The following is a 132,759-nucleotide window of genomic DNA, read 5'->3' as shown; positions in this document are numbered from 1 at the left end:
TGACCGAGAGCCTTGAGGAATTCTTTGGGGGAAATCGAAATAATTTTGGAAATTTTTATCAGAAAGGAAACAACCGGAGTAATTATAGGCCTTATTACAGGCAGAATCAAAATGGATATAAATCTTTTCAGGGGGATACAGAGAAACAGTATCAGAATAACCGTAGACCCTATCAGGGAGGAACAGAAGGACAGAACCAGAATCAGGGTAACCGTGGACTCCCTCAAAGGGGGGCACAGGATTGACAAGAGAAAGGGGAGGAATGGAACATAGATAATGAAAGCAACATATTCCCAGATCCGGATTTTTTGAATGCACTTGTGCCAGTCCATTCACCTCCCCAGAGTAATGAACCTCATGTGACCCTCAAAGTAGGGGACATGTATTATGACTGTTTGCTAGACACAGGAGCTTCTAAATCAGTTTTAGTAAGCAAACCAGATGCTGGGTGTAGACCTGTAGGATTTTTGAATGTAGTAGGAGTCTCAGGAAAGAGCCAGAGAGTGGCAAAATTGAATCCTCGCATGGTATCTATGGGGCCCTTAACAGTGGAACCCAACCTGCCTGGGAAGGACCTTTTCAGGTATTATTGACAACTCCTACTGCCATTAAAATTGGTGAAAAAGACTCATGGATTCATTGCTCTCATGTAAAGCCTGCACCATTCATAGGTGAAGAGATTTCAGATAGACCTGAGGTAGATGCTAAAGAGCTAAAAACCCTAACGATAGCAACTGTTAAAGAGCAAAGAGAGTTCAGAGGAAATAGGCAGTTCCCATTTGATAATCCCACTGATCAGTTAGTTAAATGCTTTGGGACTCAGTCTTCGTAAAGTATCAGGAGACGGAAATTGCCTTTTTAGGGCTTTTGCAGACCAGCTAGAAGGTCACTGTAGAAATCATCTCAGACACAGACAAGAAGCTGCTTCTTATATGATTAACCATAGACAAGAGTTTGAGTCTTTTAGAGTAAATGACTCCCCTTTTGAAGAATATGTTGATGAATTAAAGAAATTTGGAAAGTGGGGAGGAAATGATACAATTGTAGCATTTGCTAAGCAGCATCAGCTGAATGTGGTAGTTCATCAGTTAAATCAGCCCTTATTGAAAATCAGTGGCACAGACAAAACTGATGCTAGAGAACTCCACATTTTCTACCATAAAGAACATTATGACAGCATTAGAAAGATCAATGACAATTCAGAAACCCCTGCCACTTTGGCATGCAGAGAATTGGGGAACCAGTTAAAACAATGTGGCATACCCCAAACTCTAGCAGCTTAAATACCTTAAAATTTAACAAGCATTTCCTTCTACAGGCAAAAACACAGAAGCACATGGCCTAGTTTTCTGGCCCACCTCAATTTCTCCCACCCTTTCCCTACCCTATACCTATTTTTTTTCTAATCCTTTTTGTTTTTGTTTTTGTTTTGTTTTGACTTGTGAAAGGCACTGAAAAGACCTGGAATTCACCACACCTCTAAGTTCTTTAAGAGCACAAAAGGGTACTTAGCGAATCTTTTGCTTTTTATTTTTGGTTTTTGGTTTTGCTTTGTTTTTTGACTTTTGTTTCTTTTGCTTTTCTTTAAAACCTGATTTTGTAAACTAAGTGACTTTTCAAAGACATTTTAAGTATATGCTGTGGGTGAGGCCATCAGGCCTCAGAAGCTACCAGAATTCTTTTTTTTACTCTTTCTTTTTGAGAGAACCATGAGTTCTAATGAATTTTTTTTCCTCCTTTCTCTTTTATGTTGTTCTGTTTAACTAAAAAAGACCAGAAAGGGTTATTGAACCCTATTGCTTGATACCTCACTGAAAACATTGAATATTGAATCTTGCTAATTGAAGTCTTATTTCTTTTTGATGAATTAATCACCACTTTAAGTATCTGCTACTGTTATACTAGAGAATTCATGTATAAGATGATGTGGTCTACTTGCTAAAAGAAGATTATGTAACAATGTCTAATATAATCAGCTATTTACATTCATTTATTATTTATATGTCATTATACTCTGGGTATGGTTTGGAATTATTGTATATATCACTAATATATTCTCAGTTATGCAGCATAGCATGCATTTTTACCATCATACTGTCTTTGGTGAAATTAATGAAATTTCAGAAGTATGGAAACTTATCATTTCAGAGACTAATTTGCTGTGAACTCTGATGCAGGCCCTGGAGAGAATATATGTGCAACAAAAGGAGAGACAGGTATATGTAAGTCCATGGTTTGCTTATGATGGTGACTATGTAGAGCACAATTACTAGGCACAGTCCAGTATTCATCCTCTCTCCCTCCTAATTTAACCTAATTTAACTGAACTTATTTATCTTTTTTATCTCACTCAGTTGAACTCACCTGTGGCCTAGCACAATCACTGGCTGTCTCAGAACCATGAGATATGGTATGATAACCTTTCCATAACATTTTCAGGTGTCATGAACACATACTAAATTTGGCTTTGATCCAGACACATGGTGGTAAAAAGTGTTACAGATTGCATAACCACCTCAACCCTCTATTAGAAGTCTAAGGATATAAAGGAGGGAATGTAATGGAATTTATTAATTTGATCATTGACAATGCTATGCTATGGTTTAGTAAAAATACAGCAATTCAAACAGTTAAAGAAGATAATCCAGCTTTCCAGACCAGAGTCCAGAATCCAGTTTTCCAGACCAGAATCCAGTTTCCTCCTGATGACATCTTACCACTTCAAGAAGACAAGAGAACTCAGAGACTTTATATGAACTGTTTTGCTTTATTAGTTTTTACTATCTCCTTTCTGTTATTATATGCCATCTGTAACATGTACTCTCTGCAGAGGCTCTCCCTTTGCAAGACTAATGTCAAAGCATCGGTTCATGAGGACAAAAAAAAAAAATCGCCCCTCTGGATAAAACTTTCCTCTCTTCCTTTTCTATATTGTTGTTCACATATTATTAGTTAGCAATAGTTATTATATTCTTTTTACTGTTTCGTCAAGGAAACATTTTGTTTCTTGAGGAACAAAAAGGGGGGACTGTAATGATTGGAATGATGCCACCTACTGGAGACTTGCTGTGGGAAAGCTCCACCATGAGGAAAATGCCTCAGAGGCATTGTGGCTTTTCCTTGGCGTCAGGAAATGACGTTTGCTCATGGGTGCTGTCTATCAAGGCTACCAGCCAATCAACTTGAGGAGCCTCCTATGGTCTGGGAGGAGACAGGAAGGAGGAAAGGGAGCCTGCGCAGAGAGCTCTGGGGTTTTTTTTGGGTTCCTGACTGGATGGTGGTGGTGGCAGAGGACTTCACAGGAAATTTGAGGAAAGATAGGAATGCCAGGCTGTTGGAATTCTGTTCTCAATCTTTTTCTTTCTATTTTCCAATAAACCCTTAAAAACCTAAACTTGTTTTATCAGTGATTTTAGTCAGTTTCCCCCAAAACTGGGGGAACAGATTAGAATCCACATTTAGAATCTTAAATTACACAAGGTGGTACCTATGTAGTACCAGTAGTGTCTGACTCTTCACAGCCCCCATTTGGGGTTTTCTTGGTAAAGATACTGGAGTGCTTTACCATTTCCTTCTGCAGTTCATTTTACAGATGAGGAAACTGAGGTAAACAGAATTGGCTCAGGGCCACACAGCTAAGTCAGTGTCCGAGGCCAGATTTTAACTCAGTCATATGAGACTTCCTGACTCCAGGTTCGGCACTTTATTCACTGCACCACCTAGCCACCCCTAGTAGGTGTTTAATAGGTGTTAAATGATTGTCTGATTGGTCTTTCTCCAGTGGATCACTGTCCTAAAATATAGCACTGAGAATCAAACACCATATTCCAGCAGGTGTGGTTTGATGAAGGCAGATTCCATTGGGACTATTGACTCTTTAGTTTTGGACATTCTGCCTTTCTGAAAAGATTATAAGATTACATTAACCTTCTTTGAGTAACATATAAGTTTACTCATAGTGAACTTGCAGTCAACACCACCCCTCTCCACAAACCATTTTCAAATGAGTTGCTCTCAAGTCACATTCTTCTCTGTTCTTGCCCTTGTATTTTTTTTGAACCCAAGTTTAAAAATTAAAATTTAAAATCAACATGGCTGTAATTTTTGCTCTGATGAACTCAGATTTACAAAGTGCATGCCCAGAAGGATGGCTATGTAATTCCTATAGTAATTTCTGGTAAACTAAAATCCAGAATGAGTTAAGGCACACACACACACACACACACACACACACACACACACACATACACAGTCCAAAGACAACAAATACAATTAAAAAATGTTAAGCTATGTTCAAGGAAGAAGCAGCATTAGGAATGGATTGGCCTATTTCTTGGGGAAGATGACTATTTTGCTGGAGCTGTGGGTGGGATGAAAGGGAACGTACTTTGGAAAGTTGTCATAATGAAAATTACATAAGTGTTGCACTTCATGGTCTAGGAATGGTGTCTTGTTGGACAAAGTTATGATATTCAAGAGCCCAATACTGTTAGGCACTCTGAAATCTGGGCCTCTCTGAAAGGAATCAGATTTTTGGATCAAGTTCCTAAAAGCCTTACACCTAAGGCATATCCAGGTACAATCAAAGCAATAGCGATCCTAATTCTGGCTTTCAGTTCCTGACTGTTTAAGGAGTACATTAAAATCAAAAACAGAGATCCTAGGGGCTTCCATTCTTAAATACATAATCATCTGAACATTTAAAAGTTAATCACAGCTCCTTTTACTTTGATTTAGGGAGGCCAAAGAATGAGACTTTAATTTTTTTAAAAAATTGGCCATTAAGTCCCATGCTTCTCCAGAAAAATAACTGCTTTCTGAAATTGTAATTAGTCATTTCAAGTGGCCCAGCCTCTGTGACAGTGTGCTTAGAGAAGGTTATTGCAGCCGAGTGTTGAGATGGTGAGCAACACGCCTTGTGTTGAGTCACCCTTCCAAGGAGCTGGCAGACTGTTTTAAGCTAATATTGAAATAGAAGACACAGGAAGAATGAGGTTTACTGTCCAAAGATTTAAGTTTGTAACACCGGTCCTGGAGAGTTTGGTCATTTCCTCCCAGGCACAGGACTTGTAATTCACACAACTACAAGCAAGTGAAGAAAGGTGCCTTGATTTTAGTTTCAGAGGATCCCTGAGAGTTGAATGAACATACATTCCAGGCACTTGTGCTTTTGATATGAAAAGAAAACCATAGAATCTAAAAACTGGAAGGAATCCTAGATGAAATCTGGACCAACCACCCTCATTCAGCACATGAGGAAACAAACCTAGAGCTTCTGGTGATCTGCCAGAAGCTACGGAGTTATTCAGTGGGTGAGCTGGTCCCAGACTCCCAATGTCCACACTTCTGCTCATGTCCTTTACCTTGCACTAACGTCCTTTTTTTTTTTTTTTTTCTGCAGAGCAATGGGGGTTAAGTGACTTGCCTAGGGTCACACAGCTAGTAAGTGTCAAGTGTCTGAGGCCGGATTTGAACTCAGGTACTCCTGAATCCTGGGCCGGTGCTTTATCCACTGCACCACCTAGCTGCCCCCTTGCCTTGCACTAAACTGTGAGACCAGGATAGCTTTCTGATCCTTTTCATGTCTCTGTGACTCAATCAATCAGACTCCAAAATAGCACACAAACACTTTTGTTGAAAGAAAAAGTTGTTATTCTTCGTCCTGACAAAGGAATGGAAAGGTCATATGTGTCCCCAGTGACTAGTACAGGAATTGTTTATTTGGAGCCATGATTTCATCATGTAGGGAATTCCAGCTATGGGAACTCCCTCCACCTATGCAGATTTGCAACTAACTCAGCTGTAATCTTCTAGTCCTGTGGCACCATGAGGTTAACAGATAGTTAGCTTGGTCATAGGAACTTGGTTTTCCTGACTCTAAGGCTGGCTCTCTCTCCACTTGGGCCACATTGCCTCTCATGATAGAAATAGGAGGAAAGTTCTTTGAAAACAGGGTTTCTTAATTTTTTTTATGTGTCATGGATCATTTTGGCAGCCTAGTACAGCCTATTCATTCTTTCTTAGAATAATGTTTTAAAATGCATAAAATAAAAGACACGTGGTTACTAAGGAAGCCAAATGTTAGTGAAAACAGAGATATGACTTTTTCCCTTGAAATCTGTCCATGGACCGCAGGTTAAGAAGCCCTGTTTTAGAATAAACCGTCCATGATTCCTCACTGTATCTGGGACCTGTCAGGAATGGGTGCTATCTAGCCAGTACTAGTACTAGCAAGCTTCTTCTAAGTCAATAAACCCCAGTTTTGTCAATCTGGAAGCATTGGCTAAGTGTCTACTCTCTGCTAGTCACTGTGCTAGGCACTAGGGCATGAAGACAAAAATGAAATAATCCCTGCCTTCAAGCAGTTTATATTCTACTGGAGGAAAAAACATGTCCATATATAAGTATAAACAGAATAAATAAAAAATAAATACAAGGTAGCTTAGGAATGGAAGGTACTGGGATCTGGGAAAATCAGGTAGGGCTTCATGTAGATGATGTTTGAGGTGAGTCCTTTTTTAAAAAAATAGTATTTCCCCCCAATTATATGTCAAGACAATTTTTAGCATTCATTTTAACACGATTTTGAATTCCAAATTTTTCTTCCTCCCACCCTCCCTCCCTTCTTCTGAAAATGGTAGGCAATTTGATATAGGTTATATATGTGCAATTATGTAAAATCTATTTCCATATTAGTCACAGTTGTGAAATAAGAAACAGATCAAAAGGAAAAAAAAACATGAAAAAATAAAGTGAAAAAAGTATGTTTTGATCTACATTCAGATTTCAGGTGAATCTTAAGGGAAGGAAGGAAGGGAGAAAATGTATTCCAAACATGAAGAATGGTCAGTGCAAATATACAGAACTGGGAAGTGGGATGCCTGCTGAGTGAGGAATAGTAAGAAGGTCATGAGCCAGGCTGGCCTTTGTGCTGTTCTTCATACATGCAGTGCTTCACCCACTGGGCACTGCCAAAAGATGGGGACCCACCAGGAAGTACCTAAGACAGAACTATAAAAGTTACTTTTAAATAAAGCAATCCAGATTATTTCTAGGATTCCTTCCAGTTTTAAAATTTTATGGTGCTCTTTTCATAGAATCGCCCAGAATGTGTATTTGACTACCTTCTATCAAGCAGCTAAAGGACAATTCATTTGAATGTCATACAAATTGTTTGCAAAAATAAGGAAAGAAGGGTTCCTGCAAAGCTCCTTCTGTGACAAAAATATGGTTGTGATAACTAAACCAGGGAGAGCTAAAGCAGAGAAAGAAATCTATAGATTAATAACTCTAATGAATATTAATACATAATATTGGATAAAATATTAGTGAAGAGGTTGCAAAATATTAAAAAGATCATACGCTATGAATGGTTTGTATGTATGCCAAGATTGAAAGGTTCAAGAAATATCAGGATAACTATATACATAACAGATCATCTTAATAATAAAATAAAATTACATGATTACATCAACAGATGAATAAAAGGCTATTAAAATGTAATGCTTTTAAGATGAAAACATTAAAAAGCATGCAAAAATAGACCATTCTTTAATATCATGAATAGTATCTACTTAAAATTAAAAAAAAACTAGTATTACCTATAAAAGAAAAATGCTAGAGGTCTTTCAGATCAGATTAGGAAGAAAGTATGCCTATTGTCACCATTATTATTTTGCATAGTGCTGGAAATTCTAATAAAAAGATAACAATAAATAAGAAAAAGGAAATTGAGGGGCTTAATAAAGACAGAGAAAAAATCAATAATGATTTACTTAGAGGAGCTTAGAGACACAACTAAAATAAACTGAAGTGATAACTTTGATAAAGTAGAAAGATATTAAAAATCATTAGCCATTCTCTAATTTACTAAAACAAGATCAAGAAAAAAGAAAGAGAAAAAGAAATTCTATTCAAATAAACTACGGAACATGTAAGATAATTAAGAGTTAGCCTACCAAAAAAAAACCCCCAAGACAAACTATATGGATACAAGTGTGTATATATATATATACATATATATATTTAACAGAAATAGATTTAAATAATTGAGAAGATATTAATTGCTCTTGATTGAGACAACATAATAAAATAATCATACTACTAAAAATAATTTACAAGATCTAGTAATATACTAATCAAACTATCAAAGAGTTACTTAACAGAACTAGAAAAAATGATAGCAAAATTTGTCTGGAGGCACAAAAGATCTTGGATCTCAAAGGAAATAGTGGAAAAAAGTGAAAATGAAGGGGACCTAGCAGTACCAGATATAAAAGGGCTTAGCAAAAAAAGTAGAGGATGAAGAAAAGGGATTTCCTTTTGCAGCTGTGAATGGGGGGAAATTCTTGACCAAATAAAGGATAAAAAGAACCACAAGAGATAATGGAAAATTTGTATTATAATACATAAAATTGAACAGCTTCTGCATAGACAAAGCCAATAGTTAAAATGAAGTAAAATAGTTTTTATAAGTTAATTGGATAAAATATATTTAGCATGTTTCTCTGATCAAGGTCTTATGTCCAAGAACAAATTTAAATATAGAAGAGTTCTTTTTTTTTTTTCCTTTTTAAAAAATAAACACTTTGAACTGATCCAACCATTCTGGAGAGCAATTTGGAATTATGCCCAAAGGGCTATAAAGCTGTGCATACCCTTTGACCCAGCAATACCACTTTTAGGTCATTTTCCCAAAGAGATCATGGAAAAGGGAAAAGGACCCACATGTACAAAAATATTTATAGCTGCTCTCTATGTGGTGGCAAGGAATCAGAAGTTGAGGGGATGCCCATCAATTGGGGAATGGCTGGACAAGTTGTGGTATATGAATGTAATGGAATACTATTGTGCTGTAAGAAATGATGAGCAGGAGGAGTTCAGAGAAACCTGGAGGGTCTTACATGGGCTGATGATGAGTGAAATGAGCAGAACCAGAACATTGTACATGATATCATCAACATTGTGTGTTGATCTACTGTGATGGACTATATTCTTCTCACCAATGCAATGGTACAGAAGAGTTCCAGGGGACTCATGATGGAAGAAGATCTCCAAATGCAGGGGAAAAAAGAACTGTGGAGTATAGATGCTGATTGAACCATACTATTTCTTTTGTTTTTGGTGCTGTTGCTTTTCGATTTTGAGGATTTTCCTCATTGCTCTGATTTTTCTCTTATAACATGACTAATGCAGAAATATATTCAATGTTACTATATATATATATATATATATATATATATATATATATAACCTATATCAGATTACCTGCTGTCTAGGGGAGGGGGGTGGAGGGGAGGGAGGGAGAAAAATCTGAAATTGGAAAGCTAGTATAAACAAAAATTGAGAACTATCTTTACATGTAACTGGAAAAAAATAAAATGCTTTATTAAAAAAATTAACACTTTTATTTAAAGTTTTGAGTTTCCAATTTTATCCCTCCCTCCCTCCACTCCCTACTCCTTGAGGTGAAAAGCAATCAGACATAGGTTATACACGTGCAGTTAGGTAAAACATTTCCATCTTAGTAATTTTGTATAAGAAGACTAAATAAAAAAAGAGAGAAAGAAAGAAAAAGAAAAAGAAAAAAATAGCATGTTTCAATCTGTATTCAATCAATATCAATTATTTCTCTGGAGGTGGACAATCTGCTTCATCATTAGTCCTTTAGGATTGTCTTAGATTATTGTATTGCTGAGAATAGTTAGGTCATTCACAATTCTTCATTGAACAATATTGCTGTCTCTATGCACAAAATTCTCCTGGGTCTGCTCACATCACTATACATCAATTCATATAAGTCTTTCCAGGTTTTTCTGAAAACATCCTGCTTGTTATTTCTTATTGCACAATAATATTCCCTTACAATCATATACCACAGCTTGCTTAGCCATTCCCCAATTGATGGGCATTCCTTTGATTTCCAATTCTTAGCCACCACAAAAAGAGCTGGTATAAATATTTTTGTACAAATAGGTCCTTTCCCCTTTTTTGGATGTTTTTGGGATATAAATCTGGCATTGATATTGTTGGATCAAAGGGTATGCACTGTTTTATAGCCCCTTTGGGCATAGTTCCAAATTACTCTCCAGAATTGTTGAATAAGTTCACAACTCCACCCATACTGGATTAGTGTCTCAGTTTCCCCACATCCCTTCCAACATCCAGTTTTTCCTTTTTTGTCATGTTAGCCACTCTGGTGTGAGGTGGTACCTCAGAGTTATTTTAATTTGCGTTTCTCTGATCAAGAGTGACTTTAGATAATTTTTATATGATTTTAGATAGCTTTGATTTCTTTGTTTGAAAACTGCCTGTTCATAACCTTTGACCATTTATCAATTGGGGAATGACTTGTATTCTTATAAATCTGACTCAGTTCTCTACATATTTGAGAAATGAGGTCTTTATTAGAGATTCTCGTTGCAAAAATTCTTTCCCAGTTTTCTGCTTTCCTTACAATTTTGGTTGCATTGGTTTTACTTGTGCAAATGCACATTTTATATAATCACAATTATCTACTTAATATTTTGTGATGTTCTCTATATATTCTTTAGTCCTAAATTCTTCCCCTATCCGTAAATCTGGCAGATAAACTATTCCATGCTCTCTTAATTTGCTTATGGTATCACCCTTTATGTGTAAATCATGACCCTGTTTTGATCTTAGTATACAGGGTGAGATGTTGATCTATACCTAGTAAGAAGAGCTATTTTCCAATAGATAAGTCAAAGGTCAAAGTCTATGAACAGGCAGTTCTCAATGAAAGAAACCTAAGGTATCAAAAACTATATGAAAAAATACTCTAATTCACTTCTTTAAAAAAAACTTTTAAAAATATTTATTTATTTTAATTTTTCTAAATTACATGTAGATATTTTTTGAGTTCTAAATTTTTCTCCTACCCTCCCCTTCCCTCCCCCTCCCAAAGCCAGTAAGAAATTTGATATAGGTTATACATTACAATCATGTTAAACATATTTCCATGTTAATCAGAACAAAAAGAAAAAAATGCAAGAAAAAATAAACAAGAACAATAACAGAAAAGCAACAACAAAAGTGAAAATAGTATGGTTTAGTCTGCATTCAGACTTCATAGTTCTTTTTCTGAATGTGAAGAGCATTTTCCATCATAAGTCTTTTGGCATTGTCTTGGATCATTGTATTGCTGAGAAGAGCCAAGTCCATCACAGTTGATCATAACAAAATGTTGATACTGTGTGCAATGTTTTCTTGGTTCTGCTCATGTTACTCAGCATCAATTCATGTAAGTCTTTCCAGGTTTTTCTGAAATCCATCTGCTTATCATTTCTTGCAGCACAATAGTATTCCATTACATTCATATACCACAACTTGTTCAGCCATCCCCAAATTGATGGGTATCCCCTCATCTAATTCACTTCTGACAAGAGAAATGAAAATTAAAACAACTCTGAGGTTATACTTCATCCCCTACAATTAGAAAAGATGATTAAAAAAAAGAAAATTATAATTGTTGAAGAGGTTGTAGGAGGGCAAGACATACTAATGCAGTATTGGTAGAGCTGTGGAGTGTTCCAATTATATTGGAAACCAATTTGGAACTATACTCCAAGAGTCATTAAACTGTGTGTTACCTTTGACCCATTAACAAAACTACTAGGCTTATACCTCAAATAGATCAAAGAAACAGGGAAAGGAAAATTAAATAATCAATAAGCTTTCTTTATACACCAGACACCATGCTAAAAATACTTAGGTTGATACTTTTGTTGTAGTAAAGAACTAGAAACCAAGTTGTTGTCTGTCATTTGGGGAATAGCTGGACAAATTATCTCATAGAAATGTGATGGAATATTATTGAACTGTGATCAAATGGCATAATATCTGTAAAGTGCTTAGCACAGTATGGCACATAGGAGGCACTATATCAATGCTAATTATTATTTCTAAATTATGAAAGGGATGGATTCAGAGAAACCTGGGAGGACCAGTATGAACTAATAGTGAAGTGAGCAAAACGAGAACAATGTATGCATTGAAGACAACATTATAAAGCAAAACAACTTCAAAAGAATTAAGAATTCCAGTGACCAACCACAAATCCAAAAGACTGATGATGAATCATGCTTCTATTTTTGGAAAGACACTTCCAGAGGTGATAAATGTGTCACATTTTACTTGATTATCCATGTTTGTTACAAGAGGGGGAACAAGGGGAAAGGGAGAAAAGAAGCATTTATTAAGTACCTATTATGTGACAGGCATTGTGTTAAGTAATTAACAAAAATTTCATTTGATCCTCACAACAACCCTGGGAGATAAATGCTATCATTATCCCCATTTTACAGATGAGGAAAGGTCAGCTGAGTCAGGTTTTACTGAATCTACTGTGGTGGTGGTGGTGATGATGTTGATGATTTTGGCGATGGTGGAGAATGCAAGGGTGTAGAGGCAGGTAGTTACAATGATGCCAGAAAAAGAGAGAAAAGAACATCAAAGGAAATATTTAAAAATACACAGAAGAGAGCAGAAGGAATTCAGAGAAATAGATAAACAGGAGAACTTTGGAATTACCATGTTAAATCTATTAGAAATCTTTTAAAATTGGTTATGTATAGTATATTTTCATATACATTTCTTATTTTATTTGAAAATAAATGATCACGTTAATTGATGTGTGTCAAGTTCACGGTCATAAAAAAGAACAATTTAAAAATGTTTTTTAAAAAGGAAATGAGGTGGTGTAATAACCTATTCTTGATGGACCTAGGGTGAATTTTAGTGACCATTGCTTTCCTCCACAAATGTTCACAAGCCACTCCTTTAACAATGTGTTCAAGAATTTTGCCAGGAATAGAATTCAACTCGACTGACCTATTGTTTGAAGACTACGCCCTCTTCCCTTTTTTTGGAAAATCAGGACATTTGCTCTTTTGTGTGCCACCTCTCCTTTCTCTAAGATCCTTCAAAGATCAGCAGTGGCTCAGCAGTAAGTAACCACTATTTCTTCCATTGCCCTTTTTACTTCCCTTGGGTCAGGTAACTAACTCACAGTGCCCTCACTCATCTTGAATTTTCACTTCCACTTACCCAATTTTATTATAGTTTTCCTAGTCCCAAAATCCTCCTCAGACAGTAATTCATTCTCACTGTTGTCCATCCTCATCATCCCATCCACCTGTAGCATTGATCACTAATTTGATCTTTTTGCAAAAATAGCTTTTTAAATAAATATGGTGTCTATAGCACTTGGAATTAACCTTTCTTCTAGGCCCTAACATCTTAACATTCTTAGAGGACTCTGCTACATTTTTGTATTCAATGCCAGTTATTTTTCCTTCTATACATGTTTATATCCATTGGATCCTTTGAAAATCTGTCCTGAATGTTAGCATTCTTCTTCTCTACCACAAGTTGCATGATGGAATGGCTACTTGCTCCTTAATATTCTCCAATTTCTTTTTCTTTTTGGATATTGAATGGAAATGATCTTTATTGCTTCTTTTAAAAATTTTAATATAATTTTTTTCCAGTGGGTTTTTTTTTTTGGGGGGGGGTTGCAGGGCAATGAGGGTTAAGTGACTTGACCAAGGTCACACAGCTAGTAAGTGTCAAGTGTTTGAGGCTAGGTTTGAACTCAGGTATTCCTGAATCCAGAGCCAGTGCTTTATCCACTGCGCCACCTAGCTGCCCCTACACATAGTTTTCAACATTTTTTTCATAAGATTTTGACTTCCAATTTTTTCTCCCTCCCTCCTCTCCCTGCTCCCTCAACAAGACAGAAACCAATCAGATATGTTATATATGTACAATCATGTTAAATGTATTTCCACATTGGTCATGTTGTGAAAGAATTAGAACCAAAAAAGTTCCCCAATTTCTATGTCAACTATATCTGCTAGATAAAATCAGATCTAGAATAGCAGTTCTCCATGTTCCTTCCTCTACCTCTTGAAGGGTAAAGTTCTCATTTCAGCAAGTCACACATTCATCAATTGGTCTGCTTTTGGCTTAAAGAGAACTCTAGAAGATTCTGAAGCTAAAATTCCATTATTACCACAAAAGCATGTTTCCACACCAGATGTGCGATCTCTTTCCCAAACTCCTCAACCATATTACTTGTTTACTGTTCCTTTGATCTTTACCTAGATGTTCTCCAGGGTTTGTCTATTCACTATGCTTTCATGAATATAATAGTCTCTGACATTCCATTGCTTTCAATCTGATTCCTTTTAAATAAGGCAGATTCTTCCAGTCATATTCCAAGATCCATCAGGTCAAGTTTGTATTCTTGCATTAAGAACTCATTTACTTTTTTTTTTTGGGTGAGGCAATTGAGGTTAAGTGACTTGCCCAGGGTCACATAGCTTGTAAGTGTCAAGTGTCTGAGGCCGGATTTGAACTCAGGTCCTCCTGAATGCAGGGCTGGTGCTCTATCCACTGCGCCACCTAGCTGCCCCAGAACTCACTTACTCTTATTACCAACACATAGTTCATTTGCATAGCCATTTATGGCATTGGTTATTGCTGGTTCTTTAGATACTTTCTCATTACTGGTGTTCATCTGCTTGTCTTCCTTTGTTGTACTTACTTTCTTCTATGACAGTAATGTCAAATGCAAATAGATCCCTATTGGATGGTTATGCTGTTTTGTATTTTTATTTATTTTGTTACATGTTATGCAATTACATTTTAATCTGGCACAGGCTACATTGGGGGCTGTTTGACACCTCTTCTCTATGGCATCAGACTTGGTAGATCTACACAGGCCATTTTCTCCCTCCCTCTCCCTTTTTTTCAGTTTCACTACCTCTTGAGTACATTTGCTAGGCTCCAGTCAAAACTGTTTTAAACAGTCCCATTTGCAAGGTGCATGTCATCCACCTCCTCCTGGCAGGAGTCCATCAGTCCCACACTGGAAGCCATGGTCCAGAAACCTACCACCCATCCAGTCACCCTCACTGTAGCAAGCTATTCATTGTTCTTTTCTAACACACTCCCCAATCTTCAACATGGTATACTACTAAAAATGTTTAGTCTCAAGTCATTATTTTTTGGGCCTGGCACTTTGCATTCCTTAGAAAACTTTCTTCTGGGCTACATCACTTGGCCCTTTATGAAGCACCAGAAGTGAGTAGTGTTCATTAGATTTCTCTTTTACATTTGAGATATGCGTCCTGAAAATGAAACTTACGGTTAAAAAGTGTTTTCCTCACAAGCCTGTGAAGTAGTGCCATCCAAGTATCATCACATCAATCTTAGAGATTTGAAAACTGAGGCTGAGGAATTAAACAACTAATCCACAGTCAAAAAGCTGAAATGCCAAAGGCAACTCTTGAATCCACAACTTAATGCCTCCAAGGATAGCCTTCTACCTACTAAGCCACATCCTCTTTTTACTTTTAGTTCGGACAAAACATAGCTTGCCTCTTAGTAGTCTTCCTTGCTGAAAAACAAACAATCCATTTTGTAAGTCATTAGAAAGTTCTTTTTGCTTTCCAAGATTCTCTCAAGATTCACAACTCTTTGCTTTCTCCAGTTTGCTATATCTGTCCATTATTTTCATTTGCTAAACTGAATTTGACCTTTCAGCACCTAACAAATCGCCCTGATGAAGAGATATGTTGATCAGAATCACTTATCTCCAAGATACCTCAACCATTCAATATTTAACAATTTCCAATTATGAAGCTCTTTACTTGGTTCTGGGATGTTCATAAAGGTTAGAAAATAGGCTTTGAGGGGGCAGCTAGGTGGCGCAGTGGATAGAGCACTGGCCTTGGAGTCAGGAAGACCTGAGTTCAAATCTAGCCTGACACTTGACACTTACTAGCTGTGTGACCTTGGGCAAGTGGCAAGTCACTTAACCCTCACTGCCCAATAAAAAAAAAACAAAACAAAACAAAAAAACCAGAAAATAGGTTTTGACCATGGCACAACAGGCTTTTATAAAATACTTGTGGACTAGTTTATTTCAAATGAAAATGTAGGGTCCCTTATAGTAGCCCTTATGAATAATGCTCCCATATGACCATAATACAAGTGTTCAATGTGTTTTCAAGTTGGGTTAAAAAACATTTGTGAGAAGAGTTCAAAGCCTGCTTTAAGTTGAGTACAAGAAGGCAGTGAGTGAATGAAAAGGAAAAAGAGACTAACAAGGCAAGACAGAAAACTTTCATCACACAGACTTCTTTTGGTAAGAACTTTATTTCTGAAAAAGGGAAAAAATTAAAGTACTAAAATATTCCTTTAGTTATTTCTTTTGGGGAAGAGCAGAGGATGGGAGGGATAATAAACAATTCATATAAAATTCTCAAACATAGTTGGTGCAAAAATTGCCTCCCTCCTCTGTAGTGGGGCTAGCTAATCCTAAATAGTACCACTTATAGTTGCTCTACAAGTTACCAAAATCACTTGTAACGAACGCAGAGTCTTCTTGGTCAAAGGCAAGTAAGCAAGTGCCTGGAACATTCATTTGACAAATAAATACAATTTTTTTTTCACAAACTCAATAATTCAGTCAATTTTAATCTGATTTTTCCAATGAAATGCTGAAGGAAAACAAGTCTTTGAAGAGTACCAAATGTTTCTTCTTTCTAGTAAAATCATAATGTCTGGAATGAAATTTTTAAAAAAACATCAAGAACAACAGGTTACAGTACTGAAAAAAATGTCCAAGAGGAGTCTTTACCTCACTGAGGTGATAAAAAGGTAAAAAAAAGGAAACCGACTGTCCATTTTCTTCTCTATGGATCACCAGCACTAATTTGCATTATTTAAAGGAAATGAATTTGGGGAGGAGAAGGGACTATCTGCAGCAACTGTACTTTCTAAACTGGCAAACTGGGGTACATGGATTAGCAGGTACATCTTGACTTCTATTGCACAGGCCAAAACAACCCCAAAAGCTTCCAGGTGTACCTCAAAATAGCAAAAAATCACCCAGGAATTGGAGACAAAGTCCTGTCTCATCACCAGAGTTTTAACAGTGAAATGATCTTGGAATATACTCCCTGTGTCCTCTTGCATGCTCTCAGTTGGAGTTTCTGTGAGGGATAGGAAGGTTTTCATGAAGATATTTTAAAGTTCCATTCTCTGAAAAGTCAGATACAACATGGTCCTGTCCCCTAAGTAGCCACTTAGTAGTGAGTAATCCTTCAAGTCCTACTGGTCCCCGGGCATGGATTCGAGAAGTGCTGATTCCCACTTCTGCTCCTGGAGAAAAAAAAAAAATTATATTAAAATACCACTTAATGAACAGGCCTTCTTATCTTTCATGAACCAGTGAACTGCTCTACGTTCTGTGGTAGCAAAGGATATAATGGAATATAACTGTGCTGTAAGAAATGTTGAACATGAAGAAAACAGAGAAGTGTTAGAAGAATTATATGCACTGATGTAAAGTGAAGTAACAAGAACCTGGAAAACAGTATACACAATGAGTGCAAAAACATAAATGGAAAGATCAACCACTAGCAACAATTAAAACTGAATGCTACAAAATTATAATGACAACCTAACCTACAAGAAGACATCTTACTCCACTCTTTTGCACAAATGAAGGAACTATGGCTGTGGGATAGTGTATATAATATCCTTTCTTCTCTCTTCATCTTTTTTTTCCCCTCCAAATGCTAAATTCTTGAATCTTCAGAAAACAAAACCTTATTGCAAGCGCTGAACAGCAGCATTCCTAACAACCCTCTCCTTTTTGTTTTTCCTTTTAAAAACAATTTCTTAAAAACTTAAAGTGAACATCCATATAGTTCAGTGATATGCCTGTACTTAAGTCTAAGTGGACAGAATAGCTGTGCCCTCTCCATTGCTGCCATAATTCTTCTCTGTTCCTTCTCTTCCCTTCCCTTTTCCTCTTCTGTGGTGGCCAGTAATTGAGCATTTATTCCTTAGGTTCTGCTTTTTTCATTTTGCATTATTTCGTAAGTTTTTTCCAAGTATCTTTATATTTCTCATACTTACTGGTCTTATAACTGTATGACAGACAGCATGTTATGACATTAAGGTACCTCAATTCATTTAACCATTTCCCCACTGTGAAACAGGTTTTTCTGTTGATTTTTTTTTTTTTGGTAATACCAAATAATACTAAAAATCTTGATACAGCAAGTGCTTTTTTGTTGTTTTGATAACATTATGGGCATCCTCACAACCAAACTGTTAGACTGAAAGGTACATAGCTTAAAAGGAGATACTTCTGTAAATGTTTAATAAGGGCTGCCAGATTGATTTCCAAAAGGATTATACAAATTTGCAATTTCACCAGCAGTTAAAGGAGTATACCTGTTTTTCTACAATCCCACTAGCACTGAGTTTTGCTGGTTTTAAATATTTTTGTCAATTTGTTGTGTGTGGTGGTATTTTCATTTTTTTTTCTTTTTGACTAGTTGTTATTAACAATTTAAGAATATTCTGTTTATATCCTTGCCCATTTATCCATTGTAGACTGAGTTATCTTTGGGAATTCTTAGAAGGTCCTCGATGTATTTTAGATGTCAAGTTTCTAATCTCTTATTTTGGGGTGGAGGTATCCATATCTGTGATTTCTTTGGTGTAGGGAACTTTCAGTAAGGGAACTCCTTCTCATACAACTTTTACTGTGTTAAGGAGCTTAAGGGTCATAAAGCCAGTCTATGAACCCAGGTCTTCTTGCCTCCACAACCAGCTTGCCTCCCATCGTGCCATGCTACCTGTTTGTTTGTCATACTGCCACAAGTATTTCCCCCAAATCTGTTATTTTTCTTTTAATTGTATTACTTGTATAGAAAATTTTTACTTTAATGAAATAAATAATAAAGATGTCTATCCTGCCCCCAAATAATTCTGTTTTAATAGAAAACAAAAATCATCACCCCTCCACAGCTGAGATGAAGCCCACTGTCCTGCTGTAATTCACTGAGCTATGTAGTTTAAGGTACGCATCTAAATCCATTTTGTTAAACTGCCAACCAACTTTCCCAAAAGCACCTGATAAATAATGCAGGCTTTCCCTGGGTTTTATGTTCTATAGATTTATCAAATGCTATTTAAAAAAAATACATTTGCTTGGCAATTTGGCACATATGTTCTATTCCATGGTTCTTGTTCTCTATTTTTGACCAGTTCCTGGTATTTTGTGCTGTCTTAAAGCTTGGAAGGACAAGACCCCTTTCACCAGCCTTTTCCCCCAGCATACCCTTTGATGATATCCATGCCCATTTGTTTCTCCCTATAAATTTCATTATTTGATCTAGTTTTATAGAGAAGTTCCTCAAATTTGACTGGTGCTGCATTTTTACAATGTTAATTCAACCCAGCCAAAAACATCCCTTTGTTGCTGTTATTATGGTTTTATAGTTACCCTGTCTATTCCTGAGTAGACTAATTGCAACCCCCCCCAAAATGTTAGACTGTCAAATACTATATCAAGTAGAAGCAGCAACCTTTTAATCTCTCTTTTACCACTCTTCTCTTTCCATTTTCTCACTCTACTCAGTGATCCTTTGCTAGTGGGTTAGTTGATCATATAGCTTTAAGAGACCTCTTCCACCAGCAGGTGCACATCCTCCCTTCTCTACCAGTACATTGCCAAACAGTGATTTGTAATCATGAAACTGTGATTATGTTCTACTAACTAAAAATAGTTTTCCTACCTAGCCCAAAGCGGTAGCCATCTGAGAAGCGGGTGCTAGCATTCCAGAACACACAAGCGCTGTCCACATGCTGAAGGAAGAACTCTGCTGTTTTCTCTGTGGGAGAAAGAAGAATTGGTCAAGACTGGGTTCACCACAAGATCATACAATTCAGCACAACAGCCAATTCAGGCTTAAGGACAACTGACCCAAAGCAGAGTGAACACATGCCCCCCTAGTGAGTTCTGGGGGCCTACAGGTATCACAGAATATGTAAGAGCTAAGAAAAACTAGCTTTGCTGAAGTATAGTGATAGTAGCATTTCTCAGGCCTCGTATGGGCCTCATGGAGGGCTAGACAATCATTCCCAGGTACACCTCAGCAAACAAACTCGATTCTTCCCAGGGGTAGCCAGGCCTCAGACCTCTTGATGACAAAGTTGTACTAGCCTTGTGAAGAGACAGCTGAATCTGTTTTGGCACTTTTACTGTAAGAAGGAAGGCCGACACCAATGGGGAGGATAAGCCAGTGGGATAGGAGCACAAAGTACTCCACAGGAAGAGAAAGCTAATTGTATACAGGTCTGCCGGGACCACCCCTCTGAGTCTCCACCAACACTTCTTCTGACAAGATGTACACCATGTTTTGGAGTGGCTGGGCTATTCTTTTTTCTTTTGGTAGGTTGGGGAAGGAGGAGTCTTACCTATGCCTTTACTCATCTAGAAAGGCTAATCTTATTTTTTTTTTTTGGCAGGGCAATGGGGTTAAGTGACTTGCCCAGGGTCACACAGCTAGCAAGTGTCAAGTGTCTGATGCCGGATTTGAACTCAGGTCCTCCTGAATTCAGGGTTGGTGCTTTATCCACTGCACCACCTAGATGCCCCCTAGAAAGGCTAATCTTAATGAGGAAACCCCATTGAATAATGCAGAAAGGCACCTGCTCTGAAATGCATAGTTGTGGAAAGTGGCTTGGGGGCATTGAGAGACTAAGTAAGTCTACTGCCCATGGTCCTAGAGTCTGTATGTGTTAAGAGATGGGACTTGAACCCAGGTCCTTGTTTATTAATCAGAGCCTGGTACTCTGCCTACCACACCATTCTCTGTATAGTATCATCAATACTACTTTAAATCTGGAAAATGACATACAGAGGACAAAACAGGGGGCATATGAGAGAATTAGAACTGAGACTTCAAGTGTCTTTGAGAACAAAGATGTTTCAATAATGATAACTATATGATATTTACATGGTCTCATATGAAAAGTTAAAATTTTCAAAGTATTTTCTATTTATCACCTAATAGTTTGTTAACTATAAATAGAAAGGCATATCATTTACTGGCACAACCACTGGAACCTCTCATGACAGCCAAGAAGGGATAAGGATAGGAAGGAACCAGCTGCGATCAAGTAAAATTACTAGAAGCTACAGCGTTGACCCTTTGTCCCCTTTTCCTCGACCTCATACTGACCATTCTCTGTAACAATGACATCTGTGTGGGAGCTGCCATATTTGTGGATATGGTCAATGGCATCTTGTACACTGTCCACCACTTCTATACAACATTCCAGGTCTCCATACTCTGTTCGAAGAGACTTAACCTCAGAAGGGCTGAAAGTCAAATAGGAAGCAAACTTGGGACCTGCATGAATTTTCACCTAAACAAAAGAAAATACAGAGCGTAACAAACAAAAAAACAAAGGAAAGCCCCCATTTTCTCACTTAGGTCTAAATGGAAGCTGTCCCAAGGCCCTTTCCCTTAAGTTAGCTGGTCAAATCACAGCATGAAAGTCTCCATTCGTGTGACTAGTCCACTGAAACATATACCTATCTTCATATTAGAGCTAACTTCCAGTCTTTTAGGATGTGCCGACAGGCCAAAGACTAAGTTCTTTTCTCCTAAAGCAACAAGTTCTAAGAGACCAGGAAGAAGAATAATCATTACGTTAAAGATCTACGATTGGGGTAGATGTCAATAAATATTAAATGCCCACTCTATACAAGGCACTTATTAATGGATGTGACCTCATTGTAACAAATTCTTCTAATTGAATAGATTTTTGGCTAAATGAATACTTAGGTAAAAAGTATAATTCTTCCCTAATATTGTTTTTTCCCTCAATTATCCTTTAAATTTTGAACTTAATGTGAAAAAAGAACATTTTCATATTCATAACAATAGGAAAACTTTATATGAAATTAGAAATCTATTTCATACTATTTTTTAAAAAGTATACTTTCGAAACTGTCCTGCTCATCTGTGCTTCCTTCTGAACCACCCTCAGTTCTCTTCTGTACATGTTTAATGTACAGAATATGCACATATGTATGTATGTTTCAACAGGCCACTTTTTTGGGTGGCATCAATATTGCTAATGCCTCTTCCCCACACTAACTATGTCCTAATTAAAAACTGAAAGAAAAAATTTTGTAACAAATATAGTGGAAAAAAAATCCCATGGTGGCCATATCCAAAAACATGTTTCTTTCTGCATTTTTTGCCCATCACTTTTCTGTTAAGAGGTGAGCAACGTACTCATCCTAAGTCCTCTGGAGATACAGCTGGTCACTGAATTGATCGATTATTAAACCTTTCAAAACTGTTTTCTTTTACAATATGGTGTTGATTTATAAAACAAATACACTGACTGTGATGACTCCTGAGATAACTAGAGACATCACAGGTATGGGAAAACCTGGATTAAAACCACTATGGTAAAATACCCTCTTATTTTTGTCTGGTCTATTTGAGATTTCTATAAATATTCAAGCAATGCAATGCATTCAGACTTCGAGAACTGTGAGCTAACACCAGAGCCTGGAGCATAATGAATGCTAATCACTGTTTACTGACTGATTGGTTATACTGGAGGATCTATGTATGTATGCATGCATGAACCGAAATACAAATACAAACACACACACTTTAGAGGTTTCTTTCTTCTGGGCCCATGTTATTTTGCATGGCTGATATAGAATAAAGGAAGGCAACAGATAAGATACCACCCTTTATGCCTCTCCATAATACCCAACTTGGATGTCCTGACTGGTTCTTTCTTTTCCAGCAATAGACTAGAAGGGAAGAGGCTTAAACCTAAGGGTAAAGATAATCTCCACTGCTCCCCTGATTTACACGGTAAAACAAAGTACCTGATGCACTCTGGGTAACAGGAAAAGCAATCCCAGTGATCTTCTGCCTAACAATGGCCACCGATAGCCATTCCATGCTTATGACAGCCCAAAGTCATACTGATGATCTCACCTGCTCTACCCTCAGCATGTCAATGATCTGGTCAAACAATGGCGTTCTCAGCAGATCTCGATGGATAAGCAGAGTTTCCAGTGCGTTACAAGCAGCTGGATATTCACACTTAGAGTCTCTCACTGAAAGGGAAAGGAGAGGCGTTGAAATTGAGAGTACTAAGAGAGGAAAAAAATTCTCATGAAAATGAAGTCTGATGCCACCATCTTACCTAGTCTGGTGACCTTATCAACACTCGCCTCTGCGTCTACATACATGTGGCAGATTCCTTCGCTGTGGCCCATCACTGGTATTCCTTTGGCAGCTTTCTGAATGTCTCTGACCAGTTGAGAGGAGCCACGTGGAATGATCAGGTCAATCAGCTTATCCAGCCGGCAAAGGTCCTCAACATCTTCTCGAGTATTCACCTGTGAGGACCAGGGAAGGACCCCTGGTCAGTTCTCTCTGCACACCCTGTTCACCAAATACAACTGGAGTAGCTACTGAGCCAGGCACTTCAAAGGAGATGATAGCCCTTGATTGTTAGGAGTCTAAAACCTTCGCAGAAACAGAATAGCTAACTGTAGGGGGGGAGGGGAGGGGAGATGCAGAGATATCAGCCGGTTCCCCCTCCCCCCTCCCGTGGCTTCCATGGCAATGCTCATTTAGTCTCCCTCCTCCTGATCAGACCATTCCTTCTCAGTCCCCCTTCCCAAATCATTTCCCGCCTCCCACCACTAAGCACAGACATCCCCATAGCTTATCCCAGCCTCACTCGTTGGATACGCTTTCCTCAGTGATCTCACTGGCACCCACAGATCAATCATCTCTATGTAAATGACTCAGATTTCTCTCCTAAACTCCATTCCCACACCACCAACGGCATTTTCCATGAATTCGCCTCTCCTCCAAATTCTCCTGCTTTTGGGCAGTGATGTGCACAAAGCACGGTGGCTGTAACTGGGAACACAAACATCGGAGATGGAACAGTGCCTGCCCTCAAGGGCTTCCAGTTTATTGGACTGCTGGTGGTGGTGACAAAAGAGGTGCACAATTGAGCAGATAATGTCTATACAAGCCATTTCAGGGAGAAAGTACCCAAATCCCTGGGGGCCGCAGCAAGGCCTCCTGTCCACGGTGGCCCCTTGGCCGGGCTCTCAAGGAATTTCAGGAGTCTAAGACCCAGACACGGGGCTCCTCGGTGGGGGATGGAACAGGGAGAAGGCCAGTGCAAAGAAGAAGGCTGGGAGAGGAGGAAGACCATGAAATAAACCTGCAGGACTGGGGAGAGAGGAGCCCAACTGGGCAGGGCTTTCAGCACCATGGGCACACAGCTCGTGGTAAGTCCTAGAGTAAGATTCTGAGCATAAAGCAGCAGTCTTTACCTATAGCCTAGAACTTGGTGTTTTGGCACATTCTGGTAACCGTAATTCAATATAATTGACTTCATTTTGTTTTTAATTATTTTATATATTTCAAAACATTATTCTGAGAGAGAGACCCTGCCAAAGGGGTCCAGGTCCAGGACATAAAAAGGCTAAGAAATTCAGGGCTTGGAGGGAGCTTAGAGATCGCTTAGCCTAACCCCATCCCTGCACAGCTGAGAAATAGACCCAAGGCTACAAAAATAGCCTCCAAGATTCAAACCCAGGTCTAGGACCATGCTGACATTATTATTCCCACTTAAATGATGAGGAAACTGAGAGCAGGTTCAATCACTAGTCCTGGAGTACTGGCATTAGTAGGCAATGGGGAAAGGCGTCTGCACTGGGGCTGGTGATCCCAAGTCTAGGGAGCACTGCATCTACTCTTGCCCCTGCCTCCCTTCCTTTCCCAGGAGGCCAAGCCCCCGGTGACAGCCCTAGCCCCTCCAACAACCATCCTCCCACCCCAGTAAGGAGCTGCTTGAGCCCCCCACCCTCCACAGACCTTCCTGGGTCAGCCCAGTTCTCTAATCACCCCCTTCTTTTATCACTGCATGCGCTGCCTATAGCACTCTCCTAGCAGCAGCCCAGTACGAGGGCACTGGACACGGACTCAGGAAGACCAGAGCTCGAGCTCCCCCTCAGATGCTTTGCCGGCTTGTTCTATGACTCGGCAAGTCACAACTTCTCTAACTCAGCCTGAATTTTCTCATCTTTAAAAGGGAATAGTGTCTACCTTGCGGGTTTGCTGTGAGGATCAAATGAGATAAAGTTTGTACTGAGTTTTGCAAAACCTTAAAGTGCTTTTAAATGCTAGTTATTGACATTTTTTTTAGCATGACATGTGCTATTTTTAAGCTATATTTATCCAAGTCCCCCATCTACTGAATCACTATGTCAAGTTGGGTTTAAAGAAATAAAGCCTGGCTAACGCATGCCTAACCATCCCTTGCATTCCTCCCTTCCCATGCATCTCCAACAGGCCCAAGATTTTCTTTCAGCTGTTCCTTAATTCACCATTACAAACCTACCAGCTGTACTGCATCCCTGATGCCATGGAGGGAGAGCGCCTCCTGAGTCAGGTGATGCAGGATTCGGTTGCTGTGCGCTGCCTCTTTCCCTCCTTTCAGAAGCAAGCCGTTGCCACTTGCAATAGCCAAGGCAGCCACCTAAAGATCAAAGGTGAGAGAGAGGGGACAAAAGTGGTAGCTCACTATTATCCAGCTAAGTTGAAACAAGAATTCTCAAAGGTCCTCCTTTGGATAAACAGTAACCTTCCTAGCACCATGCCTTGGAGAGCTGGGAGGACAACCATCAGAGGTCACATCCTGAGGCAGATGATGGGGGAGTGGGCAGTGCCACCCAGATACGTGTTTCTGGGAATCTTAGATAATCTGCCACAGTTTAGTATGAATAAGTAGAGAAGAGAGGAGGGTACTTCCCAGTCCCTGGATAGCTAGAGTATCATTTCTTGGGTGAGGGACACTTTAGCCCACACTTGAGGGAACAGAAAGATTCCCAAGGCTAGACTTAAGGTTTCACCATTCTGCTTAATGTTTTAATGACACTGGTCATAATCATATGGCAGAAATGGCATATTCAAGAAGAAACGGTGTATTTGTAAAGGTGTCCAACACATCCGGAGCTGGTGGCTTTATGAACACCTCAAGATGAAGAGTCACTTGTGGAAGCTCTCAGTGTAAGGACAAGGACTTTGCCAAAAAACACTCTAAATGATTCACAGAGAATTCCTACAATTTCTATAAAGTAATTGGTTATCTGGGTAGAAAAGAGCCTGGATACTTAACAGACTATGCAGTGACCCAAGGAGAAATTTAGGACCTGCGACCTTTCATCCACAGACAGGACTCCAACTAGCAGAAGGCAGAGGATCCTTTCTAGGAGGAGGTAGAAGAGTGGATTCCACTGCAACAATTTAAAGACTCTAACGAGTATATGATAGATGCAAGGATAAACAGAGCCTTCCCCAAGGGAAAAGAAAGTGAAAGACAATACACAAACACCACCCCACCCCGACACCCACCCAATGACTACAATGTAAGCAGAAAGGACCACACACAAAAAAACGAAAGTTGCAAAATTACGTAGAATAGGCTGTTGTTGCAGGGGCAGCTAGGTGGCGCAGTGGCCCTGAAGTCAGGAGGACCTGAGTTCAAATCTGACCTGAGGCATGGGCCCTGGATTCAGGAGTACCTGAGTTCAAATCCGGCCTCAGACATTTAACACTTACTAGCTGTGTGACCCTGGGCAAGTCACTTAACCCCAATTGCCTCACTAAAAAAAAAGAATAGGCTGTTGTTATTTGTACTTTGTTCTCAGAGGACATTGGGTGTGATGTCACGACTTGCAATGAATTAGATTTAAGTGAGGGAAGGCTGTGCAAAGTCGCCAACCTCATTCTCTACTCTAAAACCATCTGAATCCAGTGGCAAGACATACAACAGGATGACTGGAGGTGGATGTTTAAGGCACTTGGGGTTAAGTGAGTTGCCCAGGGTCTGAGGTGAGATTTGAACTCAGGACCTCTTGACTCCAGGGTCAGTGTGCTATCCACTGTGCCACGTAGCTGCCTCTCATGCATGAGTCCAAAGGAGATGAGAAGACCATTTCTTTCTTTCCTTCCTTCCTTCCTTCCTTCCTTCCTTCCTTCCTTCCTTCCTTCCTTCCTTCCTTCCTTCCTTCCTTCCTTCCTTCCTTCCTTCCTCCCTCTCTCCCTCCCTTCTTTCTTTTTTTGTTAAAGCATTTTTTGGTATATTGCATGGCTCTGGGAGGGAGCAGGAAGGGAAATTCTGAGGGAATTTTTGGTGATGTTTAAAAAATTCAATAAAATTTTATTTAAAAAACAAAACAAAATCAGAAATGGAAACTCAAGATATTTGAGGAACTCGTAAGAGAACAGAATTGTCTTTGATGAATATGAATTCCCAGACCCAAATGAGTGCCTTCTCAGGGTACTAAAAGGAATAACAGATACAGTTGCTGAGCCACTATTGGTGACCTTTTCAAGATCTTGGGAGAATAGAAGAGCTGCCAAAGGACTAGAAGGGGAAATACCTCAATCTTTAAAAAGGGAAGTGAGTGAAATCTGTAAAGCAGAGCTCGGTGAGTTTGATTTCTCTTCCTGGCAACATTTTAGTGTACAACAGTAAAAGAATGGTTTGTGAACAGATAAAAGGGAAATAATCACTAAAAGAGAGGATGGCTTCGTCAAAGCTGTTTATACCACATTCTCCTCATTTCCTTTTTTGACAATAACCAGTCTGGTAAATCAAGGAATGCTGTAAAAGCAGAATATTTAGTGCTTATGAAAGCATTTGATGAAAGCTCTCATGCTATCTCTTTAACATGGAGAGATCTGGGCTAGAAGGCAATAAGGATGTAGAACTAGCCAGATGATCATATCTAAGACTAATCATTAATGGATCGATGTCAATTTGGAGGACTGGTCTTTAGTGGAGGGCCTCAGGGGATTTATGCTTGGCCCTGTGTCATCGACATTTTTATCATCAACTTTTTTGGGGGAAAATCCATAATAAATCCAAAAAACTAAGGTTGGTTGCACATTATATAAAACTGGGAGGGAGAGCTAAAGTACTGGATGGCTGAAGATCCCAAACTAACTTGGCAAGTTAGAAAAATGGACCACATCTAATAAAACCAAAGGTAAAATCATATGCTTAGATTAAAAAATCAGCTTCACAAGTACAAGACAGGAAGGTATGGCTACACAAACAAAAACCATGGAAAAGATGTGAGAATTTTAATGAGAAATGGCAAAAACCCTAAAGCTATCCTAGACCTCGTTGAGAGGAAGAGTAACAAAAACAAAGGAAATGGCAGGTCTCGAATACTCTACTTTCATCGAACCACATCTGGAAAACTAGGTTCAGTTCTGAGCTCCACATTTTAAGAAGGACATAGACTGGCTGCAGAAAATCTTGGCTAAGTAAAGGAACTAGAACCTGGACAAGAAATATTTGGGGGGCAGAGAGAGGCAGACTTGACACTAATCTTCCCACCTGAAGGGCAGGATGTCATACAGAAATGGAATCAGATTTATTCTACCTGATCCCTAAGAACAATGAGTTCTAGTTGCAGGGGCAGATTTGGGCATGATGTCGGGCCCAACTTTCTAACCATTCAAACTCTCCTATGGTAGCTCAGGTAGGCTAGGGTGGTAATGGGCTCCTCCTCAGTGGCAGTCTTGAGCAGTAGTTAACTGGATGGTCACTCATTAAGAAGACTTTGAAAGGATTTTGGTAAGATGCTACAGTTAGACCAGATGGTCTCTGATGTCCTTTTACTCTCAGAAATTCTATGAAGTACCAGTAGGCATGTCAGCTGTGGGACTCTGTGAGATGTTGGAGTACTGTGGTTGTCTTTCTATGTCCTCGTAATAATACTTCCTCTATCTTGTGGCTGGGACACTTACACAGTCTGGTAGGCTGTGCTATAGACAGGCTTTCCCTGGAGGGCCTCAGCTAACAGAAGCAGAACATGCCTTCCAATGATTTGGCCCTTCCTGGAGTAAATGTCTCTACTCTAAGGATTACACAAGCACTACTGAAATCCACTCAAGTAAGCCCATATTCCATTTTTAAAAATTAATTACTGAAGTTCTTTTAAATATAAATTCTGTGCCTAGTCAAGCATTGTTTGTTACTTAAAAAGGTTCCTTTGTTAACAAGGGCAACACCAGGTCTAAAAATCAGGGGCAGTTAAATACTAAAGATTAAATGGGTCAGGAAAGTAAAGGACAACAATGCATAGCAAAACAATATTTTGTGTCTGACTGTGTGACCTCAGGTGACCACTTCTATTCTACCTCTGTCATTTAGTACATGCGACAGATACCAAGTCAGAATTAGAGAAACATAATGGGAATACTGATCAAAGTGACTAAGGAAGATCTGAGAATGACATCTGGAAAAGCCTCTTCTGAGGAAATCAATGCCTAATCCTGGCAAACAGGGAATCACTGCTACATACCTGGGGCAGACAGTCAGGGCGGGATTCAAAAATCACCAAAAGCACTCCAATTGGGACAGTAACTTGCTCCAATTCCAGATCTTTTGCAATTCTTGTCCGGCGCAAGACACGCCCAACACTGTCCTGGGAGGAAGCAGCAATCTGACGTAATCCAATGGCCAAACTATTTAATTTAGATGTGGACAAGCTCAATCGTTTCAGCAGAGGGCTTGCTAGTCTCCCTGGAATAAGAGAAGAGTAGGTATGAAGGGTTACTAATAACTTGGCAAGTTTTTAGGTAGAGTATCTCCAACCACAAACTAAAATGTTGTAAGTTAATTATGGAATATGACAATTTATAGCTCTACGATTTAATTAAAGTTTTATACCTAAGTCAATTTTGTTTCTCTGCATGATTTTAGTATTGCGCCAAGGCAAGAAGTAGGTGGGAATGTTCACCAAAAAGCAGTCTTTCACTCTTTTGCCTTTGCTTGTTTTGCCTTTTTGCTATCATAGGGATATACTGGAAGTACCCAAGGCATTTATCAGCCTCACTCAGTATTCCATTCGATCTTGGGATTCATCAGAAACCTATTTTTCCTTGCATCTCAGCAGCCACCAGACAAAAACAACCAAAACATCAAAATCTCAGCCATTCTATGACAGTTTTTGATGAATTAATTCAGTCATGCAGCAATACAACCTAGAATTCAAACCTATTCAATTTTTCCAGTAATTTAGTATTTCTAGAAAGGGACAGACTTAAGAACATGCTTCAGTTTAAGAAATAGATATTAAGATTGTTGCTGGGGGAAGAACATGTATTGAAGTACTGTAAAATCTGGTTAAGATGCATTTCCTGACCTCGGGAGCTTTCAGACTCGTGGGGCAATAAGACATATGGAGAGCTCCTGCAGTGCACAGCCAGTGTGTTGGAGAGGCAAAATCGAACACGCAGGAGGTCAAGGGGCATTGCAGTCCGTACAAACACTGAGTATCACAGAAGCCTTCGTGGATGAACTGGCTTGACCTCATCACTGACTTAGGCTTTTAGAGTTAGGAAGGGAGAGGACAATAGCCAAGACATAGGGAAGAGCATGGAAAGAACATGGTGGGACAGCTAGGTGGTACAGGGGATAGGGCACTGATCCTGGAGTCAGAAGGACCAGAATTCAAATCTGGAGAAGGAGAAAAAAAAAAGTGCTGGAAGGAACCACAGACACCATCTAGGTTGATCTCTACGTGAACAAGATTCCCCTGGACAAGACACCAGACAGACTTCTCTCTGAGGACCTCCAGTGGAGGTGGGGGAAGACCCACCATCCCTCCCAAGGCAGCTCATCCCATGTTTGCATAGTTCCAAGGGTTACGAAAATTTTCTTGACATTAAGCCTCAATCGGCCTCTTTGTAAGGTCCACCCACTGTCTGACCTTCAGTGGTGAATGATTAGGAGACAGAGGCTGGCCTGGCTAGAGCATAGAATAAATGGCAGGGGAGTAGGATGGGAGCGGGGAGTTATAAAATAAGACAAAGCTGGAAAAGAAAGGTGCAGGAAATCAGATCAAGAAAGAAGCCATCCCTCAGACTCCCAGCTTGGTGCCAAGAAAGAAAAATCCCTCCATAAAATTTGGGTGCAAACAGAAAGCAACTCTGCATAGTTCTAAGGACAGCAGAGTCAGGAGGCTTGGCGGAAGCTCTGGGTTTGGCCATTTACTAGTACTGTGTTCACATCGATGGACCGCTCCACATTCAAGGGGTTGCACTAAATGGCCTAAGATCCTTGCCAGCTATAAATCTACGATCCCGTGAAAACACGTCTCTGTCTGTAAAAGCAAACATATAAGCAATTTCGTAATTCTTTGAGAAACAATCTTCAATGAAAACAAGGACCTATTTTGCAAAAAATCACGATAAAAATCTTTTCATTGTAATGGGAAGTTGAGAGCTGACTTGGCTGAAAACTTCATTCTCTCCCATTTTTAATGATAAATCTTCTCATTCTGACTGACCTTATTCTGAATCAGAACAACTGTAGGTAAATATGCCCATTAAAGTAAATAATACTGGCAAATACACAATTAGAAAAGAAGCCCAGGTCTCCTGCTTATTCCAATGCCGTTTTTATGGGACAAGATGGAGATGCTGAATAAAACACATTCACCCGACTTAGCTCAACTTGATCCCCAAGCTGCCGAGAGCTCCATAGCTGTGGGTTGTGTTGCAGCGCCACCTGCTGGGTACTACAGAGCACCACGCTTTCAAACACTGTCAAGAGAAAGTCTGTGAGGTGGAGCAGGTTGCCCAGAGTTGGGGCTCCGTAGAAGAACCCCACAAACTTAACAAGTCCAAGATCATGCTTTCTCCTCAATTCTAGGCACTGCCCTTTGCTTTCTCTTAGGGGCTTTTTACAAAGTTTGATTTTGATGCGCTTTCCAAATATGTCACACGATGAATTCTGATGAAAGTCTAAGAAAATTAAAGGCAGGAAAGTGAAGAATAAAAGCCATAGCTGGTATCTCAGTCACATTTTCAAATCCCCAAACACTAACCAAGCAATGTGCACACTTCACTTAAATAGCCATTAATGACCTTATTTTGGTAACTCTCTTTACCGTTCAGTCCAGGTCCTGCCTGAACAAGAATGGTTTCATTATTCTAAATTGCCAGAAGATCCAAAGCTGACCCAGGTGCAGGGTGGCCCAGCTCCCCTGTCTGGGCTCTCCAGGCCCCTTTTCTGAGGAAGCCCTAGGAAAGAGAGGGACCCTCCCCTTCCAAACTCTGCGCCCCCCGGATCTGTAATGTTTCCCCTTTCATTAGCCCAGTCCTGTCTACTGCAGGAAATATGGCAGGATACAATACTCAACCACCTGACTACATATTCGGGATTTTCTTCAAAATTAAAAAGTGTCTTTCAGGTTGCCTGATGATCTACCCTTGGCACTGTTCAATTTGCATAGGAGGCCAAGAAGAGAACTCCATATATCACTCTTCAAGATGTTTTTTGGCCACGTCTCTTCAGGAAAACTGGAGACATCAAGGGAACTTTTCAGGCAAAAACGGACACTTTCCCCTTCAATCATTTTAGCCAATTGGATAGGTGTAAAAATGATACTTTGACCACTACTAGGTCTATTTCCAAAGATGATTAAGGAAAAACAAAAAGAACCTATGCTCTAAAATATTTACAGTAGCTTTTTTCATGGTGGCAAAGAACTGGAAATTGCAGGGATGCCTGTCAATTGGGGAATGGCTGAACTTGTGGTATATGATCATGATGGAATACTACCATGCTATTAGAAATGATGAGCTTGATGATTTTAGACAAACATGGATAGATTCTCAAGAAATAATGAAGAGTGAAATGAGCAGAACTAAGAGAACATTGTTTACAGTAGCAGCAATACTGTTTTAAGAACAACTTTGAGTGACTAAGTCATTTTGACTATTATAAATACCCAAATTGATTACAAAGGGCCTATGAAGTAAGTCACTATCTGCATTCAGAGAAAGAATTTAAGTATGTGTAGATTGATCTTACATATATAGATATTTGTGTCTAATACTGGTCATGGAGGAGAAGAAAAAAGGGGAAAAAATTTACATGATAACTTTATTATATATTTAAAAGGAATAACAAATTGTACCTAACAGATTTGCAGTTTCGTGTACAATCAAAACAAAATTTTTTTTTTTTTAGTGAGGCAATTGGGGTTAAGTGACTTGCCCAGGGTCACACAGCTAGTAAGTGTTAAATGTCTGAGGCCGGATTTGAACTCAGGTACTCCTGACTCCAGGGCCGGTGCTTTATCCACTGTGCCACCTAGCTGCCCTAACAATCAACTTTCAAAAGAAATTCTACTGTTATGGAAATGCTTGTTTTATTTTGTAAATTAAACTTAAAATTTTTAAAAGAAATTAATTTAGATTATTCACTGGAACGTTAAATACTTAAAGATGAAGCTTAAATACTTTGGCCACATAATGATAAGACAGGACAGGACTCACTGGAAAAGACTCATGTTGGGAAAGACTGAAGGCAAAAAAGGAAAAAGGGACAACAGATGAAATGGATAGTGTCATGGAAGCAAGAGTGTGAGCTTGGGTAGACGTCAAGGGATAAGTGGAGGACAAAAGGGTCTGGTGTGCTTTGGTCCACGAGGTCATGAAGAGTTGGACACAACCCAATGACTGAACAACAAAATAGGAAGCCACTGGTATTTAATAAGTTGAAGTGTAATATGATCATACCTATGTCTGAAAAGAATCACTTTGGCAGCTGCACAGGGAGAGACAAGGCAGAGAGATCAATGAAAAGGCTAATGTTCGAGTGAGAGAGGGCCTGACCTCTGGTAGTGGTAGCAAAAAGAGGAAAGTTGTGAAAAACGTAGAAAAAAACTACAAAATTTGACAACAGATTAGAAATGTGGAATAAGCCAGTGAGAAGAAACCAAGAGAATGATGAGGCTGTGAACCTGTGTGACCAGGACAGCAATCCTCAACACTGACAGGCAAAGTGGGAAAGGAGTGAGGTTTGGGGGGAAAGAGAATGATTTCTGTTTTCAATATGCCTGGTTTGAAATTCCTGTGGGATATCTAGTTTGAGGCATCCAACAACAGGTGGTGATGTAATGGAGCGCAAGAGAAAGGCCAGAGCTATATAGACAGATGTGGGAAACATCTGCACAGAGATAACTGAACCTATGGGAGCTAGTAAGGTCACTAAGTAAAACAGCATAGAAGAGAGGAGGGCTTGGATTGAGCCTCAGTGGATAACGTGAATGATGACCTTACAGACAAGACTGAGGAGTGCTCAGACAAGTGGGAGGAAAATCCAGAGAGAACAGTCACAAAAACCCAGAGAGGAGCGAGCATCCATGAGAAGGTGGTCCATTGTCAAATGCTGCAGAGAAAGCAAGAAGGCCTAGTCATTTACATCTATGAGCCTTGTTTTCCTGACCTACAAAATAGGGACAAAAGTAACTACAATACCTCTATTTCAAGGCTGTGGTGAGAATCCAATCAGGTAATTTGTATTAGTCTTCTCAAACATCAAAGCATTCTATTCTATCACCTGTTTGAATGCTCTTTCCACAACCATGATGTTAACTCCCTCTTACCAACATCCTCTAGATAACACCCTTCCCCTTCCTTTTGTGTACACTGTGCCGTCAGCTCTCCTAAGGCTCTCACCTCAATGAGCACATCCACACGTCTCCCAAATCTCAGGGCCACCACTCACAAAGCTCAGGCCACAGACCAGTCTCTTAAGTTCTCTGCAGCTTAAGATCAGGATAAATGACTAGTAAGGGCTTCCAGCTCTAAAATTTGTTACCACTAATGAGATTCAAAGGGATGAGCTATAGAACTGAACAAGAGAGGAGTCTCAGCTATTCTAAGCACCAAATGCCTTTCTCAAGTAACAAAACAGCTTCCTAAAGGGCACCATCCTCACCTAGCTGTATAAATCTGATTATGCTTGATTTTTAGACAAAAGCAGTCATTATTTTATAGTCACACCCCATGAAGAGCCAGAAGGAGAGAGAATGATAGCCTCCTTGGCTCTGGATGCCTATCAAGCAGAACCCAGCGCTCCGTTACTTCACAGATCAGGCATCAAACATGCAGCCTGCAACACTCCCAAGTATGGACCAAACCAGACCAAAATGTAATTGGGATTTAACAAAATAAATAAAAATACAAAACATAGATAATGTTAATATATGGTTTTCTAAGTCAGTACATAGCCCATAGGGATCCTTATGTCCAATTTAGTTCCCCTTATCTCTGAACTGACACTATTGTCATAAACCATATATCACCTCTTATGGAAACTGCACACCCCACATGTAGTCAATATTTACCAGCTCACAAAGGAACAGGTTATGACTGTGTTCAGCAGTTCTACAAAGCTTTCAACCCAGGTCTCCATTCAAACAGACAGAAATACTAATGTAGTTTTTTCCCTGTGTTTCATTTTGTTTGTTTGTTTCTTTTTCTTTCTCTCTCTCTCTTTTTTCTTCCTTCCTTCTTTTTTTTTTTTTTTTGCGGGGCAATGAGGGTTAAGTGACTTGCCCAGAATGCTTCCTGAAAAGGTTCCTCCCCCACCACCCCCGCGCCTTTATTTTAGCACATGATTTCTGCCATGACAAACTTGCCCTTCTTGTAAAGAACATCAATGGGGGAAAATGGCCTTATATCCACTAAGCAACAGATTTTCAGGGAATGGGGATACCTTTACCCTCTGCCTCTTCCAAGTCTTTCTTGTTGGCCAACAGGATCTCTTCCCGCCGGTCAGTCAGGAGATCAGCAAGATGGTAGATAATCTCTGCTCTCTAGAGAGAAAGGCAGGAGTTTGAGAGTTCAGAACAAAAGCAAAGTGCCTTAAGTGAGACAAAGAATGCGCTACTCACATTACCAACATGAGATAAACCTGCTCCCAAAGTGATGTTTCCACAGTCCGCAGCAACCATCCCCTAATGTCATTAATTTTTTTCTCCCCATTTTCTCATTTCTGCCCTCTCCTCAATTCTTCCCTTCTTCCTTTACAGTCCTTTCCCTACTTTCTTCATTGAGCAATTGCAACAAAATGTAGGCTGTACAAATCACACAAATGCCATACATAAGCCTAGAGCCTAAACGACCAGCATGAAATACATCTCATTAAAAAGGCCAGCTAGCTCTCCACCCACTAGACCACACTTCCTCTCTATAACAGTTAATGTTTATACCAAGTTTTAAGGTTTGCAAAGTACTTTGCATAAATTTTCATGTGACCCTCAAAAGAACTCTGTAAAGTTATTGTTATTAACCCCGATTTTAAAAATGAGAAAACTGAAGCTCAGAGAATTAATAAATTTAATTAATTTAATTAATAACATGGCTAGTAAAGAGCTGAATTGGGAATCAAGCCCAGGTCACCCCAACCCTAAGTCAATACTCTAGCTACGCAGCCACTCTTTCTCTCATACGTAGTCAGTAATAACAAAAATACTGATTTTTAAATGTTAGATTTGGCTTCTAGATCTTTATTTCGCCTGTTCTTATTTAACAGACTTTTAAGAGTGGAGAAAGATAAAAATCCTCACCATGCTAACAGAGAAGTTATTTTGTTGATCCAGAGGAGAACATTAAGTCATCTGACAGGGAGAAGGTACAAGCCTCCTTTGCTCTTTCTCCTCCTTCCATTTGTTCTCCAAATCCTCATTCCCTTCCCCAGGCTGCCTTATTTCTCTCGAGTGACTCAAACATATGAGCCTTCGAGGCTTTATCTAGCAGTCTCCTAGAAGCCAGCCACGTCCTTCTTGGACCTCCTCCAATCCCATCATGCCACAGTCAGCCAGCTTCCAGCAGGTTCCATCTTACCTGGCACTTAGCAGGACATTAATAACTGACTGACTGACTGAACTTGGAGGAAGGCCAATGCGTTTTCTGCTGGGCAATTTTCTACACAGTCTACACTGGCACAACAAGTAAATACTCAAGCTAAGCAGAGTATCCCAGTTCCTAATTTACCCATTATGCATCCATCTCCCAAAAGCTTAATGACTAGATGATCAAAACTATACCATGTTTCACTCTTTAAAGGAAAACAGTACAAGGATGGCCGAGGAAAAAAAGATAAGGGCTCAGGGCAAAGCCAAGAAAAGATAAGTGCTTAGACATGTAATGGCACTGGAACAGGCAACATCCCCAGGTGGAAATCCCTTCTACCCATGCAGACAGGAATCTCCCCTGGAACTTCTAGTCTGAGGTGAGTTATCCACAGCACAGAGAGGTTAAGTGACTTGCCCAGGATCACACAGTCAATATGGGGCTGAGGCAGGACTCTGACCCATGTCGTTGTGGTTCTGAGGCCAGCCCTCCAGGCACTATGCTGGGCTGGCCCTCTTGGGAAGTAAACCGAGATCAACACCGTGTGGCTAGAAACAGTAAAACAGCGTTAAGGAGAAATGTGGAGTCGGATGAAAAGCCACAGACTAAATGGAAGAGCCGACTGGAAGGGCTGGGCCTGCTAATGTCCCCATTTCTCTAAAGGCAACATGGAAAACCCAGCTCACCTGCTCAGGTGACAAAGTGGCCAAAGTTCTTCCACCAGATCGAGCCATTTCCCCCTGCTGTTCAACAGTAGGGCCTGCAAAGAAAATTGGAAGACACAGTTATCTTCAGGTTCTTTCCAATGGTCTTAATACTCAGATGTTAAAGTGAAGCTTATATCTTTTTTTCACTTGACATCCTGGGATCAGTCTAATCTACCTTCGGGGAAAAGGGAATAAGAGATGAACTCAATGATGAAAATAAACTCTGCTATAAACTCCCAGAAATTAAATGCACTTGATGTATAATTTGTGCCTCTCCTTTATATTCTACTTTGACTTAATTTCCCATAGACCACGTATTTCTCTAGGAACTCACTTTCTGAAAACAGGTGCTTTATTCTTCAAACAGTTACCTGGGGAGAATAGGAAGCACTGCTGAGTAGAGAAGAAGGAGGAGTCACAAAGGACGACTGGCATTTAATGGGCTGGCAAAAAAGCATGCAGACGGAAAAATTCACTAAGGCATCTAACCTCTGCCAGCAGTTTTCAGAAATGGGTCAGAAATGGTTTAATGTTTTTAAAAATCAAGTAAATTCATCTTCTCTCCCCAAGTAAAATTCATAGCTACAAATTTCTCTTTTCTGGACTCATGGTCTATTCAGATGGATGTTAGCTATTCACTCACAGGCTATGTGATCTCACCAATTTCCACTTACCAGCAGGTTTCACCTCTGAAAAGAAAGTGCCAACTTTTTTCCCCTCTATGATGTCTGTAATGACATGGCCTGAGACTTTCGGGTGGGTTCCATTAGCAATCACAACAGAGGTTCCACCCTGGAGAGCCCAGAGGGCAGCCTTCACCTAATAAAAGAAATACTGAGATAAGAGATCCAGAACTTGTCAGGGTTCAGCCAGCCAACTAAGCCACAATTCTTGGCATTGACTGTCGTAGGTACTGTAGAGATACCAAAGAAATCCTTATTTAAAAAACTCACAACTTGGGAGTCAGAATACACTCCTAGAAACTCACACTCACACTCACACTCACACTCACACACACACACACACACACAGTACTGTGAAAGAGACTTCACCACACTCACAAGAAATACATAAGCAAGTGACAATATGGTGCAAATCATATTATGGACTATGAAATGAGCTGAGATAAAAATTGTCCAATCTCAGATTTGAAGGTAGGTTCATGATTCACAATTTTATGAATTGGTGACTTTATTACCTGGGAAGGCAGGAAGGGGTCTTGTTGCAAAGAGCTTCAGGAAAGAAAGCAGCTGCATGGATGATGAATCAGAGTGAGCCAAGTCCTGATTCAGGGAGTATGAGTAGACAACTATTGCAATAATTCAGGTGACAAGTGATGAGGGCCAGAAATAAGGCAGTGGCTATAGAAGTGGGTAAAGGGGGATAGACAGGGAAGCCGTTGTGGAGGTAGAAACGAGAAGAACTGGCCGACGATTGGTATGCAGGGTGAGAATAAGGTATGCAGGATGACACTGAGGTTGTTAGTACTGGTGTCTGGAAGTTGTGTCCTGAAGGCTCATAGGGAAGTTCAGAAGAGACGTGAGTTAGAGCAGAAAGAGAATGAGTTTTATTATGGACAAGTTGAGTCTGAGATGCCTATGATGAGACGTTGAGTCTGAGATGCCTATGATGAGACACTGAGTCTGAAGTGTCCAAAAGGCAGCTGGTGATGTAGGCCCTGGGAGAAAAACCAGGGCTGCATGTACAGATTTGGGGACCCTGTGCCCAGAGATAATCACTGAATCCAAGGGAGATGATGAGGTTGAATAAGAGTATACAAAGAAAAGAGAGTCTTAACAGTGCATGTGATATGAATTATTATCTAGAAAAGGAGATGGAGAAGAAGTAATTAAGTAAGAGGCAGAATCATCAAACCCAGAGACTAGAGAGTTTCCAGGAGAAAGGCAGACAATAGTGTCGAGTGCTGCAGAAAGATCAAGAAGTATAAGGACTGAAAAGAGGCCAGTAGATTTGACAATTAAGAGATCACTGGTAACTTGAGGAGCAGTTTCAGTTGACTCGAGAGGTTGGAACCAATACTGCAAAAGGTTTAGAAGCAGCAGTTAACAAGTATGTTTTCAAATGCATCATTTACTTGCTAGGATTATTTTATAATTTTTTGATCTCTAAATGCAAAATAGATTAGAGAGAGAGTTTTCTTTTTCTGCATAAAATCCATAAAACCTAAAATACAACAAACTGTGATGATCATCTCATTAACTTAATGAAGTAATTCATCTTGCTATGCAAAATAGCACATGATGAAAACTCAGGAAGTTCTGTCTCTAAGATTCTTAAAAAGACATTTCAAAGATCCTATATAAAACATCCGCTAAAGTGATTTAAGATATTAGGCATTTTAAAATTACTTAATTTTATTTTATAATTTAACAATAGCCAATTCTCCTCCTACCTTGGCCTCCATGCCACCCAGTCCTACTCTAGACTTGGTTCCAAATGTCACGGATTGCTGGTCTCCAGGGTAAAAAATATCAATGAGTTTGGAATCATCCGATCCTGGAGGACTGTCAAAAAGACCTGAAACGAAAATTGTAAAGTCCATTATGCCATATTCTATAGAAGAAAGCTAGGAAAACAGGACACAAACCAATGCACTCACATGCATACAGGAAAACCTTCCCATTAACCTCTTTTTGGGGTGTGTGGGGGTAGGGGTGGGTGGAGCAATGAGGGTTAAGTGATTTGCCCATGCCACACAGCTAGTAAGTGTCAAGTATCTGAGGCTGGATTTGAACTCAGGTCCTCCTGAATCCAGGGCTGGTGCTTTATCCACTGTGCCATCTAGTGGCCCCCCTCCCATTAACCTCTTAACCAAGATTCATAACAGTTCCAGCAATGGTGAAAGAACAAGAAAATTGATTCTTTGAAATCCACTCAATTCAAAAATTAAAATTAATTTATTTGTTAGAATATTATCAGGGTAAATTTTACAAAGTAGGTTAGTTTAATAAACTTATAGATTAAAAAAAAGCCACACACATATTTCAACTTTCTAACATCACAGGATAAGCTGACTGCTGTCACTACTGTGAACCCCTAAACAGGAAGCAAAGAGTCCTGCAGTAATTTTATGTAATACCAAGCAGGGTAAAACACTAACACACAATCATTAACTCACCCAATCCTTCATATTATCTCACCAAAACAGCCAACAGAGTAATTTCCCCAATTTCATAAATGAAGCAAGACGTACACACACACAAAAAAAATGTATCTAATGAAAACTTATTCATGAACAACACTAGAACTCAGTCTCTTGACATGCAATTTGATGCTTACGTGTTACAGTGATGCTATTTATACCCCTTTTTATGAAGTTGCAGTGTGGATAATTCTTTTTTATTATTTTTATTTTTTTGGTGAGGCAATTGGGGTTAAGCGACTTGCCCAGGGTCACACAGCTAGTAAGTGTTAAGTGTCTGAGGCCGGATTTGAACTCAGGTACTCCTGATTCCAGGGCTGGTGCTCTATCCACTGTGCCACCTAGCTGCCCCTAGTGTGGATAATTCTAATCAAAACTTTCTGAGGATTGTTGCTGCTGAGCTGCTTCGGTCATGTCAGATTCTCTGTGATCCCATTTGGGATTTTCTTGGCAGATCCTGAAGTGGTTTGCCATTTCCTCCAGCTTATTTTTATAGAAAAGGAACTGAGGCAAACAGGGTTAAGTGACTTACCCAAGGTCACACAGCTACTCAGATCCCCCTGAGTCCAGGGCCCAGCCCTCTAGGTGTCTATTATTATTTGAATGTTCTCAGGGGCAGCTAGGTGGCTTATAGCTAAAGGGATTATCTCTGACCATCCCCAGAAGAACAGGTGGTAATCAATTCTGTTCTTCCCATCTCTCTTCTGATGAGCTGGCTCATAACTCCCTAATGTGCTGTAGAGGCTAATGACAACCTCCCCCTGTTTTCTACCCCAACTCTGGATCACAGATCTAGGGGGAGAGAAAGAGTCAGGAGTGAGCACAGAGCCTAGCTGGGTACTGAGCACAGAATGTGGCTCTGACTTCAGGGGAAGAGAAGAGATTCAATTCTGGCCTTATAGTCTAGCATATAATAAGCCTTCAGTGGGATATCCACAGGTCACAAGACCAAGACTGAAGGGCAGTCAGGAATTCAGTGGCTCTGAACCTAGAAGACCTCAGTAAGCTAACAGTTATTGAGTCTAGCAGCAATCTACTACTGAAATTCAATTATATACAAGCCAGCAAACCCAAACCTGGGAGAGAAATTTGCAGAGCTCAGGCCCAGAAGAGTGGTGAACAGACCTCTTCTTGGATCACACCAAAACCTACAGGCTCTTCAGACTGAGCTATAAAAGCAGAAGGATGTAAAAGGACAGAAACTTGAGCCAAAGATTAGCCATGCTCCCCCCACAGAAGCAGACAGAACCCTGCACTAACATAAAGTCCGAAGTCCAAAGTTAGGCTGGAAGAATTAGCAAATAACAAAGAACCCAACCATAAAGTGCTACTATGGTGACAAGGAAGCTCAAAACAAACTCAGAAGATGAGAATGACTTGAAAACATTTATAAGCAAAGCCTTAAATAAAAATGCAGATTGAGCACAAGTCCAACAAGAATTACTATAAAAAAATTTTAAAAAATATTTTAAAAACCAAATGAGAGTTATGGAAGATATGAAAAGGGAATTAAGAATTTTATGAAAGAGGTACAAAAATCTCACTGAAGAAAACAAACAAAATTAGAACTGGTCAAATGGAAGCTGTTGACTGTGTGAGAAATCAAAAACAATCACAAAAAGGCTGAAAAAATAGAAATGAAAAGTATATCTTAAGATCTCCAAATCAAATCAAGAAGAGCCAGGTGATTTTTATTTCACATAATTGGGGTACATGAGAGGTGTATATAAATACACAAAGGAGCTTGATCATAGATGTAAAAATTTTTGGTGCAGAAGTATGTAAAACTAAGGTTGCACTTCATTAAGAAGGTGAAAGTACTGGGGAGGTAAGAGTCATCATAAAAACATCTCCTTATCCTAATGTAGGGATTAAAAGTTAAGTGGTAACTAAGGTCTTTTAGAGAGCCTTAGATAATTGGGAAAATGGTTCAACAAATATTGTTTCATTATAGGAAGTGATGAGAGGTAACTTCATTGAATCCTGGGTCGTATGAACTGATTGATACAAAGTGAAATAAGCAGAGTCAGAAGAAATTAAACCAGTATAAGGACAAGATAAAGAGAAAACAATTCTGAAACTAATGAATACAAAGAATCAATCCTCCAGGAGACCTGAAAATACTTTAAACATGTTACCCTTTTTCATACAGAAGGCGTGGACAACAGACAGAAAAAGGAATATTTTTAGACGTGGCCATGGTGTGGGTTAACCTCCACTTCCCCCTTGTGGAGGGAGAATTTGGGAGGAAGAAAGTAAAGTTAATGGGAGGTTTTGTTAGTAACAATAGTCTTAAGGAGTCATTGTAATATTTCAGATTCACTCAAAGGAAGATCAAATACATGACAAGCAGAACTTTAAAAAATGAAATTATAGAATTATACTTAGAGCAACTGGTATGAAATAGAATTCACAATTTCATATACAGTCCTATTTTTTGCATGTTTTGATTCATGTATGGAAATTGTCTGCTTTTTAAATGCAGCATTAAATTAAAAAACCCAAACAAGTTATAATTTAGCTGTTTTGGAAGACCTTTAGTGATTGGGAACCTACTGCTTTCCAAAGCATCCCATTTTGCCATGTTACTATAATGTATATAATTTTTTTTACAACAGATGATCTGCTCTACAAAATTTGGACCCATTGTTTCTAGTTCTGTACTGCTACTTCCCACATATTTTTTTTTACTTTAAATAAAAATGTTTATTAAAAAAAAAAAAGAAGAGCCAGGTGAGGAATAACTTGACTACCTGAAAACCATGAACCCCTTCCCCCACAAAACAGGAGCCTAAACATAATCTTTAAAGAAATTTTAAAAGAAACTTCCCACTTAATTTTAGAACCAGAGGGAAAAGGAGAAAATGGAAAGAATCCACCACCTCTTGAAAGAAACCCCAAAATGAAAACTCCTAGGAATGTTACAGCTAAAATCTAGAAAAAAATATTCCAAGTAGCCAGAAAAAAAGAATTCGGGTACCGAGGAGCTACAGTTAGCAGAACATACTATCTATCTATCTATTTATTTATTTATTTATTCATTCTTGGGTGAGGCAATTGGGGTTAAGTGACTTGCCCAGGGTCACGCAGCTAGTAAGTGTCAAGTGTCTGAGGCCAGATTTGAACTCAGGTCCTCCTGACTCCAGGGCCGGTGCTCTATCCACTGTGCCACCTAGCTGCCCCAGAACATACAATTTAAAAACCACCACTATAAAGGAACAGAGAGCTTGAAACAGGATATTCAGAATACAGAATAACCTCACCAAAACTGAATATAATTTTACACATGAAAAAATGGACTTTAATGAAACAGAATTTTCAAGCATTCCTGATGAAAAGACCAGAGTTGAGTAGAAAATTTGACATACAAATGCAAGCCTTAAGAGAACATAACAGGGTAATAAACATGAGTGAGAAAACATAAAGTACTACAAGGTGGAGAAAAGGAATGCACTGACAGAGAGGGGAAAGGAAGAAGACAAATGAGGAAAATCAACAAATGGATTATGAAAGAGTTTCTATAATAGAGGAATGGGGGGGGGGCACCAACATCTGAACCTCAGCCTCATCTAAACTGGTTCAAGGAAGGAAGAATGCACATAAAAACAGATGGATACAGAAATTCACTTTAACAAACAGGGAAAAGAGAGGGAATAAGAGTGAGGATAGATTAAATAAGGCAGTAGCCAGAAGCAAAATATACTTAAAGAGGGGACAGGGGAAAAAAGAGGAGCAAAAGTATAAGAAAATTGGACAGAGGAAAATACACAGTTAGGAATAATAACTATGAATATGCATAGGATGAACTTACCCATAAAATGGAAGAGGAGAGTAGGATGAATTAGAAACCAGAATCCAACAGTATGTTGTTTACAAGAAATATAAAAACACTCAAACTTGAAATAAACAGAATGAATTATGTTTTAGTTGAAATAAAGACAAGGGTGGAAAACATCTTACACAAAGTAAAAGTAAAAATAGACCTAATTAAAGTATATAAACAAGGAAAGCACCTCTTACTAATAGATACCACAAACAATGAATAAATATCAGTACTGACTAGATATGCACCAAATGGCAGAACATCTAAAGCCTTAAAATAAAAGTTGAATGAGTTATAAGACGAAATAGATAGTAAAACTATAATAGTGGGGGACCTCAATTTACCACTCTCAGACCTAGATAAGTCTAACCATAAAATAACCAAGAGAGAAGTTAGACATGAATGGAATTTTAGAAAAGTTAGATATGACAAACTTTTGCAGAAAACTAATGGGAACAGAAAAGAACAAACCTATTCCTCAACTGCGCATGGCACCTTCACAAAAACTGACAATGCAATAGGACATAAAAACACCACTAATAAATGTAGAAAAGCAGAAATGTTAAATTTGAAATTAAAAATTAAATTTTCCTAATCACAATGTAATGAAAATTATATTCTATAAAGGGCCTTTGAAGCACAGATAAAAAATTAATTAGAAACTATGTTGTTATTTATCCTTCATTCTCAAAGAGGACCATGACATTGGGAGGTGATGTCATGACTTGCACTGAATTGGATTTAAGTGAGGGAGAGATGGGCAAGCCCACCAACCTCACTCTCTCCTCCAGAGCCATCTGGGTCTAGTGGCAAGATATACATCAGGATGACTGAAAATGGCCCTGGATTTTTAAGGCAACTGGGGTTGTTAAGTGACTGCCCCAGGGTCACACAGCTATTAAGTGTCTGAGGTCATATTTGAATTCAGGTCCTCTCGATTTCAAGGCCACTGCTCTATTAACTTAATACTAAGGAATAGCTGAACCAAACAACAAATCATACAATCATTTCATTAAAGATAATGACATCAGAGAAAGCATACCAAAATTTGTGATACCAAAGCAGTACTTAATAGAAAATTTAGATCTCTAAGCATTTTCATCAATGAAAGAGAGAAAAGCAGCACAATGAATTGGGCATGCAATTAAAAAAACTATAAAAATATTAAAAACTCCTAATTAAACAGCAAAAAAGAAAATCAAAGAAGAAACTGATAAAACTAAATGTAAAAATGTCATTGAATTAATAAAGAAAACTAGGAGTTGGGGTTTTTTTGGGGGGAGGAAGGGGGCTATAACTAACAAAATAGATAAGCCATTAGCTAATTTGATTTTTAAAAAGAGAAAATTAAATGAACAGCATAAAAAATGCGAAAGGTGAATTTGAAACTAACGAATAAAAAATAAAAGCAATTATTAGTTTATTTCATCTAACTATATCTAAATGAAATAAATGAATATTTACAAAAACATAATTTGTCTAGAATAACTGAATAGAAAACAGAATACTTAATATAGGTGAAGAAGGGATCCTACCAAATTCCTTCTATGACACAAATATGGTCTTGGTCTTATTTATCTTTTTTTTTTTTTTAAAGTGAGGCAACTGGGTTTAAGTGACTTGCCCAGGGTCACACAGCTAGTAAATGTTAAGTGTCTGAGGCCGGGTTTGAACTCAGGTACTCCTGACTCTAGGGCCGGTGCTCTATCCACTGTGCCACCTAGCTGCCCCCACAAATATGGTCTTGATACCTAAACCAGGGAGAGCAAAAAACAAACTATAAGCCAATTTCTCTATTTAATATTGGTACAAAATTTTAAAATTAAATATTAACAATGCAACTACAGCAATATTTTACAAAGATTATATACTATGATCAGGCTGGATCTATACCAGGAATGGGGCTGGTTCAATATTAGGAAAATTACAAATACAGCTGACCATGTTAATAATAAATTGACAAAAATCACACGGTTATTTTAAAAGCTGCAGAAAGGGGGCAACTAGGTGGCACAGTGGATAAGGCACCAGCCTTGGATTCAGGAGGACCTGAGTTCAAACCCAGCCTCAGACACTTACTAGCTGTGTGACCCTGGGAAAGTCACTTAACCCCCATTGCCCTGCAAAAAACAAAAACGAATGTAAAAGCTGCAGAAAGTGCTTTGTACAAAATACAACACCCATTCATATTTAAAACACTAGAAGGTATAGAAATAAATGGAGCTTTCCTTAAAATAAATACTATTTTTAAAACCAGGACCAAGTATTATCTGTAACGGGTTAAGCAAGAAGCTTTTCCAAAAAGATCAAGGATCAAGCAAATATATCCATTATCATCATTACTATTCAGCATTTTACTAGAAATGCTAGCTAGAGCAATAAGACAAGAAAAAGAAACTGAAGGAGTAAAACAAAGAAAGGGAAAACAAAAGTGTCACTTTTCCCAGACTATATTCCCATAACACTCTAGAGTTCACTACAACAAGATTAAAATGTAAATGGGTAGTGTTTAACAAAATAAAAATACAATACAACATAGATAATGTTAACTTGTGGCTTTCTAAGTCCATATGTGGCCCTCAGGGATCTGTAACCATTTGGTTTTTGTTTTGTTTTGTTTTGTTTTGTTTTGTTTTGGGGGCAATGGGGGTTAAGTGACTTGCCCAGGGTCACATAGCTAGCAAGTGTCAAGTGTGTGAGGCCGGATTTGAACTCAGGTACTCCTGAATCCAGGGCAGGTGCTTTATCCACTGCACCACCTAGCTGCCTCCCCCCCACCCATCTGTAACTATTTGAATCTGAAACCACTGAGTTAGAAAATCTTAGTCAACTAAAAAAACTAACTGAAACAATTCACAACTCAGCAACATTGCAGAATATAAAATAAACCCACACAAATCATCCACCTTTCTGTATATTACCAACAAAATTCAGCAGGAAGAGACAGAAAGAGAAATTCCGTGAGCTACATAATACTTAGAAGCAAATGAGCACAGTAAATCTAGTGTTTGATAAACCTAAAGACCTCAGCCATTGGGCAAAAACTCACCAGTCAACAAAAACTGCAGGGATAAAACTAGAAAGTAGCCTGACAGAAACTAGGTATAGACTAACACCTCATACTGTATGCCAAGATAACCTCAAAATGGATACATGATTTAGACGTAAAAGATGACATAAGCAAATTAGTAGAGCATGGAGGAGATTACTTGTCAGGCCTGTGGCTAAGGGAAGAGTTTATGACCAAACAAGAGAGGTTCACAGGACAGAAAATAGATACTTTATATAAAAGTATAAAGTTTTTTATACAAACAAAACCAATGCAATTAAGTTCAGAAGAAAACCGGGAACTTGGAAGAATCTTTGCAGCAAATTTCCCTGATAAAGGTCTCATTTCTAAGATATACAAGGAAATGAGTCAGATTTACTGAGTCATTTTCTGATTCAAGAAAAAGAGCAATTCCCCAAGCAATAAATAAATGGACAAAGGCAGTTTTCAGAGGAAGAAATCCAAGCTAGCAATAGTCATGTGAAAAAATGCTTCAAAACACTAATAATTAAGAGAAATGCAAATTAAAACAACCCTGAGGTACCACCTCACACCCATCAGATTGGCTAACATGACAGAAAAGGAAAACGACATGCTGGAAGGAGGGTAGGAAAACAGGTACACTAATGCATTGTTGGTAAAGCTGTGAACTGATCCAACCATTCTGGAAAGCAATTTAGAAATATGCCCTGGGGACAGCTGGGTGGCACAGTGGATAAAGCACTGGCCCTAGATTCAGGAAGACCTGAGTTCAGATCTGGCCTCAGACACTTGACACTTGCTGGCTGTGTGACCCTGGGAAAGTCACTTAATCCTCATTGCCCTGCAACCCCCCCACTCAAAGCCCCCCAAAACCGAAAAAAAAACCAACAACCCACAAACAAACAAAAAAGAAATATGCCCCAACAGCTATTAAACTGTGTATACCCTCTGACCCAGTGATATCATTAGGCATCTACCCCAAAAAGATCAAAGAGGAAAAGAACCCTATACATTCAAAAACATTTATAGCAGCTCTTTTTGTAGTAGCAAAGAATTGGAAACTGAAGGGTATATATCCATTGCAAATGGCTAAACAAATTATGACATATGATTGTGATGGAATACTATTTTCCTGTAAGAAATGATAAAGGGGATGATTTCAGAAAAAAAACAACCAGAGGTCTTGTATGAACTGATGCAAAGTAAAGTGAGCAGAACTAAGAGAATAGATTAAACAATAACAACAATATTATAAAGATAATGAATCTTCAAAGCCTTAGTAACTAATTAACATAATGACTAACCACAATTCCATATGACATTAAAAAAACATGCTCTCCACCTCCAGATAGAGCGCTGATTAAAGTACAGATTAAAGCACATTTTCTTCTCTTTGTTCTTTTTTTGGATGTGGCTAATGCACAAATTTATTTTGCTTAACCATATATATTTATAATGGGTTTTGCTTTTCTTGCCTTCTCAATATGGGGGAGGGAGTCAATTTGGAACTGAAAATAAAACAAAACTAAGTTAAAAAAACACACAAGTGAGCACAGAGCTTGAGTCAGCCAGGAAGCAAGTGTGCCACACTCTGAGGAGATGAAGAAAATGGAGAAAGGCAGCACAGGGTGCAGCAGGTCCCCAAACCATGAAGGGATCTTGGGCAACATTCAGAGGACTTAGATGTGGTCACAGATTAGAGAAAAAATATCACCACATACCTTCCACATCTGAAAGCACAATCAAGAGGTCAGTTTTCATTTCCACAGCCAGACGGGCAGCCAAACTGTCATTATCTTTAACACTAATGACCTGGAATTTAGGTAAAATGTCATGAATGAACCATACTACCTTAGAAGGGGCCTGGATAAGCATGAAGCTATGCTCAATAGCAAACAAATAAGGCCAAAGTCCCCACAGTCTAAGCTACATAGTCTTCTCTGCTCATTCTTTCTGAGAAAAATGCAGTGGAGAACCAAACGCAAAGCAGGAGGACCCGGCCTTCCAACCTTGCCTGGGTGTCCTTGGACATGGTACTTCTATGCTTTGGGCCCAGTTTCCTCATCTGCAAAGTGAGGGGTGGAGCTATACAACTCCCAACTCCCAGGCTTTGGTTCTATGGACCCTCTTTGAAGCATCCTGAAGCTTCCCATCTACTGCACAATGTTAGTAAGGTATATTCCCAGGAACCTACGCCATTTGCGCCTACTGATATTTCTCAGAGAGTTCATGACCAAACTCTTTCATATTCAAGGTCTCGGCCTCCTCGGTGAACTCCCCATCTCACCCTCTTCACTGTTTTCAGGTACCGGGGTGGTTAGTACATGCAGCAAAGACATGCATTAGTTGCTCCAACAGACTCCACCCACAAGAATACTTCACCCACATTTACCCCCTGCAAGTCACTATTGGGCTCGGCTGGGGGGACAACAGCGTCATTTGTGTTGATGATTGGAACGATGTTCATGCGCAGCAGCTCGTGAAGTGTGCCGTTGAGGTTCCGGCGCTTCTGCTCATCATGAAAATCCAGGTTGGTCACTAAAATCTAAGAACAAATAAATAAAAAATGTCAGAGAGAAAGAATCAGAGAGAAGATGCTCCCTCCACCTCTTGGTTAGGTGGCCACGTCAAAATGACAGCTATGTGGTGTACACCACACAGGATGAAGCAGCTACCAGTTTGGTGTCTGGTGAAGCCTGTGAATCCCCTTCTCAGAATGTTATTTGATGCATAAAATAAAACCTGCTTATACTAAAATATAGTTATCAAAACATCTTTAAAAACAATTTCATGGATCCCAGTTAGGAACCTCTTTCTGGTCCATGCTGGAGTTTAGAATGCCACTCCATACTTTCAGAAGCCTGGTCAATCCTAAGGCCACCATAGGATTTAAGTACCTATGACCACTCATAAACAGATTCGACCTCCCTGAAACAGCAACAGAATCCAATCCCAGGGTTTGCAAACTAATTATAAGGTAGGGAAGAGAAACACTAGCATGGGGACCAAGGCCATACTGGTTAAGCATCTCCTTTAACACTCTGACTCATGATGTGTCTCATTTTGCTGAAATCTGTCCTTGCTGTCAGTGAGGATACAAGAGCTCTCCAAATCCAAATTCAAATCCAAATCTCCCCTCTCTAACCAATCTTCTATACAGTTTGTAGCAGAACAATCAGAGAGCCAGAACAACCTTGGAGTCCTGGAGGACCCAAGAGCTGCCTCTTATCCATACTGGCTATGTGATCCTGAGCAATGTCCCAGGGAACTTCTGAAAGGCTAAGATGTCAGGAAATGCCCATCTGTATTACAGAGAAAACCTCTGCCACAAACATTCTCTGTAGCAATGAAATCAGCAGCCTAGTCCCACCCCACCCCCAAATAGAGATACTGCTATGCTATGTGTCTCACAGGGGTTTTAAGGAAAATCAAAGGAGATATTTAGGGATAGTTCTTCCGAAATTTACTAAATACTATATTAATACCAGCTATTTTTTTCCTGGTATCTAAAGAAAATGTTGCTTGCCATTGTGAATACAATTAAGAATGAGAAAGTGTTATAGGTAGGGCAGAGGGGTAGTGGCAAATGAAATATCTACCAGGGCCCATGCCATGGATTTTTCCCCCCATAAAAGACAACAAAGTAGGGGGCAGCTAGGTGGAACAGTGGATAAAGCACTGGCTTTGGATTCAGGAGGATCTGAGATAAAATCCAGCCTCAGACACCTGACACTTACTAGCTGTGTGACCTTGGGCAGGTCACTTAACCCTCACTGCCCCACAACCCCCCCCCCCCAACAAACAAACAAAAAGTTAAACAACAACAACAACAACAACAACAACAAAGTTGTCCCTGAGGCCTGACTGGTCCAGGGAGCAAAGGTCTAGAATTGAGAGGATAAAAATGTTGGTGCTAATGGAGGGTATAGAAAAGAATCAACTTGGCAATTTTAAAAAAGCTCTTTAAAGGATGGAGGAAGAGAGTTTGAAAGGAGCCCAAAAAAGTTCACTGAGAAAAAAATTCTACAAGTCACAGAGCCATGATCCTGACCATGGAAATAGGAAACTGACCCCCATGGGGAAGTGAGCAAGCTTGAAGAAGTAAATCAGAGACCAGACAGCCTAGATTCCACAATGGAAAAATGAAACTTATCAAACCTGTCTGTCACAGAATTTACTTAAGATTTCCAGAAAGCTACTGACAAAGGCCTTTTGTAAAAGATCATTAGAAGAAATAAGGGGTCATAGGACAAAAGTTAAAGTACACTCGGAGATAAAAACGAGTAAGTAGCAGGAGCAAGAGGTCCAAGAATTGCCAACTACAGGGAGATTAGCAAATAAGGTGCAACACTTGTTTAACTATACAACAGAGACAACAGTTAAAGTGCCAAGATATTTAACGTTTTGACAGTTTTAAATGAGAAAGGGAGAGACAAAGAGAGACAGGGACATAGGCAGACCAAAAACAGATAGAAGCACAGAAAAATCAGAAATACAAAGACAGAAAGGCAAAGTAACCAAGGAAAAAGAGGAGAGATAAGATATAGATATAGATATAAACAGGCAATGGAAAGGAGGGTACTCAATGGCATCAGAAGCAGAACTGTCAGTGCCCTTTGAAATACTAATGGGCTTTGCAGCAACTTCAAGTACCTCCTGTGGCTCTCCACTCCCTAAAAGATTAACTCCTCAAAGTGCCCCTGGAGCCACTCCAGCATGGGGACCCAGCCCATCTTCCTTGTCTTAGCTCATGCACACCACTTCAGCAGGACTACCCTTCCCATCCTTATCTCCTGTGGCCCTCCCTCATATGGATGCATTTGTGTGCTGGGAAACAACCCATGTCTACCCCTGTGCGTGAAATCCTTCCCTTCCTTCAAGGACCGGTGGTGGTGCTGCCTAACCCAGAAGGCTTTCACAATGCTCCTTTCCTTCCTGCAGCTCAGTCTTTCTGTTGTGACTTCCCCCAGGCACCAGTGGGACGTTTCTATTGGCTTTCAGGTGTCACATGACCTTGCTATGCTGTACGCTCTCTAAGGGTACGGATGCAGTCTTTTAAATTCTTTACAGCCTCACCACCTTAGCATGTGGAGGGCATTTAATGAATAATTAAGTGATTTTTTGAGTTCTGCAATAAAAATCAGCTTGTTTATTTCTATTATCAAAAACTTTCTGAGCTGAAAGAGACCTTAGAGGTCCTCTAGTCCACTCTACTTAAAAAAAGGGAAAGTGGAATCCTCAGGTCTGGCACCCTTGTGTAGGAATGACACCAGACATACTGGTGAAGACCACCTGGCTTCAGTCCTGGCTCCTGCACGCACTGGTGACGCTGGACAAGTCTATCCGAGCCTATTCCATCATCTGTAATGCCGGACCCCTGAATAAGAGTTTAAGGACTATGATTACAAGAGAGGCCTGAACTGGAAGGCGTTGGCCTACGGACAGGGGCTCTGGCCAAATATCAAGCCATCACAGCAAGAGTACCACACAGATACTCTATTCTGGCATGCACTTTATCAAATCAATACTAATTAAAGACTACGCCCAAAGGATCCTATTATCAAGAGAAGCAGAAGCACAAAGGTAAAACAAACCACCCATGGTTTAAGCCAGTAGGCAAAAGGTGCCATGGGGCACAGAGTGCAGGGCCTGGCATTAGGCAGAGGCAGGTTCAAATCCAAATTCAGACACTTCCTAGTTGCGTGACACCCCACCAAGTCACCCAACCTCTGCCTGCCTCAGTTCCCTCAATTGTAAAATGGGGATAATGAAAGCACCCGCCTCCCAGGTTGTTGTGAAGGTCAGGTGAGGTGTTTAATAGATGCCCATCCTCTCCCTTCTACCTTAAGCTACTGAATTCTCAGAAAAGCTGAAGATGAGCTTCTAGGCTTGTTCAGTCAGTGTGATGGGCTCTTACCTGAGCAGCGCAGATGCTGTACTGTGTAAACATCGCCTCGTACAGGGCCATCAGCCCACTCTGTCCAGCAGCCGCACAGGCACGTGCCTCTAAGACAGGAACTGCCTAAAACAGATCCAAAAGACGACATGTCATTCAGAAAGATGAGGGGATACCTTTAAGCGTCCTGAAGGCACAGAGGGACCCACCATCTCTTTGAGCTGATTCTGTCCTGAATGCAGGGCTTGCCGAACGCTCTGAGACAAGAGGATTTCATGACGCAGTCGCTGCTTCCCGAAGGCTACGGCTCCGCTGGTGACCAGCATCATCTCTCGGCCTTGATTCTGTAGCACTGATACCTGCCAGGAAGAGGAGAAATAAGCCCACAAGTCCCCTCTGCTATCACGAAGGGGTTGGACTAGGCAATCTCCAATGTTTCTTTCCAGCTCTGTGATTCAGGTACTTGGTCATTAGCAAAAGTTGGTCCCACTCCCCGTTTCAGGAGTGAAAGTAGTTTTCAGTCTGCATCTGTCTCCAGAGTGTACTTGAAGAGGTAATTCCTACACTAATCAGCATGAGCCACTGAAGACCAGGTATAGGGCTGTGGCTTCCTGCCTCGGCCTGGGTACAAGAAGTTCAGTAGGTGTGAGAAAGCCTAGACAGTCCACCACAACCTGACTACTTAGGGCTAGGTAATGTCTGGCCTGTGCCCATATCATTATTTTACTGAGAATTTTTAAAAGATTGTGATGATCCCAGCCCTGATCTAGTGATTGGCTCCTACCATTCCTACCAGATTTCCTAGACGGGGACCTGGGAGTCTGTCAAAAAGACTTCCAGTCTCTTCTTCCAAGAGATGGTGCCCACAGGCTCTACCAGGCTGCCAAAAGCATCTATGCCACAAAAAGATAAGAATTCCTGGTCTATAATGTCACGGGCCAGGACAGGGTAGCCTAGTGTGCTGCGTTCTCTCTCCTCAGGAGACATATGGGTTTGAAGTTTGCCTCTGAAATGTGCTGGCTGTGGATAAGTCACCTAACCTCATCCTAAAATGGGGGTAAAACCTATTGAATATCTCTCACAGGACTCTTTGGGAGACTGAAAAAAGATGATGCATACAAAGTGCTCTGCAAACTTTAAAGCACTATGAAGTACCAACTATTGTTATTATCCATCTAACTTTAATTCCCATTGCTCCCCAGTAAAAACTATCTACTCTTGCCAAGCCAAGCTCTTCCATGTCCCTCGTCAGTGTCCTTGCTAATGCCGTTTCCCTGCCTGTCCAAGTCTTAAGAGTCCTTTGAGATCTAACTCAAGCTCTGCTTTCTCCAGCTCTGACAATTATAGTTTACATTCCTCATCCCAAGCCTCCCTAGCTTTGGTTCCCTAGAGGATTTACTGCTTGGTCTACCAGTTGTGTCATTCAATCAAATCCTGCCCTGCATTACTGAATTCCTTTGGAAGAGTGGTCCAAGTTACAGCTCTGTCACTCACTAGCTTTGTAACCCTTATGTCATTCAAACTCTCTGGAGCTTAATGATATCACCTGTAACATAGGGACAATAGTGGGGTTGTGAGGATGCAAGAAAACTTCTCTGAAGGCAAATTATAAACCTTAAAGCCCCCTATTGGGGAGCTCTTTCCAATGGCACTCTGCCCTCTGTCAAGGCAGGGACCAGGCTCCATTTATCTACTTGTTCACTGCCCCCCAGACACCTATACACACCAAGTTGCCAGCACAGAGCTAAGAGCCTAAGAATTCTATCAATACTTATAGAACTGAATCCAACAAAGAGGTAGGCTAGTGTGGTAGCCAGAGAGCGGCTTCACAAACAAGAAGCTCTGTGACACAGATTGGCTGTGTGACCCTGGGCATGTGATTGAACTCCTCTGTGCTCTAAGCGCATCTCTAAGACTCAAAGGGAAGGTATTGACCTGTGCTGGTGGAAAGCGTTTCCTCGCCTGGGAATTCCCTCTACCAGTGAAGTTGCAGGTCTAGTCCCTACTCTGAACTCTAAACATTTACTATGTGCATGAAGTGTGTGCAGATGATGGGTGAAACACAAAGCTTAAACAAAATGCAGTTGCTGCTCCCAGTCTGCAGAAGATATGACACATATACGAATATTCATAAGATAAGATAAATGGATGCCAAGTGAATGTGAGAAGTGGGTTAAGTCTAAGCAGAGAGGAAACGCAGAGGAATTTAAAAAGGAGGCATCATCTGAGATTGAATGGATGGGCAAGGAGGTAGGGTAGCAACCTAGAAAGAAGGAATGCATGTGCAAAGACATGGTGGGGAGAACGGAAAGGGCAGGGCAGGGAGCAGTCCAATTAGATAAGGTCACAGAATGCCTGAAGGTGAGCAGTGTGAGATGATACCTGATTGTGGACAGCCCTAAGTGACAAAAAGAGGAGCCTGAAGGTTCCTCATTCCAAACTGGACTCTGCACACATCATAAACCCTAATAGAAATGAAATTCTTTGAGGGAAAATGTGCCACTTTCCAATCTCTAGGCCAGTGCCTAAGACTTAGCCCAGCATCACCCTCAGAGGAAGTCTTAATTTTAGTGAAGTAGAAACTACTGAAGAGCTTTGAGAAGTTAACTTGACCAGATCAATGCATAAAGATAAGGTCTGGCAACACAAAAAACGCTTTGGAGGTAGGGAGACCTATCAAGAAGCCATGCAATTTTTAAACAAGGAACAGAGGTTATTATAAAAGAAAACAATTTTTAACACAAAGATGTAGATTCTCTCCTTGGCCTAGATTAAGACTTCTCTCAAGAAAGGATCTTTCCCCTAGGAAAGAAACATGGTATATCTGAGTCAGAAACATGATGGTCACCTGATGGCATCTACTTGAAGTAGGAAGAAAAAAGAATTACACTGCTAGAAAGTTTCAAAGGGAACATTTTTAGAATTGTACAGCATATGAAAACTGAAAAACCTAAAGTGACATGCCAAGGATGCCTGCAGAGATGAGAAAGGTGATTTGAGAATGGTGAGACACCACACAATCATATGTCAAGTTTATTCATTCTAACGTGCTACTCAGAGAAAAGGAGAAAGGCCTTTGGAGTTTGTAAATTGAGCAGTCAGTAAATCAGATACTGACAGAAAGGAGCAATAAAGTCTGGGGAGAGAAATGAAATTAGGCTGAACCAAGTGTACAGGGATATAGTATACCCTTAATAACTGAAAGCATACCTAATTGGTACCGAATACAAACCAAAGATGACAAATTGTGATTAGTTGCTATAAAGAGGAAACCCTTATATAAAATTTAAGTTTCTGTATCAACAAAATCAATGTAGCTGGAATAATAAATGATGCTATTAATGGAGGGGAAAGAATTTTCATATCCAATAGCTCTGATAGCTAATATCCAAGAAATATAGAGAGAAGATACAAAGATATAAAACAAAGACCATTGCTCAATTGGCAGATGGCCAAAAGACACAAACAGGTAGATCTCAAAGAAAGAAATAGAAGCTACCAACAACCATATGAAAGAATGTTCCAAATCATTAGTTTAAAAAATGCAAATTAAAAAACCCACAAATTTCGCCACACATCATAAAATTGGTAAAAATGACAAAAGAAGAAAATGGTAAATATTGGAGAAGGTATAGGAATATAGGCACATTAATAAACTGTTGGTAGAACTAAGCATTGAGCCTACTATTCCGGAAGTCAATAACTACACATATTCTTTGTCCCAGTAAGACCACTAAGGGCATATACCCAAAGTCAAAGATGTAAGTACAAGTGCCCCATATACGAAAATACCTATAGAAGTACTTTTTATGGAAAGGAAGAGAGGATGGAGAGAGGAAAGGAGGAAGGGAAGGAATGAAAGAACAGAAAAGTGGGTATACATCAATTGAGTAATGCCTGAAACAGTGTGGTAAATAAATGCAATGGGATATTGCAAACAGAGAAATAACAAAAAGGGAGAATTCTGAGAAACTTTAGACAATTTACATCAACTGATCCAAAACCAAGCAAAACCGTTTGTTAACTGAAAAAATTAAATTTTAAAAGAATAAACAGAACCAAGAAGATAATTTATACAATAACCACGATACTATAAAATGCTAAAAAACATCACAAGTCTGATTAAAACAATAATCGATCCTGATGTAAGAGAACTGAGAGCAAAATATACCTTCTCTCCTCTCTACTCAAAGGTCAGACATGACCAATGTATTGGTTTGGCTTAACTACACTTGTTTGTTACAAGGCAAGGTTCTATTATTGGAGAGAGGGGTAGAGGAAGAGTATTATTGGTAATGATATCAATGTTTAAAAGGTTTCAATAAAACATTTTTAAGCTACTGAAATAGTCCAGTGTGGCAACAACAAAGGCCTACACTAAGGTGGTAGCAGTAGGAATAAGAAGACAGCATTGACATGAGAGATACCGTGGCAGTAAAGGAGAGTCATAGATGATACCAAAGTTTTGAACACAGGAGACTGGAGAAATGGTGTTACCAATGACAGGAAGAGTTTAGTCAAGAGAAGTAGATTTGGAAGTATGCCCAAAGGGCTATAGAACCATGCATACCTTTTGATACTGCTGCTAAGACATCCCCCCAAAGAGAAAAAAGACCTATTTGTACAAAAATATTTACAGCAGCTCTTTTTGTGGTGGCTAAGAATTGGAAATCAAAGAAATGCCCAACAATTGGGGAATGGCTAAACAAGCTGTGATATATGATGGTGATGGAATACTATTGCACTATAAGAAATGACAAGCAGGATGATTTCAGAAAGGCCTGGAAAGACTTGTATGAACTGATGTATAGTCAAGTGAGCAGAACCAAGAGAACAGTGTGCACAGAGACAGCAATATTTTTTGAGGAAGAATTGTGAATGACTTAATTATTCTCAGCAATACAATGATCTGAGACAGTCCCAAAGGACTACTGATGAAACATACTATCTACCTCCAAAGAACTGACACTGACTGAACAGACTGAAGCATGCTATTTTTCACTTTCTTTCATTTTTTATTCAAGTTTTCTTGTACAAAATAACTAATGTGGTAATGTTTTACATAACTGCACATGTATAATCAATATCTGATTGCTTACCACTTCAGGGAGGGGAGAAGGGAGGGAAGGGAAGGAGGGATAAAATTTGGAACTCAAAACTATAAATAAAAATACTTACTATTTAAAAAAAAAAAGGAGCAGGTCTTGAAGAAAGGACAATAAGCTTGTTTTAAGACATGTTGCTTGAGATACAAGTGGGACATGTAAGGATCCTGGACTCAGAAGATGGCTCTGGTCTGGAGATTTAGAGAGGTGGTAGTTGAAATGAGTAAATGAATGAAGTTATGTGAGGGAAAATGACAGACAGAGAAGAAAAGAGGGACTCTAGGGAATAGAACTTTAGGGAACGTACAGTTTAAGGGTTCAGGAAGAAGACAAGGAAGTACAGCAGTAGGCTAGAGGAGAAAAGAAAAATGTTTGAGAATAGCTGCTGTGGAGAAGACGACAGGGATTCAATAAAAACATAGGAAAAGGAATAGCCCTGAGGGCTCAGGGGAGGTTATATACCACACATGGCTAGGGGGTGAAATCAGCTGCATTTTGAGACTCTCTCTACACTGAGAATAAGAGAAGAGGAGAATTGTAGGATGCCCCCCAGAAATGGAGAGAAGACGACTAGGATTGCAGAAGGTCCTAGGAGGGAGGGACAGACAGGGATAAGGTAACATCAAGGGACCAGAAGTCATCCTGACAACAAAGCATAGGTTTAATGCAGGGAAGGAAGCTGGGAAATGTGAAGGAATAGAAGATTAGGGTCAGGTAAGATTCAGAAACTTGAAGATGCAGTTTCATGAGATGGCGAGGATGTCAATGAAGTACAAAGGAGGTACTGTGTCAACAAGGACCTTGAGAGCAAACTAAGAATAGACCAACAATTATTTTGTGAAAAATCGAAGAACAAAAGAACAATCTTGTGTACCAATTTCACCTTAGAGATTGTCCCCCAAAACAAGAGCCTCATGAAAATAGCTTCTTGAAGACTTAGGTAAAATTAGGGAAGGCCCATATGTGTATCATGTAATTTAAAAAAACCAAACAGCTACATAAATGTACCTTGTATTTACATACAGTGCTTATCTCTGAGGAAGCAAAACAGGAAAGGAATTGAGTGGGTAGAATGCCATCACTCTGACACCCATTTGGCTGTTGGTGCCCTATAATGTTGCTCACATTGCCTCTCCCCCCATTTCATATTTGATCACTGCGGTATACACTGATGAAAGGATCATCTAGATTTGCTCACTCAGATGTGAATTATGAAGTTTTTTTCAGTTGGTCTTCTTCATCTTAACACTGACAACAGGAACATGGTAAAGTCAGCAAGGACACAAAATTTCCAAGATTTTGGGGGTGTTGTTGGTAATCACCTGCTCAACAATAGATGCCAGCCGCCCCAGTGCCAGACCACACTCATCCCCTCGTGTCACCACGGCACTTCCAAGTTTTACCACAATCCTCTTGGCATGCTTTAGTTCGCTCCGGTGGGCAAAGGGCTTGCCATGCGTACGAATGAGGGGTACTGTGATGAAGGGAATGTTGCTCCAAGAACGAGAAAATTTAAGTCTGTAGGTTGGTCGCTGGATGAGACAATCTGGAGAAAAAGGGAAAATAATGCCTTTAACAAACAAAAAATCCTAACAAAACACAAGCCAAATAAAAGCCACCTCCTGCTGCTAAAAAATGGTGGCCTGCACCCTACAATGCAATGTCACTATTCAAACAATTTTGTTATTGTGGTCGATTGATGGCACTGAGCTGCCACAATGATTGAGCATTATTAACAAGAACGAGTTCAAGCTTCTGGGAGCATAAATTCAATATAAAAACGTACAGCACACAGAACAACTCAGAACAGGGACCCAATCTTATTCATCTTTGGATTCCCCACATCTGTGTAGTGTACATTAGATAATTATTTGTTGAATTAAGAAAACTTTCTTCCCTGTCACAGTGACTCATGGACCCTAAATTCAGAGCTTAAACCATGAAAATCAGGACATGGAAGAGGTGGGAATGGAAGGCTTCTGAACGGAAAAGTGGCTTGGGTGGACTCTGATCCTTCCCTTTACTTTTCAATGGATTATCAATGACTACTGTGCAACCAAATTGTTAAGGTGAAGCATTCTTAAAACTCAGAAAACATTTCCTATTGATGATCTGAATATAAGTCATTGGACAGCTAACGTTCCTAACCATCAAGTCTACTCAGAAATAGAACAGGCTTTCACAGAGTCATGTGATTCCTGACAGTGAAGTCTTACTTGGAAGTTGAATGCTACAGAGAAAATAAAGGCTAAAGGCTGAACAACATGATACAAAAATTCCTAATTCTATTAATATTATCTACATTGCTATTAATATTAAGAGCTGTAGGAGGGGCGGCTAGGTGGCGCAGTGGATAGAGCACCGGCCTTGGAGTCAGGAGTACCTGAGTTCAAATCCGGCCTCAGACACTTAACACTTACTAGCTGTGTGACCCTGGGCAAGTCACTTAAACCCAATTGCCTCACTAAAAAAAAAAAAAAAAAAAAGAGCTGTAGGAGATATGCTGTCAACTTTTAAAAAACATCAGAAAGTTTTGTTTGGGATAAGGAATGCTAGAGAAATCACCATCTCTTCCACTTGCTTTTGTGATTTTTTAAAAAGTCTTTCTTGACTCCTGACTAGCAAGTCAATGAGTAAGCTTATAAAACCTTAGAGGAGCATTCATTTAAGGTCAGATTTATGCTTAAAGAATAATGATTTATAATTTATTAAACAAAAAAGTAATGAAAATAGAGAGCAAAAAATTAACCAAAAGTAAAATCTTTCTAAAAACATTTTTTACAAACTTAATAGATTATAATTAAATCCACTAGATTTTGAGGGGGCAGCTAGGTGGCACAGTGGAGAAAGCACTGGCCCTGGATCCAGGAAGACCTGAGTTCAAATCCAGACTCAGACACATGACACTAGCTGTGTGACCCTGGGCATGTCACTTAACCCTCATTGCCCTGCCAAAAAAAATCTATTAGATTTTTTTTCCAGACCCCCACCCCCAAATGGACTCCATAAATATTTACTGAGAGCCTATGAACAAGATACCATTAGGTGAAAGGTACATGTATAAAGATGAAAAATGACATGGTTAAGAAGCACACATTCTACTAGGAAAGAAATAACAGACAGGTAAGCAGAATATAAGATAAATATAGTGGAGCCAAGGAGAGTTCCAGACAGTGCTCTAGGAAAATCTGAGGAGGAAAATTACACTTTTAACTAGGGATAGAAGGGGAGGACCATCAGGGAAGGCTTGCTTCACAGAAGAAACAGTACATAAGATGAGCTTTGAAGGAGGGAATTTTGATAGATTATGAGAAGGTAGTTCTAGGTACAAGATGACAGCTGACACAATGTACAGAGGCAGGAGATATACCATGTTGAGCTGAAGCAAATGCCAGTAGTTAGTTTGGCTAAAGTATAGAGTGTATGAAGAAAAGTAATGTGAAATAAAGCTATAGAGGTAGGCTTTGGTTCCCAGGCTAAAATAATTGAATTGTATCCTAAAGATAAAAGGGAATCAGGGGGGTGAGGGCAGCTAGGTGGTGCAGTAGATAAAGCACCGGCCCTGGATTTAGGAGGACATGAGTTCAAATCCAGCCTCAGACATTTGACATTAGCTGTGTGACCCTGGGCAAGTCACTTAACCTTCATTGCCCCATCCCCCCTCCAAAAAAAAAAAAGGGAATCAGTGATTTTGGAAGATTATTTTGGCAGCTGTGAAAAGGATAGACTGGAAAGGATTGAGAATGGAAGAAAGCAGGCCAATTAGAAAACTCTTACAATAGTTCAGGCAAGAGGTCATGAAGGCCTTAAACTAGAGTGGTGGTAGCACAAATCAAAATTAGGGGACAGGTTTAAGAGATGTTCTATGGAAAGAATTTCCAGGACTTAACAGTTTAGATATTAGCAATAATGGAAGGTCAGAGACGACAAAGTTTTCAAGCTTATATGACTAAAAGAATGAATGAGCAAAAGAAATAGGGAAGTTGGAAGCTCAGTTATGGACATTTTGAGTTGGAGGTGCCAGTAGGCTATCCAGGTTGGTTATGTCTAGCATTTAGTTGGAAATGTAGGATTGGAATGTATGAAAAAGATTATGGGTAGAAATATAATTTTAAGGGGATTGGCTGAATAGTTACAATGATTTTATGGAATATTATTATGCTATAAGAAATGACAAGCAGGATGATTTCAGAAAAACCCAGGAAGACTTATATGAACTGATTCAAGGTGAAGTAAACAGAGCCAGGAGATTGTTGTACACAGTAACAGCAATATTACACAAAGATCAATTACAAATGACTGAGCTATTCTGAGCAATACAATGATCCAAGACAATTCCAAAGAACTTATAATGAAAAATGCTATCTATCTCCAGAGAAAGAACTGAGGGAGTCTGAATGCAGATTAAATAATAGTTTTGTGGGGTTTTTTGTTACTTTATTTTTCTTGGTTTCTTGTTTGTTTTTCTGGTCTGTTTTCTTTTAATTTTTTTTTTTTTGGTGGGGCAATAAGGGTTAAGTGACTTGCCCAGGGTCACATAGCTAGTAAGTGTCAAGTGTCTGAGGACGGATTTGAACTCAAGTCCTCCTGAATCCAGGGCCAGTACTTTATCCACTGCACCACCTAGCTGCCCCCTGGTCTGTTTTCTTTTGCAACATGGCCAATATGGAAATATGTTTTGCACGACTTCACACTATATCAAATTGTCTGCCTTCCCAAGGAGCGGGGAGGGAGAGAATTCAGAACTCAAAATTTTTAAAAACACATGTTAATTTTTTTTTACATGTAATTGAGAAAAAAACAAATGACACAAAAAAAGAAATATAGCTTTGGGGAATCATATGCATGAGGTAATAACTGAATCTACTGGGAGTAAATAAGATCACTAAGGGAGAAACTGCAGAGAAAGAAAAGAACTTAGAACAGAACTTCTGGACACTCACCCATAGGGAGACAGAAAGAAGATAATGAATCATTAATTAGGGTGAAGAAGTAAGGAAATGAGGAAAACAAGAAGAAAGCAGTATCATAGAAGCCAAACCAGGAGAAAGCATCCAAGATGAAGGGCTGGTCAACAGGGTTGATACTGATAAAAGGTCAAGAGGGATAAAGACTAAGAAAAGGTCATTAGATTTAGCATTTAAGAGGTCAGTGATGAGAGTGGTAGGAAGGATGTCAAATTATAAAGCTTTGTAAGGGTTAATGAATATAAACTATTCAGCAAAAAAGGGAGAAGAGATATACAATAGCTTGAAGAGATGGCAGGGGCAAGGGAAGGAATTTTTTAAGGAGAAGGATAAAGGAAGTACAGATGATTAGCCTGTTTGCCCATAAAAAGGGACTAAAGATGACAGTGGAAAAGAAAATGATTGATAGAGTAAGCTCCCAAAGGAAACAGGAGGGGATAAAATAAAAAGACTCCCGTGAAGAGGTTAGCTTTCTCAAGAAAGGACAATCTTATCCTCTGAGAGTACAGCAAACAAGAAAGGATGGGAGAAAACGCAGCGGGGTTTTACAAATGTAGTATGGGAAATAAATGAGTTCATGATAGATGGTGGAGGCAGTTTGTATTAGAAAAACAAATCTAGGCATTTTGGTGAACTCCCTGGTTCATGTTAAACTTGCCTAGTTCTTTTTTTTGTTTGTTTGTTTGTTTGTTTTTCGGGGCAATGGGGGTTAAGTGACTTGCCCAAGGTAAGTGTCAAGTGTCTGAGGCCGGATTTGAACTCAGGAACTCCTGAATCCAGGGCCGGTGCTTTATCCACTGCGCCACCTAGCCGCCCCTTTGCCTAGTTCTTATGAACTCATGTTAGCTATTGCTCCTGGTTCTTTCCCCACCATGGCCTGAGTCTGTATCACAGGAACGAGGCATCTTTAGCCAAAAGAGAAGATTCGGGGGGGGATATGATACCTCAGTATTTGATACTAAGGGCAAGATACATACCTAAGAGTCTGAAGGACTGGCCTAATAGGGCTTCCATTGCAGAGAGCAGAAGCCAGAGCAATCGGTAAGCACTGCAGAGCAAATGCGGGCTCGACATCAGGAAAAACGTCCTAACAATTAGGACCACTGAAAAAGTCAGAAGTCTCCTAGTCCAACCTCCCCCACCCCGCAAAAGGTAGTGGGTTCCCTTATCTGAGGTCTCCAAGCACAGGGCGGATGATCACTTGTTGTGTACGTCACAGGGAGACTCCTTTAGGCTGTGAGTTTGCCTAGATGGCCACAGAGGCACCTTCCAACTCAAATTATGTCATTCGATGAATCCAAAGGGAGCTATGACAGCTAAGAGACAAATTAAACCCTGGGTTTCATGAAGATCACATGGCGGCTTCTGGAGAGGAGGGACTTTTAGTCTCACTACACTTGCCATCAGTGTTCTCAAGAATAGCTGGAATTGGGGCAGCTAGGTGGCGCAGTGAATAGAGCACCGGCCCTGGAGTCAGGAGGACCTGAGTTCAAATCTGGCCTCAGACACTTAACACTTACTAGCTGTGTGACCCTGGGCAAGTCACTTAACCCCCATTGCCCCACAAAAAAAAAAACAAAAGAATAGCTAGAATACTGGGCTCTGTTCTGAATAGTAGAGTTCAGGACGCCCATTGATAAGCCAGCATCAGAAGGGCAATGAGGACAGTGAAGGACTTTCAGTCTATACCGTATCAGGGCGGGGCATGAAGAAACTAGAGATATTTAGAAGAGACACCATATCTGTGGTCAGGCATCTGAAGGCTGTCATATGGAATATGGATTAATCTTGTTCTGTTTGGCTGCAGGAGGGAAAAACCAGGACCAATTGTTGAAAGTCAGAAAAGGGTGAATTCATGGTTGAGATAAAGGAAAATTTCCTAACTATTAGTGCTGTCCATAGGTAGACTAGGCTGACTCAAGAGAGAGAGCATCTCCTTCACTGAAGAGATCCAAAGAAAAGGCAAAATGACTGTTTATCAGGTAAGTTGTAGTGGGAATTCTTTTTGTGGTGTGGGTTTGAACTATGTGGTTGGTAGAGTCCCTTCCAATTTGAATAAAATTCTGTGGCCCTTTAGATCAAAGATTCTTAAACTGTAAGGAAACTGAATGTGGGGGTCACAAAACATTTGACAGTAGTAAAAATTATGCATACCTATTTTATATACCTATATACCGGGGTTGCATAAAAATATCTCAGGAGAAAAGGGGTCGTGAGTGGAAAAAGTTTAAGAAGCCCTGCTGGGGATAACTTCAGTCTTCTCAGTGAAGTAGAAGGCAGGTCATCCACTCATAGAAGGCCCAAAACAGAGCCTTAGGGATGAGAGAAGTGTTAGAGAAAGGAGTGTGGAGAAGCTCTTGTGGGAAATCTGACAGGGAGTCCATCAGAAATGAAGAAAAGGAACAGAAATAGAGAAGGGAGAAGGTCTTTAGAAGTCACATTCAAAGGTGACAGATTCTCCTTTCCTCTGCATTCCCCCACCAGCCCCACTTCTTCAGTCCCTCTTTCCCTGAATCCCTCACCTGACTCTGAGGTTAAGATACATACGTGGTCTGGAGACAGCTGTGGACTGGATCCAGGAGAGGCGACAATGACTGAAGGGCCGAAAGCCAGAGCTGCTAATGATGTGACTCAACATTCTGAGAGGCTTGGACTGATCAAAGTTATCTGCAGATTCTATTTCTTTTAGACAAAGAAAATGAAAAACAAAAGTTTGTTATAGGTTGTTGCCTCCTCCTAAGCCTCTTAATGGGACAAGCATCTCATCCTGCTGCTTCACTCCCCGCCATACCAGAGATCAGTACTTGAGGTGTTAGAGATGAGTAAGAATGAATCAGATATTTATACACCTATACCTCACTTCTGGATCCCACCCCAATAGGCAAATTCAGGTTAAAGAATGATGAAATCATAAAAGTAGAACTGAGAGGTTATCCAGTTCAGCCCAAACCTGAAGCATGACAGTGATATCATGACAAAAGATATCAATAAAAATAAGACTAAAAAGAAATTGTAGGCAATCATAAAAATAAAAAAATCAAGGATGGGCAGGAATTCACTAAGCAGGAAGAGGAATACCATGGGGATGAGAAGGGTGAAAGTGTTGGGGTGTATATAAAAGACAGTATATAGTGTGGCTACAGCATCGAGTATCCAGAGGACAGGAAGCAGAAGAAAAGGCTAGGGCCTTTTGGTGGCACCCAACTATAAAGGGTTTTGAATACTAGACAATGGAATTTTAATTTTACTCTATCACTAATAGGGAAGATTTTTAATTAGAGGAGTAACACCACCATTTGGTGATATACAAGAAGACTAGCATGGCAGCAACAAGAAAGATGGACAGATGGAGAAAAGGAGAATGTAAAGATAGGAAAATCTAAAGAGCCTCCAAATATAAGCAGACAGAAGACAGTGTCATTGTCATTTTCATACATCAAATACTGGGTATTAAGATGGTATTTACCATTCCACTACCATCAATGAAAAGAATATAGATAGCCATAAAAATACCCAACTCTTTCACATATAATTGGTGTCCTTCTACCTACACTTACAAATGTTTGGTCCTCGTCTGGCTGAATCTCACACCAAACTTTCCACCAGGTAATTTTCCCTTTAAAGGCTTTTCAGTATGACAGAAGATGAGTCCTCTTGCTGCTCCATAAGGTTTTACACATGACCTTGCACTCTTCAGTCTGTGTTGCCCTTGGATGTCAAGTGGTTCCATTTGGCAAAAAGATAAACTGCTCACTGAGGTGGATTCTTGGCTCCATCTACCTCCTTACAATGGTGACTGTTTTTTTTATCTGTTAAACTTCCTTAGGAAGCATTATTTTCTTTTCTGCGTCAGCAGTTGATTAAACATGCTAGGGTGAAGGTGTCATAACCAGTCTCTTCTCACTTTTATTCTGTCTTCTAATCTGGTATTGGTCGTGTCATTCGCCCAACCTAGTTAATGATCTGACTGAATAGAGCCTCCTGATTCTGAGGTGATTCACCATAATATTAACATCTTACATCTAGGATGACACAATCAATTTCATTTTTGGCCATATTTGTGCTTGCCATGATAAAGTCATACAACTGACTATCAAGAGCATATTCATTGGTATGTAGGCTCTAGGCTTTTGGATGGCCTTTCAATTCTTGATCCCCAACGTCACTGACATTTTGAGTACCATCTTCCCTTCACCTTTACATCAAAACCGCCAAGCACAGAAAGGCACATGCTGACTTGGTTAAAGGGATCTTTCTCTACTAACTCATGTTCTGTGATAGATCTAGGTACATGTACTCCTCCAATTGTCTTCTTTTTGATTTATTTGGCTTTTGCTGTCATGAACCAGGCAAAACAAGATAACCAAGAATATTGAAAATGTACTTCTTATTGATGTTGGGAAAATGAAAAAACACATTTCTGTGAGCTACCCTTATTTATGTCTTCTGCAACTTCTTTATGTCTTCTGGCTTCTTTTATAAAGAGAATGTCAATATCCATGGGGTTGAATTTCTCCAAGAACACTCATTCACTGGACAAAAGACCCATAGAATAGCAACAGTTTTCAGCCTGTCTGCAAATTGTGGCTCTTGGCATGCCCTGCCCCCCATAGCTAACACTCCACTCTTCTCACTGCATAAGTGAAAGGGATAGGCAAGACTGAGGGCCATGTGCACTGTGGTCAAAACATTTATCACTTAAACAGCTAACTTAATGGGGATAAAGCTCTCCTCACTTAGCCAGGTTGGTGCTCAGACAACAAACAGTCTGTACCAGAAATGGGCTCAAAAACTCTCCAGATTGTTTATGAAATATAAAATGGATAATTTTGATTATATTAAATTTAAAAGGTTTTGCACAAACAAAACCAATGCAACCAAAATTATAAAGAAGGAAAACAGAAAACTGGGTGGAAAATTTTTAGCAAATATCTCTGATAAAGGCCTTATTTCTTAAATATATAGAGGACGGAATCAAATTTATAAGAATATAAACCATCATCCAACTGACAAGTGGCCAAAGGATAGAAACAGACAGTTTTTAGATGAATAAATGAAAGCTATCTATAACCATATGAAAAAAAATACTCTAAATCACCATCGATTAGAGAAATATACATTAAAACAACTCTGAGCTACCACTCCATGCCTATTCCCTTTGATCCACTACTAGGTCTGTATCCCAAAGAGATTTTTTAAAAAGGGTATAAGGGGAAACAACCTATTTGTACAAAGGTATTTATAGCAGCTCTTTTTATGGTGGCAAAGAATTGGGAAAGAACTAGGGGAATCTGGAATGTAGATGGAAGTGTGCATTTCCTTCCTTATGACTTATATGGAAATGTTTTCTGTAACTGCACATGTATAACCTTTATCAGACTGCTTACCATCTCAGAGAGCCAAAGGGTGGGAGGGAGAGAATTTGAACTCAAGACGTTTTTAAAAGGAATGTTAAAAATTGCTTTTACATTTCATTGGGGAAAAAATAAAGTCTGGGAAGTTCCCCCATCCTGTGATCATGCTGGAGATGACTCAGTAGAGTCTAAGCTCCTTAAAGGCAGGGAGAGTTTAAGTTTCTGCCTTCACAGCCAAGGACAATGCCCGACACACTGTAGGCATTTTGATAAATGCTTGTTGACATGCACAAAATGCATCATTACAAAAACAAAACCAAAAAAACCCTTCTCCAATGTCATTTTCCCCATAACAAATGCGAGAAAATAATTATTAATAATGAATTTCTTGGGGACCCAGAGAGACTCAGTTTTAGTCCCTGTCTATCTGCTACAACTTCCTGCCCCATCTCTTCTCACCAATTCCAATTCCACTGAATGACTTCTTGCCCTGATCAAGCTTTCTCAGGCCACTTTGTTTATTCTCTTACACTCCCATTTACACTTCTATATGTACAGGTCAGGGGTCTCTCAGAAGACAGTAAATTCCTTGAAGGCAAGAGATGTTCATTTTTTTATTCCCAGTGCTGGCATACTGCCTTGCTATAGAAGCATTTAATAATAAATGTATGGACTGAAACAAGGTTAAAAAAACAGGTGGAGGGGGCAGCTAGGTGGCGCAGTGGATAAAGCACCGGCCCTGGACTCAGGAAGACCTGAGTTCAAATCCGGCCTCAGACACTTGACACTTACTAGCTGTGTGACCTTGGGCAAGTCACTTAACCCCTATTGCCCCGCAAAAAAAACCCAAAAAACAAAACAAAACAAACAAAACAAAACAAAAAAACAGGTGGAGATCTTTTAAAAATCTAGAAACATAAGAAACAGTGTGCTAGGTGATAAAATCTTCTGGGAGAGTGTTTAATGAGCTCCACGAGGGCTTTGAAAACAATATCTTCAGTAATCATTAAAAGTGGATTGGATATATTCAACCATTCTGCACAGCAATCTGGAAGTCTGCCCAAAGGGATATAAAACTGGGTATACCCTTTGATCTAGCAATACCACTACTAAGTCTGTATCCAAAAAGAGAGAAAAATAAAAATGAAAAGGACTTGTATGTACAAAAATATTTATAGCAATTCTTTTCTGTTGGCAAACAACTGGAAATTGGGGAGATGCCCATTAACTGGGGAATGGCTGAACAAATTGTGGCATGTGATTACAATGGAATACTATTGTGCTATAAGACATGATAAGGAGGATGATCCCAGAAAAACTTGGAAAGACTGAGCTGATGCAAATTGAAATGTACTGTGCACTGTAACGATTGGAATGACGCCACCTGCTGGAGACTTACTGTAGAAGAGTTCCACCCATGAAGTGAAGATCTTTGAGGGCAAGACCAGGAGTCTTTTCTTTGGCATCAGGAAGTGACGTTGGGTAGTGGGAGGAAGAAGGAAGAGAGTAGCGCTCGGTCTGACGCTCTTTCCTTTGGACTCTGGTGGAGAGCGGAGCTAGAAATGTGCTCTCCCTTTAATAGATAGGAATCTAGGCCTTTCTCCCTCTTTGCCAAATTCTTATTCTCCTTAATAAATGCTTAAAAGTCTAACTCTTGCTAAAGCTTATAATTTATTGGCGACCACTCATTAGATATTTTAGACAGACTAGCTAGAATTTTAGCCCTTAACAGCACAAAGTAACAGCAATACTGTTAAGATGATCAGCTGTGAATGACTTAGCTTTTCTCAGCAATACAATGATCCAAGGCAACACTTAAGGACTTAAGCTGAAAAATGCTACCCATTCCCAGAGAAAGAACCGATGGTGTAGAATACAGATTGAAGCATACTTTTCTTATTTTATTTTTCTTGAGGTTTTTTTTGGTCTATATTTTCGTTTGCAACATGACTAATATAGAAATGTTTTGCATGAGTACACATGTATGGCCTATAGTGAATTGCTTGCCTTCTCAATGGGGGTAGGGAGGGAGAGAATTTGGAACTCAAAGTTTTAAAAACAAAAGTTAAAAATTGTTTTTACACGTAATTGGGGAAAAATGAAAAACTAACCAAAAAAGGGGGAAAAGTGAATTGGAAAATATGCTTTAGTTAGATGTTCTGTGCCTACAGCACAGATGACTTCCACCATTTTTGAGAATCTAGGTGTACAGGGGGTAGCTAGGTGGCACAGTGGATAAAGCACCGGCCCTGAATTCAGGAGGACCTGAGCTCAAATTTGACCTCAGAAACTTGACACTTACTATCTGTGTGACCCTGGGCAAATCACTTAACCTTCACTGCCCCACAAAAAACCAAAACAAAACAAAAAAGAGAGAGAGAATCAAACAGGGCAAAACTTCAGTTTTCAAAAAGTTAAGGAAGGAAAAACTGAAGTCTGGGGAAGCAAGGAAGTCTCAAACATTCAGAGAAGTCGGGGTTCTCCAATTGTACATATGGTTCTACACAAAGAACACATACATACCAGTACCCTCGTGGACCACAATCTGAGGACAGGAGATAACCTCTGTTCTATTTTTACACTTCTGAATGAGTATGGGGAGATAAGGGTCAGCAAAAATGTGCTGAGACCCTGAGAAGGAAGGGCACAGCTGGGAGAGATGGAACAGCCACTTAAGACAAAGTTGACCTAACACTAAAAGGTACATTCCTATAAATTCAATTCCTTGTAGCTTCACTGTCATGAGCATTTTAAAATAGATACTATTAGTAAATGTGTCACTGTTTTCCAAATAAACTCTACTCTGAAAAACTGGAAATGACACAAATGCCTAACAGATGAATCTCTAAGCAAACTATAGTGTACTGACAGCAGAGAATACTATCTGGTTATTAAAAATTTGAGAATTATGTGACTGTGAAATTATTAATAAGCAGCACACAACAAAAAAAATATGTATGTTCTTATTACAACTATGTAAATTTATTTACATACATTAATAATGAGTGAAAGAATTATTAGTGGTGAATATTGAGTTTTATACATTTACTTTCCATAAACTTCACAATAACAATATCAAATATGAGGATCTCATTCACAATATAATTTAGAAAATAATTTTTGGAAGCAAAAACATATCTATAAAGGAATTTTGAAAGGCTTCCAAATTTATTTTTATCCTAAATTTCTTATAAGGTAGATAACTTTTTAAAAATACTTTTTCTGAAGCTTTAAAATTTCCAGAAATTTTATATCTTTATTCCTCTGCATATAAAGTGCCTGCAGAGTTTTCCCTTCAGTCATGGGAGTAGATTTTTGCTGAATCTTACATAATTTCTCACCTTGTCCTTTTTGGGAAAGCATGGCTTACATTTACAAGACATTTCATTAGTACTAAGGGGCTAAGACTTTCACCAAGTCCCTTCAGGAACTTCTATTTACCCCATACATGACCCCCATATACCCTGACAAGATCTCCTTTTCACTTTTACTGAGTATTTTTTTTTTTTTTAGTGAGGCAATTGGGGTTAAGTGACTTGCCCAGGGTCACACAGCTAATAAGTGTTAAGTGTCTGAGGCCGGATTTGAACTCCGGTACTCCTGAATCCAGGGCCAGTGCTTTATCCACTGTGCCATCTAGCCGCCCCTACTGAGTATTTTTTAAGATCCTTCTATAATAAATCTTTGATAAGGCTAATTAAGATTTCAACCTGAGGTTACACACCAATTCCCTATTTAAAAAATAACCTTTTCAGCTATGGGACTATTTGACCCAGTAATACCACTACTAGGTCTGTATCCCAAAGAGATCATAAAAAAGGGAAAAGGACCCACATGTACAAAAATATTTCTAATAGCTCTCTTTGTGGTGGCAAAGAATTGGAAATTGAGGGAATGCCAATCAATTGGGAAATGGCTGAACAAGTTGTGGTATATAAATATAATGGAATACTACTGTGCTGTAAGAAACGATGAGCAGGAGGAGGATTTCAGAAAAACCTGGAAGGGCTTAAGTAGACTGATGAAGTGAGCAGAACCAGGAGAACATTGTACACAGTAACAGAAACATTGTTCGATGATCAACTGTGATAGACTTAACTCTTCTCAGCAATCCAATGATCCAAGACAACTCCAAAGGACTCATGATAGAAAATGTTCTCCACATCCAGAAAAAAAACAAAACAACCTGTGGCTTCTCAATGCAGATTGAACCATATAGTTTCTACTTTTTGGCTGGGTTTTTTCACCTTTTTTAAGGTTTTTCCCTTTCGTTCTGATTCTTCTTTCACAACATGACTAATGAAGAAATATGTTTAATGTGATTTTACATATATAACCTACCTCAGACTGCTTTCTGTCTTGGGGAGGGGGGAGGGAAGGAGAAAAATTTGGAACTAAAAATCTTATGAAAACAAATGCTGAAAACAATCTTTACGTGTAACTGGAAAATAATAAAATACTTTTATGATTTTAAACAAAAAATAACCTTTTCTCTTCTTTTTGTTTGTCCTTCCTTGAAAGGCAGACTGTACCTAGCTGCTGCTAAGGAGTTTTGTTGTTGCTGTTGTTATTGTTGTTAGAGGGGGAGGGAGAAAGGTTAGTTCCTAGAAGCAAAACAAGCATGTTTTCAAGCCCTAGCTCACATGGCTGCAAACTGTTCTTAGTTCAAAAATGTATGATTCTCTAATTAAAATACTGCATACTTGCTAACCAGTTGAGCTAAATGATTTAAGCACAGGGGAAAAGTGCATGAGCAATGAGTCAAAATGGACTGAAAAAATTCTTTAAGTAACTGTCCTTTCCCTCCATATCAGAGCTGCTTCCCATAACCATAACTTAGTAGACCAACAACAGCCTGGGCATTTTAGGCATCTTCTCTCTAGGTTACATAAGCCGATGCTTCTCCTGCTTCCCAACCCTTGTACTGGGTCACATCAGTGGAGCGACAAGACATAAACTGAGTTTCAAAGGCTTTTCACAGGTGCTGAGGCTCCTTGATACTGCCCTCTTTGGCTTTCTTCCTCCATCCTCCGCCCCTTCTCTCTACTTCAGAAGTACATTCATTCTACAGGATATCGTTTTTATCTTTGTGCCTTCAGGACCTAGCCCAATACCTGGCACAGACAAGTTCAACAAATTCCATGCTTGTTGTTAGTGAAGTAGACTCTCATCGACTACCCTGGACCCATGGCAAAAGACAAGAGGCGACTCAACAAAGGCCACCCATATCTCAGCTTGAACGGAAAACCAGAATCTATCTGTGTGTCTTCCTTGGTGATGAAACTGAAGCTTTTTTCCAACTTGTAGCTGGTTCTGCTGCCTAAAATTTACTCGGTGCCTGAGATACAGATCTTCAAGAGTATGGAGAACTTTAGTTTCTAAGTTAATTCATCTTTTGCTCTGCTCTTAGCTCACATCAGTCCCCTCATCTGGAACATATCCCCACTGGTTCCATCAACTGAAATCCTATGGGATCGAATGCCACCTACTTCAGGAAGTCTTCCCTGAGTCACCTGTCCTATTTCCACACCCACGTCAGGATCTTTCCTTCTAGGCTCTCGCTGTGACTGCTTTGTACTTTTTGATACCACATTTTTGTCTGAAATAGGTTTCTATCTTATTTTTTCCCAGATATTTGAGAGTAGGGAAACATATCTTATTCATATTCTTCTTCCCACCTCTAAATAGTTATTTTACAGACAGGAAAAGAATGTATTCTTTAACTTTTACAGTGTGGTACAACCACTGAATTTTGTTGCCTTTCCATATTGACTATTAATTTTTTTTCTTTCTTTGCTCTTCATATGCACACAAGTCTTCTCATATTTCTCTTAATTTTTTATATTAATTATTCCATATAGTGCATCAAAATGTTCTTCTCTTTACTACCATTTTTGCATTTGGCAAATCTTTTAACCTCTCCAGGCCCAAGTTACCTGATTTGCAAAGTTAGGGAGTTGGCCTACATCTCTAAGACCCCTTCTAATTCTAAATCAATTAATAAATATTAAGCACCTACTATGTGTCATGCACTATATTAAACAAAAAGAGGCAAAACACAGTTCCTGTCCTCAAGGAGTTTACAATATAATGGGGAAAACAACATGCAAATACACACACACACACACACACACACAGAGGAAGCAACATACATGATAAAATAGGAAATAATTGAGAGGGAAGACCCTGGAATAAAGACGAATGGGTTCAAATCCTGCCTCAGACGCTTGACACTTAACTAGCTGTGTGACCCTGGGCAAGTCACTTAACCCTCACTGCCCCACCAAAAAAAAAGAGGAATGGAGGAAGGATTCCCATTAAAGATTGGCTTTTAGTTGGACCTTATCCTTAACTATTTTAAGCCCTTATTATCTCCCACCAGATAACCATAACATTCCAGTAGGTCATTTAGTCCCAAACTTCCCTCTCTAATCCATCCTACATCACACACATTGCCAGGCTAATTTTCCTAAAACAGTATTTTCTTCATGCCATTCGCCTGCTCAAGAACCTATAACTGCTACTTACTGCTTACTGCCTCAAGTTTAAACTCCTCAGACTAATTTTTAAAGCCCTCTATAATCTAGTCTCACTGTAAATATCGAATTTCCTTCTTAACAGGAACACCCCCCCACACTTAATAATTTCAATTTCTCTACTGTTGCTGGCATATTCTATACTTAAACATCCTCTCTACCTCTTTAAATGAAATTCTCTTCCAAGGCCCAGCTCAAATCCATTCCAGGTTGATACTTCCTTATCTTTCCAGCCTAATCTCAGATTGATCCCTTTACACAGGCACTAAACTCTAGCCAAACAGTTCTTCCCAATCCCTGCGTACTCCTTCACCTCCTCAGTGCTCACCCCATTCCTTACACCTAAAAAGCCCCTCCCTCCAAATCTCATCGCCATCTCTTGGAATCCTAACCACATTTCAAATTCCAGCTCTAATACATCAGCTCTCCACAAACCATCCCTGATCTCCCACTCTCAGATGGAAGTTCTTTCTTTCCTCAAGGCAGTTTATTAAACATTGATTATCCAAGAGTGGTATGGCACTGTAGTCCTCCTTGAAGTAGCCAAGGGAAGGAGAACAGACCACTTGCTGGGGATGTCATAGAGGGGCTCCTTGTTCAGGTACAGACTGGTCTAGATGGCTTGTGAAGTCCTTTTCAACACAAAGATTCTGTGACTCAAAAGAAAGACAGACAGACAGACAGAAAGAGAGGAAGGAAGGAAGGAAGACTGTGCTAGTGCACAAAGATACAAAGGCAAACATGCCATCCAGGAGTCTTCAGACCTCTTTGGCTCTTCCATTCTTCATTACAGGGATTGTATGGGAACACATCCTACTGTTCCAAGCCCATCCTAATAGGAAAGCCTCCCTGAGAGCAGAACACCCTATCTGTATGCCCCCACCCCCCTCACCTCAACTGGGTGCTCTCTGCACATGTCAGCTAGCTAATAAGTGGTTGCTGAATGAATTTGAGCTTCATGATAACCCTGCCAGGCAAGACAGGAATTATAACAGCTTTTTTTTTTTTGGATGAAGACATGATTTCATTGGTGAGAGAGTTCCTGGCAACCTCTACCAATTTGAAATACAACTGTTTATTGAAACTGAAATTGGCCATCCTGGTGGCCTGTGGAACAGAGTGCTTCCAGGTATATCAGACCAGGTTACCTGGCTCCAAGGCTGACCCTTCAAGCCACTGACTCAGACTACACTGTTTCTTATTCCCATTTTTCTGGTAAAGACAATAGGCCTTGGCCAATGCCAGCATCTGTTTTGTGTGATTATATATATTTGTGACAAAGGTTGTGTTTTTCTCCCTTTTTCAGAAGGGGAGAAGTGGAAGGGTAAAAAGTACATTTTTATTATTTGAACAAAAGAAAATTACATTAAAAAATGAGCCACGGGGAGCTTCACTACCCAAAGAAAGAAGTCAAGGCCCAGCCAGAAGCTCTCTCTCACCAGCCATTGCTCTTTCTGATGACACACTATGCTCTGACAGACTGAAATCCTGAAATGTCCTCAGTTCAACATAGATATGGTGGCAAGCAAGGAGCTTTAGAAACTGAGCTTGGAGCTGGCCCTTCAGTTTACTGCTGTTGGACAAGTCATCCCACTTTGAGGCCTCAGTCCCCTCAACTGTGAAATGAGAGCATTGTACAAAATGACCTAGCTCTAGCTCTATAAAGGAAGACAAAGTCTCAAGTCTATTTAAAGCAGCTGACTGGTTCCTTGGAACAAAAGGTATTTGCACTCAGTTTAACTTCTAGCAAATAGTTTTTAATATTTTGACTAAGTTGACTATTTCTCAACTCTGCTTTAGGAGTTCAAAACAAAATTACCTTATCTCTGCAATTTAAACAGAGCACTGAACTTCACTCCCAACCTTCTCATAAAAACATTTACTATAAGCTTCATGTTATGGAAAAACCTTTGTGATAAATGTTAACCACCAGAAGAGATTAAAAAAAAACACCCCACAACAAAATGTAGTCAAGAACCTGTCTATTCCTATATGCCACAACTCATTTTCCATGGCTTACTTGCAGTTTCTGCAATAGATCACTACCATCTCCCACCTCCAGACCTTTGTACTTGCTATCTCCCATTCCTGGATTGATATCTGGCCCCTCACCTCTATCTTGGTTTCCCTGACTTCCTCTAAGACTCAATCAATTCAAATCCCATCCACTTCATGGTGTAATTTCCTGCCTCCTCTTCATTCCCCTTAGTGCTTTCTCTTTTTTTACATCTAAAGATATGTGTGTGTGTGTATAGTTTATAACTAGATTTCAATATAACTGGTTTTCTTTGTCAGTCAACATTTTAACATATATAATTTGATAACTATATTTCAACATAATTGGTTTATTTTAGCAACTTTTTAACATATATATATATAACTTTATATATAACTATATTTGAATATAATGGGTTTCCTTTGGCAATGAGTCAACTAGCATTTATTAAGCACCTACTATGTGCCAGGAAATGCCACTCTGAACCAGCCCAGATTTTGTCTGAACACAGAAGCTAAGAAAGTCAAGTTACCTGGTTAGTACTTGGATGGGAGACCCTGAGAATACTGGGTGCTGTAAGAAGAAAGGAAGGAAGGAAGGAGGCAGCTAGATGGATCAGTGGATAGAGCAGTGGGCCTGGAGTCAGGAAGACAGACCTGAGTTCAAATTCGTCATCACTAGCTATGTGACCTTGGGCAAGTCACTCTGCCCAAATCCACTAGAAAAGGAAATGATAAACCACTGCAGTATCTTTGCCAAGAAAACCTCACGGGCAGTATGGTGCACAAGGGTCACGACTTAACAAATGTGCCAGGCTAAATACCGGGGGTACAAAGAAAGTCAGAAGCCAGTGCAGGCTCTCCGTGGTCCAGGGCACCAAAAAGCCAGGCGCTGCTCTACTCTGCAACCATCTTCTTCCTCCTACCAGGCTGTTTCCACGTTGCTGCCCCATCTGGACCTGAGCTCCCAGAGGTCAGGGGCTGCTTCTCACCACTCCCGAATCCCCCGTTCCCAAAGGACCCTCATATTTCAGAAGAATGGATGGGGACCGGGGATGGGAGTGTCACTGACGGATAGACGCCAGGACGAAGGTGAATAAACAGGTCTCCGCAAGGCAGCTGCGGGATGGGCCGAGGCACCCCGGAGGGGGCCGGGGGCGCCTCGGAGGGGAGCCGGCTCCTCCCACTTTGCCCAGCTTCTGCACCATGCTGAGGCAAAGGGCCGCCCCAGAGGAATGGACGAGGCAGAGGCGGGGAGCCAGCGCCGCTTGGGTACCACGGCCCCATCCCCATCCTCCCTCCTCCTCCTGCTCGGGCAGCCGCAGAACCGGGCACCGGGACGCCGGCGTGGGCACACGCCCCAGCCGACGCCCGGAAGCACCCCTCGGCTGCACGTGGGCGCAGCTGCTGCGCCCCCGAACCTTCCCCACCCCCCGGACAGCCTCACATTCTCCCCCCCCACACACACACACACCCACCTCCCCCAACCCTCCCCGCCGCAAGCACGGGGACCGCGGTGCAGAGGATTCCCACGGCGCGACAGGAAGCGCCCCGGCCCAAGCCCGGTTCCCCGTCCCCCTTGGCGGCCCGTTTACCTCCTCCGGCCTCAGGCCGCCTCCTCCGAAGGCTTACAGGATCCCTCCCAGCGCCTGCGACGTCTGCTCAGAGTCCACGTAGAGGCGCGATTCTTAGCGCGCGCCGGCCCGCCCCTCCCCCGGCCACCGACGTCCCTCCGGAGAGGAAGCTTACGCCGGTGGCGCAGGCGAACCGGCGAACGCAGCGTGAGCGGCCACGGCACCGGCGTAAACGGCTTTCGAGAATCTGCCGCGCTCCACGTGGCGGGCTCCGCCCTTTCTCTCCTCCCGCCCCGCCCCCCGCCCCCGCCCTTTCTCTTACTGTAGAGAGACGCTGACTCTGTGTGTACCGCCGGGGTGGCAGGCGCTTTCTTTCCCTGGGTCCAGACGAGCCAATAAAAAGTCTGTCGGCTTCTTGGCATCAGAGCCTTAATGGTCAAAGGAAGGATGCCCAGACACCGGTCTCCTCGTGTCAATGGCCTCGTTCACTTTTTTTCACCAACAGACGATTCCGAGCATATGCATAAAAATCTCTCCTAGTCCCAGGATGGGTTTCGGGAGGCGATCGATCAGTCCACGAATGTGTGTTGAACGCCTAGTATCAATCACCTTCATTTCGCGGGTGGGAAAATCCCAGAACAGAGAGGGAATGCTTTACCCCTGGTTGGCAACACCAGGTTGCTCTACGGTTTCCTTGGGAAACTCATTTCCCAAATTGCTTCTGCACGGCTCAGAAAAGACAATAGACGATGGCACCGTTTTCGGACCCAAAATGCTGTATTTTATCCCTGACTGCGCGATTCTAATGCTATTGCATCAGTCAGTTCCCTAGTTGCCACGCCCCTCCGCAAAAGCATGCATCCACCACAGGGACAAATCTGTATGGTGCAAGGCACTCTAGAAATAGTTACAAATTTCCTCAGTGAGGGCCCTGTCACTCAGGTCATATCTTGATTCTTTGACTCAGACTTTGCTTATGTGGCAAAACCAGGATTCTTCAAGAATCCCCGCTGCCAGCTGTTTGTAGCAAATGTATAGCTCCTCCTGCCCAATTCATAAGCCAAGGAAGAGGGCTCGTCTGTGTTTTTATCTGGGAGGCTTTTTACATTTTACTGGCATCTAGAAAGATGTCTCCTACACAGGAGGTGCTCAACAAATGTTCATTGGATGAAATAGTTAAAAGGGGCTGTCATAAATTTATTGGAAAATCCTCAATCTGGGAGAGTGAAAAAAGTTTAAGGCTTAGAGCTAAAAGCTAGTTTGACAAGTTCCTCCCTGTTAATTCTTTCTCCCCAAATCCTCCCCCTTTCCAACTTCCCTTATTACTTTTGAGGGCACCAACAACCTTCCAATCTCTATTTGGCATTTGGACGGGATTCTGGAAGTCTTTCCATGCAGTCCTGGACTGAGTAAAGCAGTTTATAGCTAATTCTCTTTTTTTTTATGTTTTCATTATTCTTTCTGAAGCATTTTTAGAGCTTTACTGAGCTATTTGTAAGGGATTTAGCATCTCCTCTTGGGCCTAACACATTAATATCTTCCCAGAACTCTCCTCTGTTCATTACCTTTGACCTCTTATCTTTTGGGGTTGAAAAAGATTTTTGCTATTATTTATTTATATTAGTTTATATATCTTGAATATCAAACACACATCAGAGATATGAGATAAGACTAATTTCTTATGCCATATAACATAAGTTCAAAAGATATATGACTTACAATATTGAAGAACATAACATAAAAAATTAAAATATTTTATTAAACACTCTCTGCCAGGCACCATGCTGGAGAAATAGAACACATACACCACTATAAGTAGGGGATAAATTAATTTCTTTAACTTTGATTTTCTTTCTTTTTTTTTTTTTTAGTGAGGCAATTGGGGTTAAGTGACTTGCCCAGGGTCACACAGCTAGTAAGTGTTAAGTGTCTGAGGCTGGATTTGAACTCAGGTACTCCTGACTCCAGGGCCAGTGCTCTATCCACTGCACCACCTACCTGCCCCAACTTTGATTTTCAAATATTTTATTTTTCCAATTAAACGTAAAGAACAATTTTAAACATTTACTTCTTAAAATTTTGAGCTCCAGAATTTCTTCCTCCCTCAATAAGGGAAGCAATTTGATGTTATACATGTGCAGTCATGCAAAACATATTTCCACATTAGTAATGTTGTGAAAGAAAACACAAACAGAAAGCAAAAATTAACAAAAAAGTATGCTTCAATCTGTATTCGGACTCTAACAGTTCTTCCTATGGAAGAGGATAGCATTTTCCATCATGAGTCCTTCAGACTTGTATTGGATCATTATACTGTTCAGAATAGCTGTCATTCAGGAGCAGCTAGGTGGTGGAGTAGATAGAACACCTGTCCTGGAGTCAGGAAGACCTGAGTCCATATCCAGTCTCAGATACTTACTAGTTGTGTGACCCTGAGAAAATAATTTAAATCCATTTGCCTCAGTTTCCTCATCTGTAAAATGAGCTGAAGAAGGAAATGGTAAACCACTCCAATATCTTTGCCAAGAAAACCCCAAATCGGGTCACAAAGACTAAGGCATGATTGGACAACAAAAAGCTAAGTCATTCACAGTTGATCACTGTAGAAATGTTGATGTTACTGTGTACAATGTTCTCCTGGTCCAACTCATCTCACTTTGCATCTGTTCATGTAAGTCTTTCCAAGTTTTTCTGAAGCTATCCTGCTTATCATTTCTTATAGCACAGTAGTATTCCATCAAAAGACATACCACAACTTATTCAGTTATTCTCCAATTGGTGAGCATTAGGGAATGAATTCTTAAATAAACAAGGGATAGAAGCAATTAGAAAAGATAAAACAGATAACTTTGATTACATGAAAAGCTTTTACACAAACAAAATGAACACATCTAGGATAAAAAAAGAAAGTGGTTGACTTGGAATAAGTTTTAATGCTTTGCAGTAGATTAGAAAGAAGAAATGTAAGGAGTATAGGCATTGACAAGAAAACAACTGGTTCAACCAGCACATGGATTATACCAAGGGGGGGGGGGGGGAAAGCAGTTGTTTAAAGAGAATAGAAGCAGGAAAAGAAGCATATAACATTCAACAAATTCCCCCAACTTGTTTTGTGCTCATATTTGTGCATTGTGTTCCCAAAGGAAAGCTGCAACCTCAGGGTCGAGGGTACCCTAAGAGTATATATTTCTTAAATTATAACTCATGAGTTTCTCATCAGTGTGCTTCCCCTTAACAGTTAGCCGAAAGACTCAATAAGTTCACAGCAAACGCATTTGCTAAAACGGCTCAGTAAAACCAGTAGCCACAAAGCATGAAGTTAATACAGCAATATCTATGGGAAGAGGACACATTCATAGGGTACGAAAGTAGTGATGCACACAGGTCAGGATCCCCTGTGACCAAGACCTTTCATTCCTCTCTACTCTCTCAAACTTCTTTCTTTATGGCATACTTTGTGAAACTCATCTGTCCATTGTCAGGGAGAGTTCTTGCTCTCTTCTCTGCTATCAAGATCAGAGATCATACTTTATGAAGTTTTTTCCAGTTTCATGGGACTATTTCTTTATATCAGTGTTTGTCTGAAGACTATTTCCTTTAGTTGTGCCTGGAGTTATCAAAATGACTCTCCAGGTATTGGACAGGGTATCTCCTTGGGGCAGTTCCTCTGTTGGTGGACATCATGACCAATGTGTGTGGGAGGTGAGAAATAGCTGGAGAAATGAAAGGAAAAAAGAAAAATCTCATTTTAGTCCCCAAAGGTGAGGTGAAGATCCAGCTTCTTCCTTGACTGCTGGATGTTGCTTTTCCTGTCTCCAGGCTCTGTCTACAAGACATAGCTATTTAAAGACTGGGGGGGTTACGGGGGGGGGGGCGGGGTGGGGCAGCTAGGTGGAGAAGTGGATAGAGCACTGGCCCTGGATTCAGGAGAACCTGAGTTCAAATACAGCCTCAGACACTTGACACTTACTAGCTGTGTGACCCTGGGCAAGTCACTTAACCCCAATTGCCTCACAAAAAAAAAAAAAAAGAATTAAAGCCTCCCAGGGACATGGGCAATTTATAGCCTAGATAATTGCATGGCATAACTCCTCATCCAAGAATTCCTTCTACCAATGAAATTATGAATCGAGACCCAATCTTCAATTAGGTAGATAGCAAGGTGTTTTTTTCTTCTTTCTGCTGTTGCTGATAGATACACATAATAAAGCCAGGAATGATTGGTAGACAATAATAATTTGAGTTTCCTTCCTTAGCTTTTGTTCTGGTTCAAATTAATTTGCAAGCCAGATCAAGATGGATCTAAGGGATTTTTAATCCTAAACCAGATAAATTATCTGGATAAAAGGAGTGTGATCTTAGCTCAAGAAAAAAAGGGTTAAGAGGGCAGCTAAGTGGCACAGTGGATAAAGCACCGGCTGTGGATTCAGGAAGACCTGAGTTCAAATCCAGCTTCACACACTTGACACTTACTGGCTGTGTGACCCTGGGCAAGTCACTTAACCCTCATTGCCCCCCCAAAAAAAAACCCCACAAAAAAACACAAAACAAAACAGTTCAGAGAAGATCAAACATTCACTAAGGCATAAATAGGAGGCAGCCATGGAAAAGAGCAATGGCTGGAGGTAGAGGACATGAGTTCAAAAGAAAAAAGGTTAAAAGTAAAGGCTTAATTTTGGCCTTAAGGCACTGTGTCTGGCATTGGTTAGCTGAGTATGCTTTGGCTATGACAAAAAAAAGCTGTCTAACTGTCCTTTTTAGACAAAGTCTTCTATTTGTCACACTGTAGCATGCATGCACACCATGATGCCTGGAAGGGGACCCTGAAGAGATGAAGCTCAGAACCCAATAATAGGAATAAATTGCCTATGAGACACCATGAAACCTGTAGAGTGATGTGCCCAGCAGAGAGCAACGAAGTCTGGCAGAGTAAGAGGTAGGAAAAAGAGCAGCAGAAATTTGACACCCAAAGGAGTAGCAACAGGGATATGAGGTGACTGATGTCTAAAGACAGAAGGACTCCCCAGAAAGTATGCTCAGAGAGTGCATGGTGATGGTATCAGCAGAAGGTTTGGGATCATAAGGATCATCAACTTCAGAGTTGGAAGGGGTGTTAAAGGTCATTTACAAATGAAGAGACTGGAGCATAGAGGTTAGTTTACTTGTCCAGTAAAGCATATGAGGTAGGATTTGAACCCAAGCAGACCTGAAGCAGCATAAAGTTGTCCCTCTTCCCTTGGCCACATCTAACCTATGTGCATGGGGTATACGGGTACTCAGGAAAGACTAGCACCTTTGGTTTGAGGACTTGCTGAGACCTCTTCAGTGCTGCTCATGCACTTTTGGTGTCTGCCTGATTCATCCAACTCTCACCTGTGGCTCTGAGAAGCTCCCCCATTTTCTCTCATGTCAAAATCCCTTGACATCATTCCTTACTTTTTCCTCCTTTCCCTAAGTCTCTGGAAATGTTGTTGTCCCTTCTTGTCAAGGCCAACCTCTCTACATGTGATTTCATTCCTTCACTGCTTCCCCCGTTGATGGCAACCACAATCATCCCTTATCTTTTTCTAATCTCCAGTTTCTCTCGAGTACCTCCAAACATGTTTGAGTGTCCCCTATCCTTAAAGAAAACCTTCACTAGACTCCACAATAGCCCTATTTCTCCTACCTTTCTTAGTCAAAATCCTTGGAAAAGCTGTTTCATACTCCTTGCTTTTACTTCCTTTCCTCACTTCCTCCTCAACCCTTTGCAATCTGGCTTTAAATTTCAACATTCAACTAAAACTCCTTTCACCAAAATTGTCAGTGATCTCTTTTTTAAAAAAATTATATTTTATTTTCCCCCAATCACATGTAAAAGCAATTTTTAATGTTCATTTAAAACTTTGAGTTCCAAATTCTCTCCCTCCCTTCATCCCCTACTCCCAACCCCCATTGAGAAGACAAACAATTTGATGTAGGTTGTACATGTGTAGTCATGCAAAACATATTTCCATGTTAGTCATATTGTGAAAAAAACAGACAAAAAAGAAAAATAAAGAAAAAGTATACTTCAATATGCATTCAAACTCCATCATTTCTCTCTCTAGAGATGGATAGCATTTTCCATCTTAAGTCCTTCAGAATTATCTTGCATCACTGTATTGCTGAGAATAGCTAAGTCATTTACAATTAATCATCATACAATATTGCTGTTACTGTATACAGTGTTTCCTGGTTCTGCTCATTTCACTTTTCATCAGTTCATGTAAGTCTTTCCAGGTTTTTCTGGGAGCATCTTGCTCATCATTTCTTATAATACAATAGTATTCCATCACAATCATATACAACGTATTCAGCCATTTTTCAATTGATGGAGATTTGCCACCACTGAAATCATATAGAAATATTTTTGTACATATAAGTCCTTTTCCTTTTTGTTTTTGATCTATTTGGGATATAGACATAGTAGTGGTATTACTTAGTAAAAGGGTATTAATGGTTTTATAACCCTTTGGGCATAGTTCCAAATTGCTCTACAGAATAGTTGAATCACTATACAACTTCACCAACAGTGTATTAGTGTCTCAATTTTCCCACATTTATCTTCAACATTTGCCATTTTCCTTTCTGTCATATTAGTCAAATCGATAGGTATGGAATACTAGCTCAGAGTTGTTTTGATTTGCATTTCTCCGGCCAATAGTGATTTAAAGCATTTTAATATGACCATAGATTTCTTTGATTCCTTCATCTGAAAAATGCCTGTTCATATCCTTTGACCATTTATCATTTGAAGAATGGCTCTTATTTCTATACATTTGACTTAGTTCTCTATATAGCTGAGAAATGAGGTCCTTATCATAGCTGTAAAATTGTTTTCACAGTTATGATTATTTCCCTCCACCCAAATTTCTGCATTTATCCTACTCTCTCTCTCACCTTTCACCCTGTCCATCCTCAAGTGTTTTGCTTCTTACTTCTACCTCCCCAAATCTGCCCTCCCTTCTATCAGTCCCCGCCCCCCCCCTTTCCTTTTCCCTCCTACTTTACTGTAAGGTAAAAGATTTCTATATCCAACCGAGTGTGTTATTCTCTCTTTGAGCCAATTCTGATGAGTAAGGTTCTCTTGCTTCCCTGTGTCCCTCATCTTCCCCTCCACTATAAAAGCTCTTTTGTGCCCCTTTTATGTGATAATTTACCCCATTCTACTTTTCCCTTTCCCTTTCTCCCAGTGCATTCCTTTTTTCTCACCTCTTAAATTTTTTTTAGATAATCATTCCATCATATTCAACTCCCACCCATGTCCCCTGTCTACATATATACTCCCTCTAATTGCCCTAATAATGAGAAAGTTTTTAGGAGTTACAAGTATCAATTTCTCATGTAGGAATATAAACAGTTTAACCTTATAAAATCCCTTATGATTTCTCTTTCCTGTTTCCCTTTTCATGCTTCTCTTGAGTCTTGTATTTGACAGTCAATTTTCTATTCAGCTTTGTTCTTTTCATCAGGAATGCTTTAAAGTCCACTATTTCATTTAATATACATTTTCCCCCTAAAGGATTATACTCAGTTTTCCTGGGTAGATGATTCTTGCTTGTAAGATCCTAGCTCTTTTGCCCTTTGGAATATGATATTCCAAGCCCTCTGACCCTTTAATGTAGAAACTGCTAAATCTTGTTATCCTGACAGTGGCTCCATGATATTTGAATTCTTCTTGACTGCTTGCAGTATTTTCTCCTTGACCTGAGAGCTCTGGAATTTGGTTATAATATTCCTGGGAGTTTTTATTTTTGGGATCCTTTCCGGTGATCAGGAGATTTTGAATTTCCACTTTGTCCTCTGGTTCTAGAAAATCAGAGCAACTTTTCCTGATAATTTCTTGGAAAATGATGTCTAGACTTTTTTTTTTTATCACAGCTTTCAGGTAGTTCAATAATTCTTAAATTATTTTTCCTGGATCTATCTTCCAGGTCAGTTGTTCTTCCAAGGAGAGATTTCATATTTCCTTCTATTTTTCATTCTTTTGATTTTTGTTTTGTTTCTTAATGTCTCATAGTCATTAGCTTCCACTTGACCAATTATAATTTTTTTTTTAATGAGGCAACTGGGGTTAAGCGACTTGGCCAGGGTCACACAGCTAGTAAGTGTCGAGTGTCTGAGGCTGGATTTGAACTCAGGTCCTACTGAATCCAGGGCTGGTGCTCTATCCACTACACCACCTAGCTGCCCCCCAATTATAATTTTTAAGGAATTATTTTCTTCAGTGAGCTTTTGTACCTCTTTTTCCATTTGGCCAATTCTACTTTTTAAGTAGTTCTTTTCTTCAGTGAACTATTGTACCTCTTTTTTCCATTTGGCCAATTCTGCTTTTTAAGGCATTCTTTATTGGATTTTTTACCATTTGGTCTATTCTGTTTTTTAAAGGTATTTTCTTTAGTATTTTTTGTGCTTCCTTTACTAAGCTGTTGACAATTTTTTCATGATTTTCCTGCATCATTCTCATTTTTCTAATTTTTCCTCTATCTCTCTTATTTGATTTTTGATTTTAAAAGCCATTTTTGAGCTTTTCCATGGCCTAAGACCAATCCATATTTTTCTTTGAGACTTTGAATGTAGCAGTTTGGAGTTTGTTTTTTGAGCTTCCCTTATTGTCTATGGGCTGTGAGGTCTGGAAATGTCACTGTTGCCATTGATTGAGTTGCCCTCAAGCCCCAGTGCCAGTTTTCTGGGTCTCAGCCTGAGCTGGACTGCACTCCATTCTTACCCCTGTGCAACAGATCTTTCCTACTGATCTTCCAAATTGTCTTTGGGTAGAAAATTCTTTCATACCATCCTTTTAGGGGTTGTGCTCCTCTAGAATTTGTTTTGGGGCATTATTTAAAGTTTGGGGAAAAACTCAGAAGAGTCTCTGCCTTTTCTTTATCATCTTGTCTCTGCTCCTTCCCAGTGATTTCTTAATTGACAAATTCAGTCTTTTCTTAGACTTCAGTCTTTTCAACCTTTTCAAGTGTCATTCAACACTGTTGACTTCTCTCTCCTCCAGAGTACTCTTTTTCCTGGGTTTTTGTGACACTATTTGGTCCTGGTTCTCCTGTCTGCTTTTGGTCTCATTTACTAACTTATCTCTACCATGACCCCTAACTATGATTAATTTCTAAGGCTCTTTCTTGGGATTTTTTTCTCTCTCTACATTGTCTCTCTTAGTGACCTCATTAGCTCCTACTGATTTAATATTATCTCTGTGCAGATAACTTACTTTTCTATTATATACAACACATCTTTCCCTTGAGCTTCAGTTCCACATCACCAATTGGCTATTAGATATTTAAATCTGGATGTCCTAGAGACATCTCAAACCCAATACATAGGAGGAAGAGTTCATCATGTTTCCTCTAAAACTCACTGTTCTTCCAAATGTCCCATTTTTTTTATTTAAAAAAAATTTTTTTTGTAAGGCAATTGGGGTTAAGTGACTTGCCCAGGGTCACACAGCTAGTAAGTGTCAAGTATCTGAAACCAGATTTGAACTCCAAATGTCCCATTTTTGTTAAAGGCACTATCATTCTTCTGGCCTTTCAAGTTCGTAATCTCAGCATTATTCTTAACTCCTTCATAACCAGAAAGAAAAGAATATTCAAAAAATAAAAAAAAGAATATTCAAGACGGAGATGGTAAACTGTGTCAAAGAGTGCAGAAAAATAAAAAAGGGTGAGGACTGAGGGTCAAAGGAAGAGTTCTTTGGTGACCTTGGAGAGGTCACCTTAGTTTTAGTTCAATGGTGGGGATAGAAGTCAGACTCCAAAGGGTTGAGAAAAGTGAATGGGAGATGAGAGAATAAAAGGAAGAGATGTAGAAAGCAGAATAGGAAAAAATATGAACATTAAGTAGTTTTTTAAAAAAGTATTGGTTTTATTCTAAATTTAAGTGCCAAAAAAACCCATTTCCACATACACTTATTTCTGGAGGCTATGCCTCTCTTAAGGAAGCCTAAGATAATATTAGCTTTTTGGGGGCAAGGAGCACTGTCATATTATATGCACTGTTGACTCATATTGAGCTTCATTTCTGTATATATTACTTTTGTGTTGGTTGGTTAATTCCTTTATTTTATGCATTTTGTAGCTATTCTGAGTGAAATTTCTCTTCCTATACCTTGCTGCTGTTGGTTTTTATTATTATAAATACATTGCTCTCTAGCCATGTCTCCCACATCTTATAAAGCTAGTTGTTGTGTTTGGGGTTTTTTTTGATCCATGTAAAATTTTAATTTAGCCCTATTAAATTTTATTTTAATAGATGCGGCCCAATGTTTTAGGATGTTAGGATCTTTTTGGATCCTGACTCAATCATGCAATATGTTTGCTTTTCTCCAAGATTTATGCAGACTGAAAATTTGGTAAGCATATCATCTATGACTTTATCCAAGTAATTGACAAAAAGGGCTAAATGGCCAAGGACCAAGCACAGATCCCAGGGCACTCTCCACTGGAGATGATTACTTCAACTTTAGAAATCTAGGAACATAGATTTTAGAGCTAGGACATGAGAAGTCTTATTTCAATCTTCTTCATTTTAAAGATATGGAAACTACAACTTAGATAGGTTAAGTGACTTGCAGAAGGCAACAAAGGTAATTAATCAATAAGGAGTAGAGTCAGGATTAAACCTAAATCCTGGGAAATTAGTGCAACACCCAGATACTAAATCACTTCTGTATTCCCTGACCTTGGGGGAAAGGAAGAGGTGGACAAACAATATAGTCCTTAACTGCTGAAAAAGTGAATGAAGAGTATGCTCCAGAAACAATGTGAGAAAGAAAAGAGAATTGCCTTTCTCATTTTTGTATTGGCAAAAAAGTGTAGCCCATAATGGAGCCAAGACGGGGTGTCAACACTTCTTTGTTATGAACTCTTGAGTGTTTTTGTACTTCATGACAGTAACTGTCAAGTTTACGTTGAGTAAACATTTTAACTCATTTCTATTCCTGTAACAGATGATTTGAATATGGATTTGAATACCTAGAAGTTTACTTTCTCCTTCAGAAGGTGATTTAGCTCCTTTCTGCTTAAGACCATGCCTAAATACTGTTTTCCTGCGTCAGACCTTTGTAGAAAAATTCCAATACCAGTGAAGATCAGCAACTGTTGTGCAGCTTGGGAACCGCAGAGTGCTTCCCAGGGTGCAGGAAGGACACAAAAGCTGCCCGGGATCACTCAGCCAACACATGGTAAGAGGTTAAAGTCCTTTCACACTCCCAGTCTAGCCATGTACTATGCCTTGCCGCCACTCATCTGGAGCTTTACTAGAAAGAATTGAGTTGAGGGAATTCTTTTCTGAAACGCCACAATACATAAAGATTCCTTTCCTCCTGTGCCATCATTGAGGGAAACATTTTTCCTTGGTCATAATGAATGAACAGGAATTGGCCAACCCTCACTGGCAAGAATGAAATGTGATTCTCCTTTCTTCAGTTCATCTCTAAGTTGAGAAGGTTCCATAATAATCCACACAGAAGGACAAGAGGAGTACTCCAGCTTCTCAGAGATCCCATTTCTCTACTTGATGCCCCATTAGAGGCAAAAGGCGAGGCAAATGGCAGTGTCCAGTCTGTTTCTAGCTCGCTCTTTGTAAACTCCGGCTTCTTTGTGATGTCAGTGAAGGACACAGAGGTTGTCAAAGATAGTTCTATCATATGTAAGGGATACTGCAGAAAGAAAGAGAGAAATGACAAGTCAAGCAGCCTGCTTCCATAGGCCCATGATTTTAATTTGATTCAACAAACATCCCTTAACTTCCTGTGTGCTGTGAAGAACTGTGGATACAAGGACAACTATGAAACATTCTCCTTGGCAGATACAATTTATCCCCAGGCACATCAATACATAGTATATGAAAAAGAGAATGAAACTATTTTAAGAATGCTGGTGTCCCAACAACTGGACAGATCAGCAAAGGTCTCAGGTAGGAGATGGCACCAGAAGGAATGAGCAAAGCCATTCTAGCAATGGGAAGGCATTAGAAAGGATGTTGGAGAGGGCAGGTAGAATGAAGTACATAGAAAATAGCTGGAGGGCCTATGTTACTGGTAGTAAAGCAATGAAGTCAGATAGGAAAGGCAGGCAATAGCCAGCATTTATAAGGTTTTAAATGCTGGGCTAAGAAGTTTATATTTTATTGGTGAGGTTACTTATTGATCAGTAGAAGGATAGGGTCCATTAGTGCCCCCACCACTTCCAGCCTCAATGAGTTAGTGATACCTAGGCTCAAAAATAGATTAACAAAATATACATAGCTTTTGATCCAGCTACCCTATTTTTGGACATGTTTTGTGGTCCAGTCATTTCACTAGTGTCCAACTATTTGTGACCCCATTTGGAATTTTCTTGGCAAAGATATTGGAGTGTTTGCCATTTCCTTCTTCAGCTCATTTTATGGATGAGGAAACTGAGGCAAACAGGGTTAAGTGACTTGCCCAGGGTCACCCAGCTAGTAAGTGTCTGAGGCCAGATTTGTATTCAGGATGATGAGTCTTCCTGACTCTAGGCCTGGCCCTCTATCCATTGTGCCACCTAGTTGCCTATACTGGACATATACCCCAAGGAAGCAAAAACTAGAGACAAAAACTGGATGTAAACCAAAATATTCATAGTAGCACTATATGTTCTGACAAAGAATCAGAAACAAAGTTGGTGTCCATTACCTGGGAAATAGCTGAGAAAAGTATGGCAAATGAACATAACATTGTTGTACCATAAAGAATGATGAATACGAAGAATTAAGAGGAACACTGGAAGATTTGTATTGTTATGCATATGAAAATAATCTGATTCAAGTGAACAATTTACACAATAGCTACAATCACATAAAAGATCCAGCCCGTCTCCCCCCGCTTCCCAATTACAGTGGGGGCGGGCAGGAAAGGGGGGGAAATATTAAGGTAGAATCTCCTATCTACTGTCACTAAGATTCACTAATGAATCTTACATGATCTTGGGTAGGGCCCAGCTACTCAATTATTTTTGTCTCAAAGGAGGGCTTTAATGGGTAAGAAGGGGGAAGCTTTTACATTCATGATGTAATGATAAGAGGTATCAATAAAACATATTTGAATAACAAGTAAAAAGCCAAGGAAAATAAAGGGATCATTTCTAGCCTTGTATTTTCAGTCTTGTAATGAGACTGGTAGCCAGCATGCAAAGAACTGAGAAGCGGGAGGTGAAGAACAAGCAAAGGACCAAAGTTCCATCAAGGTTCTCAGCTGCCCTGGTGCGAACGGCAACTCATCTCGCCTTCTCTCAGTGAAGAAACACTAAAAGTAAATAGCTACACGTCCATAATCCTTTCCAGCCTTCAGTTTCCCGTATGCTTTTAGATAGTATTTTATTTTTAAAACACTGAAATGGATGTCATACTGCCAAATCAAACACACAGGCCACCAAAAACCTGTGTATTGTCTGTGATGGCCAGACCATGAAAAACTATAATCCCTGCAGAAGGAACACACAGCTCTTCCCCCAGAGGATCCTGCTTGAGAGCACAGAAAACCACACGTCCCAGCTGCCGCTCTGCAACCCCTCTGCCCTGTTGGATTCCACAAAAGCATGGCATACAGGCGCCATGTTTATGAAACTGGGGATTATTGCTCTTATCTTCTCCGGTCAGGACAAGCAGAGCTTCTTCAAAAACTCCTTCAATCATTCCCCTAGACATCAAAAAACTGGGTCACTGAATGGCATTAATACAAAATAGCTAAGAACTGGGTATGTGGGGGAAAAAATGGTTGGGCTATAAATGTATAGCAAAATGTAAAAGCTGAATCAAAAAGGTAAGGGATTTTGAAACTTATTCAATCTTTTTCTGATGAAACCCTTGCCAAAAGTTTCAGTTCATGTTGTGCCCTTTATAAACTGGGCTAAATACTCATCTGGAGTATTTTTTTTTTTGATATGGAGTATCTTAACAGATCTTCAGCAGAATTCAATCCCTTGTCTGCACATTCATGTCTGAAGAGGCTGTGATACTTCTGGGGTTCAACTAATCCTGAATAAGTGGAGTTGAGATGAGGATCCACTTAAGTCTTGGGGTCCTAGGGGAGTTCTACAATACAGTGGGCTCAAGCTGATTAGCTGTGTGCATTAAATCCAGCACAAATATGCTGAACCCTGAAGGTATGGAAGGTCACCAGTCCAGGACAGAAATGGAGGTCAAAGCTTCAGTGCTAATCAGGAGTTGGACTGGGCTCATGAGTGACTGTTGAACTTCTAGCTTAGGTGAGATAGGGAGAATGAGCCTTGAAAAAAAAAAGAAAGAAAAAAAAAAGTTGGATCATTGAGATAATCTCACGTCTAAATAACCCCAATGGTGAATATGGACACAGAAGATCTTTCAGGATCTATCTTGTGAAAAAAATCTATCCTACCAAAGTTATGCTAAATGGAAACACCTTGTCATTAGAATTCCAAATACCTCCATGGCCAAAACTGCTTCAGTCTGTTGAGATTTGTTCACTAGAAACTACTGCTGTATTCTATGTCTGTAACTCTCCCCTTAGCTAGTGTACTGCCTATTTCCATCGACAAAGACTATGTTCTTAGGACTAATTTCTGCCCCATAGGACCCAGAGAAAAGCTCAGGGCAGGGGCAGGAGACAGCTTCTGTGAGCCTGTCTCATCCACACTGGAAATAAATTCTTGCTATTACCTGAGTTGTGGGAATGCAGTGGGACCCCAAGAAACCTAAAGATCCCAACTCCCAAGGAATCCTCAAAACTTTGTCAAGGGAAAAGCACCTCAGGAATAAAGTGTGGCTGAGCATGACCCTGCTACCTTGATAAGCAACATCAAGGTCTGCAAGATCATATACAGGATATGGATGTGGATGTTGCATATCCTGCTGACACCCCATTATTCAAAGATCCCCTTAGTTTTGTAAAGATATAAAAAAACCAGGTCTTCTCTTACTCCAGTGGGACAGTCACTGCGGTGATTTGTTCCCCAGCCATTATTCCTCTCTCCTAATAAATCTCTTTTTATTTTACAAGATTTGTGAGGAGCTTCCAATTCTTTGGGTGAGCTAGCCCCCCAATCCAAATCACAAGTCCCCCCAACACCTTGACCTATTACAGACTAGCGGGTCTATTTGCCCCCTTGTGCCCGATGCCTTCCTAATTTGAACCTTGTTAAGGCTCTCAGACATCTGGTCTGTCCTGGGTCCTGGCATTTGTTGATGCCTCCTTACTGACTCTCCAACTTTTGAAATCATTATGTGATTCACTGCTTGACTGATAGATGTTGCTGACTCCTGGCCTATTCCAACATACTTTTTGTTCGGTTAACAGACTGCCTTGGTCCTTGCTCTTTACACTGACCAGTGATCCCCTGGCCTGGCACTGACACTGATGGAATGAGCTATCTGAGCCAATCCTATATTTAACCTAAAAGCTTAAAACCAGAGGACTCTGATTTTTTCAATGGAAGCACTAGACCGTAATACAAACAGACTAAATATGGATCAACATTAATGCACTATTGTAAAAAGCAAGTAATATTTAGAGTTAGGTAACAGGAATGCCCTTCTTTTGCCCAGGGTCACACAGCAAGTGTCAAGCTAGTGTCTGAAGCCGGATTTTAACTCAGGTCCTTCTGAATCCAGGGCTGGTGCTTTATCCACTGCGCCATCTAGCTGCCCCCCCAGGAATGCCCTTCTTACATAAGGTTATATTAAGTATTCTTATGTTCACAATGAATGAATAAGATCAGCTTTGGAGTATTTGGGGAATATATGAGACTCCAACCCAAGTCAGATATAGAATTTTCCAGGGAAATAGGTCTGGCTGTTTAGAACTCAGCACCTCTATGGAACTCTTTATCCTTATGTTAACAACCATAGTAACAATATCCAGGCCATCAGTGTCCTCAGTGGCCGTTCTTTTCCTTATGCTTTCCCAGTAGTCTTGAAATTGCATCCGTTAAAGTTTGTGCTCCAATTATACTGAAGGTCTGGTGGGGAAAGGATGTAGACTCTCCTCTCTGAATCACTAGACAGTGCTAGGGAAGAACAGAAGCTGACACTTCATGTCAAGACTAGGGGAATACTTCAATACCATCTGGAAGATGAGGTTCTTGAATTACATTTAGTATGTTTGATTTGAAGAGGCTTAAGGCCAAGGCTTTTTTTTCTACTCGCTTTTTCAAAATCATTCTTTATTCTTTGCAAGGGTACAGTGGTACAAGGGAGGAAAAAAAACTGGTGCAAAAGAAGGAAAAGAAAACTTTTTAAACTCCTTTAAAGCCTGATCTTTTATTGCTTTTATTAAAACATATAAAAGGGGGAGGGGAAGTGCTGAATCAGCACATTTTTAACATGTAACTTATTTGTCCTTGTTTTTAATTGCTCTTTTTGAAATTAATGTTTAGGGGGCAGCTAGGTGGCACAGTGGATAATGCATTGGTCTTGGATTCAGGAGGACCTGAGTTCAAATTCAGCCTCAGACACTTGACACTTAACTAGCTGTGTGACTCTGGGCAAGTCACTTAACCCTCATTGTCCTGCCCCCAAAAAACAAAACAAAAAACCCCCAAAACAACAGAAATTAATGTTTAGATCTCAGTTATTTTAAAAAGATCACCAGAAATTGACTTTGTTCTTATGGGTTTTGTTCTGTTTGCCCTATTTTAAACTGAAATGGAAACAAGGTTCTTAATGAAAAAGTTCAAATTTGAAGGTTTCTAAGTAGAGGCTGAATGATCCCTTGTAAATGGGGTTGATATTCTGGGTAAATAGGTTTAGCAGGGATGTGGGGCTAGATGACTTTTAAAGTCTCATTTCTAAAATTTTATGATCATGACTTTTGGTTCAATAAATCAAAATGTTTTCCTTTCATCCACTATTTTCTGCTTTATTTATTAATTTCTTAGAGGTAAGGTGATAGAGTAGAGAGTTGGCTCTGAAACCAGGAACAGAGAAAATATTGAGTCTAATTTAAAAAATGAGTTTTTAAAAAAAGGTAATAAAACAATAAAAGTAACAGTGACCCTCAAGTTTTAGAAGTCTTCTATAGAGAATATTAACAATAATTACTAGAGGAAAGGGGGCAAAGTACCAGGATTGTCTAATAATTCATTAAGTGATATTGTCATCAGTCAGGAGTAAATGACCTGTAAAGGAGATAACCTTTTATAATGGGAACTTTGTGGATGAGTATTTAATCTACGATTTCAGGTGAAGGTGCTACTTTTTGTTCTGAGGCTCTGCCCTTAGGGTAGGGAAGTTTATTTTCTATTACTTCATATTTACTGACTATGTAAATGTTGCCATTTCCCAACTGAAAATTACCTCTCAAGGTGTAAGGTCTGTACATAGTAATGAATATTTGTTGGGTAACACTGGTGGGTAGCACTGTAAGGACACTCCCCCCCCCACTCCTTCCTTTCTGGAAGAGGACAAGCCTCACCTAGGCCTCAACTATTTCCATCTTGTTCTCTTTTCCTTTCTCACACTGAAGGATGGATATTTATTTAGCCAGACCCCATTACAAAAGTTCTGGGCAACAGGACGGCCCTCGGGTCTAGCAGGTCCCTTTCTGTGCTGTCATAGGGTATTCTTATGAAAAATTATCAGTACAATTACTATAGCTCTGAGCCCCCGGCTAGGAAAATTCCTAACATTCAAACCAAGGTTTGTCTCTGTAAAGTTTTGTATGCCTCAAGCTAACCCTCTTCCTCTTTAAGGTTAAAGCAAAAATCAGGATATGGAAAGTATTTAGGCTGAAGAAGGGGAATGGGTTACTGGGTATCCTTGGAGGTGGGGAACTATGGCTCTGGCAAGTGGCTTGACAAACTAGCAGGTAAGTCCTTGAAAACACAATCTACTGGGTAGGGACTATTCAAATCACACAGTAACAGCTTCATTAGTAAATTTTCTAGGGATATATTTCCCTTAAACCAAAGTTGGTCTTTGCTACATCACATCAATCCCTTTAAGAACATAACTCTACCTCCTAGGAGCCCAAACTCATTAAGTATGAAAGATCTTGGCTCATACTACATGTACTCTGATGGTACATGGAGATGGAAATATTTTTGGGAATGATGGAAGTGAGAACCAGAACAGAGTGCCAATACCTCTACATCTGCGAACAATGGAAGCCTTCTAAAGGTCAGCCAGAAGAGCCACTGATGTTACACACACATATCTGTGAATCTAATTTCTCTTTAAGTTATCTATCCCAGGGAGGAAGCTGATGAGATTATTAAGAGAATGGAGAGAGAGGATGGCCCAGGACAAAGCCCTAGGACTACAGTTGACCACTCTGAGCAGTTGCTTATTGACTCTGGCAGAACGAAAGAAGTCTTGGTCTTAGAGTTCATGAGCTAGAGAGAAGCACCAAAGGGGTTCCCACTGAGTCAGAGTGAGCACACCTAGTTCTTTGGAAACTTGCTGGGAAAGATCACATAGGCAGTAAGCAGAGAGTAATGCATCAATCACACTTTAATAAGGCCCAGAGAGTACCAAGGCAGATGATGGCTCAGGGACAGCTCAGGGGATGGGGTGGCACAGGGAGGAAGGCAGTGGTGGGGAAGAGGCAGAGGAGAGGGAAGGGCATAGAGTCATGTATATAACAGGTTGTATGGGCCCACAGCAGGTAGAGAAGGGCTAGGATGTGGGGTCCCATTCTTACAGGGGGAGTGGACTAGCTTTTATTCATGCCATCTTAGGATTTGCTCAGTGCCACCTTAGGGACCCCTAACTTACACAATGTGTTGCTGCTCTTATTGTGCAGTTTATAGACTATGGGCAGTTAGTGGGACCAAGGGGCCATTAAATTGGGGCCTAGCCGGCTTCTCCTAATTTAGCATAGTCTCAGGATACAGCCTCAGTTAATTAATGAGGCAGTTTCAAGCGGCTTCTATTCCCCCTACCCCAATTTATGAGACAGTTTGCAAATAACTGGTATGGTTCCCTTTCGCAATCTTCCTATTTTTGTTACCATGTACTGGCTACTTATACACTTACTATATTAACTGGGGGGAGGTGGAGTAATTAGGGAACCAGAATAAGATACAATTTCAACACAGCAAACCTCATTAAAGAAATGAAAGAGAAAACTATAGACTGGGGATTCAAATACACAGAAGTGAAGCATAAGGGGCAGCTTGGTGGCACAGTGGATAAAGTACCAGGAGGACCTGAGTTCAAATCTGGCCTCAGACACTTGATATTTACTAGCTGTGTGACCTCGGGCAAGTCACTTAACCCTCATTGCCTCACCAAAAAAAGAAGAAGAAGAAGAAGAAGAAGAAGGAGGAGGAGGAGAAGAAGAAGAAGAAGGAGGAGGAGGAGGAGGAGAAGAAGAAGAAGAAGGAGGAGGAGGAGGAGAAGAAGAAGAAGAAGAAGAAGAAGAAGAAGGAGGAGGAGGAGGAGGAGGAGGAAGAAGAAGAAAAGAAGAAGAAGAAGAAGAAGAAGAAGAAGAAGAAAGAGAAGTGAAGCATAAGCTAGAATAAAAGCACAAAACATTAACTTTAAAAGAAAATGTGCTCACTCTGCAAGGTAAACATGCTGATCTTGAAGACAGGATGCATAGAAACAACCTAAGGATCATAGGTCTCCCAGCAGAACATGATAGGACAAAAAACCTTAACACCATAATGAAAGAAATAGAAGAAGAGAACTGCCCAGAATTTCTGAACATAGAAAATTAAATACCCACTAAAAGATTCCCAGTTCACTTCTAGAAAAGTAGCTAAGGCTTCACATAGTGGTCAAAATTCAGAAACAAGTTCTGCAAGCAATCAGAAGAAAGACCTTCATATTCAAAGAAAATTTGTGCAAGACTGTTCTGCATTCACTAGAAAATGTAAGAGGAAATGGAATAACGTATTCAGAAGAGCAATGGAGCTCCTTAGGAACCCAGGGTGACCTACGCTGCAAATATGAATTTAGCAATACATGAAAAAGATAGACATTCAATAATAAGGAGACACTGGAAACATTTTAAAAAAGAAAACCAAAACTGAAGAGATTATTTGCATTTCAAACATCCAAAACAAGACATGCAAGAGGAGGGGATAAATGCAGCAGCCTAGGACAGCAACAGCAATAGAATAACATCAGAGAGACCAGTAGGCTTTCTAAATGTACACAAGGAGACGGGGGTGAAGGTGGGAATCTGGTGGAAGTAATACTGAAGAGGTAGATAAAGGGGCATTTATGGACAAAACCTGGTGATATCTTGCCTACAGGTGAGGCTTCTTTTGTGGGATGGCATTTCAACATGGGAAGGTACATGGAAAGGGGCTAGGGAAGGAGGGAAACTGAGAAAAATGAATGATGTGCTAGGGTCAAATCAAGGGGATAATGACTTCTCTGGTTTCAGAAAGAGAAGAACTTGCAAGAAAGTGGCTGATGAGGAAAGGGAAAGGTTTGAAAGGGGGTGGGGGAAAGAAGGAGGCCTTATAAATTTGGTGGTAGGAAGGGGTCCCACTTTTAAATGCTCCTATGAATGAAGAGAAATGATCTGTGAAGGGGAATGGGGACCTTTGTTGGGTGTGGCCTCAAGGATTTGGTGCTTGCAAAGTCTTGCCTGACATCAGGATAGGGGGAGTTGAAACACCTGGCATACGGGGGAATGAGAGAGAACGAATCAGAAAGGAGAGATTTTCAGGCAAATGGGGAAAGAAAGGTAACTAGTGGAGGGTACAGATCAGTGTCAGGCTGCATAATCAGGGACATGGTAGAAGGACCTAAATGTGGGACAGTAGCCTCTCTGATACCTGTAATAATAATTCTGGGAGTGAGGCACAAGGGAAAAGGGGACGACTCCAAGAGACAAATTCTACAAGGCAGTGGCAGAAACTGCCTACAGGGAAGAGACTAGAATGGATACTATGAAGCTTTGATTGTATAACAAATACAGAGAAAAGAGAGACTAGATGATTACAGGTGTTGTGAATCAGAGAATGAGGGTCTAGTGTAAACAAAGAGAAGATAGATAATGTAGCAAGTAAGAAATCCTTTTTGGAAAGGAATGCAAAAAAATGAAAATTTAAAAACAAATGAACAGGACTAGTTGAAGGAGCAGAAAGAAAAAGGGGGGGGGGAGAATTATATAACCTGATAGAAGCAGGGGAGAAAAAGGAACTAATACACAAAACTACAAAGGGAAAGGATTAACAAACAAAAGCAGGGGATCAAGGGTAAAGGGAAGACTTCCAGTAGGAAGATGAGCACCTTAAAAGGTGAAATTAGTGAAGAATATAGTACTATGTGTACAGAAGAAGAAGGAGAAAATCACAACAGTGAATAAGAGGACTGAACTTGAGATTATTGATATAGTGTTTCTCTCTCCAGATTTCCACATAGTATTCAGTTCCTTTTGCCCTCTAAACCACTCCCCATAAGGAAAATTTCACATCCATTCTCAACTGATCGCGCAACAATTCTATGAGTTGTCAAGGGAAACTCTATCCATATTGCACAGAAGAGGGAACTGAGATTCAGAGGTATCAAATTACTAGCTCAATGTCAGTCACCCAATTGAGTGCTCTTCTCTCCTAGGGGAGAATGTGCTAACGACATAAATATTACACAAGCATCTTGGAAGCTATGTCCCTTGTAGTCAATTAACAAACTGACACTTTGGTCAGCATTAACCAATTCACTAGCACTTAATAACCTCTATGAGAACTAATAAAATGGAATTTCTGAACTGGTAAAACTGATGCCCAGATGCTAAAGAAATGGAAATAATGGTAACAATGGCTCATATTTATGTCACACTTGAAGGCTTATGAACCTCTTTCCTTCCAATAAGCTTGTGAAAGACAAGCAGTGGGGTCCACTGCAGTGAGTGCTGGATTTCGAGTGAGAGACCCTGGGTTCACATCCTTACTCTGCCACTTCCTACCTGTGTGACCTTGGGTAAGTCATTGTAACTCCAGGGCCTCAGTTTCCTAATCTGTAAAATGAGGCAAATGGGAAAGATAACCTTTAAGGTACCTTTTGGTTCTAAATCTATGATCCTATGAAGGCAAAGTAATTTTGAGGCCCACCCTTTATTACAGACTAAAATTGTTTCTTTTAAAGTTTATACTAAAAGAAGAAATGATCAATAAATTTAGACTGTATTCAATAGCAATAACTGACACCATGGCCAGAAAAGTAGAGGATATTTGAATATTAGAATATGTCTTGAGTTTATGAATGATTAGAAGCTAGATAAATTCTGCCACATCAGCTGTTTAAATTTCACTTAGGAAAAATTTGCCTGTTGGTTGAATTCAGTACAGTTAAAACTGATATAATTAGATAATGCATAATTTATCTTGGAAGACGTTAACAACAGACTAGGCAGGAGATTAAAAAAAGTAGAGCAAATATTTATAGGTTGTGTTAGCACTGCAACAAGGGATCACTTTCAATAAAAGGGCAGTACAGAATAGGAGTGAAGGGAAACATTAATTCCTAGGTATAGCACAGCTCTGGGAAAACATTAGGTGCTTAATAAATGTTTATGTAACAAATGGTATATAATAAATGCCTGGCTATTGACCAACTCCAGTGAAGGGAGAGCAAGTTCTAGTCAATGGCATTAGTTGGCTTTTATTTAACATTACAGGATTAATGAATCACCTGGCCCACCACCTGTGCAGTGACATTTGCAAGTTCATGACAAAGCTACATCTTACCATTATACATTTGCACTGATACAGGTACCGGCCTCCTAACACATTAGCTTGTGGGTTGGACTGGGGGCCTACATAAGCCCATAATATCTGTATCTCCAAGGAAAATGGTATGCAACAGCAAGAGGTACAATTGTTATCCTGTAGGGAGAAAGGCAACACTATTATCAAATGATCTTACTAAGAATTATAGTAAACGTGGCATTGGGCCCAATATCCAGCCTTTAATACTGTCTATAAACTAACAGCTGTTGGTACTCTAAACATAAGATCCTTATTTAGTGATCAGTAAGTGGACAGACTATTGGGGAAACTGAGTCACATCAATCTTGCCATTCTCTTAACGATCAATGAAACCAGAAAAACAAAAAGAAGTTTCAGCTAAATATAAAAGTGGCTCCTAAGTTCTGAGAGAAACAAATAAAGGAGTCAGCAGTTGGTTTTATCACGCATCTAAAGGCAACAAGAAATAGAAGAATTTCATGGTATACTGGACTATCTCATATTGCAGTGTTCACAATAAACATCTGCAAAAAGACAGCATCAAAATAATTTCAGTTTATGAATTAACATCTTCCAAAGAAAGCTAGCCAAACAGGCAACAAGCATTTAGTAAGTGCCTCTATGTGCCAGGCCACATGTTATGTGCTAAGAATACAAAGAAAGGTTGTAGACAGTCTTTTTTTTTTTGGTGAGGCAATTGGGGTTAAGTGACTTGCCCAGGGTCACACAGCTAGTATCAATCGTCTGAGGCCAGATTGGAACTCAGGTACTCCTGACTCCAGGGCCAGTTCTCTATCCACTGTGCCACCTAGCTGCCCCTAGCAGACAGTCCTTTTTTCAGGGAGTGCACAGTCTAATAGGGTAGACAAAATCAAAACAACTATATCCAAACTATCTATGTATGTGTGTGTATATGTATATATGTGTGTGTCTATATACATACACACACACACACGCATATACATACACAATATTAGTTGGAGACCTCATCAGAGGGAAGGTTTCTTGTACAAGGTGGGACTTTGGGACTTGAAGGAGCCAGAGAAACTGGGAGAGGAAGAGATGGAGGGAGTTAGTTCCAGGCATGGTTGGTAGTTAGAGAAAATGCCAGAGCTGAGATATGGAGTGTCTTGTCTGAGGAACAACAAAGAGACCACTGTGGCTAGATCTCAGAGCACCTGGAGGGAAGTGAGGTGTAAAAAAAACCTGGAAATGTAGAAAGGGGTGAGGGTATGAAGGACTTTAAAAACCAAGCAGAGTGGGGGCAGCTAGGTGGCGCAGGGGATAGAGCACCGGCCCTGGATTCAGAAGGACCTGAGTTCAAATCCAGCCTCAGATACTTAACACTTACTAGCTGTGTGATCCTGGGCAAGTCACTTAACCTCAACTGCCTCACAAAAAAACCCCAACAAAGCAAAGCAAAAAACCAAGCAGAGGATTTTAGATGTGATCCTGGAGGTGGTGAGAAGTCACTAAGCTTTATTGAATATCAAGAGTGACAAAGTCAGATCTTCACTTAAGGAAGAACAATTTGACAGTTTTCTATTTCCACTCTCCCATATGGAAGGAAAAAAGGATCCAATGGAATGTCTGAAAGATGTGGCTCTCTGTGTATTGCTTGTCTTGGGAACACCAGACTACCAGTTTCAATGCTTTAAACCTGGTAACTTATTTTAAATGCTTTCATTTACAAAGCAATACTCCATCCTCTTTATAACTGAATCTTTGAAATAATATCTAGTCCAATCTACTCATTATACTGAGAATTTAGGTTATGTGTGCCCAAGGTCACAAAGCAAGCAAGTGGGTCTCTTAATTCTCAAGTTAGGTGGAGATTGCACTGGGCCTGGAGTCAGGAAGACCGAAGTTCAAATCTGGCCTCACACACATACTAGGTTTGTGTCCCTAGATAAGTCATTTAAACTCTGTCTGCCTCAGTTTTCTCAGTTGTAAAATGGAGATAATAATAATAGCACCTACCTCCCAGGGTTGTTGTGAGGATCCAATGAGAGATTTGCAAAAGTGCTTAGTATAGGCCCTGGCACATAGTAGGCATTTAAAAAACGCTTCTTCTCTCCCCAAGTCCAGAACACTTACCATGATGCCACACGAAGGTAAATTGAATACATATTTAACCTAACCTGAAGCATTGCCATCAAGTCCTTTTAATGGAACTAACTCTGATACAAGGAGTCCTTCTTATCTAGAAACTTTATCTAAGGAAACAAATTATTTCGATGGCACTCTCTCTCCATTTCTGCATGGTTTTTTTTTTTTGAATAACTGAAAAAGTAAATTCGATTTCATTACCTGATCATTGCAATTCTTGGTGAAGACCTGGACCCAATGTGCTGGGTGGAATGGCTCTGAATTACCCACAATGCCTAGGTATACTGGACTGGATGTTCCACCAAGAATATTATAGATCTCATCCTGCAAACGTTCACAATTTCTGTTCTCTACCCTGTAAATGTACATGGGAAGATAATCAGAGTAGAAATTTAAGAGGAATGACCTGGGAAATTAATCAATAGCTATGCACCTCAATGATGGCTGAAGACAATTCTTTCCACTTTTCCTTTTCTGTCATTCGGCAAAAGCCAAGGATTAATGGTTAATTAACACACAGCTGTAATGACCTTAGCATTAAGAAGTGCCCCAGAAGAAGCAGGCCTGCCTTGTCCAGAGGGAGTATCCCTAGAACCCAAGACAGGTCTTCTTCATGATTTTCACACTCAGGATGGAGACCCTTAAGAATTTTTTTCCATCTGTTTCCTGAACCTCCAAGCCATTTGGAACATACTATTAGCTAAAGATGAAAGACAATAAAAGAAAACAATGCTGAGACAGAGTGTATTACCTGAACTTGCAACCACTCATCATGTTCATCCCAAATTCAACTGTTCGTCTATTCACAGAGCAACTTCCATTACTGTGGCTCTGTGAAATAGTCATCTGTGAAGATAGGGAATGATGGTCAAGGAAATAACAAGAAGGAAAAATAGAAAAGAGTGGAAAATGTGGTATCTGCTTCTTTAACACAACCTATGCCTTATTATTATTTTTTTTTTTTAGTGAGGCAATTGGGGTTAAGTGACTTGCCCAGGGTCACACAGCTAGTAAGTGTTAAGTGTCTGAGGCCGGATTTGAACTCAGGGAGTCCTGAATCCAGGGCCGGTGCTCTATCCACTGCGCCACCTAGCTGCCCCAACCTATGCCTTATTAACAGCAGACTTTTCGAAAGACTCAATTTTGTCTTTCTTCTTAATTTATTAATCAGAGTATGACATTTTCTTTTTTTTAAGATGGATAAGGATTTATTATTTTGTTGATTGCCTAGAATTGAGAAAGTGATGGAGAATATGTTAATAATGAAGATTAAATTTAAGTGTCCCAATACATTTTTGTGAGGTGAGTTCATTGTTAAATATTTACCAGCACACTCCTCTTCCTTTTTTTAATCATGTAATCAAAAAAGTATTTTATTATTTTCCATTTACATGTAAAGACAGTTTTCAACAAGTATGACATTTTCTAAGAGTATGACATTTTCAAAAAAATACTTTAGTCACCTGCCAATATATGAATATTCTAGCAAAAAAAAGCATTAAATGTATACCTTTATCTGACCTACAATACACTTCAAAACTTATTGGTGATAGCTGATCAGGCAAAAATCTGGTAAAATCAATGCTAAGTTTCTAGATTAAAGATCTGGGACATTAGGAGAAATAAAAAAATTGTCAACTGTAGTTTTTTTCCCAGGATTTCTAGATTGCCTTAATAAAGCAGACTTTACTCTGATGAGGATACTGGTTCACTGGTATCATCTTTTAAAATAAGAAGGGGCATTCCAAAAATATAGCCAGGATTCCCACTTCTAGCCAAAGGAAGACCAGTTCTTCTACGGTGTGAAGTCTGTAAGAAGAAAAATAGTAAATCATAGAGAAAAAGCAAAACTATTTAGTCTAGGAACCCTTAAAAGACAAGTCTCGGTGATTTTAATGATGAAATAAGCTTTAGTTCATGTCGGCAGCAGAAGTATACTGGATTAGCAGTTGGGAACTGAGTCTAATTGCTTGGATGGATTTGGCACCTTAAGGTTAGCAAAGCCTATATGTTATCTCATTTGATTCTCACAATAACCTTGTGAGGTACTTAATATTATTCACAACTTATAGATGAGGAAACTGAAGCTGAGAGAGATTAATTTATTTGCCCAGAGTCACAAAACTAGGAAGTGTCTGAGGCAAAAAGTATCTGTACCATCTGTCCTGAGAGAATTTCCCACTTTTGCCAATTACTACATAAGAAGGCACTTCAACCTCTTGGGGCCAAAGGGAAGGTGTTGAACTCAATGGCTTTAAAATTCCCTTCTAGTCCCAATCCACTCTATTTTTTTTGGCCACTTTACATAAGTAATCTTTATTTAGTTATATTTAAGCCTTCCAACAATCCTGGGAGGTAGGTACTGTTATTATACCAATTTTATAAAATTTTTTTATCATAAAAATATTTTATAATTTTCTAGTTACACATAGAGATAGTTTTCCATATTTATTTTTATAAGATTGCTAGTTTCAAATTTTTCTCCCTCCCTCCCCCCCTTCCCCTTCCCCAAAACAGCAAGCAATCTGATATAGGTTATTTATGTACAATCACATTAAACATATTTCTGCATTAGTCATGCTGCCAATCCACTATTTTATGATTCACCAGTAATCTTGAAGCAAGGAAAAACAAAAACCACCTACTCATCCCAAATAACTGGGGTTCTGTTCAGCTTCACTGATCCAAAAAGATTAAATGATAATAGAGTTTTGGGGGAGCTATCATTTTGTAAATACTGTCTGAGAAGAAACATTGACCTTGGAATTTGTCTTTCCGAGATGTTTCTAACAAAGGTGGGAGTTCTTCCCCAGTGAAGTAGGAAGTCTTTTGTTTGGAGATCACTTTAGGGAAGATGTGTTTCATAATAAACATTATTAATTAACAATCATGGATTTCTTATGAAAATTTCATGTTTCTTTTTTCTTTGGAGAAGGCACTGAAATCATATAAATTCTACAATTATTTAGAAGTAAGGTTACATAGACGGTGTTTTCCTTTATCCTCTGGTTTACCTTTTCCTTAACATGCTATTGATCATTAGTAAACCTATCCAGAAGCAGAGAAAGAGTAAATTCAGAAAAATCAATGTCTTTTTACCAATAGCTAATGATGTTAATAAAAAAGTGCAATGGATAAAGAGGTTGAAAATTTAGATGAAAATGTGGTTGGCAGATTATTTCTGCATTTCAGATACTTGGTTATCTCCTTCCTTAGCCAAAGACTGGAGAACTGGGTAGAAAGGTTACAAAGGAAAAGCTGACATAGGTATTCAAATCCTCCCTCTGGTCCCCCAACCTTCTTAAAAAAAGATAAATCGTTTCTAACATTTCTTCTCCCCACAAGACCCCGATACCCCATAAGAAAAAGACCCTGACATGGAAACGTAGAGTGAAGTGCTGCTGTACAGAAGCTCCTGGATCTCCAGATAGGTTCGTCAGGATGAAAGAGGCAGAGATCTTCTGAATTCCAAAAGTCCCATTGGTTTCTATTTCATATATAACCTAAAATGAAACAGAAGATGAAATTAGTCAGTCAAAAATACTGGAATACTCACTGTACATAGAGCAACATACTAGGTGTTACAGGGAAGTAAAAGATATCCCGTCCTCAAGACCAATGGGAGAGTCAATGAAAAAATAAGTACCAATATTACAGTGCATCAGTACAAATGTTGAAGAAGTGTTAAAGAGAGAATTGAACAATAATTGGGTACAATTTATCAAAGACAGGTATCGTGAAAAAAGTGATCTGAGGGTAAGATTTTGAAAGAGAGGAAGATGCGTGGCTTAATAAAGAGGCAACACATTCCAGGGAGGGGACATGCACAGATAGGAAAAACAGAGCCACATAAGAAGCTGAGAGAAGAGCTGGAACAAAATCTGAGCTCAGATTTAAGGGTGGCTAACGGTGCTTAGGTGGAGGCATGAGAGTACATGTAACTGGTTTGGGTTAATGAATTTGCATTGGGTTTAAAAACAAATGAGCATAACCAGAGTGATCTGAGCACACTTTGACACCACCAGAACGACTGTTGCTTTTATAAGCAGATGTTTACAACAGCTGAAAAGACGGAAGAACAGAAACTATCTAGCAATCCGTGCTCCCCGGGGTCAGAATGTAGGCAAGGGTCCTGACTATGGCAGCAGAGAGGAAGAACAACATTTATGAAATATGGCAGAATAATGAGGAGGACTTAAAAGGTCAGCGTTTTCAAAGGTTCCAAGCCTGAGGGAAGGAGAAAACAGGACAGGATGACAATTTAGGCAAAGAAGATAATCAACCTCTATCTCTTCCTAATTTCAGTGTGTGACATACAAGTAGCTAAGAGACACTAATGCATTCTGGGAAGGTATATCAGTATTTATTAGTTTTGGAAGTAGATAAACAGACTGCACAATTAGCTCCTATACCTGAGAAACAACATTATGACAGGCATTTCCTTCTAGCCGAGGTGTAATGGGCTCAGAAGTCACTGTTATGGGCACCTGAAAAAGACATAAACAATTGGCCTGTTGGTCCAGGACACAGACATTCTGGTGACAGATTCTTCTTCAGATTCATATTACAGGGAGATGAGTTCTCTCCCCACAAGAGGTGGGCCCTCTCTTTCCTCATGAAAAATTATATTGTAAATCTAGAAGCATTCTACTTTCCCTGAAGTATCTATCCCTGATTTATGTATAGCTCCTAATTTCCCATCCAACACTATACCCTTAAGTGTTTCCATTTCCCATCTCAAGAAACCTAGGGATGAGATTTTCTCTGTCCCTTGTAAAAATATTGTGACTAGTTGGCCTAAATTGGGGGGCTAATCTGACTGGAGGACCAAACTGGGGACTTTTGACTCACTGGCTGACTGCTGTTAACTTAATATGGGCCATTTATAAAGTTCCACCACACTTGCTCCTCCCCAAATCGAGAAGCAAAAGATTAAGAAGCCTCTTCCATTTTAACAGCAGAGGGTTTATTTATGAGATACAATTTAAAATTAAGAATACAGGGAAATAAAATGTACAACCTGACTGTGTTGGGCACTGTGCCTGGAACTTTTTTAATACAATAAGGGCTGTTACGCCTCTTGCCTTAGGGTATGTTCCACCCAGCTCCTTTCACTAACTCCAAGCCCCTTTCACTTTTTTAACACCCCTGCCTCTAACTTTCCTCTCCGAATTGCCACAGCTGAACCCCTGTGTTTCTCTCTCACTGACCACTCCTTCCGTTCTCCTAGTGCTCCAGTGTCCTTCTGTTCTCTTAATCTTCGCTTTCTCCAACCTGTATCCTGTGCTGACCGCTTCTGTGCTCTCTGCCGCCTCCTGTTCTGTCTGCTCCGTCAGTCTGCCCTCTGCCGCCCCCATCCTTCTCCATTCTTCTAATCTTGTCAGTACCCTTAATCTTGTCCTTGGGCCTCTCAGTCCTCTTGTCAGCCCCCCTTGCTGTCTAACTCCCAAATCTCTCTATATATCTCCCTTCTCTCCACTCAAATCTCGGGGCTTTTTGCGCCCCCACACACACCAAGCTAATCTGCCAGCCGCCCTCGGCTATGGCGCTCAAACCTCCTATGTGTACCACACCCAGGGCTCCAGGGGCCGTGCCCCCTGCTGTGCGCCCAGGGACCTCAGCAGGGCTCTGTAGCCCAGCATCTCTTGGATAGATCCGCTCAGGGTGGAGGGAGCTGGGGCCCCTCCCCCCAGCGGTCTGACTTGGCCTCATGTACAGCCCACGAGGCTTTTTGGCTCAGCTGAAGAGGAGGGGGAGGGGCACCCTGAGGGCCTAAGGCTTTTTAATCTCAGCCCAAAGGTAGGGTCCCCAAATCAAAATAAATTTCCACACCCTTTTGATCCAACAGGTCCTCACCTGCATCTTCTCCAGATCCATCACACCTTCTGGAATCTGAAATAATTGAAAAGGAGGGTTATGAAGGTACTCTGTGTGTAGGAAATCACCAGGATCCTGCAGCAACATTTCACCATAAGCAGGCCTTATGGAGAGAAAACAAAAATAGAATGGTTCTCCTCATCATCCCAAATGCCTCCATAAACCACACTCTTCTCCATACTCCACCAGCCTCACTTGGATAACAAAGTACTTGGTTCAACTAACATTTGTTTTGACATATGATTGGAAGTAGGGTCTGGGACAGGGGTTCTTAAGCTAGGTTCAAGATTCATGGAGAGATTTCAGAGGTTCTATGAACTTGGATGGGAAAGAAAAATTACACATTTATTTTCATTAACCTCTAACTGAAATTTAGCATTTCCTCCAATTATTTAAAAATATTATTCTGGGAAGGGGTTCATTATCTTAACAGACTGCCAAAGGGATCCATGAAATGAAAAAGGTTAAAAACCCCTGAGCAGGGATTTTTAGACTTCAAATCACATTGAAAATTGGGATTCAAATCCTATTCAACTTATTTCTTTATCTGAAGGGCAATGAGGGTTAAATGACTTGCCCAGGGTCACACAGCTAGTAAGTGTCAAGTATCTGATTCTGGATTTGAACTCAGGTCCTCCTGAATCCAGGGCTGGTGCTTTATCCACTGTGCCACCTAGCTGCCCCCAAATCCTATTCAACTTAAATTAAAAATTCAATTTCAAAAATCCCACACTTTAGTAATTTACTGTTTGTTACAAGAATGGATGTATGCTTTCATTCAAACAGGTTAATACTAGTATTGTTATTGTATTTAATATGAATACTTAATATGAATTTTGTTGCTGTTTAAAGTAGTTTTCATGGCTGTGTGTGTTTCTCTCTGTGTAAAATCATTGTTTACATTGTTCTATTGGACTTTAGACACCTTAAATCAAAGATGATATATCAAAGAAGACAGAATCTATAGGAGATTAGTAGGAAACCAATAAAAGGAGGACATTATCCTCCTTTTAAAAAATTAAATAGCAGGGAAGAAGACAAAACTAGGAAATTTTTGTGGCCAAAAACATGGGTACACAGTTATAGATGAGAATTTTAGATTTGGAAAGGCCCTTAGAGGTTATCCATTAACTCTCAGTTAATAGACAAGAAAACTGAGGCTCAGAGAGAGAGGTTAAGCCAATAGCCCAAATTTACACAATTAATGAAGAGTTAGGATAAAAAACTTGGGGTTGTTTTGGGCACAAATTTGTACTATCTTACACTTTTCAGTAAGAAAACACATAGCAGGAACTAAAAGAAGTAATGCAACGATCTAGAATGGGACACGTACCTTTAAGACTGTGAAATTATGGTAAGAGGTGGCCCTGAGTGAAGGATCAGTGGTGCAGCTACTTGTTAGATTGCTAAAGAACCGGATACAGATGGTACTTCCACTTTCCAAGAATCCTTAGAAGACACAGAATTAAGAGAATAAGGGAGAAAATGACTTAAAACATGAGCAAATAAACCCCCAATGCCTTCATCTTACTCACTCGCAGGATTATTCTCAGTGCAAAGTCCTCCAGGTCCTAGTACTGTTGGCTGTCTGAATAAACTCAGTAATGACAACTGGGGAAAATATGTCAGAATGGGATCTCCCGCCTGAAAGAAACCCAGGAGTGTTTTTGTTAGCAGTGACAAATGGCCTCTGCAGGATATAAGAGAATAAAAAAATGACAGAAAAGAGTCAACACAGGGCTGACCCTGTAGCAGAATAAGTACAAAGTGTGCTGGACTAGGAGAAATGACAAAAGAGGTGAGCATCCTCTTCATTCCCAACAACTGACTGAGGTCTATCTAGTCATTAGGAAGCCTTCATACCACCCACTGCCAATTGTTTACCATAAAGAAAAAAAATCATAACCCCTTCCCATAAGCTTACCTTGTAAAAAGTGGAAAAAGTTGGCCTCAGTTGAGGTGCTGAGAAGAATGATAAACCTGCATAATCTCTGATGAAGGACTTTATGGTGGTATCACTAACCTCTACAAAGCCATCGAAGTAGTTCAATGATGCTTTAAAATAAAAATGTTTTAAAGATAAATATAAGTATTTAAAGTAAGATAATTTTTTTAATATCATCTAGCATGAGTTGATTTATTGTAGGTCTGGAAATTGAGGGCGTTTTTTGGTTTTGTGTTCTTTGTCTCAAGGCCTATAATTGCTATTTCAAGTTACTGGGAAAGATAATGAATACTATTTATTTTAAAAAATATTCAAGATCTCTGGCAGTCAGAAATTTGTTCATTGTTCGTTTGTGGCAAAAAATAATATAAAATAAGCAAACAAACAAATAAAGCTCATCAAGGAAAAGATTTTCCCTGTACAAGACTACTCTTCAATAAAATAAAAACCTATTAGCCCTAACAATATTGCGATACAGAATTTCTTATTGTCATTAAGTTATCCTCTCCCCATGATCTTGATATTATCTACATGTTACAGATTCATGGTTTTGTCATTGTTTTTACTTGTTATACTCTAGGACAGAATTCTAACATTTCTTCCAGAGTAGTGTACAACTCTGTTCTCTAGATTTCTGAAACTTTCCCTTCCTTGAAACCATTAAGATTAGGACAGAGATATAAGAAAAATGATTCAGTGTTGTATGAAGCTACCTCCTACTTGGAGGGGTTACTAATGATAAACACTTTTTGCCCTCTGTCATATTTTCTGTGCCTTTGGAAAATCTGATGAAAAAGGGAGTGATCAAGAGCATATTCCTCAATGACAGCTTATCTCCTTCTTCCTCTAACCATGAGAATCAGAATTGAAGGGGAAAGATCTCAGGCAGGACTGGGGTCTCTAAATGTTCTTCAGATGCCAGGTGTCTGTTATTCCCAATTAAAGGGTCCCTGGGGATTTATGCAGATTTCTTATTATACAAAATTGCAGCACTCAAATGAATACAATACACAGCCTCTATTGCAAGCTGCTACTTTAGTTCTAATGCTTCTTCAACTTCTTATTATAAGTAATTATGATAGTTGAAATATAGATCTACACATGTCATTTTAAGGTTTCCAAGTCCCTTTCATAAATACTGATTTGCACAATAATCTTGTGAGGTAGATACTACAGGTATTATTCTTCATTTACAGGTAGAGAAACTAATGTTCGGAAATTAAGGAACTTGTCCATGATCACACTACTCTGCACTCTTGGAAGTGGGATCTGAACTGAAGTTTTCCTAATGCAAAGCCTAGTCTCTGTCTAGTATTCCAGGCTGCTTTTCAACCCAGTAGAAACCTTAACCTTTCCTCCCTATTCCTCAGTTTTCAAGCTCCTGCAAACTGTTCTTCCATATACCTTCTCCGAGTTGTCAAAAGCCCTGAAGACTACTTTGAAGAAATATTTAACTTAAGGTAAGTTGGCTGTGTTTAATAAATCCAAGACCCAAACAACTAGGGGAAGGGCTCCCTATTCAACAGGGAGCTAAAGTTAGCAAAACAATTTCTAAAACTTCACTCCTTTCTTCAAAAATCTACTGATCTTGAATATGTAAAAATAAATTTTATATATACATATATATGTATGTATATATGTACTTCTGTATTTTGGCTTTGCTTGTTAAGACATTTCAAAAGTTTTGTTAATTTTGCATATTGTATTTAAAACATGACGGTATACTGCAAAGACAAATGCATGGTTTAACCATAACATTTTGTAACAAATACAACACTACATTGCTGTCTCAGATTCAGTTACACAATAACTTCATTTCTGTACACAGTCTTTTTATGGTTATATAGCTGATGGAGGTTTCATTAAAATAGTTAGATGTGCCTCTAACATTCAGTTAAATGTCTTAAAAGTTATCAGGACTCCTGACCCATAGGAAATGTATGTTGGAGAAGGGAGGGGAAGGCAGAGAAGTTAAAGGTTAATTAGCTGAGAAAAAGGGCAAATAATACAGAGAATCCACAAAAAGGAAAGCAATCCAAAAATCAGCCAGAAATAATGCCAACACCCAAGTAAGAAGAGAATGTTTTCAACTCACGGTTGTACAACTGGACACAAAATTTTAGACCACCATTTGGTATCATGAAAGTTCTTACATTATATGGAGCATTACTGTGGAACATAACGGAATTATCTATACATTCCCAATACTGTATCCTGTGAAGACATAAGTGAGTGAGAAACTTTAGACTACTGCCTTAAAGTGGCCTAATGTTTACAAGAGGAAAATTAAATTCTAACCATCTGTATAGAATTCTAGATTTTTAGAGCAAACACATCTAACAAGATAAAAAAGAGCACAAATCCTATCTTTAAATCAATTTAAAACCACACTGATTTAGTACCTTTTATGTTCTGATGCTGGGAATATAAAGATAAAAAACAGAGCCATGCTTACAATCTATTAGGCGGGAGGGGGAAAGAGCTGACATGTACACAAGTATGAGATGGGAGATGGAATATAGTAGAGCAAGATTCAGATGAAATGCTCTAGGAAAATTTGAGGCAGGAGACATCATTGTCAGCTGGGAGGACATCACACAGATCATTGAGTAAATAGATTGTGGTGTGTGATGCAGTGAAGTATAATTGCGTAAATGTGCTGTAAGAAATGATGACTCTGAAAAGACTTACAAGATGCAGAATGGCCTTTGCAGAACCAGGAAAATAATATACAAAATAATGACAACAATGTAAATGTGAGAAGTACTTCCTCAGGAAATTTCCAAATCTCAAAGAAGTCAAAGTTAAAAAGTTCATTGAAGTCTAGAGGGTAAAAAGAACAACATTTTAATAAAACAGTCTTGAATTTCAAAATCTGGATGTCTTCAGAAGATTCCTTTTTTGGTTGTAAGCACTCCAGTGGATCATTCAATTTACCTTGAGGTAATACTTTTTAAATATAAAATGAATTGAGCAAATATAAACAAAAGATCTTTAAGTTCACATATAGAAAACTCTCAATTTCTTTTCTCAGTCACAATCAGATCTATATGGCCCTATAAGATTATTTAATTTTGTGCTTCCCTTTTTCTCTCCCTTAACTGACTGCTCTTACAATTGCTTCACTGTGCATTTGTTATTGAATAACCAATTCAAATGATAACCTTTCTTGTTATTTCCTTTATATGCCAAATATGCCTAATTTATGCCTCCCATAACCTATCTTGATGAGTACTACCTCTGGTCCCCTGAAGAAACATTATTTTCATAATTTGATAACATCTTGGTCCCAGCTCATTTCATGACTTCCATCCCATCAATTGCACACAACAGCCACCACCAATCTTCCTTGATGTTCATCCTCCTGGAATTCACCAGCAACTCTCTGAAGTACGTATTACATGATACTGTGCATTTTAGTTATCTGTGTTTGGGTCTCATTCCCCTACTGCAGGAGGGCAGGGACTCTATATCTAAACTTGTCTCCCCAGTACCAAATTTGAGTTCTAGGCACACCATCAGAGCTGAACTACTAAAGGCTTATTGAGTGGATAAATGGTTGCATTTGGGCAGACTTTACAGGATGGATAGGAATTCAAGAGTGAAAGGAAAGGAATATTAAGCATAGAGAAGGTGATAAGCAAAAGCACAGCATCAAGAAATACAAGGCATGTTTAGGAACAAACAGGAACACTGCTGTTTGATTGGGTAGGTAAATGGATGGAGAGGAGTAATATGGACTAAAAGGGGGTCAGACTGTGAAGGGCCTTAAATGCCAGTTAACCTCTTTTTGGTAGGCAAAATGGAGCCATTGAACATTTCTGAGCAGAGGAGTGGCATGGCCAAGGAAGATTATTCTGACAGATGCAAAGATGGACTAGAAGAAGGAAACAGAAGAGGCAAGACCACCTGTAAACAGGTGAATGTAATTATTTATACAGGTCATAATGATGAAGGTTTGTCTGTACTAGGGAACATGGAAGGCTGGATGAATGATGGTGCCACAGTTAGAAATAATAATGAAGTCAGGAAACATGTTTGGGGGAATGTAGGCAAATGGAAATGTGAACCTATATCTCAGAATAGCTCAGGGATAAAGAGAAATATTTGGGAATTATCTTCATAAAGGGAGAGGTTGAAACCATGGAACTGAATGAGATCGCCAAGGGAGAGGGTAAAGAGAGATAAGAGAGGACCAAGAACAGAACCTTGGGACATAGCTGAGAAAATGGAAAGCAGATAGGAACCAACGAAGGAGGAAAAGAGAAAGTCATGAGAGAAGCAGAAAAACCATAAGAGCATCATGTGGCAATGTCCCAAGTCCATCACTCTGCTGTCACCCTGGACTCCTCACTCTGCTCCACCCCACATACCTAATTAGTGGCCTAACCTCATTGTTTCTACTTTTATGACATGCCTACACCTTAGTTCAAGTGCTCATTGCCTCCCCTAGATAACAGAAAAGTCTCTTAATCTGTCTTCTGGTCCATCCCATATTCTGCTGCCAAAGTGATTTCCTTAAGCCTCAAATATGACCAACTACCTTACTCTCCTATTCAAGCAACTCCAATGGCTTCCAATTGCCTCTACAACATAATACAAACTCTTCTGCTTGTCTTTTTTTTTAAATAAACATTTTTATTTAAAGTGTTAAGTTCTAAATTCTATCCCTCCTTTCCTCTCTCCTCCCTGAGGTGGTAAGCAATCAGATATAGGTTATCCATGTGTAATCATGTAAAACATTACCATATTAGTCATTTTGTATAAGAAGACTCGAATAAAAGAAAAAAAAATGAAAGAAAGAAAGTGAAAAACAGCAGGCTGGGGCAGCTAGATGGCGCAGTGGATAGAGCACCGGCCCTGGAGTCAGGAGTACCTGAGTTCAAATCCGGCCTCAGACACTTAACACTTACTAGCTGTGTGACCCTGGGCAAGTCACTTAACCCCAACTGCCTCACTAAAAAAACAAAAAAACAGCAAGCTTCAGTCTGTGTTCAGTCAACATCAATTCTTTCTTTGAAGGTGGAGAGTATGCTTCATCCTTAGTCCTTTGGGATTGTCTTGGATCCTTGTATTGCTGAGAATAGCTAAGTCATTCACAATTTTTCATCAATCAATATTGCTGCCACTGTGCACAACATTCTTCTTGTTCTGCTCACTTCACTATACATCAGTTCATACAAGTCTTTCCAGGCCTTTCTGAAGTCATCCTGCTTGTCATTTCTTATAGCACAATAATAGTCCATTACAATCAAATACCATAGCTTGTTTAGCCATTCCCCAATTGATGGGCATCCCTTTGGTTTCCAATTCTTAGCCACCACTAAAAGAGCTGCTATAAATATTTTTGTACAAATAGTTTTTTTTTCCTCTTTGGGGAATGTCTTTGGGATATAAACCTAGCAGTGGTATTTGTTTGTCTTTTCAAACTCTTACCTAACATGGCTCCAACCTGCTTTCTAAGCCTTACTGGCTATAACTTCCTCTTGCACACACTGTGATTTAGACAAGTTGGCCCTCTCTCTGTTTCTCACTCACAATGCTCTAGGCCTGGAACACACCCTCTCTCTACCCCACCCCCAACCCACCCCCACTCCCTCTTCATTTAAGATATAACTAAGGCACCATATTCTACATAAAGCCTTTCTTCCTGATATCCCCAACTTCTAGTGCTCTTCCTCCTAGATTACTTTTGTTTTGTTTTTGGTGAGGCAATTGGGGTTAAGTGACTTGCCCACGGTCACACAGCTAGTAAGTGTCAAGTGTCTGAGGCTGAATTTGAACTCAGGTTCTCCTGAATCCAGGGTTGGTGCTCTATCCACTGTACCACCTAGTTGCCCCTCCTAGATTACTTTGGATTAAATTACTTTGCCTATATGCACACATACATTTATTGTCTTTATATTTATGCTGCATATATTTTGTATGAACTTGTCTCTCCCATTGGAATGTAAGTTCATTGTGACTAGGGACTGTTTCATTCTTTGTCCTAGTATAACCAGCAAAGTACTGAGCACATTGTAGGTATTTAATTCTTATTGAATGATTGACATCTAAAACCAAGAGAGCAAAGATTTCCAATGATAAAGGATGGTTAGCAGTGTCAAATGTAACAGAGAGATCAAGGAGAGTAAGGAATGAAAAGAAGATCAATTGTGTTTGGCAATGTGGTGCTCTCCAAGAGAAGAGTTTCAATAGCATGGGGGCAGAAGTTAAGATTGTAAAAAGAGTAGTAATGTAAGCAGAGTAGGTTGTGAGAAAATATGGCAACCTTTAATAAGAAGTTTAGCAGTGACATAGGGGAAGTGGTAAAGTAACTGGATGCACTAGAAGGGTAAAGGGAAGGGAAGACCTTTAGAGGCCTGAGTGTGTATACACGCAGAAGGAAAGACCCTAGGGGAAGTGGAATGACAATATCAAAGAGAAAAGGGGAATGATTCCTAGAGCCAAATCCCAGAGATACCTTTTGAAAGATTGAATGAATCAAGGGCATAAGTAGAGAGATTAACTTTAGTGAGAAACAGTAATAGTTCCTTCTTTGGCCAGAGAGGAGAAAGAATGGCTGAAGATGCTTAAAAGTTTTAAGATACAGAACTGGAGAACTGAAAAGGTCCAGGAAGAGGTCCTAAATCTTCTCCATGAAGTAACTGCCCAAGTCATCTGTTCTAACTGTGGATGAGCAGACTGGGGAGGGGAGGGCGGTGGGCTTGACCACGTGAAAAATATTTAAAGTATTAGTTTATAGATTCATCATAGCAGAGCAGACAGAATGCTGGATATAAGAGTCGAGAAAAATTGGGTTCAAATTCTACTTCTGACACTTATTATTAGCAATGTGAACCTAGCTCGGCAAGTACCTAACCTCTAAGAGCCTCAGTCAACTCTCTGCGACTTCTCAACTAAGTCATAGGCTGCAATTTAGTAGAGGTTATCGTAAGATTTTATATCTAGAGCTAAAACAGACCTGAAGCCATCTACTCCAGAAACATCTTTAAACGAGGCATTTTAAAGATGGGAAGACTGATGCTCAAGGCGGAGATGGGTGATCCTCTCAATTCCAAGTCACACTGGTCCTGGGTATTTAGCTAAGTCATTAAAGTACCAGCAATCAAGATCCCATTGGTGAGTTAACCCTTTAGTTACAAGTAGTTGACCCGAGAGTTTAGTACTCACTATAACCCAAGAGTCAGGCGAGAAGCTGGGCATACAAAGAAAAGTAAAAGGCCGTCCCTGCTCTCATACTCAGACCCCTGGAGGAATGGGATAAGGGAGCTGATGGTGAGGGAAGAGAACTTAAATGGGGGCTGGGGCCGAGGCTGTTAGTGACCCGGTGGTGGGCCCGGGGTGGGGGTGGGGCGGATGCTCACTGGTAGCTCTCGGGCAGGCAGAAGGAGAAGAAAATGCTGAGCTTCGGCATGTTGCAATCCTTGTCGCAGCAGCAGTTCAGATCGCAGGATTTCGGCGTCAAGTCACACATACAGACTGTGGCAAGTTGGTACAAAGAAAAGAAATAGCGCGCGGTTAGGCTCGTATCCCAGGCAGTCCTCACCACGGGCTCCAGCTGCTCTTCATCGGACAAGGGCTCCGGGGTCACAGTTGTCAGACGCTGCAACGGGGACACCTCCTGGAGGTCCGCCCCCGGCGGCGTGGCGCCGGGAGTCCCTCCCGGGGCCTCCATTCCTGCCGAGGTGGGCGCTTCCCCGGTGGGCGAGGGTTGGATCTGGGCCCTGGCTCCCCCTGCCACTAGAAGCCAGGAGAGCACCAGCAGCTTGAGGAGCGCCGGGGTCATGAGGCCGCTGCGGCCGCCCACTCCTCAGTAGGAGCGGGAACTGAAGGCACCGCTGTCACCAGGCGCGTTGCTAGGGCATTGGCGGGGGGCGGGATTTGAGGAGGGCGGAGGACGTAGTACGTGTGACCTCATCCCGTAGACACTCACTCATTCGCGATTTGGAATTAATGACAGAGCTCTGACCAGTAGAAATCGCGTTGGTTGCCAGGCCGCGACCGAGATTTGACAACATTGGAGGCGCCTGAGTTCTCTGAGGAGTGCCGGTGCAACTCCGCAGCCTTTCCGCTAGATGGGCCTGTGCGGCCAGTCCGTGAGACTCCGGCGTTGACCGGGATGCCTGGGAATATCTGCTATTAAGAGGCTGCCGCGCCCCCTGGCGCGCAGGAGGAGGAGAAAGGGACCCGCATGAGCCAGTCATTCAGAGACTTAAACTTATGCCACCGCCAGAGGAAGGTTGGGTGGATGGATGAGTAGGCGGGTGGATGGGTGGTTGGGTGATTGGGTGGGTGGATGGATGGATGAGTGGTTGGGTGGGTGGATGGATGGATGGATGAACAAAAATTGATGGTCAAATATCTGTAAGAAAAACGAATGGAAAATCCCACTTTTTAAAAAATGAGAAATCAATCAATAAATTTTTATTAAGCACCTATTGAGTACCAGGTAGTGTGTTTGACACAGGATACAAATGCAAAGAATGAAGCCAAGTCTACTCGCATGGAGCTTACTACATTCCACAGGAATGGACAGATGAGATCAATTTGCTAAATTACCTAGTAGACTATAACTTTGCAATCAGACATATGGTTTCTGTATTTCCAAAATTTCCAAGCTTCACTGTAAGAGAAGTGTTATATCACTATTATCAGTACCCTATTCAACAGCCAGAAAGCTTATCCTCATGGTAGTCATGTGGAAACAATGTGGGGAAAGTACCATATATAGTAGGATTTGGAAATTGAATAAAAATAAACCTTCCAGGTCTTACCTTGTCTTAATCTATTTTACCGCTATCCTTCTCAGTGGAACCTTAGCTCACGATCATCACCACCATATTCTCCCTACAAAATAAGAGGGAAAAATCACAAGCATATTATTTAAATAGTCAACTCCATTTGATAAATATTGCTGATTCAGATGACCAGGAACATATGTTATTAAAACAATACAAAATATCTAATACTAAGTTAATTATCACCTGGTAAGTCCAACTTTTTTTTTTGTGAGGCAATTGGGGTTAAGTGACTTGCCCAGAGTCACACAGCTAGTAAGTGTTAAGTGTCTGAGGCCAAATTTGAACTCAGGTCCTCCTGAATCCAGGGCCAGTGCTCTATTCACTGTGCCACCTAGCTGCCCTGACAATTTTTTTTTAAGTGTTTCCAAAGCATCCTGGAGTTTCAGTGAGAGAATGAAAAGCTCCACAATATTTCTGGAATTCTCAGTTTAGGGACCTCTAGTTAGCAATTCATAGAAGGTTATTGAAGACATTGCCTTCAGGTAAAACAACGTAAACAGGACTTTTTTTGGAAAATAATTACCAAAACAGGATTGAAAAGCAGGTAGCACAGAGCCTGGCACATGGTGAATGCTAAATAAATGTTTATTATCCTGACTTGAAAAGCAGGCATTCAATGTCAGCACTCAAGAGATCTATCAGGGCATATTGACAAGATGCATTTCAAGAATGTTGTAGGAATCAAAGTGGAAGTGACATTGGACTACACAGATCATCATAAAAACAAAGAATTATATGTAGCATTGAAGAGCATGTATGGAGTTGTCCACAGTATCATAACACAACACTCATCACTAATGCTAAGGCAAAGCTGTAACTAGCAATTTTGGCACTCTGGGCAAGTTGTGTGAACCATACCTTTTATAAAGAAGGTTGTCTGGACATGCCCACATTAGAGCCAGGGTAATATTATGCCTTTTAAAAAAATTCAGTTAAGAGAGTATGGTGGAATAGGGCAACACAATGAGTTGTCACAAGATTGCTGCTTGGGGAAGTTATGTTGGGGAGCAGGGAAATTTTAGAGTGAGGAAGATAGGAGTAAAGAGGAAAGGAGGTAGCTTCTCAATTTAACCAATCGTTCTTGCTAATTAGATGCTAAGCACATTTGTTTCTATGCTGCCAAAAAAGTCCAAAAGTGATTGTATACCCTAAAAATTTCAGTGCCCTGCAGTAAATCCATGTTCACCCTGCCTTGGCTTTGTACTGAAGGAATCTGTCTTAAATGACAGGGTAGTTGTATGTGTAAGAGTTAATTGTGGTTTCTAAACTGCTAAAGCAGACCTTATTGAAATCCAGTTCAGCCCATTCATCTTTGTTTTTTTTAATTATCAAGCATTTTTTCTCCTTTCCACCTTCCCCCTACCCCTAAGAAAAAAAGAATTCCTACTTAGGTTTTTTGGTTTAGAAACCAGTCTTCTGACAAGAATTTTACATGCTAATTAATGCTGATGGTGAAGGTAATTATAACATTTTCTATGGCATCTAACCATTCATAGATATTTATTAGGCTTACCACATGCCTACCACTGTGCGAGGTGCTACATCAGATTCTTAAGCCACAAGAAAATTGGGTTTCAAGACTACTGGTTTTCTGTCTCAACTATCACAAAACTGGAACATTTGAATAGGGCAATGTTATAAATTTACAATTTTTGACACAGACATATAGAGGAGTCTCAAAATCTATTTAACTTCTGTATGCTGTGGGCAGCACCCTATATTTTATTTACTAAGTTCTAGCTGGGTTATGATGTGTTCACTGTGAATTGCATTGGTAGGGGGAATTAGTTTGCAGGGAGTTCCCAATCAGTGTCAAGGAAATCACAGATCCTTTGAGTGTTTCCTTATTCTATGGTAGATGCCAAATTCTTGTATAGTTGTACAGAAATACTTGTGAGTTAAGAAAGTTTGGAACTTGAACGAATCTTTCATTCCAACAATGTTTACAACATAATGTCAAGCCAAAAAGTCATCCCCCAAATCATAGCCTTCCAATATAAAATAGCATAGTACATACCTCAAAATATTTGTGCCAGAACAGTACAGTGATTATTACACACTATAATTGACATCTTCCTTATTGTCTAATATTTAGTTTTTGACAGCTTTTGCCAAAATATTTCTATTTTTCTATTTTATTGCATTACTTTCCACTGTTGTTCATTCACATATCTTTTTTGTTGCCACATAAAACTGTTTTCTCATTGTGCTCTTTCATCTTATTCCCACAGATTTATGCAGTAATCCCACTGTTTAGTTGTCCCTCTTCTTTTCCTCTTATTCCTTTCTCATTGCCCTTTTCCTGTGAATCTGCTACATTCTCACATTTATCCATTTCATCTTTCACATTTCCTTTTCTTCAATGGCTACCTTCTCTTAATAGTGTCTTTTCAAATGGCCAATAAGGAAATCTCATTTTAAAACATTAGGTTTCCTTTCTGGGGCAGCCACGTGGAGCAGTGGGTAAAGCACTAGCTCTGGAGTCAGGAGGACCTGAATTCAAATGCGATCTCAGACACTTGACACTCACTAGCTTTGTGACCCTGGGCAAGTCACTTAATCCCCATTGCCTTGCCAAAAAAAAAAAAATTAATCAGTTACCTCAATTACACCTTCACACTTAAAGTAATTACCTTTGTTAGGTGAGATGGCTTCCATGAGTAAATTCATCAATCACTGGCATAAACTATGTGTTAACATGGCCCAGTCATTTTTATTGAATGAGCCAATCAATTCAGGTCATTAGACTACTATGAAAAGTTCTTAATCAACTTGGATGGAGTAAAAACCTTAGATGAAATGAAACTATACTCCACAGAAGTATATTACATAAGGATTGGTTGTTATCACATAATGTCTATAAAAAGCCAAAGGAGTAAGACCACCAGGAAGGTAGGAAAAGAATTAGCTATGTTGTGCGCAGAAGCCTCACCTCCTTTCTCCTATCCTGCCCTAAAGCTGTGTTTCTAACATTTTCTTAGTGTAATCCATGCTTGAAATGGCTTTCTTACAGAGGCCATGGAGACCATTACTGTCTTTTTAGGGTTATAACATGGAAACAGCTCAAATAGAATAATGAGATGAAGCTTCTGTTGGCAGTTTGGAAATGACAGCTGAGAAAAGGGTTGAGTGTAAAATAGCTTTCTCTATGGAATAGGGGAGAAGATCCATTGAGCATCTATGAAAATCTACTTGGTAACCAGACTCTCCAGAGTGATAGCTTGAGTGAAGATAAATAATTTTTTTCCTCCTGTGGTTGTGGAGCTACTGTCTTCAAGAGAAAGGAGATGGATATGATCCCTTTCCTGAGGGAGCTATTTTCAGCTTTATCTTATGAAGAGAATTTTGAGGTGAGATTTTACTTATTAACTGGAGAAAAACTGGATTCCATTAAGGCATATTTTTCATAAGTGAAGAAAAGTCAGTTGGAAATGATTTGAAGTGACGACAGCTGTGATTTTGATCACAAACTATTGTAAGAGTTCTACATCTTTATTCTTAATTTTATTAACTAATAAATTGTAACCATTTAGTAAGTTTTCTATTTATTTCAATGTAGAAAAATACAGGTAACTACTATTAGGAAAAGAGGTTTCTCTTGTTCATTAGATAATGAATATTTAATGATCCAGACTGTGAGTTTGGGTTTCTAGCTAATTACCCAGTGAGAAAGATATTGCAAATATATTAATGAAAAATAAATGATCACCATATAGACTAGATCACTCTAGATATCTGGAGTACAAAATTAAGTATGTAGTGAGTCAAGTGGTAGATCGAGAGACTTAAAGGTGAGTGTGGCCAGTCCCAATTTAAGTTGTCTTTATTAAATGCCTATTACATGTAAGGCACTGTGCTAAGCTTTATAGATACAAAGAAAGACAAAAAACTATCCCTGTTCTCAAAGAGCTCATAGTCTAATGGGAGAGACACTATGCAAACAATTATGTACAATCAAGATATCTATTGAGGCTAGAAATTGAGTATCTAGTTGAGGGGAAAGCTGTAGTAGTATTAATGTTAGTAGTAATGTTTTCTGGAAAATAGGATTTGTGAAAAGTAAAGAGCAACCTTCTCCCTTCCCCCCATTTCATAAAGATGTTTTAAGTACATCACCATATCTTTATAATAGCTTAAACCCATCCTTGGTTAATAAGGAGAAGCATGAGAATTAAGCTTAATAAAAGAGACTTGTTAAGAACTCTTGCAAAATTAGCATTTCTACTTTTAAAATCTATTGTTTCAGTTTCTTGGGGGTAGAGAAAGGGAGAGAGGGGAAAAGATGATTAAAATAAGGCAGGGGAAATTATTTTTGCTGCCTTTCTGTTCTTTAAGCATAGCTACTTAATATCACTTAGGCTCTTAGGAATTGGAATTTCTGCTTCACATCAGGAACAGTATAACCTCATTATCACACCATTTAAAAAAAACCAACCCATCTTCATATCTTTCTGCCAAAAGACAGAACAGAAACAAAAACATTCAAGATTGTCTATTTGGCAAACCGCAAACATCTTATACAGTATCCTATACGTTATAGGGAACATTTGTGCAAAAGAGAGAGGAATTTAAAAAAAATTTCTGTATCCATACAGGAGATTAGAGATTGCCCATGTATGTATTTCTTTTAATGTAATTGTTTTCAATTCTTTGAAAAGATCATTACAAAATAATGGAAAATATGATATGTTGTTAAAGAGGAGCCTGTTGTTGCTCTGACTCATGTTTCCCAGGAGAGGTTATAAGGAATGCTTAGAAATGAGAATAGTGTCCAACTGGTAGACACTAATTAGGCAGCCTTCCTCCAGTACTACTATTGATACCCTTTCTAGAGAAGGTGCTGGATTTTTTAAAATAAAATTTATTTTTTTAATCATCAAATTGGCTTCCTCTCCTTGAAAAAGAAAGAAAAACAAAACCCTTGTAACAAATATGTGTAGCTGAGCTCAATCTCCATGCTGACCTCTCTGTCAAGAACTGAGTAACATGATTCATCATCAGTCCTCTGGAATCATGGTTGGTCATTAAGTTGATTAGAGTTCTTAATTTTTGAAAGCTGCTGGTCTTTATAGCATTGTTATCATTGTATAAATTGTTCTAGTTCTGCTCATTTCACACTCCACAAAGCAGTTTCTTGTCTCAAATATCTTGAACTCTAGAATTGTTCCCTGGGTTGTCAAGCTGAGCTTGTTAAAGGTTGACAGGGGAGTGGCTAACCTTTTTCCAGCCAATAGCCAACCACCCTTTCCAATTCAATCAGATAATTTTTTCATACTTTGTAGTGGAAAAAACCCCATTTAGTTACTGATATTATCTGCCCCTTATTTTTATGATTAAATCAACTAGCTGTAGGTAGGGTACAAAATCTACCCCCCCAACTCTACCATATCATTATGATGAATCTCTCATACCCACCATACACCTCTCCATTGCCCTAATAGTGAAACTCTTATTCAATTTTTAAGAAGATTATTGTGTTCCACATCTTGATGCCATATAACAACACCAGTAGAATACTGGTATTAAAAATATGGGGCTGATGTTTCTGAGGGAACGTCTTTAGAATCATTAAAGTTTTACAATCATAAAAAGGCAGTATAAAACATTCTCATCGTGTTTAATGTTGGGATCAAGTTATTGACCAACAATCATTATTCAAATTAATTTGTTTGTCCAAAACCCCAGAATTTCATTGGTATAGAATACCCTTAATGAAGTCCCTCTAGAAATGCAAATCAACATACTTATGCTGCCATTTATAGTCTTAGAGAATTGTTTGTGTCATTGAGAGCATGGAGCGACTAGGCCAGGGTCACAGAACCAGTATGTGACAGAGTAGGACTTGAATTCAGGCCTTCCTAACTCTCAGGCTAGCTCACACCTGGAGTACTCTATTCCCTTGTCTTTGAGTTCCCTTGACTTTTCTTTCAAAGCTCAGTTCAATTTCTACCTACTCCAGGTAGTCTTTCCTAGTCGCTCTAGCTGCTGGGATGTAGAGTATGTTCTAGGAAGACTAGTACCTCTGTTGTGAGGGTTGCTGAGCTCTTTTTAGGACTGCTTTTCACCTTTTGTGTCTACCTGATCCATCTAACTCTCATTTATGACTCCAAGAAGCTGTAGCATGTGCAATGGCCACACTCTGGGAAACCATTTCAATAGATGGGCTAAACCAGGTTGAGGGGTCTCAAACCCATCAGTGAGTTAGGGGGCATCTACATCAACTATGTAAAGACACCCTGGTGGAATGGGTGGACGAGAACAATCTGATCTAATAGCCATGAAAGCAGCTGAAGCAGGAGCTGTGGAGTGCTTAGAGCTTGGTTTGAGATAAAAAATGCCAAGGTCATCCACTGAATCTTGAGCTATCACCATTCATCTTGACTATCCTGCCACTGGACTGTGATAACTCTGGAAGACAGAGTGAGACTGACAACTTCATGCAACTCTGCCTCACTTAAATCCAGTTTATGCATGAATTAAAAGACATCACCAATACCATTTTACCATTTTACCTATCTCAAAATTCTGTGGTGACAGTCAAGTGATGAAGTAGCAGGTGCAGAGACACTGGGAGCAGTGGTCATAACCTTGCACACAGGCAGCCCAGGCTATAGGTTTGTCTTCTCACTGGAAGCAGCAGTGGGATTCAGTAGCTCCCTCTGTGTCTGAGAAGCCATTTAAGGACCACATTGCTCACCTCCCAGTATGAAGAAGGGTCTAGAAAGGGTGCCCTAAAAATCATCGGCTCACCTAACCCTGGTCTGTTTGTTTACCTTGGCAGGTGGGGATCCTAACCTGTAGTTGTACAAAAACTTCTGCAATGGAATGTGTGTACTCTTATAGACAAGACAAAATCCAGTAGACAAAGACAACAGCTTTTGTTGCAAGAAAACTCATCAGGTACTGCATCCAAATAGCAGCCCTGAGTGAAACAAAGCTGGCAAATGAAGGCCAGCTTACCTAAATTGGAGGTGGATCCATGTTTTTCTGGAGTAGTGGCAGTGAAGGGGAGCATCATGAAGCTGTCATAGGTTTTACAATCAAAACTAATATAGTAAACAAGCTTGTATGCCTAAGGAGTGAATGACAGGCTCATGACAATATGATTGCCACTTGCAGTAAAACACCATGCCACCATCATCAGTGGATATGTTCCCACCATGACACATCCTGATGAGGTCATACAAAAATTTTATGAAGACATGGAGACCCTCATCATCAATGTGTCAAAACAGGACAAGCTTGTAATTCTGGGTGACTTTAGTGCTAGAATAGGCACAGACTACCAGACGTGGCAGGGAGTCCTTGGAGGAATGTAGTTGGAAACAGAAACAGCAACAGCAATGGTAACTTTGTACTGAAGACTTGTGGATCTCATCAACTTCTCATCACCAACACTGTCTTTCATAAACCTAAATGCAAAGAAACTTCATGAATGCACCCTTGCAGCAAACACTGACATTTAATAGACTATGTCATTGTAAGGAGAAGAGACAGAGAGGATGTGAAAGTGGCAAAGGTACTGTGTGGTGCAGAGTGCTGGACTGATCAAAATATTCACATTCAATAAAAGTGGTGGCCCCAAGGCAAGATGACTATCAGAGAACTTAATGTCAACAGGTTAGAGTGCTTTTCTAAGTGGGAACATTCTGTTGCTAACTTGGAGGAAAAATTGAGCCAACACATGGTTGGCAACAGTGGAGCAGAAAAGGAGTGGTCAGCTTTCAGAGATTTGGTGTACAACACTGCATTTACTCATATGGATCAGAACACTTGCAAACATCAAAACTAGTTTGACAAAAATGATGAGGAAATTTGTAAACTGCTAAACAAAAAATTAGAACTCCACAGAGTTAACCAGCAGAATAGTTCATCTGCTCTAAGAAGGCAGCATTTAACTCCATCAAAAGTAAATTACAGGGGCAGCTAGGTGGTGCAGTGGATAGAGCACCAGCCCTGGATTCAGGAGGATCTGAGTTTGGGTCCAGCCTCAGACACTTTACACTTGCTAGCTGTGTGACCCTGTGCAAGTCACTTGACCCTAGTTGCCTCACCAAAAAAACAAACAAACAAACAAAAACAGAAAGTAAATTACAATCTAAGTTTAGAAAGATGCAGCATCCTTGACTCAATAAGAAGGCAGATAAAATTCCATTTTACACTGATAGTAACAATCCAAAGCACTTTTATGATGCCCTGAAGGCTATTTATGGGCCAAAGATATATGGTGTATCTCACCTACTGAGTGCTGATGGAGCCACTTTGATTACTGATAAGGGCATGATCTTGGAGAGATAGGCTGAACACTTCCATAGTGTTCTCAACAAACCATCATTAATCAATGCTGAATCTATTGACCATATACCTCAGGTTGGAGTCAATCCCTCTCTAGCCAAATTTCCAACTGAAGAAGAAGTTTTAAATACCATTAGGCTCCTCTCCTTTGGCAAAGTCCCTGGTGCTGATTCTATTATAGCTGAGATTTACAAGGTGGGGATTTACTGCTTATATAAAAGCTGACTGAAATTTTCCTGGTTATATGGCAAGAGGATATTTTCCCCCAGGAGTTCAAGGATGTCTACACTGTCCATCCCTATAAAGATAAAAGGAAATAAATTGTGCTGTTTCATTCACAGGGGAGTCTCTCTCTTAGTCATTGCTGGCAAGATTCTTGCCAGAGTCCTCCTTAATATGACATCCTTCACCTGGAAGATGCTCATCTACCAGTGTGGAAATGGTCAAGGTATTCGCAGTATGGTATTTGCTGCTCAACAACTCCAGGAGAAATGCCAGGAGCAGAATAGATGTTTGTACACAATGTTCATGGCCATGACCAAGGCTTTTGATGCTGTCAGTTGTGAGGACTTAAAAAAAAATTAACATTTTTACTTAAAGTTTTGAGTTCCAAATTCTACCTCTCCTTCCCTCCTCCACTTCCCCTTCCTTGAAGTGGTAAGTAGATATAGGTTATACATGTACAATTATGTAAAAACATTACCATATTAGTCATTTTGTATAAGAAAATTGAATAAAAGAAAAAATGAAAGAAAGTGAAAATAGCATGCTTCAGTCTGTGTTCAATCAGTATCAGTTCTTTTTTTGGAGGTGAATAGTATGCTTTATCATTAGTCCTTTGGATTAGTCTTGGATCATTGTATTTCTGAGAATAGCTAAGTCATCACTGTTCTTCATCAAACAATATTGCTATTGTGAGGACTTTTGGAAAATTATGTCAAAAGTTGATTGCCCAGAGAAGTTCGTCAGTATTGTTTGTCAATTTTATGACAGCATCTTGCCCAGGTTCTGGATAATGGACAATGCCCTTGCACTTTCCTGGTCACCCCTGGAATGAAACAAGCTTGTGTGCTTGTGTGCTTGTGTCCATGATGTTTTCAACAATGTTGTCAGACACCTCCAATGAGGACAAATGCCATTAAGGTCAGCTATCAAACTGATGGTAAATTATTCAACTTGAAAAGGCTACAAGCCAAGACTAAAGTGGAGGGAAAGTTGGTACATGATTTTTTGTTTGCAGATGATTGTGCACTCAATGCAGCCTTTGAAGTTGAGATACAACAAAGTATGGATTGATTTTCTGCTGCTTGTGCTAATTTTGTCTTAAAAATTAAGACCAAGAAGACACCAGCCAGCACCCATATTATCTATATGTAAAACCATTAGTTACAGCAAATGGAGAAATATTGAATGCTGTGGATAAGTTCACTTACCTTGTCAGTGTACTTTCTAGGGATGTGCACACTGTTAATGAGGTTGACACATACATTGCCAGATCTATCTCGGTGTTTCTGGAGGTTCTGAAGGAAAGTGTGGGAGAGAAGAGGTATTAGACTGACTACCAAACTGAAGGTCTACAGAGCTGTTGTGATGACTTCATTGTTGTATGTCTGTGAAATCTCAACAGTGTACCAGCATCATGCCAGGAGACCAAATCTCTTCCATTTGAATTGTCTTAGGAAGATACTGATGATCACCTGATAGGATAAGGCACCAGATACCGAAGTCCTTTCTCAAACTAAACTGCCAATCATTTAAACTCTACTGCATAGAGCACAACTCTGATGAATTGGTCACATTGTTTGAATATCAAGTGTATGCGTGCCTAAAAAAACAACTCGCAAGGCAAGTGCTCACATGGTGGTGAAAAGTGATACAAGGACACTCTCAAGGTCTCTCTGAGGAACTTTGGAATTGATTATGTGACATGGGAGACTTTAGCATAGGACCACCCAGCATGGCGTTCCCTCCTCAGAAAAGATGCTATGCTCTATGAACAGAGCAGAATTGAAGGAGCTGAAAAGAAATGTGAGATACACAAATTTAGAGAATCCACTGCAAATGTTCACATCAACTATTTGTGCCCATCCTATGGTAGTGGATTCCAAGTTCATATTGGTCTGATCAGCCACAGTCGGACACACTGTAACTTGACTAAGTGATGTCGTTTTGGTTTTCTTTGAGACTTGAAGGATAACAACCAACCAACCAGTTGCTAATGCCTTCCCCTTACAGTGTGCCTTTTATCTTCTTTATGTATCTTATTTCTACCTAGTTGTTAAATCTTGTTTCCTTCATTAGAATATTCCTCGAAGGCAGAACCTGAAGATTTTTGGTTGGTTGTTTTTTGCCTTTCTTTGTATCCCCAGCATTTCCCACAATGCACAGCACAGGGGAAGGATTTAATAAAAGCTTTTTGATTTGACTACAACAGATCCTTAAGAGTCCTAGATAAATTTCCAGTCTGGGGCAGTCAATATGTTATTTTGGGGAAAGGATATTTAACCCTATTCTTTTTTAAAAAGGATTAGGTCTTTTTTGAGTCACCCTAACTGTGGAAGGAGTCAGTGACAATCGAACCTAAAACAATAGGTTAAGGTTCAGAAAGGTTGTGTCTTGAAAGAATGTGACACCTATCCCTCTAGTCCTTTGCATGTGGTTAACACAAGCAAAAGCCACAAGAGGAACCTCTGCTTTAGGTTCTTTGTATTAGGTTAGAGACTTTCTACAGAATTGTGAGAGACTCTAGATCTTCTCCTTCGAGAGGCCTTTCCTGGTTTCCTCTGGTGCTGTCCTCTTTAAGATTACTATTTCTCTACTCTCTATTTATCTTGTATATTCTGACTTCTGTATGTAAGCTTCTTGGAGGCTGGAGCTGTATTTGCTTTTTATTTGTGTCCACACCACTTAGCCCAGTGCCTGGCATATTGTTAATTAACTGGCTGATTTGATGCTGAGCTCAGGGCAGGAGCACAACTGATAGTTATGACAGTGTTCCTATGGGGAAAAAAGAACACTTTATGTCAAACCACTTTGTAATGTACTTACGTATCTGCCACTGGAGAAAGCACGATTAGTCAGGACCAATCTGGAACTGTTGTTGTAATAGCTTAATTTTGTGTCCCAGTGATAGTGAGGCCAAAAAAAATACTGGGGAAGAAAGATTAAAATTGTCTTCCCATGCCAACCCTCTGGTGGGAAAGGAATTCTCTAGTAAAAAGGGAGCTTTAGAAATGGAAAGGGAATTGTGGAAAATCATCATGATGTGGATTCCTTCCTGGAGCTGGAGTCAGGAAGACCTGCCTCTTAGAGTCAGGAACTATATCAATATTGGCAAATCATTTAACCTCAGTTAAGCCCTGGTTTCCTTGTGTTTCCTCATCTGTAAAGATACTGATACTCCTAGTAGGTATTCCACAGAGCTGTTATGAGGCTCATGTGAGATAATGTGCAGGCAGCAGCTAGGTGCCACAACAGGTAGAGCACTGGACCTGCCCTCAAGAGTTCTGGAGTTCAAATGTGACCTTAAAAAAAGTGACCTCAGACACCTACCATTGTGTGACCCTGTGGAAGTCATTTGGCTTCTATGTCTCAGTTTGTCATCTGCAAAATGGAGATAATAACAACTCCTAACTCCCAGGGTTGTAGTGAGGATAAAACAGAATCGGATTTGCCAAGGGTTTGCGCACATTAAAGTGCTATATGAATGCTAGGTTAAAAAAATTGATATACATGTAAAGCACTTTGCAGACTTTAAAACAATCAATCAATCAACAAGTATTTACTAAGAGTCTACCATGTGCCCAAGAACTGTGCTGAACACTGGTAATACCAATGTAAATAATTAAATAATGTGCACTTTCAAAGACATTACAATTTATCAATAGAGACAAAATGTACCTATGTTAAGTATGTAAAAATAAATATAAAATAAATAGTAGTTTGGGAGGGAGGGCACTAGAGGTGGTGGTTGTGGTGGTAGGAGTTGAGAATGAGGAACGGCTTCCTATAGAAGCTGATTCAGATTCTGAAGGAAGAGACATTCTATAAGATAAAGCACTGGAGAGAATGCATTCCAGGCATGGGGTTTGGTCAGTGCAAAGGTGGTACATGGTGGCACTGATGAAATGTTTGTTAACTGACTGATTGACTAGAGTTAGAGCACCTCGTTTGAGGAACAGAGAGAAAGCCATTGTGGCTAGATGGTAGAATGCATTAGTTATAATAAGCCTGGAGAGATAGTTTGGGACCAATTTGTGAAGGTCTTTAAAAGCCAATC

General features: G+C 39.8%; 2 protein-coding genes across 7 annotated transcripts; both read right to left on the bottom strand.

Moving 5' to 3' along the window:
• Window positions 1–16,181: 16,181 nt before the first annotated feature.
• On the bottom strand, window positions 16,182–78,932 carry ALDH18A1 (aldehyde dehydrogenase 18 family member A1). Of its 6 annotated transcripts, none has more exons than XM_043989489.1 (18): window positions 78,802–78,932; window positions 65,869–66,003; window positions 59,677–59,900; window positions 53,459–53,608; window positions 53,271–53,375; window positions 49,740–49,898; window positions 49,075–49,165; window positions 39,750–39,874; window positions 38,011–38,155; window positions 37,316–37,389; window positions 35,491–35,590; window positions 29,279–29,499; window positions 25,300–25,437; window positions 23,077–23,272; window positions 22,866–22,987; window positions 21,075–21,261; window positions 19,626–19,721; window positions 16,182–17,193 (listed from the first exon to the last, which is right to left on the bottom strand). In XM_043989489.1, the coding sequence occupies exons 2-18, from the start codon at window positions 65,957–65,959 to the stop codon at window positions 17,012–17,014; spliced, it is 2,406 nt and encodes an 801-aa protein (XP_043845424.1). In that variant the 5' UTR covers window positions 65,960–66,003; window positions 78,802–78,932; the 3' UTR covers window positions 16,182–17,011. The 6 variants fall into 6 exon arrangements, with proteins under 6 accessions (XP_043845424.1, XP_043845425.1, XP_043845426.1 ...); XM_043989490.1 differs by having other exon boundaries at window positions 35,497–35,590; XM_043989491.1 differs by having other exon boundaries at window positions 49,746–49,898.
• An 8,326-nt stretch (window positions 78,933–87,258) lies between these two features.
• TCTN3 (tectonic family member 3) lies at window positions 87,259–119,250 on the bottom strand. The gene is given in 14 exon segments (XM_043987734.1): window positions 87,259–90,279; window positions 90,281–90,469; window positions 101,451–101,588; window positions 103,761–103,914; window positions 104,311–104,405; window positions 105,264–105,368; window positions 106,937–107,062; window positions 107,972–108,046; window positions 109,416–109,451; window positions 110,770–110,885; window positions 110,972–111,080; window positions 111,361–111,491; window positions 113,477–113,595; window positions 118,749–119,250. Coding segments are annotated over 14 exon segments (1,851 nt in total). The 5' UTR covers window positions 119,171–119,250; the 3' UTR covers window positions 87,259–90,243.
• Between the last annotated feature and the right edge of the window lie 13,509 nt (window positions 119,251–132,759).

Source organism: Dromiciops gliroides, chromosome 2 (genome assembly GCF_019393635.1).
Source record: "Dromiciops gliroides isolate mDroGli1 chromosome 2, mDroGli1.pri, whole genome shotgun sequence".
Lineage (NCBI taxonomy): Eukaryota > Metazoa > Chordata > Mammalia > Microbiotheria > Microbiotheriidae > Dromiciops > Dromiciops gliroides.
This window is presented reverse-complemented; position numbering and strand designations above follow the sequence as displayed.

Bases quoted from the DNA above. Each gene is read 5' to 3' on its own strand.
- ALDH18A1 (XM_043989489.1), bottom strand. From the start codon at position 65,959: ATGTTGAGTCACATCATTAGCAGCTCTGGCTTTCGGCCCTTCAGTCAT. The intron at 53,376-53,458 runs GTGGGTCCCTCT...GATCTGTTTTAG, and splicing joins AGAATCAGCTCAAAGAGATG to GCAGTTCCTGTCTTAGAGGC. The intron at 38,156-39,749 runs GTAGGAGGAGAA...TTCTTTTATTAG, and splicing joins TGGGTGGCATGGAGGCCAAG to GTGAAGGCTGCCCTCTGGGC.